At 49.9% G+C, this 137,176-nt stretch overlaps 7 protein-coding genes, 2 long non-coding RNA genes and 1 other non-coding gene across 28 annotated transcripts in view; 6 read left to right on the top strand and 4 right to left on the bottom strand.

Annotated features, from left to right (window-relative positions):
* Window positions 1-14,734, bottom strand: part of MFSD11 (major facilitator superfamily domain containing 11) — a 17,922-nt gene extending 3,188 nt beyond the window's left edge. The window contains exons 1-14 of the mRNA XM_027654536.1: window positions 14,498-14,734; window positions 14,115-14,285; window positions 12,550-12,605; window positions 11,423-11,530; window positions 10,931-11,010; window positions 10,736-10,832; window positions 9,736-9,794; window positions 7,343-7,484; window positions 6,482-6,522; window positions 5,276-5,341; window positions 3,335-3,460; window positions 2,202-2,376; window positions 1,103-1,238; window positions 1-604 (exon numbers count right to left, since the gene is read on the bottom strand). The exon at window positions 1-604 is cut by the window's left edge and continues 3,188 nt beyond it. Coding sequence (XP_027510337.1) covers window positions 437-604; window positions 1,103-1,238; window positions 2,202-2,376; window positions 3,335-3,460; window positions 5,276-5,341; window positions 6,482-6,522; window positions 7,343-7,484; window positions 9,736-9,794; window positions 10,736-10,832; window positions 10,931-11,010; window positions 11,423-11,530; window positions 12,550-12,605; window positions 14,115-14,210 — 1,350 coding nt within the window. The 5' untranslated portion in view covers window positions 14,211-14,285; window positions 14,498-14,734 and the 3' untranslated portion in view covers window positions 1-436. The remainder of the gene's footprint in view (window positions 605-1,102; window positions 1,239-2,201; window positions 2,377-3,334; window positions 3,461-5,275; window positions 5,342-6,481; window positions 6,523-7,342; window positions 7,485-9,735; window positions 9,795-10,735; window positions 10,833-10,930; window positions 11,011-11,422; window positions 11,531-12,549; window positions 12,606-14,114; window positions 14,286-14,497) is intronic.
* Window positions 14,735-17,119: 2,385 nt separating this feature from the next.
* SRSF2 (serine and arginine rich splicing factor 2) lies at window positions 17,120-21,584 on the top strand. 8 transcript variants are annotated; one of them, XR_003529521.1, is made up of 6 exons: window positions 17,120-17,501; window positions 17,663-18,071; window positions 18,602-18,912; window positions 19,267-19,370; window positions 20,033-20,142; window positions 20,662-21,584. XR_003529521.1 is itself a non-coding variant. In XM_027654343.1 (4 exons), exons 2-3 carry the CDS (start codon window positions 17,710-17,712, stop codon window positions 18,903-18,905), a joined length of 666 nt encoding a protein of 221 aa, XP_027510144.1. In that variant the 5' UTR covers window positions 17,120-17,501; window positions 17,663-17,709; the 3' UTR covers window positions 18,906-18,912; window positions 19,267-21,584. The 8 variants fall into 8 exon arrangements, 4 of the variants coding, with proteins under 4 accessions (XP_027510144.1, XP_027510142.1, XP_027510145.1 ...); XR_003529519.1 differs by having other exon boundaries at window positions 20,033-21,584; XR_003529520.1 differs by lacking the exon at window positions 19,267-19,370 and having other exon boundaries at window positions 17,124-17,501.
* Window positions 21,585-21,914: 330 nt separating this feature from the next.
* Window positions 21,915-23,722, bottom strand: METTL23 (methyltransferase like 23). The gene is made up of 5 exons (XM_027654340.1): window positions 23,465-23,722; window positions 23,259-23,363; window positions 22,946-23,183; window positions 22,534-22,618; window positions 21,915-22,211 (listed from the first exon to the last, which is right to left on the bottom strand). The coding sequence occupies exons 1-5, from the start codon at window positions 23,540-23,542 to the stop codon at window positions 22,010-22,012; spliced, it is 708 nt and encodes a 235-aa protein (XP_027510141.1). The 5' UTR covers window positions 23,543-23,722; the 3' UTR covers window positions 21,915-22,009.
* Window positions 23,723-24,004: 282 nt separating this feature from the next.
* JMJD6 (jumonji domain containing 6, arginine demethylase and lysine hydroxylase) lies at window positions 24,005-32,776 on the top strand. The gene is made up of 7 exons (XM_027654339.1): window positions 24,005-24,265; window positions 25,012-25,400; window positions 28,232-28,518; window positions 29,841-29,976; window positions 30,094-30,232; window positions 30,873-31,000; window positions 32,574-32,776. The coding sequence occupies exons 1-7, from the start codon at window positions 24,137-24,139 to the stop codon at window positions 32,608-32,610; spliced, it is 1,245 nt and encodes a 414-aa protein (XP_027510140.1). The 5' UTR covers window positions 24,005-24,136; the 3' UTR covers window positions 32,611-32,776.
* Window positions 32,777-44,432: 11,656 nt separating this feature from the next.
* MXRA7 (matrix remodeling associated 7) lies at window positions 44,433-74,498 on the top strand. 6 transcript variants are annotated; one of them, XM_027654433.1, is made up of 7 exons: window positions 44,434-45,006; window positions 52,140-52,235; window positions 54,512-54,572; window positions 58,438-58,537; window positions 60,409-60,459; window positions 60,604-60,684; window positions 67,554-69,290. In XM_027654433.1, exons 1-6 carry the CDS (start codon window positions 44,524-44,526, stop codon window positions 60,635-60,637), a joined length of 825 nt encoding a protein of 274 aa, XP_027510234.1. In that variant the 5' UTR covers window positions 44,434-44,523; the 3' UTR covers window positions 60,638-60,684; window positions 67,554-69,290. The 6 variants fall into 6 exon arrangements, 5 of the variants coding, with proteins under 5 accessions (XP_027510232.1, XP_027510234.1, XP_027510236.1 ...); XR_003529529.1 differs by having other exon boundaries at window positions 44,435-45,006; window positions 60,422-60,459; window positions 67,554-67,590; XM_027654435.1 differs by lacking the exon at window positions 60,409-60,459 and having other exon boundaries at window positions 44,435-45,006.
* Window positions 74,499-75,580: 1,082 nt separating this feature from the next.
* LOC113952391 lies at window positions 75,581-76,650 on the top strand. 2 transcript variants are annotated; one of them, XR_003529531.1, is made up of 4 exons: window positions 75,581-76,149; window positions 76,210-76,274; window positions 76,432-76,491; window positions 76,547-76,650. It is a non-coding gene; the product is annotated as an uncharacterized LOC113952391 (long non-coding RNA). The 2 variants fall into 2 exon arrangements; XR_003529530.1 differs by having other exon boundaries at window positions 75,583-76,149; window positions 76,210-76,250.
* Window positions 76,651-82,036: 5,386 nt separating this feature from the next.
* On the top strand, window positions 82,037-101,634 carry ST6GALNAC1 (ST6 N-acetylgalactosaminide alpha-2,6-sialyltransferase 1). The gene is made up of 10 exons (XM_027654235.1): window positions 82,037-82,228; window positions 87,953-88,104; window positions 95,116-95,752; window positions 96,567-96,735; window positions 96,922-97,093; window positions 97,473-97,611; window positions 98,013-98,116; window positions 98,674-98,763; window positions 99,971-100,070; window positions 100,469-101,634. Exons 1-10 carry the CDS (start codon window positions 82,037-82,039, stop codon window positions 100,637-100,639), a joined length of 1,926 nt encoding a protein of 641 aa, XP_027510036.1. The 3' UTR covers window positions 100,640-101,634.
* A 7,408-nt stretch (window positions 101,635-109,042) lies between these two features.
* On the top strand, window positions 109,043-120,848 carry ST6GALNAC2 (ST6 N-acetylgalactosaminide alpha-2,6-sialyltransferase 2). The gene is made up of 10 exons (XM_027654596.1): window positions 109,043-109,622; window positions 115,053-115,133; window positions 115,254-115,311; window positions 115,917-116,091; window positions 116,870-117,035; window positions 117,121-117,259; window positions 117,423-117,526; window positions 117,619-117,702; window positions 118,286-118,385; window positions 118,575-120,848. Exons 1-10 carry the CDS (start codon window positions 109,498-109,500, stop codon window positions 118,740-118,742), a joined length of 1,200 nt encoding a protein of 399 aa, XP_027510397.1. The 5' UTR covers window positions 109,043-109,497; the 3' UTR covers window positions 118,743-120,848.
* Window positions 120,849-120,966: 118 nt separating this feature from the next.
* LOC113952473 lies at window positions 120,967-130,373 on the bottom strand. Of its 6 annotated transcripts, XR_003529554.1 has the most exons (6): window positions 129,911-130,373; window positions 124,194-126,399; window positions 123,502-123,590; window positions 122,372-122,458; window positions 121,226-121,346; window positions 120,967-121,054 (listed from the first exon to the last, which is right to left on the bottom strand). It is a non-coding gene; the product is annotated as an uncharacterized LOC113952473 (long non-coding RNA). The 6 variants fall into 6 exon arrangements; XR_003529555.1 differs by lacking the exon at window positions 124,194-126,399 and having other exon boundaries at window positions 129,911-130,348; XR_003529556.1 differs by lacking the exons at window positions 124,194-126,399; window positions 129,911-130,373 and adding an exon at window positions 123,964-123,982.
* Window positions 123,660-123,736, bottom strand: LOC113952556. The gene has a single exon (XR_003529586.1). It is a non-coding gene; the product is annotated as a small nucleolar RNA R38 (small nucleolar RNA).
* Window positions 130,374-137,176: the final 6,803 nt, after the last annotated feature.

The raw sequence follows: 137,176 nt of genomic DNA, 5'->3' as shown, positions 1-137,176 counted from the left end.
AACATCACTCATTCAATACCAGAACTCATGTGTCTGCAGAACTAGTGTATAGGAAAAATAATTTAGGGGGCAAAAAACAAAACTAATCCTGTAGTGCATGGTAGAGTGAAATGAGGCAATTACATTCTGAAAGGTACATCTCAGAGCAGAATGGTTCAATACACAGATCTATACATCTCCTTCCAATGCTAATATCAGGTTTTTAAGAACACTTATACCATGCTTGGTTGAGTAAAGCAAGGGAAAAAAAAAAGCCTTTCAAATTTGGCATTTTTTTCCCTTCTTGTTTCAAATCCAGTTGGACTGATGGCGATTTAGTAGCAGCTTCCTCCACCTCAACCTCTGCAGCAGCTTGACCTTTTCCACCTTTTCACATCACTTCCCAAAAAACATGTCTGTGCTGTTCCTTAAATCAGACCAGCCATGGTTATCAGGATCAAATGCTGCTGTAGTCTGAGCCACGGGCAGCCAGGGCTGCTGCTGCTTCCCACTCCACTGCAAAGAAGGTGATTGTGCCAAAGAATCCCACAATCACCATGATCAGGAGCTGCCACTGCAGAAGGAAGTAGTTGCTGTAGAAATAGGCAACTGCAGCACAGATGGACTGAGAGGAAAAAAAAAACACCACGTAAAAAAGATTATCAGTGGAGATTTCCAGACTGATGTTACTACACGAGGATTATCAAACTGACAGGAGTTTAATATGCAGCTCTCAGTAGAATCCTGCTGTAGGAGATAGGCAATCTTAAGGCTTCATTATACCTCAACATATGCCTTGATGTGATACACAACAGATTTAGTGTTCACTTGTTATTTAAACAGTGTTCACTGTAGAAAGTGAACACCAAACTCAAAAGTGTTTGGAGCATTGCAAGTGCAGCTCTCTGGTATTTCAAACCAGTTTGTCTAGAAACAACACAGCCAAAGCTTTAAGATCACAGTCCAGGAAACTATTTCCAGCATCACAAACTACTTTACACCAAAATTGAGGATGAAATAATTTGCAGAAACATAATTTTTCTCAGCTCGTTAAAAAGGCCAACCCAGCATTTCAGTAACATCCCAACAGTTCAAAACATTTTGGAAGATTGTTAATTATTACCTGAACAAACTTAAAGATGGCAAAGGCAGGAGCACTGTCTTCTGAATATAGGAATCCTAAAATACTGAGGAGCTGGGTGTTGAAGCAGCTGTCCCCCAGCCCCAGCAGGAAGCTGCAGAGCATGGCCACCTCTTTGCTGAAGGAGAAAGTGAATCCAGTTTAAAAGCCATTTGTTCAAACAGCTCACACATCTATAATTTTGGCAGATTTATTTGGAATTTGGAAATGGAAAGGTATCAAACTTTTAATTTCACCGGAAAAGAACTAGGAATGCCTGGCTTGGCAAAAAGAATAGTTTCATCAGCTTTTACTTTCTGGAATGCTAAGACTTCTGTTACTGTTACCTGCAGTCAATTCACACTGAATGAGAATCAGGAAAAGAACTCATTTTGGTGCTTGGAGCCACAAACCCCACAGAGCAGTGATTAAAAGCTGAGACACATGGTGCATTCTTGAGCTGCAGGAATATTAGAGAAATACCAATTCATTTTGCAGAAAAATACCCCAGCTAAGACCAGTCATCTGCACAGGCACAAATGCTTAGAATTCCAAGTTAGTCACTGGGTCTGCACAAACTGAAAACGTATTTTCACACAAATTGGCAAGAATAAACCCCCAAAGACAGTTGCAATGGTGAGATAATAAAGTTCCCCATATTCTTCTCCAATTATTATAAGAGACAGGCATAGCATGGCTTCAGTTAGTTCAATAAGAATTTGGTAATAAGCATTGAAAGACTTTGGAAATGGGTGCAACAGTGCAAGGCTGGGGCTCCCTGATGGAGCAGAACTGAGCCCAAGATAGACTGACTTCTTAACACCTACTACAATAGCTGCTGGTCTCACCATTGTGCTGCATGTCAAACATCAGCTGTCAAGTGACAGAACTGCTGCCAATCATCCTCAGGCTTTTTATTCTTATGCTATTTAAGTTCCAAAATTGGGTGCAGACTGGTAGAATGCCTATCTTTAATAAAAGCCAATTTCCTGAAAGCTTCTTCTGTGGAGTTAGTCACTACACAGAAAAACAACTTCAAGGGATTTTCTGTGGAGAAACAAGCTGTTTATATACAAGCAGCCAAAGGAGAAAGCTCACATACCTTGGAATCATGTAAGCAACTTGATCTGTTCCTTCCATGGGAGCAATAGGGGCATCATTTGGCATGTTGAAAAAAATTAAATAAAAGGCTATGAAGTGGACAAGGATGCCCAACATCACCACTGGGTTCCTGCCAAAGCGACTATTCTTGCTCAGCAAACCAAAGATTCCTCCACCTGCAGGAGCAGAAAAGATTGGATAACTGAATCAGAACTGAAGATTTAAAGAACAGAGCAGAACTTTAAATACTGACAGCTGGAATTATAAATATGCCCATACTGGATAGCTGAAAGATCAAACATGAAAACAGCCCCAAGCATCTCCCAGCCCCGTTTGCCACATGAGATGAGCTCAGGGTTGTTACAGGTGTCTGAGAAATGGGGGCAGCAGATTTATCAGATGGTTGCTGATGAAAACACTTCACCTTTTAACAAGTACTTTACTCCAGTACTGCAACAGTACTAAGTGAAAATGGACAACCTCGTGCTTAGCTCCTAATTGCAAAAGCCTGCAACTCTCTGGACCTAAGCTGCTGCTGAACAGACAGTGGGTTTTTTGTTAAACACCACAGTTCTTGAGTTTACAGAAAAAAAGAGAAATATTTACTTAATGATCCTTCCCTGTATCCAACTTTATTTAAATATCACATCTTATTTAACACAAGTTCATCTTCTAAAACAAAGAAATCCTTAATGCAGCAATTTATTAAAAAAAAATTAGAAGTTACTATATCGCTCAAGTAATAAAAATGTAAACATAATATTATTTAAAAACAACATTTAAATAGCAAAATGGTGTCAACTCCCTAATAACACTGCAGCCTATTGTTTCTTGCATTTTGAGTCTTGTGTATGTCTCCACACTAATCCAAATAGAATGCAGAATGTTAGGATTCATAGGCAGCAGTATTTCACATGCTGGTCTACACCCACTTTACACAGTGCAAGGTATAATTCACGGTGCAATAAGGAACCACATTGCCAATTACATTTCTCCTGTTTCATTTCTTGTTCACATAATCATTGCTGGAAGCTTGAAATACACTATTCAGTTAAACACAAAAAACCCATTTTGAATAATTACATCACTCTAATCCTTTCTTTTTTTGTCAAAAGGTAGCAAATTTAGACTCACCCAAGATTTCTCCAACACCAATAAAAATACCAGAGAGACCAATTAGGCTTTTCTCTTCACTGCCAAATCTATTCACAGCACCAATGCATGTTCCATACACTCCAGAAAAGAATGTTAACTCCAAACCTTTGAAGGAAACCAAACAGAACTGATAGATGAACTATTATGAAAGTCATGAAAAAATTCTTTATGTCTAAAGGCTCTTTTGCCCTCAGGTATCTTTCAAATAATAAACTTAAATGAAGTCTGTGTAATAGAAGCAAACAGGAAATTTTAAACTATGTGATTATTATATTCTCCAATGCCAGTTTACAAAAACCACATTAGAAAAAAAAGTTGCACTAATTGCACTCAGGTTCAGTACCCAGTGCTGTTGACACAATCTCTATAAACAGTTTATATTTCTACTTTTCAAGAACTTTGGAATTTCATCCGAATGGGAAGTGCCATGTGAAATAACACTTCAGGTAACTGAAGAGATAAAGCACAATTTCAGTATAAGATTTTCCCCCTCCAAGTTATGACATTCCTAAGAAAGACCCTGCATCCCCAAAAACTAACAAGATGCTAAGATTCTTAAAATTGACTTTTATATACACACACACAATGAATTTAAACTGAGAAAGAACTACTGCTATTTGTTTAAAATCCTTTCTTTTTTTCCATTGCCATTAATGTGAGGGAAGGTGACACAGCAGAGTCCAACCAACATGACTGTAAGCAACCATCAGTATAAAAATACCAGCTCCTTAATAAAAGAAGTGTATTTAAAACAATGCAAAGTGTTCTGCCTAAACAGAGTAAAACAGCTCAAAATAAAACTGTTTCTAATTTATCTCCTTTGCCTTTTGCTACAGGAAAATGATGGCCCAGCATCTCCTGGTCTGCATTTCCAGGCCACCCAAGGCAGCAGATGAACTGCACGGCTTCAAAATTCGGGTGGACTTGAAGCAGTCTGAACCCAACCATGAATTCTGGAATAAAAGCCTTTGTTGGCCTTATGGGAGTTTGTATTTTGCCACAAAAAGTGGCAATATTGGCAATATTGAGCCACCAGATGGCAGCAGCCATTTTTTCCCCAATCTGGAGTGATTTATTTTTATGCCACCTGTAGAACTGAATTGGAGAATACTCCAGGAAAACCTGACTCCCTTCCTTTGTCCTCCTGCTCCACATTCCCACTGCACTAAACACCCAAGAGGAACTCAAGTGAGTTAATCTGGCTTAACACAATTGTGTGAAGTAACTTGTAACTCAGATCAGTGGTTGGAGCAACCCAACTCCAGAGCTGCTGTTGCTATTTCTCCTCCAGGAGCTGACTGGAAACTTCAGCAGATGTTTGGACACTGTTTATAATTTGTTCACATCTAAGTTTTCCTTTTCACCTACAAGACCTGACAATTTTTCCATAATGGTGACTCAGAGCTGAGGTTCTGAAAACGCATTTATTCCTCCAAAAACTTAATTTGATCGTGAACAAAACTATACCTGAAGCCAAATAAGGAGCAAGAAACCCCACAAAAATCTATTCAAGGATCTCAGAAACATTTTTGAACATTTGATGGTATTTTTGCAGAAGAATTGCTTTAGTTTATGGCAAAAATAACTTCATTTTTCATTTACAACTCATACCTTGGTCTAATAACAGCAGATCAAGTTTAATTAAAAGTTGCTAAAAAGAAGGAAAACCCCTGCCACACCAAATACTAGTGACAGAAATGGCTGAAAATGGCTAAGCTTGTTCCCAATAAAACCAAGACTAAAATGAAGGCCATCAGCAATCTCCCACATCTTAATGAAGGTGTGATGTACAAACATTATTTTAATACAATTGTATTAAACAATCTATGAACTACTGGTAGTGTAATATCAAATCACATAAAAGCCAGCTATGTAAATTTTCTCTAAAATTCCAACCATGATTCACTGATGGCTTCATACCTGTGTAGGCTGTTGTGACACTGAGAAGCATCATCTCTTTGGTGAAGCTCAGTGTAATAGATTTCTCTGTAAAGGAACAACAATGAAAATTAGATTAACTTCTGATAATACTACTAAAATAATCTACACTTTCTTTTGCTCTTTGCTTAAAACGAAAATAGGTTAGAATTATATAAACTGCACATTATAATTTTATTTACTGTTTATTACAGTAAAGAGAGTGCTAAATAAACCAACCCTGACATGCCATCTAGAAGAAATGTGTCATCCAAAAGTCATTTTTTGAAGAAATGCAACTGGGGAAACATTAAAGAGAAGATACAGTTTCCAATTAACAGGCAATTTTCTGCTCATTGTATTTCTGTATTCTCTCCGAGCTCACAGCAATTGTCTCCTGAAATAAATCCTCAGTGAACATCCCCACATTCTCCAAACAAACTTAACAGTCACAGGCAGAACACATCAAACTTCAAAGGAAACTACAGATGCTCTAGTTCTAAATTGTTAACTGGTATCAACCTGTGACAAAATAAAACAACCTGTAACTTTTTATCTTGTTATGTTTGGTGGTTTTTGTTTTTTAATCTTTCACACAGTGGCTTTCCCCGTGGTGATCTGTTCTTTTCGTGTTTGTCTATAGAAGGAAGCTGTTGAAAAGCAGCTTGGATCTGAAACTACATCAAAGGAACACTTCAGATCTTTCCTGGACTATACCAGTACATGACTGAAGTGAAGTCACCTCCCTTTTTTTGCTTTCAGTCAAGCTTTGTTTGTCACACGGTCACCTGAAAGGAGCTTTGCTGAGATGCAGGGAGCCAGCTCACACCAACCCCACATCCACACTAATTTCCCCACATTAGTTCAGTGGTTCCCAAGCCTTTCCACTTCCAAGCTCCATTTTGGAAAGGTTCAAATTCACAAGATGCTCACAGAGACATCTGAATTTCTGTCAGGCTCAGAACTCAGTCCTGTGTCCCTGTGTGACCTGCCATCCCTGGGCTGGAACCCCCTGCCATCTGGGAGTCCTTTTTCCAAGCAGACCATCCCTGAAGGTCCATATTCAAAGCACAATAACTGAAATACACTCTCAAAACATTACTTGTTCACAAATTTTTGTTCCAAGTGATTTGTCCATGACCACATTATCAGCAGAACCATGGACAGCTGGGAAGTAGATGCCAGTATTTTATGTGGAAATGTACTTACTGAAGGCAGCCACTGCTCTCATCATTTTGTTTCGTGCAGACCTGGGTAAACAAATGACTTGGTCAAAATGGAGAAAGAATAACCACACAGTACTTCTGTGCTGGAAGGCACCTTCATTTTTTTAAACCTTCTGTACATTTTCTAGCCCAGCACTGGAATATACCAATACATCCTTAAAAGTGTCTGAGATCTAAACTACTAACCACAAAATTTATTTGCTTTCTGCACTACTCAATGCCTGCTTAACAGAATCTTCCTTCTGAAGCATTTTTAGCTTCCAACATTTTTTTCCATGGGCATACTTATTGATGTTTTTCTAACTTTTGCCTTGTTCTTTAAATAAAGCAAAATATTTAAGCTGATGCCTCAAGGCAAAACTCCACAGGATCTGCCTGCATACTTGTCATTTTTAATGTATTTATTAGGGTGGCATGTGTATATTTAGAGAAGACAGGAAAAACATGTTCCAGTTTGTCAAAGAACCCATAAAAAAGGAGTAATTTCTGTTTATTCCAGACTTTAAAATGGGCTGATGAGGGCAAGACAAACTATGAAAGGCAGATAAATGTTTAACAATAATCAGCTGAGAAGTGAAAGGTATCTTTCCCAAGGTACTTACTTATTAAAGGAAAAACTTAATGTGCAGTACTGCACTCCACCCTTGAGAACATGCCATCTAAAGAACAATAATTCTCACTTGTTAAAGAACAGACAGTTTTCTAATAAATCTCTACATTCTACAGGTTGTTGATAACATTCATGTCTCCAGCACAGAGGGGGAAGTCACTGCACAGCGTCCCACTGCGGAGCAGGAGCACAAACGAGGAGATGTGACAACATGTTATTGCCGTAAGCACTTACGAGCTCTCCCCCAGGATTTCATTAGTAGAATCTTCATCCCCTGGAGCTTTTGTGTCCTCTTGTTTCCTAATCAGAAAGAACAGAACTGTGCCCACAAGACTGATAACAGTCAGAGCAATGAAGACAGTTCTGCGATCGCTCTCTGCGGGAAAACAAACAGGAGTCGTAACCAGACGTGCAGAAAGCAAATCAAACCAATTCAACTACCTCCAAACAACTGACACAGACATACTACAGTGTTTAACACACACCCATTTTCTAACTTACCTTCAACGTGCAGCAAAAGGTACCCAGCTGCTGTCTCAGTTTTATGATGCTAACAAAGCATCAGTATATTAAAGTGTCCCTCGCGTTTTCTGCCACGCAAAGGCTATGACCAGGCAGGAGCCAATCAAAGGAAGTGCATCAATTATTAGCAGAAGAAAGCACAGCTTTGAAGACTTGCATAATTCAGAGTGGACATAAACAACCTAAAGCCCTTCAGATCTCTCAAAAAAAGGTTCTTTACCAGCATCAGAAATAGCAGCACCGTGACACCATAAACTGGTGGGCTCTGAAACTACAAAGGCCTTAAAGCCACCAAAACCTCAGTAACTGCCACAGCAGCTGCAGGGAGGCAACTGCTGCCCTGTGCACCAGCTCTGCTGCACCAACAAACTTGTTTGGCACAGACACATTTAATACAGAAGTTACTCCCATTTACCAATATTAAGCAGGGGGGAAAAAGCCAAGAAACAGCAAATACTTGTGATTTAACTACTATATGGCTCTGAAGATATTGCCTGTGCTTGTATTTATTTCCCCCTTTAGCTTAGTTGGCAAATGCAAAATTGATCAAAAAATAACTTGTGTGTGATTACAGATCAAAAAGAGGAAGTGCTTCACACCTTGAACAGTCTGTAGTATTTGTATATAGGTAGTAAAAGGAAGAATTGATTTTTAAATGCTATTAAAACTTTTGATATCAATTTTTTCAATAAAGAGGAATCTCTAGACATTTAAAGATGGAGGAAAATGTAACAGCAGAACTGCTTTGTAGTTAATTGCCCTATTCTGTGGTTAGCAAGAGCAATAGAATTTAGAATGCACAGAATTTCAGGGCCTCCAGGTTCAAAGTGTTTCCAATACTTTCAATAACACTTAAACCTTTGTCCTAAAGGTGAAGGAATGCAGAAGATGACCTGTAAAATTAACCTTTGCTGCGCTACTGTGCTACTTTTCAGGAGAACCTGAAAAGATGGATCTAACATAAGAAAGAAGTGGACTGTTCATCTCAACAGGGCAGTATTTCTGAAGCCTAATAAACATAATTTTAAAGCCAGCATTTTGATGACTGACTAGAGCAGAAGCATCCTCATCTGTTAAAGGTTAAAAGAATTGACTATTCTAGTACATATTTTACTTTAGGACTACAGTAAGGAAAATTCTCAGTCATTATAGAACAGGACAATCAAACTTTTTTGTTTACAGAACGTTGTTTTCCTAGAAGTGCTCATCTTTGGTAATTAAAATCTTAGCCTTTGCTCTATTTTCACCACTGCAATTTTCTTAGTGAATACCCACACGTACCTTGCCTGGCTTAAACAGTTGCCAGAAATCTCTGCTTTAAAAACACTGAGTCTCAACCACTGTCCAGCTTCTTAACAGTATTACTTAAGACCTCTGTTCCCCAATTATTGCTCTTTACCAGTCTAGCACAATAACAAATGGAAAAACTAGACTATTAATTACAATCCCATTAGGAAGTTAGTCTTCATAAACTAAGCCAAGAAAGGAAAAGAGAGTTCTTTATTCCCTCGGTCACCAATGCTGCCAGTTTAGACAGCAGCAGCCCCTTCTCAGCCCAGCTGCACATCTCAGCTTCTGTCTTCCCTCACTGCTTTGTGCCAGCACAATGAAGCAAACTGGGATGGTTTGCCTTTATTTCATAGGTTAATCAATCTCCAATATGATTTAGAAGGACACCCTACACAAGGAACTTCCTTTAGAATGGGATAGCATGTATAATATTAAACATACAGCCAGAATAGCTTTCCTCCTAAATAAGTGTATTTTGGCCTAAGTGTGCCTGCACAGGGAAAATCCCAGAGTGACTATTGTGCAAAATCTTACTCTCAACTTGCCCTCTGAAGAATTCCATACACAATACCCTAAAAGAAGGTACTCAAAGTGCATTTCAGGCAGGAAAACAACATACATAGCATGGCTGTGAGTGCCAAGAAACATTGAATCAAAATCATACTCCAAAAAGAGACTATCTAGCAATAAACTGAGGGAAAGAAATGTCTGCTATTGTATAATCTTTGTGCCACTTTCTAGATCATCATTTCATCTGTTTATTTATGCTACCATATTTTGAAGGATGGCTTCCCATATCAACAAGCAGTACTCACCTGATATGTGAGTTTTTCCTTGCCAGGCAAAGTATATATAGAGGTTTCCAAAAAATAAGCTGTGAACAAAAAGAACAACCAACAGGTGCATTTTTTGTAGTAAGATTAAGGTTGGGTTTGTGGAAATTGCTACTCTGATAACATACCAATATGTTAACTCTGGAAGAGAAAGCTTAAGGAACAGAACCAGCATGCCACTGTTTCAGGCTGGTGTTTTACAATCCAGGATTCTGTGCCCACAGCAGCATTAGCAATGCCACCTAGTGCAGGCTCACCAGCCTAAGCATTCCTGCAATTCACTTCCCTTGTTACTTCCCAATATCCAGAACTGCTGTATCACAGTGGGGTGGGTAAAAGGGATCCCTCTTCAGGAACCATTCGTGGACCTGTCTCCCATGAATTTGCTTGATTCCTTTTTGATCTTGCTGACACCATCCAACTCTACACCCTCCTGTGGCAGCCAGCTCCAGAAGTTTAATCACCCATTGCACAAAGAAGCACTTCATCTGTTTCAAACCAACCCTCTTTAGTCTCACCAAGGCACAGGCTTGAGTACAACTGAGCTGAATACCCCCACTCATCCATCCCAGCTCCAGAGGAGCCAAAGCCCCAAAGTTGAGTTTAAATAGGGCTCCTGAGCCCATGGGAAGGCTGTGGTGGAGGTGCCAGGTGAGGCTGCTCAGGACCATTAGGGCTCATTAGTGCACTCAGGAACCTGACACAAATTACCACAGCTCTCCACAATCAACAGGACTGCTGTTACAGATGTCAAACGCTCTCCTAACAGAAATGGGTCTTTTCAGCACCTCAAGAGCAGAGACTTCCAATATCCAGCTTTCATTCACTGCTCTGTAATGCACAATAGCAAAGGAAGTGCTCAGTTCACTGACTGCAAGGTACCACTGGAGTATTTTTGGATGCAGTCTCCCACTTAAAAAAAGAGGTAAAAAGTAGAATGTGTACACAACCAAAAAAAATAAGATTAATAAATAAACCTTACCTGGACTGTAGAAGTGCCCAAAACACTCCACTGTTCCTTCCAATGGTGTTTTCATCAGAATTTACAGTCAAGCAATTTCCCTGTGCTGTCCAGAGGACTGGAATAGACAGAATATATTGCTCAGGAAATAAAAATATTTTAGAGGTATATTCAGATATCATAAAAAATAGTCAGCAGAATAAGAACAGTGCTTACCAGCAGCTGCAATGCCAATAAAAACAGAAGCAGTGTAGAAAGCCCATGTAGTAGGTTGGATAAAGACTGCAATGTATAGGCTAGAATAGAACAAATCAGTTTATTGAATACAGACTTAAAGTGGACAGTGCACTTTAACAATCAGACACTGATCTGCTTCTGAATCAACTATTCTCTCCTAAGAGATGTTGGAAAACAGGTTAGGTTGTATGTGAAAAATCTTACCCTACTAAGCACATGGAGGTTTTTTTATGTAGTCATTAATCTGAGACCACAACCTGAACTCCACAGTCTGCAAAGTCTGGAAGTGCTGTGGAAGAAAATGTGCTGTTTGCAATAGGCTGAAGTACTCTGCAGTTACAGATCTACAGTATCTCTGTGAGATGCTTTTCTTAGCCAGTACAATTTCATGTATGGCACAGTAGCACTAGGTGTGAGACAAAAATCAAATATTTCAAAGGAAGCAGCTAAAAATTCAAAATTAAGACTTACCTATAAAATATGCCACTAACAACCATGCAGAACTGAGGTCCTACTATTGCAACCACTGAAGGTGATATAAGATTTGATGCAGATAATACTCCATAAATAATGGACATGCTGCATAAATAAACAACAAAGATGATTAAGTACTTCAAATATAGGGTATCACTGCAACTGATTTAAGAGTGATCAGTGGATTTCAAAATATCCAGTTAAGCACATACACAACTCAAGTAACTCCATAAAACTTCCATGTTCAAACATTTCCTCCCTTTCTTCTGTTGCCTTCACCCACCATACTCCATGTGGGAATACAGGAGTGCACAGTGTTTCCTGGATTGCTGAGTAGAGTCCCAAACTATTGCAGGCAAGCATGTCTGGTAATTTAAAACATGCATTTGTCAAACTGCCTTAACAACAGTTACTGTATTTTCTACCCTGTACTTCTAGAGGAGAATGTTCCAGAGCCTCATTTGTCCAGGAGTGAGGTTTTCATTTTCTGCCAAATACACCACAGAAATTCTATGGATATATTTTGTGCCAGTTGTATTTTCAGTTTAAACTAAAACAGCAAACCCTTCAAAGCAGCAATCAGGTTTTTCTACATGACAGAATTAATTTGGCATACAAGAGGCTCCTGATCATGCTTGGCAAGTTTGGCTGTGCCAGTGCAACAAAGAGAATGGCTTTTTGTGGCTTTGCTTCTGTCTCTCTGACTGCTCCTTTCACATTTACATTGCAGTGTTTCCTGGGAGCTGATCCACACCACCTGTTCTACACAAACACACAGAGGTGTACAAGGGCAAACAACCAAGGCCTGAGTTAGCAGGGTTTTTTATTTTTAAACTTCCAGCTTCTTCGTCTCCTAAGACAAAATGCCGAGAATGAGATGATGGTGTTTTTTCTCTCAACAAAGAAAACATGCAAACCAGATATGTAGTTCAGCTAGAAATAATTCAGAGAGGGGCTGTGAGAAGCCTGTTTTATTTAAAGACCTTTAAGTATGTCAATAAATTGTGAAGTCAGCAGAACACTCCAATCTCTTGAGAGTGTATCTCTACTGGATGAAACTGTAACCAACTTCACCCTGCAAGGAACAAAGTAATAAGTAATAATTTATAATCTGTGTAAATTACCTTGTGTAGCCACTGCCATGGAAGTCCGTGTTGTTTAAATTTGTGATAACAGTTTGCTGTGAGGAGAAAACCATACACTGTAATATGTCAGAATCTGTCTTGTAGTTTGAGAACACTTGCATCAGTTTGAAGTCAGTAACAAACATCAGACTTAATCATTAATAGACTCTACAAAGTACTTAAAAGAATTTAAAATGTTAGCTACAACTCACACCACCTCCACAACAAAGATGCAGGAGATATTTGGCAGGGAAACATCTATGTGTGAAGCAGTAATTAGTACTTTACTATTAAATTGTCATTTCACCAGAGACCTAAAAATACTTCACAAAACTGTTGTTTCACTAAAGACCTCTCTTAGGTAGATATGTATGACTATCTTAATTTAATAAGCGGAGAGGAAAAGGAGAAGTTTCAAAATACTCTTAACTTGACCTAACTATGAATTTCTAGTCAGAGTTTCCATTCTTTCTGGCTTCACGTTATTTCTCTGTTCCTTTTTTTTTCCCCTTGAATCAGCTCTAGTGATCATGAGACCATGTAATTAGCCAGACTGGCAGGCAGATCTGGTTGAAAGTAACTTCTAAAGACTTTTATGACAATAAACTACATGATTGCATGATCACAAAGTCCAATTCAGTGATGTGCTGAATTCATCACAGAACTTCTAAGATCACTGGGCTGTACTTATGTGCTCACACACAGTATCACACTGCACTATGACTTAGAAAACTATCCCAAGCAGTTATTTATATTGTAGTGAAGGACATTTATGTGTCTGAACCCAGAATGGATTCTTCTTCCATGCAAGAAAAGAGCTGTAAGACCTGGAGGCTCAAGAAGGATGTTGAAATCTAACTGCCCTCAGGCACAGAACTGAAAGCAATGTCAACACTCAGGAAGTTAAAGGGCTATGTCTCTTAGTAGCAGGAGTCTAAAAATTTAAGTAGTAACAGTAAGTTTGGATTATGTTATGCTCAGTTTTGCTTCTGCAGACAAAGATACACGATACTAAAGCAGTAAATAACTTCTTCAGCTGGAAGGTGACTTAGCAGCTTAGCAATTGTGCAAGTCTGACTATTTGTCAGGTGTTATCCCCATACTCCCCCTCAATATCAAATTTGTCAGAACGGAAAAATATGTTAGATTAGGAAAAAACAGTTGATAATTGTGTGAGTAATAATAACTTCAGCAAATATCTTGAAAGGGACTGTACAGAATATGGAATATAGACTATGGAAGATTCAATGTAATTCAGCTGTTCAATATTGCAAGTGTCAAAGTAGACACTATTTTAAAGTTCGGACATTTGATAAGATTAATTTTCTGTTTTCCAAGCACTTTGGCACAGTTATATGTGTAGCTATGCTATCTTAAAGAAAAAAGCTGCATTATTATTTGGTTAATCAAGTTAATCTACTTAAAACTAAACCAAAGGAAGACAGAATGCCAAACTATCTCGCGCATTAGAAAATCATAAGTAAAACAAGATTACAGTAGACAAAGGACAAGACAGGATAAATAACTGTAAGAGAAACATAGCACATTTAGAAATTCACACCTACCGCAATATTTCCACATGTCTGGAAAGCAGTGAATATAAACATAAACGAGACTCCCAAAATAATGATGTTGAAAAGTTTTTTTCCTTCAGAAGACATTTTGTGTTTTCTCACCAAGTCCTCAGCTTCAGTCTGGAAAAACTTTTTTTTCTTTTAAAAGTTTCCTCTTAACCTCTGTTAAAAAAAAAAAAAAAAAGAAGGCAAAAAAGAATTAAAAAAAAAGGTTTGAAAATTATGATTACTTAGGACTACTTCTGAGCTGCTAGAAAATAACCTTCAATTAATTAAGAAATCTAGTAAATTAAATAGTGTACGGCAAAACTGGTAACTTGGAAAAAAAACCGGAAAGGTCTAGGACAAAACGTAAAGACCAAGATTCCCTCTACCTGTTCCCATTAAGTTAACAGAGCTGCCTGCAGCGTGTTATTTCATGACATCATCTTCCCACACACGAAGCAGTTTTCCCAATATCGAGCAGGTTAATCAGCTCAGCTTCTTGCCATTGTTGAAATCAGAATCTGGTCCACGGCCCTTCAATCACCTGACGAAGGAAAGATGAGCCATTGGCACACACGAGTCATTTCCATGCACTGGACAGGAAATAAGGCACATTTCACCCTCTCGATCAGCTGACCCGGCCCTGAGAGCCCTTGTGCACTATGGGAAATGCAGTTTTATGAAAGCACTTTTTTTTTTCCCCCTACTTAAAATGGTGAAAATCTCCCATTCCTTAAAATAAAAAGATTTGTACTACGTTTTTAAGAATTGTGATCTCTATCCACTAAATAAGATCTGGCAAGATTAAAAAGAAAAAAAAAAAGGGCTTAGAAAGTTGTCGAAGAAAACTTTATTTAGCTGAACTCAAACACACAAAGTCATTTCCAAAGGGCAAATGAATCCCACCTTGGAGAAACTCCGGACTTCAGTGCCACCAACACACACTCTCGGTGCTGTTGCTTCTGCTTTTCCTTGTCTCAGTGACTCAGGAGAGGAGAGAGTCTTCATAATCTTTCCCTGCTTTGTCTCAAGGAAAAAAGCTTTTGGGTTTAGCAATTACACAGAGTTACAGAATCACGGAATCACAGACTGGTTTGGGTTGGAAGGGACCTTAAAGCCCATCTTGTTCCATCCCCCTGCCATGGGGCAGGGACACCTTCCACTAGACCAGGTTGTTCCAAGCCCCATCCAACCTGGCCTTGGACAATTGCAGGGATGGAAGCGATACCTTTAATCTTTTACTTCACAGTATTTCTAAACAATAAATTTAAGATCAATTGATCTTTAGGTTGTGACAATCTCTGTTAGCACATCAGCTAAACTGGCAGAGGATCAGACCAACCGAATGGCTGCTTTCTCCTCTTAACATCTTCTGTCCATTCTGTGGGGCCTCCAGGTCAGGATTAGAGCATTCAGCTAAATCAGCTACACTTTAGTGCTGGCCAAAAAGACAGGGGAGGGAAATGCAGAATTGATTGAAATAAATGACAAATCACCACATTTTACCTCTGCTGTCTGCAGTAAAAAGTTTAAACAAAGAGGCCTCAAAGGGGAAAAGGGATCTTAGCCCAGGAGTTATCAGGGCTCATTGGGAGAGCTTTAAACTTGAAAATTTGAAAGGGGACACCTCGACAGGTGGGTTGGGTGGGCAGAGAGGAACTGTCTGAAGGTCAGCAAAGGCAAGTGCAGGGTCCTGCACCTGGGAAGGGATAACCCCAGACTGCAGCACAGGCCGGGGCTGACCGGCTGGAAAAGCAGCTCTGTGGAGATGGAGTGGGGGGTCCTGGTGGACAACAAGCTGTCCACGGCTCAGCAGTGCCCAGGCAGTACAAGAACTGAGAGAAAGGGACACAGGAAACTTCCACTGTCATTATAAGGCAATTACTGTAAAGGTAAACTTCAAATTTCTAATTTGAAAAAGGGTTTCAGCAAATGAATCACAAGTTTTTTAAGCCGAAGTCTCTGGGGAAAAAAAAAAAAAGGAACAAGCACGAAGCAATACAAAATGTGAAACTAAAACTAGTTTATTTGATTTCTTAAGTCATTTAGCAGGAAACAAACAGCTGTTTCTGTTTTGTATTGATGTCACTGCTTACACTTCTTCAGTGCAAAATAAGATTAAACACAGTTACAGTAATACTAAGACTTTAAATTCTAATACTGAAATTGCTTTCTCATATCAATACTGTGACTGAACAAATCATAAGGAAACAGTCTTAATTCTTTACTTTTTTTTAACATAGTATCATGAAATAGATGGCTAGAAACTTTTAACGCTGTTGTGCAATGAGAACTAGGTATTGCAGTTCATACATGGGGTTTGGGCATTTTATTCGGTGCTTGAAGCGACATAGCAACAACTTTTGAGGCAGGGGAACAGCTTTCACAGAATTCCCTGGGCAAAACTCTGGGAACCTGCTTGTCATCCTTACACAAGGGGTGTGCAAGAGTTCTCCTTTGCTCCACTTCCAGGACATGCTGCCACAGCACGAGTTTGCAGAGCAGGCTGGGGTACTGAGGATTTTAATGTTTCCTCGCTCGGCTCCCACAGGCACCGATAAGCTGCGTATCCATCGAGGCACATCCAGAGCTGGAGGGACCGAGGAGGCTTCACCGGGCACCGCTGCTGGCAGGAGGTGAAGAAGAGCCCGCGGAGAGCCCGCACCGGGCCGCTTGGTCCCTCACGGTGGCCAGCGGGGCACAGCGGAGCGGGAGCAGGCAGGGTACGGAGCTCCCATAGCAGCTGTCCCGGGAGAACCGACCTCACAGAGCGCCGGACAACCGCCCTGAACCGACTCCTCTCGTGAAGCCGATCCCCGGCCCGCCGCCGTCCCTCATGACTCTGCCCTCACAACTCTCCCCGTCCGCCATTTTAAACCGTCCCCTCCCGCCCGCGCCACAACCGACTCCCTTCACCATCGCTTTTTTTTTTTTCCCCGCTGCGGCGGTTTCCCACCCCTCTGCCCCCTCACCACACGCGCACACCCCTGCTCTTATTTCCTTTTCTTTTTATTATTGTTTTTCTTACGGTTTTCAACACACATTGTTCAAAAAAAAAAAAAATTCCCCGCCTCCCCCGAGCTCTTCCGGGTCACAGCGGCGCCGTTTTCAGGGCCGCTTTCCAACGCAGGGGCGAATTATTAATTTAGGGGCGGATTCCCCGCGCTCCCCTCGGGACCACCTCGGGGAAAAGGGGTAAAAAGGTGTCTGGGGTCGGGGCGGCGGTGCCGCTGGCGGGGCTCCGCGTTTCCCTTCCGGGGTCCCGCCGGCCATTTTGTGGCGTTAAGCCGCGCGCGCGGGCGGTTCCCCCTCATTTCCTCGCCGCGGCGGACGGGACGGGGCGGCCGCTCCTGGCGCTTCGCTCCGGCCTCGGGCCGCCCCTCGGACCCTGAGGTTGGTGCTGCTCCCTGCGGGCCCCGCGGGCTTTTCCCTATGCGCTGCAGTTCTCCTCGTTTCTGGGCTCTGCCGCGCCGCCGCCTCGGCGCTCGCCCCGCGGCGTGAGGCGCGTCGCCCTCAGGGCCGCGCCGGCTGCTGACCCCCCACATCGCCCTCAGGTTTATTCTCGTCGGCCGCCCCAGCCCCTCAGGGGCTCCAGCTCACCATGAGTTACGGCCGCCCGCCGCCCGACGTAGAGGGCATGACGTCCCTCAAAGTGGACAACCTGACCTACCGCACCTCCCCGGACACCCTGCGGAGGGTCTTCGAGAAGTACGGCCGGGTGGGCGACGTCTACATCCCGCGGGACCGCTACACCAAGGAGAGCCGCGGCTTCGCCTTCGTGCGCTTCCACGACAAGCGGGACGCGGAGGACGCGATGGACGCGATGGACGGGGCGGTGCTGGACGGGCGGGAGCTCCGCGTGCAGATGGCCCGGTACGGCCGCCCGCCCGACTCGCACCACAGCCGCCGCGGGCCGCCGCCCCGCCGGTACAGCAGCAGCGGGTACGGCCGCCGCAGCCGCAGGTGAGCAGCGAACTTACGGCAGTAGACGCGGGGACGAGGCTTAGGTCCTGGCGGGCGTAGCCGGGGCCGCGTGGTTGTGTCTTGGTTGCCTAGAGAGGTGGTGGAGTCTCCCCCATTGGGGATACTCGGGCAGCTGGGTACACGACGTGATCATGTGCTCCGGGATGACCCTGCTTAAGCAGGGAGTGTAGATCAGATTACCCTCTGCGGTCCCTGCCAACCTGACCGGTTCTGTGATTCTGTAGCCTTTTCCCAGTGAGTTTCGCCGCGGGGTTGGGCGGGGGGAGTAGGGCCTTAGTAGCGAAGGCACATATGGTCCCCTCGGAGTGGAAGGTTTTTGCCCTGTAGTAAATTTAGCCCCCGGCCACTCGCTCTGAACAATGGCGCCCTGGTAATGCTCGTTTTCTTGCCCACGTGCGTCCTGTCCCTCCCTCCCTGTCCCGCGGCACTCACTGGATTCTGCGCCGCCCGTGAGCAACTTTTAACGCGTCTTTTTTTTTCTTTTCCTTCCCCTTCCTGGTATGTTTTAGCCCTAGAAGACGCCGTCGCAGCCGATCTAGAAGCAGGAGCCGCTCTAGATCCCGCAGTCGGTCCCGCTACAGCCGATCCAAATCCCGGTCTCGTACACGCTCTCGGTCTCGCTCCACCTCCAAGTCCAGGTCTGCCAGGAGATCCAAGTCAAAGTCCTCGTCTGTCTCCAGATCCCGGTCCAGGTCAAGATCCCGGTCCAGATCTAGAAGCCCTCCCCCTGCTTCAAAGAGGGAATCCAACTCTAGATCCAGATCTAAGAGCCCTCCCAAGTCTCCGGAAGAAGAAGGAGCTGTATCCTCCTAGGAACATGGTAATGTACCTCGGGATCAGCACATGTTGCATGTTACTTTATTAGAGCACTTAGGTGGGGTGTTGGGTAGTTCTTAGAGCATTAATAGCCTGAACCAAGTGAATCCTAACGGGGCACACTGTTAGTTGTTGGTTTTGGTTTTTTTTTTCCTGAGCAGTGCTTTTTGGTTATTGGTTTAGGGAAGTTATTACTGAAGGGTTTTCTACGGAAATATTTTTTTTTTTCTACAGAGAAAATGTTTTATTGCGAGATTAATGCCTTGGTTTTATTAAAATATTGTATGAGACGCAACCTATGATGCAAATGACTATTTCTTACTGTATTTATCCAACATCTGCATTTTCCCCTTTAAAGCTGCGGTCTCCTGTTTGCTAAAAGAATATTGGCCAGTATTGCAGATTTTAACTGATTTGGCTGATCCTCCAGGGACCAGTTTCTGTGGGCGTGTGTTGGAGCAGGTTTGTCTTACACTGTTAAAGATACACTATCCTTTTAGAACGGAAGATGGGTTCAGTGGCCGTTGTACTGACTGGAGGTAATAAGTGTCCTAGAAAAGGGGCAAATTCCTTGGCAACGAGAAAACCACGGAAACTAGTTTTTCCTCAAGTCGACATCTTGGAAGAGGCATCTAAGGATACACCGGGTGGGGAAAGGATAGTGTGTCTTTAACCCTTCAAACTGTTTGGTCCTGTTTTTTAAAAGGAAAGGGCCTAAGCTAGCTCTGGAGTTAGATAATTGTAGCAAAACTAGTCACGTTTTCTGTTTTGAATGCTACTTAAGAGTTTAGTTAAGTCTTTATGAAGAAGTATTAGCTTTGTTAACTTTTATATAGCTTTTAATAATCGATTGTTGAACAGGCTGAATTGAAGTTAATGGTGGCTTGATCTACAGCCTGGTGCTTGTTCTCCTTTGTAACTAAATACTCTGACAGAACCTTACATTTGGCCTCTGAAGTAAAGCGACACAAGGGGGGGGAGGTGGAACACCGTGGAAATTCCTAAAACTTAAAATTAACTTAGGCAAAGCCAGTTGAAACACAACTAGAAGTATCCCTGAAGTCATCCACACCCAAAACAGACAAGGTAGAAACCTGGCTGAACTTTTTTTTCTTCAAACCTAGATGCTTCAGCTAAATGAGAACCCACATAAAGGACGCCTTTGGGGGGAAAAGATCGCTTGAGTCTTCAGCCCATTGGAGAGACCCTGGACGAGCAATCAGCTGTTGAAAAGGTTATTTTGTAACATTTTGTCTAACTTTTTACTTGTTTAAGTTGCGCCTCAAGTGGCAGATTTTACATTTTTATGTGCCATTTTGTTGCTGTTATTCAAATTTCTTGTAATTTAGTGAAGTGAACGACTACCGATTTCATTATTGGCTTGGATATTTGAGGTAAAACTTCATTTTTGTTTATATAGTGCTGACTTCTATTGGAAATTAAAACTGATGGTAACTTGCTGCCTCCAGTTTCATACTGAGGAATCATGCAGCCATTATATGCCGAGTAGCTAACTGTCAGAAAGTATTCTCAATTTTGTTTTCATTCCTTAAATAAAATTCTACAGAACTTCAATTTGAAACTTAACTGTAAATGCTTTTTTTTTTTTTTAAAGATAAACCAACTTTGCATTAAAATAGTATCTTCAAATTCAAAATTGATAGAAATCTTTTCAGGTGACAGTTGATATATGAAAGGATTGTTTTATCAGACTCAATTCTAATCTCTTCTCTTATGTATTTTTGTGCACTAGGCGCAGTTGTGTAGCAGTTGAGTAATGCTGGTTAGCTGTTAAGGTGGCGTGTTGCAGTGCAGAGTGCTTGGCTGTTTCCTGTTGTCTCCTGATTGCTCCTGTGTAACGATGCCTTGTCGTGCAGAAACAAATGGCTGTCCAGTTAATTAAAATGCCTGACAACTGCACTCCCAGTCACCCGGGCCTTGCGTAAAAAATATGGAGCATACAGTGAGCACATCTAGCTGATGATATACACACCTTATTATTTCCAGAATGGTAAAACTTACCAACCTACATATATGAACTTACATATGAGAAATGTAATGTTAAGAACAGAAATGGTTCATTCCTTTGTAAGTACTGATTGGTGTATCTTTTGCTTAAGACATTCTGTACTATACCCACTGTCTCTGTAGTTAATATTAAACATTTTTCTGTGTTAACTTTTCTCAACTTAATGTCTTGGGTCAGCTTATTTTTATCTTGAAAAGATTTCTGCAATTATACTGTCTATGTTTAACTTCTATATAGTAACTGAATTGCATTCTACTGCTTATAAATTTTATCCACCGGGGTTGCTTTTAAATTACTGTGGGCAAACTCAATTAGTATTGTGACTAACCCAATGTTGTGTGGCAAGTGTTGCACACCAGGCTGTGAACACTGACCCAGCCAGGTCCTGGGGTGTTGTGGAAGGTCCACACTGAGCAGTACTAACTGCATTGCTGTGTGCTTGCCCAGGCTGCTGCTTGATGGGGGCTGATCTTACAGTGATGATTTTTCTTGATTTGGTACCAAATGAATTGTTAACTTCAACCATCCTGTGTCAAGGGTTATTGTAATGCCTTGTTAATTTTATGCATGTATGTTAAATGGGAATGGAAACATCTGAACGCTGGCAGTATGGCTTTTGTGGAGGATTAAAAGTACTTTTCTACAAACTGGGGAGTTTGTATGTTCCAGGTTAGCACAGTCTGCACATACTCATTTACAAACAAAGGGGCTGGCTTTTGTGTGTGGATCCCAGGATTCCCAGTCCTGGGAAACTGCTCTTATGGGGCTGGTTTTTAATTTGAAAGAGTGCAGTTACCTTTCCATTGCTGAAGTTGTGGATTTAGGTTGGATCTCATGGATTTCCAGGTTAAGCTGTGTTGTGTAGTGGCTTCACACAATGGAATTGAGTCTCTGAACTATTTCATGGGCTTTGGGGAGGAGCACAAATTTCTCATAAGCCATAGCTGGAAAAAACCAAACAGCTTTATTTTATTAAAACAATGCATATTTTAAGAATTAACTGCTTCCCAGAAATATACACAAGGTTTGCTGTAAACGGGACTTGTTTTCTGCAGATCAGAACAGCTGAGTATCACCTTGTACTGGAACCTGAAGTGGAATAAACTGAAGTGCCCTCTGACTGTGCCAGTGAGATGATCATCATTTCGATCGTGTGCCTTCCTGGGAGAGACGAGCTGGCCAAGTGCTCCTTGTCTGCACCAAAGGAGTGTAGGGGGACGTGGATGCTCCTCAGGTTCCACTTGCAGAGCAGAGCCTCGATAGACCAGTCAGCACTGAGGGGAGGATATACAGCACGTGAAAATGTAACCCAAGGTTACTACTGCTGCAGTAACTAACAGGCTGTCCCCAAACTTCAGTACAGCACAGATGGGTTTGGAAGAGTTTTTTAGGCAACAGCAATCTGAGGATTCTTGGATTACTTTCAGGTTTGGCTGCTTTTGCCTGCTACCCCCAGGATTTACTGGGCTAATAGCAGCCTCACGCACAGTAAGGAGCTTTTCTGAGTCAGAGCAGTGGTGCCTCTGAGAAGTTAACACTCGTCAAAAGCTGAGACAGGAATTAAGGTTTGAGTCCTAAATATGGAAAAGGTTTTACCTTCGGACTTGATAAGTAGTCCAGAACTGAGCATGTGGATTCTTCTCCAGCAAGAAGTAAATTGTAGTTAAAATATCTTCAAAGTCTGTGCAGTTTGGGGAGATAAAGCAGTCTGGGTTAGTCTCTGGATTCCAGGTATAGAGAAATCTGTCTGGTTCTCTGAATGGGAATTAAAAATTTAAACAAGCAGATTACATCTGTATGGGAGAACTGAGATACAGGGTCTGAAGCACTTAGTTATTACTCCATTTTCTATTCCCCCTTGGTTGTATTTCTGACAGTTCAGAACTAGAATAACAAGGTCAGTAGCACAGTGTCACCTGATCCCTCCACAGTGTTCCCAGCATTACTTGGCCACCACCTCCTCGCTGCTTGTCACAAACCAAAGATACCTGAGAGAGCATTAACATACCTTTGGGGTCAAAAAAGACATCTGAGCCTAAAATAACGTCTACAGGAGCAAGAGAGAGCAGCTCTGGCGAGACGCGGCCCCAGGTGAGCCCGATGACGGGCACGTGTGGCAGGCGGTTGCTGAGGCAGCTGCGGCGGCAGCTCTGCAGGCAGCGGGGCAGCTCCTCGCTGTCCGACAGGGTCACCTGCGCGCCGCACCGGGCGGCCACCACGCCCGGCAGGCTCACACCGGCTCCGATCTGCAACCACAGCGCGTCCGTGGGGTCGGGCCCGCGGGCACCCGCGAGGTGTCAGGGGTGCGGGCAGGGCCGTACCTCCAGCACTCGCCTGCCGGGCAGGCTCCGCCGCTGCGCCCACACGTACTGCGCCAGGACCACGGCGCTGGGCCACGCGTACAGCCCGTACTGAGAATCCAGCACCTGCAACACACGGGGCGGGGCGCTGGGCCGGTGTTCCCGGGGATCCCCGCTACTCCCGGGGATCCCCGGCATTCCCGGCGTGCCCCGGCTGTCCCCGGTACCTCGGGCACACGCACGGCCAGCGCCGCCGGACCCTCCTCGAAGCGGTACCGCCGCGCGCGCCGCCGCGGCTCCGCCATGGAACCAATGGCGGGCGGACACGTGAGGGCGCCGGGCCGCGCAGGCCAATCGGCGCCTCCCTTCGCCGTGACGTCACGCGGAGCGCCGCTGCGGGCGCCGATGGCGGCGCCTGCCCCAGGCACCGCTGGCACACTGGGTCGCGCCTGCTCGCGCCGCCGCCCCGCCGGGGCGCTGCGGGCGCCTCCGCGGGCTGGAGCCGGAAGAGCGGAGGAAGCCGAGTGATCGCAGCCGGCTCGCCGCTGTCAGCAGAGCAGCAAGCGCGGAGCGCGGGCCCGCCGCGGGACGGAGAGCGGTGGTGGCGGGGGATCCCTGGGGCCGCCAAGGGCGCCCGCGCTCCCTCCGCGCTGCCCTCCCTCAACATGGCGGCGCGGGGGCGCCGCTTCCCCGGCCCCGGCCAATCAACGCCGGGGAGTAGCGGAAACCGCGGCACAACCAGCCAATGGGAGCGCGGCGGGGGCGGGGCCGCGGTCACAGCGGCGGCACCGGGTGAAATTTCTGGAAGGTGCGGCCGGAACGGGGCTGGCACCGGGATCGGGATCCGGGGAAGGTGACGGCGGGCGGTGACGGCCCCCAGCACCGCCGCCGCCGCCGTCATGAACCACAAGAGCAAGAAGCGGATCCGCGAGGCGAAGCGCAGCGCCCGCCCGGAGCTGAAGGACTCGCTGGACTGGACCCGCCACAACTACTGCGAGACCTTCCCCCTGAGCCCCGCCGCCTGCAAGGTCTGAGGGGAGAGAGAGCGGTGGGAATGGGGTGGGGGAGAACAGGGAGGGGGGTACGACTGGAGGAGTCCTGAAGGGAACGGAAGGCGCCTAAAGAGACTTGGGGGGGGGACACGAGCGAGGGAATTTGAGGGAGTCCTGAGAGGAATAAGGAGGTCCTAAGGGAACGGGAAGGGGAAATGACCCTCTTGAGGGGGCACTGGGTGGCCCGAGAAGAACGAGGGTCAGAGGGGAAGGGTGCGGAAGGGGGGATGAAGGGATTGGAGTTGCCTGAAGGGGGAGTCTGAAGGGAAGGGGCCCTTTCCCGAGGCCGGGGTTGCCCCAGAGCTGGCGGGGCTCTCCGCTGTGAGGGAGAGGTTCGGGAGGGGGAGGACAAGCAGCACCCACGTTTTTTCCTCCCTCCACGTGGCGAGGGGTGCGGGCCCGCCGGGGTGGGATGGGCACCCATGTAATTCCCTGGAGTCCTCCCTTGTGTCCTCAGGGGGTGGAATGCGGCAGTGGATGTGTCAGCCGAAAGGGCAGCGTGGCCTCGATGGGGAGCAGCGCCAAAGGCTTCAGGCTGCCCGTGTCACTGGTGTGTGCGGGGAGCGGGCCAGGAGGAACAGGGCTGCAGCCTCGGGGAGCTTAAAATAACACGTAGGCAGCTCCGTCCCCTCGCGGTGTGTGAAGCTCCCCCACTGGGAAGCGCGGTCCTAGAACGTCAGCCTGCCCTGATATCTGTTCTGCTTCCCTCCCCGGTCTCACAGGATAACGTGGAGAGGGCAGATGCGCTCCAGCTGACGGTGGAGGAGTTTGTTGAGCGCTATGAAAAGCCTTACAAGCCCGTGGTGTTGCTGAACGCCCAGGTGGGCTGGTCTGCCCAGGAGAAGTGGACGCTGGAGCGGCTGAAACGCAAATACAGGAACCAGAAGTTCAAGTGTGGGGAGGACAATGACGGTTACTCTGTGAAGATGAAGATGAAGTACTACATAGAGTACATGGAAACCACACGTGATGACAGCCCCCTGTACATCTTTGACAGCAGTTATGGGGAGCACCCCAAGCGCAGGAAACTCCTGGAGGACTACAAAGTACCCAAATTCTTCACGGATGATCTCTTTCAGTATGCAGGGGAGAAACGGCGGCCACCCTACAGGTACAGTGCAGGGACAGCAAGACAAAAAGGGGTATTTCTCACCTCCATGGCTATTCCTGAATAGCTGTGATTGTCTCACATTAAAAAAACCAAAAACCTACAGCTTTAATTTGTCTCTTAAAATAAGAGTGTACATCTGGAATTCAGAGGAAGAGAAGATTTGTGTGTAACAAATTCTTGTTCTCCCACCAGAGCTGCTACAAGTTTATGGTGTTTTTTCCTTTTTGTTTACATCACTTCTTAGATTTTTTTAAAATTTACATAGTTACTGAAAGATATGAAGATTGATTTCTTGCTCTGTGTGCCTTCTGGCTCTCAAATTTTAAGTACCTCAGGACTGGCTCCTGGGTTTTGCACCAGTGGCTTATGTACAGTGTGGAATTCTGTTTAATTATGAGTCAGTCCTTTTAAGGTAAAGATCTTAAACTAGATTAGGATCTAGTGTAGGACTAGTTCTTAGCCTTTCCTTCAGATGATTTTGAGAGAGAACAATATTTTACATCCATGTAGTCTTTTCAACTCTATTTTTTCTTCAGATTGGAAAAGGATTGAAACAACTCTCATGAATTCAAATGCAACAACCTTGTATTTTCACTGTTAGATATAAAAGCCATTTCTCTCTATGTTGATGCAACACTTCATAGCAGTATGAGCATGAGCTGAACCCTCCCAAGTAATTAAAGTCTTTACAGCAACATTATGATTGTCAGACAATGCCTTTTGCCCTCTGAGTGACACAAGGCTCTGATGTGGTTTATTTAAATAAAACAGAACAAGTCATGAATCATCTACTTCCCTCTGCACTCTCTCACTTGTCTGTAGTCCACTTGTGATTTTGCAGGAGTGAAGCAGGAGCTTAATTCCATTCAAGATCACTGAAATGGGTGTTTTTACAGTGTTGTAGCAGATGCTTTTTATAAAGCTCTTCTAAGAACGTACTACTGTGATTGAACACAAAAGCACAGCAGCCTGTAGTAGAAACTGAACACACAGAACTGGGAATCATTTATCCAAGTTACAGGTAAACAATCTAATCTGGTTGTGATTCATTTATATTGGTGTCTCTCTCCCCCACACCCTCCCCACCTACATGCACATGCTGAGCCTCTTTGTGATCTTGGTATCCACATTTCTTGTACTTTGTTCAGGAAAATGTGGGTTTGTTTCAGGCTGTTAGTGTTTTTTTTGAGAGATTAGTGGTGCACAAGAGCACACTGATGCCTCCTAAAATTAGAGGGTTCATCTGGGTACAGAAATGGATGAAGAGTGTCCAGGACTTTCAGAGCATAATTGAAAATCTGACAGGAAATGGTACAAATCATATGATGAGGATATGACCTGTACAGGTTGGGCTCTGAATTGAGAGGTGTGTTAGTGTGTAGACCTTAAAGTAAGAATTGGTGCTGTTCAGAGCATTTTTATTGATGTTGTTCCTCTCTAAGATAAAGACAGTAATTTTTGGAAGCCATTGGCTAAAGCAGCTCTTTTAGTTTGGGGAGAAGGGTTGGGGTTTGCTTTCAGATTGAATTTAGGAGACAAGAAGTTTTTAACTGTAAATTTGATGTCTTGTGGCAAATTGGGTTTTGTTCATTGTAAGTTAATTGCCTGGAGGAAGATGCTGGTAAATGACACTGTTGCTAAATAAGGGTTTTAAAACCTGCATGTGTAGATTCAGGTTATTGTCAGAAAAATGGTATTGAGCAGTGCATCTGTCTGTGCCAGTCAGATCTCCATGAGTTTAATGTTTTCTGTCTTCTTAGTGAAAACCTTGACTGTTCTACTTGTGGTTTAACCAGCTTTCCAAGGCTAATATGAATCTGAAGAGTGAACTGACAATAGAAATTATGAACACCTGCTTATTTACAGCTCCTTTGTGAAGAAGGAAGAAAGCAGCTTGATAATCAAACTTACAGTCCTACAATTGGTGCTGGCAAATGATACTCGACAACCAGCTTGATTTACACCTGCACTGGAAAGGGGACATGGAGAACTTGCTGAATTCCAGTATTTTCTGAACCTCTGCACTCTTGTTGCTGGGCATCACCTGCCTGTCAGCCACACCATGGAGGGATCTTGCTGTTGCTCTAATTTCTCTACTCTCTGCTACCAATCAAGCATTTATTGCCATTTTTCCCTCTCGATGCCTGGTGTTAAGTCACCTCACACTGTTTTTTCTAGAGCAGATCTTACTGCTCCGTTAAGGGGAAATGAGCAGCTGAAGGTGCTGCTGCAGTTGAACAGATAGAATAAAGTCCTCTTTTGTAGAAGTAAACCTTAAAAGTGGGAAATGGGAATATACACCACAAATCCTGAATGATCACTGAGGAACAAACTCCACGTAGTCAAATGTTGGAATGAAAAGCCTGTTGTGACCAGAAGGCACAGAAAGAGGCCAGGGTTGCGTAACTTGTTCTGTTCCTTGTGTTGCCTTTTGTTTGTTCCTCATTGTTCTGCAGTTCTGGATCTGCTTGAGCAGCAAATTTTAGAAAACTGTAGGAGAATCCCCCTGCCTAGATCCTAACACAGGCTGTTGTGACCTAACAGCATTCATTTAACCTTGAAATCACTATATGTGGTACTGAAGAAATGTTTAAACCAAAATGCAGCTATGAAATATAAAAAGTTATCTTCACTTTCTTATCCTGCAGTCATTCATGTTGGTTTTTAAGTTAAACTCCCGTTGTATCTTCTTGCTGTAGCGTGAATCTAACAAAATCAGGAATGTAAAGGAAAGAATTGTAACTGTTTTGATTTCTAACTGTCCAATGTGAAGGAAGGGAGCTACCTGCTTGCTCTGTGACTAAAGGACTTTTTTTTTTATTCCCATGCAGATGGTTTGTGATGGGCCCACCTCGATCTGGAACGGGAATTCACATCGATCCCTTGGGAACTAGTGCGTGGAATGCCTTAGTGCAGGGACATAAGCGTTGGTGCCTGTTCCCAACCAGCACTCCCAGAGAGCTGATCAAAGTGACTCGAGAAGAGGGAGGGAACCAGCAGGATGAGGCAATCACTTGGTTCAACGTCATCTATCCTCGGACACAGCTTCCCACCTGGCCCCCCGAATTCAAACCCCTGGAAGTCTTACAGAAACCAGGCGAGACAGTCTTTGTGCCAGGTGTGTACAAATCTCTCCTGCAGGGAAATCCGGGGGAGAAAAGCGTATTTTTAATATATTCATGTGTTACAGAGGTGAAGAGAGCGTTTCAGCTTTTTTATACAGCCCATCTCTTACAAATAAACTCTCCTGAGCTCTTTCAAAAGGGATACATAGTGCAATGCTTGTTTTGAGGCTATCCAGTTATTTTTGGAATGTCCCAAAATGTGTATGACCTGTGGCATGGGATTGCATGTGGTACAGATGACAAAACAAGTGGGACTTGAGTGGCAGCATCACAGGAATGTGATCCTGTACTAAATTGCAGTAACAGGAAACTGTCTGGGCATAAAATAAGGAGTATTTGAGTACTAATAACTGTTAGACAAGTTTGAGTTCATATACACTGTAGCAAATTCATGACTGAATTTTGTAGCCTGGTTAGTTTGACTGCATGTGAATTTTTCTTAGCTGTGGGAAATGAACTACTTAAAGGCACTGACACCTTCCACCCACCCTCTCTGTGGTTATGTTTCATCTTGCATTTGAAATCAAAAGCTAAAGAAAGCTCTGCTAAAGATGCCCTTCTCTTTGAGTGGCTGCCCACTGTGTGCCCATTGTAGCTGGGGGGTGAGGTGGTGGTGGATGAAGACGTGAGTTCAGTGCCAAACTCTAAGCTCTGAATCTTGCATCATTTTGGTGCAGCACAGCCCTTAACTTCTGTCCACATTGCTTGTCTGTAACATACAGCTGACTTCATGTGTGAGGAGTGCCTTGTGATTGTCTTGGCACTTATTAGTGACTCCTCAGTGTACCTTCTGTTAAGAGTTTGTAGCTGTCGGGTTCCATTAAACTGTTCCCTTAGTCTTTTATGAGGCTATAAGTGGGTTGTAACAACTTCACTGTCTATTTTTATCTTGTGTGGGGAAACGATTTTGCATCTATTTTTAAATGAAAGGTTAGTCTGTAGTCATAAGAACCTTACAAAATCAGCGTGGAAAGTGCTCTCCAGCTGCACAGAAAGGGCCTCTGTGCTGTGTGGGTTACAATGGCTCCTGCTGTTAAATAAACCATCAGTAGCCAGTGTGTTGCTGTCAGGTCAGATCTTTTTGTGAGCTGGGTAATTTGTTCAGAGTGTGGAGCAGCATTCTGTAACAAAACCTGTTAAGCACTGGAGTGAGAGCTGAAATTAGCCTGAGGAAAGATGATGTGGTGGCAAACTTGCCTGGGTGGGGGAAAATAATGTCCAGTTTCTACCTGCACTATGGGAAAAGTGTTCTTGGCTGTTCTTGAACTTGCTCTCTGCCATGTAGCCAGCAGTGGTCATTGGTGTTGTGTTTTAGGTGGCTGGTGGCATGTTGTTCTCAACCTTGACACGACTATTGCCATCACACAAAACTTTGCCAGCTGTACCAACTTCCCCGTGGTGTGGCACAAGACGGTGAGAGGGAGACCCAAACTGTCACGGAAGTGGTACAGGTGAGAGGTTTAGTGGATTTCTTTCCACGTTCTCTATTTAAAACAAAACCTAAAAATACTCATTTACACGCAGTGTTACAGTTCAAAGGCTAACCCTGAAATTTCAACTGTGTTTAGGATCCTAAAGCAGGAACATCCTGACTTGGCAGCCTTGGCTGATTCAGTTGACCTGCAGGAATCTACTGGTATTGCTTCCGACAGTTCGAGTGATTCTTCCAGTTCCTCAAGTTCCAGCTCCTCAGACTCTGATTCAGAGGTAATGCTTTTTACTGCAATAAGTGATCCATATTCTGAAATTATATTGTTTTTTCCATACCTGATCATGTGTCCTGATCCTAATTTTCCTGTCTTATGGAAGAAATTAATGGAAAGCACCTAAACAAATCTACATTGTGGAGGAGTGTGTGGTCTTAGCAGGTTCTGTTTGCTGAAGCCTCTCTGTATTGCTAAATGGATTTGGTTTGTTTGATCTGTGTCTATGTTATATATGAATCTGTCACTCATTTAGCTAAGCCACGCTTTGTAAAATGGCTGCAAAGTGAATGTTCTAAAAATGGGGAGGAGGAACAGGATCCAAAACAGATCAGTTATGACAGGGGACTCTTCTAGGCACCTAAATCCATCAGGAGCCTCTGAGTCTGCTCTTGGAAGATGAGATCCTTCAAGGATCCAAAAGGAACACATTCACATTGTCTTGCCCCAGTCAGCTTTAGTCAGTGATGAAATCTAGGAAAATTCCTGATTTTTAAGCGCTTAATTTGAAATTTGTTTCACGTGTCTCTAACCTCAAATAGCACGTTCTTTGAACGTGGATTATTCGGGGTTGCTGAGGCAGCTCTGACGGTGAATTCCACAGCACAAATTCTGAATTCTGGTTTCATCTTTCCACCCTTCAGTGTGACTCTGGCTCCGAGACAGAGGGGATGATGCACCGGAGGAAAAAGCGGAGGACGTGCAGCATGATGGGGAACGGGGACACAACCTCCCAGGACGACTGTGTGAGCAAAGAGCGCAGCTCCTCCAGGTGACCCGATGGCATCTGTTGTTTTTAAACAAGCACAAGACAGAGGCAGAGCTGGCAGACTTCAGATAGGTGATTCCTCAGGACAGAGGGATGGAGAGAGCAAGGGATTCCTTACAGGACATAAAGCAGTTGGCCAGTGGTGATATCTTCCCTCCACGAGTTATTTTAATTGCTCCAAATGGAAAGCTAATATTCTTGATATTTTTTAAAACTAGGGGGTTTATTTAATAAACAGTTTATTTCTTTTCCTAGTTGTCTGTTTTAATAGAGGTAAGGATTTGATTTTATTTTTGCTTAGTGGTCTGAGAGGTGGAATGTTTTAACTGTGCTCTTCAGAGAGCACAAATGAATAGTGAACAGTTAAAGATGAGGAATGGTCAGGCAGGAGTCAGGTTTCCCTGCCTTGTTCAAACAGAAAACCTTCAAGTAGTTGTACGGTTTTTCTTATTGTTGCCTTGATTATTTCAATTTGATCCACTGTTTTATCTCTTAAAGGCAAAACTCATCCAAAATCCCAAATGTCTGTGTTTATATTTCAAATTAATAAATAAATGACAAGCAAGTTTCAGTCAGTCTGGAAGGAGGGAACATTAATATTGCAGAACCAAGAATAGATGTGCTTAGGGTAAAGTTGCTGAGGAAGGCAGTTCTCTGGACTTGCCAGGTTAAAAACAGTGGGACACTGGGAATCTAGGGGTATGCTGCAGAGGGGAACTTAGACATTCTCTGCTGAATGAAGCATTTTTCTCATGTAGCAGAGGCTTGCCAAAATTCTTAAGCAAATTCCTTGTGGCTTGGTTGCTGGGCTGGCTGCCTGCCTGCAGTGGGGTGCTGGCTAGTTCCTGAGCTGTTGGATGCTGCAGGTTTGGCATGGATGCAAGTGCTGTGGTGACTTACTGTGTGGCCTGCTAAAGGTGGTGTGCAGCAGTAATTTACCTGAGGAATCCCATATTCCCAGCATTATGCCTGAATTCCCAGTGCAGGGTACTGCCTGAAGTCCTGTGTGCTCCTGTACTGCTCTCTTAACTGAATACAATTGAATTACAAGTACAGAGCATCATTAAACGTTGGGGAGAACTGTACTGACTGCTTGTTTTGCCCTGGAGGTTTTCACAATTTGTTTGTTACGACATTGTCAAATCCCATTTCAGCAGCCAGTGTGACTCCAGGCAGGGAACAAGCAGCAGGAGGGAACAAACCTTGCTGCAGACCCTGGCTTAGAAAAAAACCCTGTAAAAACGCAGATCTGTTCTTCTGAAAACACTGTGCATTTTTATATTGTTTGCAGTTCAAATTTTAAACTGAATACCTTAAATATTAAAAATTAGCACCTTGTCTAGAACGTTTGCTTTCTGGGTTTCACTGTTCTACCTCCTGTGTGTTGACTGTGAGGGTGGGTGGGTGTTCTGTTCCAGCTGATGGATTAGTTGGTAGAAACACTTCCAAACATGAAACCTTACCCTGCTTGTACAATTCTGGAGGAAGAAATAAGCCTGAAATTAATCTGCATGCTGCAATCTCGTGCCCTGATATGAGGGGAATGCTCAAAGGCAGTTGTACCTTTTTTTGACAGGATTAGGGAATCTTGTGGAGGCCGCAGCTACCCCTGAGAGATAACACCACCCGATCGAAGCTCCGTTAGCAGCCAGCCAGCTCTGTTCTACCCCCTCCTGCTTCTGTTTCTCACAGTCCTTACGTTCTTGTCACTCTTCCTCGATCCAGACATCTGTCTTCGTTATGTGCTGTCCAAGGTTGGCTCCTGAGTAGCTTGTAGGGGAATGCCCCACCACGTCCTTGTGCAATGCTTTGTCCCCCCTGCGCCCCGGGTGAGTGCACTGTAACCCAGCTGTGGGTAAGGACACGCTGAGTATTTAATGGGTCACGTAACTGGCAAGGAAGACAACGGTCAGTTTTTAAAGAACTGTTTTTAAAACCAGCAGGTAAATAAAAACCTGCCTTGCTTTGACACTGTCATATGTTTACATGTTGTCCTGTACACTTGAGGAAAGGAACACCAGCCCTGTTGGCCTAATGGGAACGTCCGGAGGATCTTGCACCGGAATTTCGGGAAGAAGGAGAAAGAAATTAGCTTCTGCAAGAACTGAGCTGTGGAAAATGGGTCTTTGGATCTTATCCTACTGCAGGAGAACGTTGCTGTCGGGGCTGGTGCTTCTGACTGCGGGTCACATAAAATCACGGAATATGCTGAGTTGGAAGGGACCCATCAGGATCATCGAGTCCAACTCCTGGCCCGGCGCAGGACACCCCAAGAGTCACACCATGTGCCTGAGAGCCTTGTCCAAACGCTTCTTGAACACAGACAGGCTTGGTTCTGTGACCACTTCCCTGGGGAGCCTGTTCCAGTGCTCAACCACCCTCTGGGTGAAAAACCTGGTTGTGATATCCAACCTAAACCTCCCCTGACTCAGCTCCAGCTGTTTCCTCGAACCCTGTCACTGGTCACAAGAGTGAAGAGATCGGTGCCTGACTCTCTGCTGCCCCTCCAGAGGATGCTGAAGACCCCAGTGAGGTCTCCCCTCAGTCTCCCCCAGGCTGAACAAACCAAGTGACCTCAGCTGCTTCTCATAAGGCTTCTCCTCCAGTCCCTTCACCATCCTCATGGCCCTCCTTTGGATGCTCTCTAACAGCTTAACGTCTTTTTTCTATTGTGTCCCCCCAAACTGCCCCAGTGTTGCAGGTGAGGCCGCCCCAGGGCAGAGCAAAGCAGGACAATCCCCTCCCTGGCCCAGCCAGTGATGCTGGGCCTGATGCCCCCAGGACAGGGTTGGCCCTCCTGGCTGCCAGGGCACTGCTGAGTCATGGCCAGCTGGCCACCCACCAGGACCCCCAGGGCCGTTTCCCAGCACTGCTTTCCAGCCTCTCATTCCCCAGTCTATACACACAGCCAGGGTTGCCCTGTCCCAGGTGCAGAATCCAGCACTTCCCCTTGCTGGACTTCCCACGGTTGGTGATTGCCCAGCCCTCCAATTTGTCAAAGTCTGGTGTCATCAGCAAACTTGCTCAGTATTCTTTTGAGTCCTGTGTCCAGGTCATTAATAAAGATGCTGAAGAACACTGGGCTGAGAATGGAGCCCTGTGGAACCCCAGTAGTGACTGATGCCAGCCTGATGTCACCCCAGTCACTGTCCCCCTCTGTGCCCAACCATGAGCCAGTTGCTCACCCATCCTGTAACACGGTTATCCAGCTGTGGGCTGGACAGTTTGTCTGGAAGGATCCTGGCAGAGACGGTCTCAAAAGCTTTGCTGAAGTCCAAAAAGACTCCCATCTACATGCTTCCCTTGATCAGCTAGGTGGGTTACCCTGTCGTACAAGGAAATCAGTTCCAACAAACAGGACTTTCCTCTCCTGAAGCCCTGCTGGCTGTGACCAATGACTGTGTTGTCTTTCAGGTGTTTTTCAATACCTTCCAGAATAATCTTCTCCATAACTTTACCAGGCACTGAAGTGAGACTGACAGGCCTATAGTTTCTGGGGTCTGCCTTCTTGCCCTTCTAGAAAATTGGGACAACATTCACCAGCTTCCAGTCAGCTGAGACCTCTCCAGATTCCAAAGGCTGCTCAAAAATCGTCGAGAAAGGTTTTGTGATGACATCAGCAGTTCCTTGAGGAATCCCATCAGACCCCATAGATTTGTAGGGATCCAGCTGGAGCAGCAGATCCCATACAATTTCAGGGTCAGCTGGGAGTTGATCATTCTCACAGTCATGGTCCTCCAGCTCAGGACACTGAGACCCCCTTGGTCCATCATCTGTGTTGAAGACAGAGGCAAAGAAAGTGTTAAACACCTCTGCCTTGTCCATGTCCCTGTTTGGGAGGGGACAACCCCCATCCTGGAAGGGCTGATATTATTTCTCCACTGCCTTTTGCCATTAATGTATTTGAAAAAACTTTTTATTGCCCCCCACATTTCCTGCAGCCTCAAACCCAGTTGAGCTTTGGCCACACGAATTTTCTCCCTTCAGTGACAAGCAGCATCTCTGTTCTTCCCATGTCACCTGACCTTGCTTCCACTGGGCACACGCCTTCCTTTTTCATGTTACTTCCAAGAGCAGATCCCTGTTCAGCCAAGGAATGGAGGGTGGTGTGAATGCTCCCAGCACTGAAGCAGAGGTGACCACCAACCTGAAGCATCTTTTGTGGTCTTAATCTACGTGCTCCACGCACACACCTGAGGTGCAACACCTTAACCAGCACCTGGCCATTTACTTTTGCTCTGTGTCTGTTATGATGACAGGTAACAAAGCTGCACTAGCACCTCGTGACAGGAAACCCAGAGCAGGAGAATCCTGGAGTTTCTGGCACAACAAAAACTGGGGGAAAAGTCAGCATTTGCCAGTAATTACCATCCTTCGGGTGCAGGTGTAATATTTAGCACAAGGCAACTGCTGGCAAAGTCTGACTCTTACTTACATGATCACAGCAGTTGCTGGGCTTTAAATACCCAGCAGTTCTGGGGCCGTGGGCAGTTCACATCCCTAAATGGCTTTTCTTTGAGGTTGTGGGTTCAGATGTTTCTGAAACTTGCAGTGCCAATTTTAAAGGACTGGGAGGGGGATGTATTGTTGTTTTATGCTTTTCGAAAATGCAGTGTGTTGCTTCATTCTATGTAGGTGCATTTGTATTATGCCTGGTAAAGCTCTCGTCCCCAAGGGATCTGTTGGAGCTGCTGGTTTGGTTTTTTAGCAGGCATGTCTGTCTGGCTCCAGGTGTGCTGCAAGGAAATCTGAACAGCACAGGCAGAAACTGTCTTGAGCTGGGTGCTCTTCCAGGGGTGCTCTCCTGAGCCCTAGGAGGTGGTTATAGGATCTCACTTTACTGGGAAAGGAAACTTGACAGCAGAAGTGCCATGTGTGTTATAAACATGTAATAATGCCTAGGCACTGATTAAAGAGCAGATTGGCAACCTCAGCTGTGACTTTCTTACACATGTTGGGTCTGATGGAACTTGGAGCAATGCTTGTCTGGGTTTTCTGATCTTTTTTAACCTTGTCTTTTCCTATTTAAACACTCCCTCCCTTCTTGGAGACCAGGCCATATCCTGTCGTACAAGGGAATCCTAAATATGTTTGTCAGGATCTCTGTTTTTGACTCTTCTGTGCCAGTCAGTTTGTGCAGGAGCAGCGTGGTGGCAGGGAAATGGTGAGAGGGAAGTTTTTGTGGTACAGTTGAGCTGTCCAGATTCCCAAATTTTTTGTGATGACCAGGCATAAGCGAGCACCGCTCTGTACACTGTGCAGATTGTTCCACAAAATTACTTCATTTAAAAAAAAAACCCAAACAATTTCTCAAACTCCTGGTATTTCTGGCCAAGGTAAACCAGCCTGGGAGTCTGCACAATCTGTGTGTCTTCTCAGAGCAGGCTGCAGCTGCTGCCTTTTTGGAAGAATGTGGGGCCTGGAGAGGCAAAGGCTCACAAGGATCAGCTCTGCCACGGCAAGGGGAGCCATTGGAGAGCTGTCCCCTGCCTGCTGTGGTGGCTGGGCAGCACCTCAGTGAGATGCAGTTGCTTTTGGCATGTGTGATTCAGTTCTGCAGTCTTAAAGTCTTACATCTGTGTGAACACCTGAGCCCTGTGCTGGGAAAGCCACACGTCTGCCTCTGGAAGCACAGTGGGAAGATGAGTGCAGAGCATTCTTCCACGCCTGTGAACTCTTCCATGGTGTGAAATAACTCAACTTCAGATGAATCCTGTGTTGGTCTGACACCCCTCACAGAAAAGCAGCATTTGCAATGGACTGCAAGACACTGTGATACCAGCAACACTCTCCTGAGTGCTCCACAGGGCGCTTCCTGCCATGAAACAGTATTTGTTCAGGCTACCTGGGAATCAGGACTCTGGGATCTCCAGTTCTTCCACTTACGGCTTTTGTCTCGGCCGAGTTGGTGAGATTCTGCCTTTGAGCAGTGAGGAAAATCCCTACCTCACAGGGGTGTTGTGAGGCTGAACTGTAATTACTGTGTGAGATGCTTTGAAGTCATCCACCCACAAAAAGTGTTCCATTCATCCCGAGCAACCTGAGACTTCCGAGCCTTTACAGTTGTTCAGCTCTTCTGGCCACGTGGTGTTCTGTGGTGGCCCTTCCAGAATTGCTGGTGGCACATAAACTGTAGCAGAACAAGGCTTTTTGTTTTCACCAGGGTTGAACTGTTGCTGTTTCATGGCCTGCTCTAAACAGCAGGTCCTGCTAGAGCAGGATTTGTTTTTAAATAGGACTAGATTAAATTCTCTCTCATCAGGGAGTCAGCCTCGCTGACCTTACAGGAAGGGGGTGAGCTGGTGCTTCCCAGGCCCTCATTCCAGGCTGGATAAGTGAGGAACAAAGCTAAAAACTGTGCTCCCTTTGTGCCTAGCTCCGTGCTTGTGGGAGGCTGACTGGGGACAGTGGGGTTTGTGCTCTCACTTCTCCAGGCTTGTGCTTCTTGGGGCATCCATGTCTGTTGTTCCAAACCCTCTGCTTTTATATCCTGTAGAGCCCCTGGATGCAGCTGGTCCAGCACCCAGACCCCGTGGGCCCCTCATTTCCTTGAGCCCTAGAGCAGCTCTGCCTCAGTGCCCTGGGCCTCAGGAGGCTGCCCTGCCCCTGGGGATGGGCTGGGAGCCTTGGGCTGGGTTTGGACTGTGACCTTCATCCTGCCTGCTCTGGGAAAGGTGGAGGGATTTGGGAGCTCTGGCCATGCTGTTGGGACTGGTGACCAACACAGGCTGTGACAGTTCAGGAGGAAACAAACACACACTCTGTCAGACCCACAGATGTGAACAAGAGGCTCCAGTCCGGGCACCTGTTCCCTGCACAAGTGCTGTGGGAGCAGGTGACGCTGAGGAAGCACTGGCAGACCTTCCTCCCCTTTCCAGCTCGTGCACTGGCTCCAGTTTGTCTTCTCAGTTACATTAAACCTCTCCAAGTGCTTAGAAGAAAGACAGCAACCTCTTTCATAATTAACCCCCACCCTTCTCCTCCCTGAATCCCCAGCCATCGTGGGGTGGGAAGCAAGGCTGTTGGCTTAATCCAGTCTGAAATGCCTGTGTGGGCTCATGTACCAGGAAGTTTTTGGCATCCCCCTTGCAAAGGGGGGGAAGGAAAGTGTTACCCATTCGTGTGACAGTCCCACTGTCAGCTCCAAGCTCCAGCCCTCCCTTTAGCTGCTTTTATCACCCATCCAGCAGAGCTGGGATACTTGTCTTGTTCGGATGATTGTGGTTTTGCTTTTTATTTTAAATAAAATCAATTATTTTGCATTATCCTGTCAACTAGTCACTTCTTTTCATATCATGAAAGTTACCAGATTGTACCACCTGCTCTTTGCCCCTGCCCTGCTCTCCCAGGTCTGTATAACAAGATGCTTTTGTGTTGTATTTCTGGTGCCACCTCACACTGGCAATAGGGGGATTCATGTTCCAGGTGTTGTGTGTTGATTTTGGAGGGCCACCAAGTTGATAAGAGGGATGGAGCACTTCCATGAGGAAAGGGTGAGAGAATTGGGATTGTTCAACCTGGAGAAGAGAAGCTTGAGGGTGACCTAAATGCAGACTTCCAGTACCTGAAGGGAGCTATTTACAAGGGCCTGGAGTGACAGGACGAGGGAGAATGGCTTCAAACAAAGAGAGTAGGTTTAGATTAGATATTAGGATGAAATTCATGACTGTGAGGGTGGTGAGGCCCTGCTGCACATTGCCCAGAGAAGCTGTGGCTGCCCCATCCCTGGAAGTGTTCAAGATCAGGTTGGATGGGGCTCTGAGCAACCTGGGATAGTGGAAGGTGCTCCTGCCCATGGCAAGGGTTTGGAATGAGATGGTCTTCACGGTCTCTTCCAACCCAAACCATTCCATGATTCTATGGTTCTATATAAGCCACACAGTGCAGGGAGGCTCTGGAAGGGCTGCACTCCAAGCAGAGCTGACTGACTCCCTCCCCATCCCTGGGGCTTGGGGGCAGAGCTGCCTCCGAGGGTGCTCCTTGTGCACCAAAGCTGCCTCAACAAACCTGGCTGTGAGGTGGAACAAGGATTGGGAAAGTGGAAAATCTTGTATATATTTTGTCAGTGAGATCTGTTGAAGCTGGTAACTGTAGGTAAATCAGCTGGAACAGAGTGTGGGACAGCAGCCTGGAGGCTTTTGAAATATTTATAGCAATACATTGTAGAATGAAACACCTCAAAGAGTAAATGGCTTTGTGGCAGCAGACAGGCAGTTCGCTCATTTCCGCATAATTTAAACCTCTCTCCTCCCCTTCCCAAACACTGCTGGAAACATTCTTCTTGTTTACTGTCACCTATAAAACCAGGTTTTTTTCTCCCTTCACAGCTCTCTCTGCATGCCCTGCTCACCTCCCCTGCAAAATGCTTTTATAACCGATCCCTCCTGCTTTCCAGTCCTGAGAGAGGCAATTTTGGGTGCTTCAAGGTAATCCTGTTGTTCTTCCTAATTTGCAGGTGCTGCTGGTACCTCCTTCAGTGCCTCTATTGGCCTTGCAATCAGGCCTTGCAAGAATTATTTTTATTCCTCTTCATTTATCTGCACATCTTTCTTATTGTGACAGTTGCAACCTCATTTCAACAAGGAGGACAACATACTGATATTTACTGCTGGAGAGCTGACAGTGCAGGGTTGGATTGTTGATGCTGCACCTTGCCAATGTTCTTGCTCCTTTCCTCCAGTTTGATGAACAAGTAAATAACTCCTGCTTTTTCTTCTGTGGCAGTTGGAGAGCAAGTCACAGACAGGGCTGTGTTCCTACTGGAGTGTCAGGCACAGCACTAAGCAGCTGCATGTTTAAGGCTGGGGTTGAACTAACATTTGTGGCATGTTTTTTTTCTTCAAGGCACACAAAGGCTCCTCTGTGGTGCTGCACCCCCTCTGGTTCTGGAGCAGTGTGATTCAAGGCAGGTAGAGCTGATTGGGAATCTGTTCAGAGGGAAATAATCATTCCATGTGACTCCTGGTCTGAGACTCGGTGGCTCCCACCTGTGTGTTGCCTCTGAGTGCTCTGGTTGAACAGAAGGACCTGGAGCTGGGGGCTGCCACTGCAGCAAATCTGTGCATCCTGCCTGGAGGAGGAGGAGGAGGAGGAGGAGGGTCAGGGCAGCTGGAGCAGCAGCAGCTGGTCCCGCCGTGTCCCACTGTGCCCCAGCTGTGCTGACAGGGAAAGGCGTACCAGGGCTGGAGGAGAATTTTGGAATTGCTTTTGTGATGCAGCACTGCCTTGTTTAGACCCAAGGCTGTGTCATCTCTCAGCTGTTCCACTGCAGCTGGGGCTGGAATGGCTGCCAGTATCCAGGAGCTTTTGGTTCACTGTCGGGAATATTGGTTTGTATCAACTTGCTGTCAAGGGCAAGGCCAGTTGTACAGCTGGTTCAAAACTTTGAAGACCCTCAACAACAACGACTTGGACCCTGCCCTGGCTCAGGGACTAGGCTGGAAAATGAGTGTTAACATGATGGAAGAGCTGTACTGGGTGACCTAGAAGAGGGGTTAGTGACAGAAGCTGAGGGGGAAAGTCTAGAAAGCACTCACAGGAGAGCTCTTGGGTAGGATCATTCCATTTGGTGGGAGCTATTCCCACCTCTGTGCTGGCTTGAAGCTCCTGGTGAGCTGAGCTGTGCCACTCCTGGATTGAACCTGAGCACCCCTGCAGCTCCAGAGCCAGCACAGCCGGGTGTCAAAAGGCAAAGGAGCAGCCAGGCAGGTGGGTGAGTGATCTGTGTCAGCTGCAGAACAGTGAGTACAGGGGCATTTCCTGGGATAGCATCTCATTTCTGGCATCAGCACTGAGAGGGCTGTGTTCTTGGCAAGGAAAAAGTGGTATCAGTGACTGGGAGCATGACTGGGGCTTGTGGAAATAATCTGAGTTTTGGACCAGTTATAAGACTGGTCTGTGCTCAAGCTTTATGTGAGGGAAAATGGGTTCTTGGAGGATCTTGGAGAACACAGAATCGTGTCTTTCCACACTGGAAACCAACATGTATCTGTCCACCCCACTACACAGGATCACGAAGAGACATGCTTGGGTTACAGCTGGGGTGGAGAGAGCCCATACCGGGCTGGTATTGGAGCCCGGTGACTTCCTTGCTTTGGGTGGGAGGGACGCAGAGCACCTCGGAACAAGGCGTGCCTGTGCAGCTCACAGGCTGCCGGAGACTGAGAACGTGTAGCTGGTAAGTCAGGTCTTTGCCGTGCCTCGGAAGGCTCTCCCGGCCGTTCCGCACGTTATCCCCGGATCCCGGGAGCGGTGCCTGGGAGCCAGCGCAGCTCAGCCCCTCTCGCAGGCAGATTTGCAGCGCAGCGCTGGCCGGGGATGTTTCCCGGAGCAGTTGTCACCGCAGCTCTTCTGAATCCCCCTTTGTTGGTAAAGCTCTTCAGCTGCTCCCAGCCCTCGGCTCCCACGGCTGTGGCCTGGAGCTGGGCCCTGTGAAAGCCGCTTCTGTGCGGGGTCGGGGCTCTCGGGGACCATTCCCAGCCATTCCCAGCCCGGCCGGAGCTCTCGGGGACCGTCCCCGGCCCGGCGGGCGCTGCAGGGCGGTTCTCCTCCCAAGAGAGGGCAGCGTGCTCATGCTGCTGCCCCGCTCCGGGTTCAGCCCCACCCTGGAACGGGGATAGGGATGGGGTGGGAGTGCTGTGTCCAAGGGATCGCCCTCCCCGAGCCCCCCTTTGCCAGCAGACTCCCTGCTGGTCTCTTCCAGAGCCGGCGGGCAGGACCAGGGCAGAGATCCCTGGCTGGGAGCCTGCCTGGCTGACCTGGAATGTGAATCCATCCCCTCCTGTCCCGGAGCGTGCGGGAGGCATTAATCGTGCCTTGTAAGTTGATAGGGGAACCCTACGGATACCTCTGTGCCTCCCACTGGGAGCCCTGGCCACAGACCAGGCCAAGTTTACTCCACCCAGTTCCCTCTGGAGAGCCATGGAGCAGCCAAGTCGGCATCACACGGGATCTGCTGAGCCCAGTTTCTGCCCGGGGGATCATCCCTGTCAGGTCACATTCTGCAGGACAGTCAAGCTCTCACTCCAGGTCTGGATGTTGCTGATCCTGTCACCTCGTTACTGCATGAGGTTGGCTCTGTCAGAGCAGCTGTTCTGGCAGATGTGTCCTTGCTGCTCTCAAGACCAGGAGTGTTGTTTTTCAGAGACATCCAAACCCTGCAGTTCTCACAGCTCCTGTGAGTGCAGCAGGTTCCAGCAACTTGATAGTGCATCGCTGCAGGTCCAGAAGCCACTAACGAGCATTTCTGAGGCTCCTGCTGGTTCCCCTGTCAGGGATCCTGACCTGAGGAGAAGATGTAGCAGCTCTTATTTTAAGGCAGTGATAAATCCTGCTTGGGAGGGTGCTTGATGAAGTGCCCCGTGCTCCGTGCTGGGTTAATGCAAGCCACATGCTGCTGCATTCCTGAGCGGGCAAACACCCTCCAACAGACTTCCAACCAAGAGCCATGGAAAATTTGTACTGCCAGGGAGAAAGAACAGGAGGTGTCCTCGATGTTGACAGTAATTGAGGGCACTGTGACAGCTGGAAATCTGTGCATCAGCGTGTAAGGCCAAAACACCTCCCAAGTCACCCTACCAGCAGCTCACAGTGGCCAGTTTCTGTCAGTCTCACTCAAAATCTCTCTTTGTGCTCAAAACTGACAGTCCACATGAACACAGGAGCAAGGACCTGCTCCTTGGAGTTTCCCCACCCTGGTTCCATCTCTAGCCACAAGCAATTTCCAGGGCTCAGGGGAAGCCTCCTAAAGCAAGTGATGCACTGGACTTGGGATGGTGCCTTCATGGCTGCTGGGATTTGGACAAGCAGGGAGAAGAAGGGACTTAATATACATCAAAAACCCTGCTGAACCAAACAGTGCCGTGATGCTGCCAATCTCTGGGTGTTTTGGCCGAGCTCTGGAGCAGCTCTGATGATCAGGACCCAGGAAATGCAAAGCTCTGCGGGACAAGGGGAGATAAGTACCGTGGCTGGTTGTTACTAAGAATATAATTATCCATACGCAAACGATTGCCTGCCTGATAGGATTACCAATAAAGACAAACACAGGCAGGATCATGGCTTCACTTCCTTCCTCCCACCCCGGGGATTTAATCCCATCTTTGTTTCTGCTTTGTCTATAGCCAGTCAATAAAAAACTCCGCTTCACTTCTGGCGATATCTTCAAAGTTTTTTTCCCTGGAGGAAGCTTTGGGGGCGAATTCCCATGTCTGCTCTCCTTGCACGCAGCTGGGAGAAAGCTCCGTGCTGGTTTTACCCTGGCAGGAATAGCTTAGGCCTTCTAATTTCAGCCTGCTTTGTAAAAGGTTGGCTAATCCTCCCAGCAGTCTCAAGAGGCAGGAAATCCTGGGTGGTAGAGTCTGGAAGGACCTGACAACCCCTTGGCCAGTCTCCTTGCCAGCCTGTGGTAGGTTTTGGGCACATCCCGAATTTTGAGCCTCCTGTTTTCCAGATCCCCCAGCAGCAAGGTGCTGGGGGGGAGGCTCTGGCAGCCCAGCTGCTCTCAGCACCCACTTACCTGGTGGGTGTGACAGCAGTTTATGGCACAGATGAACCACCGATACCATTGCAGCTCCTGGGGAAGGTGGTGCCATGCTCTAAAGCTTGGCATGGTTGTGCTGCCAGATGCTCCTCACCCAGGGGAGTCAGGACAGCCTTCCTGGCCCTGCCAGCCCCTCCAGTACCCAGCCAAGGGCTAACAAGGTGCAAATGGCCATTAAACAGTGTCCGGAGGCCAGCTGACACCCCAGCCTGTCAGAGCTCACCAAGCTGTGGGTGCCTGCCTGCCCCAGGGAGCATCTCAGGAGACAGACACCTTCCCAGTCAATGGTTATGAAGGGGACCCATTAATGAGTGGCAGGACAAGAGGAAATGTCCTCAGGTTGTGCCAGGGGAGGTTTAGGTTGGATATTAGGAACAAATTCTTCACCGAAAGGGGTCAGGCATTGGAACAGGCTGCCCAGGGCAGTGGTGGAGTCACCATCCCTGGTAGTGTTCAAAAACGTGTGGATGTGGCACTTGGGGACATGGTTTAGTGGTGAACGTGGCAGTGCTGAGGTAATGGCTGGACAGGGTGATCTCAGAGGTCTTTTCCAACCCAAATCATTCTAGGATTTCACCATACAAGAGTCTGACGACCGATCTGGGAATGATTTTGTGAATGTAGGGCAGTGTTTAATGAAAGATCCCCGTGTCCCAAGCTGGACACTCGCACCAGGCAGAGCCGAGCTTGCCCCTCGAGCCTTCCTCTGCCGGTCCCCCCCCTTCCCAAATCCCATCCCTGGGTGCGGGTGGATGCGGGCGGCGCATCCCCGGCGGGCGGGGATGTCTCTGGCGGGCGGCTCGGTGCGGGAGGTGGGTGCCCGGGCCGGGAGGGCCGGGGGGGCCGGGGCGGTGGGCAGGGCCGGGCGGATGACGCCGGGTAAAGCCGTCCGAGAGCCGGCCCAGCCCCGCCGCCGGCCCAGCGCTGCCCGCGCACCCCCCGCGGCCGCGCAGTCGGGTCGGGCGGGCTCCGGCGGCAGGGCAGGATGGACCTGGCCGTGGACTTGTACCTGGCCGTCCCGCTGCTCTTCACCGTCCTGGCCATCGTCCTCGCCTCCGTCTTCGTGAAGCTGCGGGGAGGCGGCGGCGAGCGGGCGGCGGAGCGGCCCCGGGAGCCCGCGGCGGAGCCCGCCCGGGAGGACGGCCCCGGGGGCGAAGCGGCGGGAGCGGGACCGGGAGAGGGGCCGGAGGACGAGGGGAGCCGGGTGCCGGTGGAGGAGGTCGGGGCGGGCGAGGAGGGGAAGGAGGCGGTCGCCCAGCAGCGGGAGGCGGCGGCGGAGCCGGGCCCCGCGGCCGAGCCCAGCCCCGTGGCGGCCGAGAGCATCCCCCGGCAGCCGCCGGCAGAGCCCCGGCAGGCACCCCCAGAGCCCCGGCAGGCACCCCCAGAGCCCAGGCAGGCGCCCCAAGAGCCCCATCAGCCGCCTCCAGAGCGTCGGCAGCCCGACCACCGAGAGGATGTGGAGAGCAAGGTAAGGCCGGCTCCCCGCGGACCCTCCCCCGAGGTCCCCGCAGCCAATGTCCCCTCCATCCCCTCCCCACCACCCCCGGCGGTGTCCCTTCCCCGTACCTCCGGAGCAACGCGGGAGGGGTTTTCCCTTAGAACAGGAAAGCTCCCGGCAAAACCCGAGTTTTTGTCTTCGGGTGGGGACGAGACAGTTGTCCCCGGGGACGGCAGAGGTTTGGGGAGGAGGTTTCTGGCTCCTTCCCACTCCCGCCCTCCAAGGAATGCTCCTAAAAATAATCAAGATAGTGAAGATTTAAGGGAAGAGAGTGTGAGCATCTACTGCCTGCACATCTAACCCCTGGGTGTCTTTTCCTTCCCCCAGGGGCTTATCCAGGTGCTGGGGAATGTGCGTGTGTTTATTCTTCCTGTCTGCATCCCCTTTCTGTGGGTAACAGCGAACTGTCCCCGTGCCAGCGCCGGGTTCCTTACGCTGTCCCTGGCTGGCTGTCCTTGCCTGCCCCAGGGAAGGGACCGCCCCACTCCCTCCGAGCCCCAGCAGGATGCTGGCCCCAAGGTCTGACCCCTGCCTGAACTGGGGGGGCTGGTGGGGGCAGTGATGCCTATAAACGCACGGTAAATCCTGTTCCAGCACCGGATCTTGTTTAAAAATAAAAGGGCGACCCAGTGTCCGTGGAAAGATCTTGTTCTGCTCTTGCCCAGCTTGGATGGGACTCGGTGACACCCCAAGGTGCCTGAACTCCCTGCCTTGGTGGCTTCCTCCCACGTGGCCCCTTGCCCCAGTGGGGGGAATTGAGTAGTGGGGTGGCTCAGGAATCCAGGAGAGATGCCTTATCCATGTGGCAGCAGCGTGTTTCAGCCGGGGAGCTCAGGCCTGGGGCCCAGGAGCCTCCTGGCTATTATTAGCAGCATTTGTAATCCTCAGCAACTGTATCCAGGCTGCGGGGCAGTGCGCAGACAGCCTTGGAAAGCATCTCCACTGACTCACTGGATGGCCTTGGGCAGGTCCCAGGGGCAGCCCCCCCCTTGCTCTGTACTGTGATGTTCTGCAACACCCAGGGGTGAACCCTGACCCGCTCCTGGGGCTGGGATGTGGCTCTTCCTCCCTGTGCTCCTCCTCTTCTCCACTGGTGGTTTTTGAGCCTTGGAGTTCTCCCTCTCCCCTTCCTGGCATCCCTTGGCCATGGCTACAGCTCTCAAGCAGCCCCCTCCCTCATACTGGTGTCCTGGAAGGCACATCTGTTTCTCTGCCAGGTGATTTATTGGTGCCTTTGAGTACCAGGATCTCTGGAGAGCTCCTTGGCCACCGTTAGCCGGCTGGATCCTGGCTGGGCCAGCTCGGCACCAAAGCTGGCCACCAGCTTGGGCTGCTCTGTGCTCAGTGCAGCACCCATTGGGATGGATGGCTGTATCCAGTGCTGCCAGAGCTCACGGGTTCCTCTGCTGCCTCGCTAGCTCAAGCCTTGGGAATGTTTTCCTCCCCTCTGGCTGCCCTTCAGCCCCGATTGCTTCGACCAGGGACTGCAGCGAAGGTTGTTGCCTTCAGAGAGGGGCTCAGCTCCTTTATCCCCGCTCAGCACAGCTGCAGTAACAGGGTTTAGTGTGGCTGGAAGTGAGTTCTTACTCAAGGCACAGGGAGTCTTGTGTCCTCCAGAAGCCTGGCTGGGCTCTGGGGGATTGGGGGTCTTCTTACTGCCCTCAGCCCCCCTTACAGCAAAGGGGGCACTGGAGCCGAGGAGGGTCCTGGAATAGCCTTGAGAGGTTTCCTCCTGGGAAATGATTACCTCACTGTAGGAGCAAAGCAGGACAAGTCACCCTGGACCTGAGCAGCATCCCTTTGGGAAGGACAGGGAGCAGACGTGTGCAGTCTGGGTGGTGGTAGGGAGCAGTGGGAAGGGGAGGGATGGTTCTCACTGCTGAGTAAGTGTTTGGGAGCTCTGGCCCACGCATGATCTCACAGCTGCCAGGACTGCTGGGTGCAGGCTGGGCCGGGCTGGCTGTCCCACGGGGATGGGTGGCACAGTGGAGGGAGTACGTGGGTTCCAGCAGGCACCACACACGTGTGTGCCCAGCTGCTGATCCAGGGGCCGATCCCGTGGCCAGAGTGGAGGAGACCATCCACAGCTCTGCAGTGTCTCCCTGGGTTTCCTGCTTTTGCTCCCTCAAAGTTGCTTCATCCTCTTCCTCCAGCACTACTCAGGCCCAAGCCCAGCAGGTATTACAGGCAGGGGTGGGACTGGCCCTGGGCAGAGCTGTGAGTGCTTTGCATGCGGCTGCTGATGGAATCGTGCCCTGTCCAACCCATCTTGGCTGGCTGAGGGCTGCGGTCCCCTGATGTGACTCAGCAGATGAGGCTCCCAGACCTTGTGCTGAGGTTGGCTGGGGGCTGCTGCAGGCTCAGGGCTCTTCAGTACATCAGCAAGCAGAGGGCTGCACTCGGCACTTGGAGAGCTTTCTTTCCTTATTTTCTTTCCTTAATTTCATTCCTTGTTTTCTCTCCCTCCTGTTTGCTCAGCACGTACTGTGCCAAGCTGGTTTGGATTCACTGCAGCCATTAACCACTCAACTGAAATGCTGATGGATGAACCTGCTCAGGGAGAGCAGCCTTGGTGTGTTCTAATGACTGGCTGGAGCTGTGCATCCCTCTGCATCCCTCCTTCCCTTCTCCCTGCCAGTGCAAACTGGTATCTGCTGGGGCAGCTGTGTGGCACAGCCTCCCTCCTGCTCCCATCTCCTGCAAGGCTGGTGAAATCAGTGTGGGTTGAAGCTTCCCTGCCCCTCTGTAGTGACCAGACCATTTCAGCATCGTGCCCAGTGCTACAAAGGGAAGCAGTGGCAGAGCAGGGAAAGCAGTCCTTGTTTCCATTAACTGCTGATAGTGGTTCCCCTTGTCTCTGCTGGCTCCCATCACTGAAATAAAGTTAATTAGTCTGTCATTGTCTGTTCTCATCCCCATCCCCAGCTTGTTAACGGATGAGGCAGTGCTGTCAAAGCAATCCCCTAATGAAAAGCTGTTGGGTGGGAACAGCAGCGTCGCTGGAGCTGCAGAGCGTGGTCCTTGTGAGAAACAGTCAGAAACTTCAGTTCTCTAATGAGTAGTTCTGACCTGGAAATGACAGGTGGCAGGGACAAGGCAGGGGTTTCAGTGGTGTTCCAGAGCCACCTCTGGGATGCCATCCTGGCCAGAATGTTCTGGAGCTGAGGAGGGTGAGCAGGCAGTGCCAGGCTCTGCTGGGCACGGCAGCCTGGCTGGTTTGCCAAGGGTTAACAGCAGCTGGGGGCTTCAAACAGAGCAGGGTCAAGTGGGTGACGGTAGGAGAGAGGGGACATGCAAACCCTGCCTGAGCAGGGCAGCTGCAGGGCTGTCACCCAGATAGCAAAGGCACAAAGGCTGTGTCATCTGTCTCTTCTGCCAAGTTCCTGGCACCTTTCCCCTGTGCTCCCCACCTTCCCAATCTATGCCATCCTGGGGGCTCCCAGTGCCCTCTGGGCACACCAGGCAGCACAAACCACCCAGCTCCCAGCAGGAACCCTCTTTACATTTAAAAAATCAGCATCTCCCCCTCTAATGCCTCCTTCCTGCCTTCCCTGTGCTGGAGGGGAGAGGGTGTCTAATTAAGTCTGGCTTTAATTGGCAGCTTCGTAGGCTGTGTCTGCACTGCCAGTGGGCTGGGGCAGGAGCTCCATCGTCCCACAGTGTGCTGGGAAGGGATGTGGCGATGTGCTACCCTTTGTCACAGCCCTAGCAGTGGCACAGCCCCCTGCCAGGGAATTTGAGGCTCCCCAGCCAGACCCTGATTGCTCAGATGTGCTCAGCTCTCACCCAGAGCAGTTTGTGCTGATGACAAATGCATCATCTCTTGCAGTGGCTGGAAATTGGGAAGCAAGACAGGACATGTGTCACCTGCAGGGAGCCTGTGCATGTGTCCTGCCATGGGCTGGAGCATAGGGCTGGTGCTGGGATGTGCTGTGGGGCATTGGGGCACTGGGGCTCTGTGTTGTGTCCCTTACAAGGGTCCAGGTCTGGCTGCTGCCCAGTTCCTGCTGGGCTGGGTACAGCCCTGAGAGTCAGCCTGGAGCTGAGCACTCCTGGAGCAGAGGCCACAAGGACTCTTTGCCTTCTGAAGTGCCCATCCATGTGAACAGCTGCCAGGTCAGCTTTCCAAGCGAGGGCTGGGTTTTCCTGCCCCTGCTCTCAAGGATGCCATCTGGCTGATCTGGGCAGCAAGGATGTCCCAGTGTGTGGTGTTTGCTGGCCAGAGGCCGGAGCAAAGAGGGGAGAGCAGTGGATGAGCTGTCTGGGTGTGATCCTGGGGGAGCCACACCGGGATGTGATGGTGCCTGCAGGGGTGGGTGCTGCTGAGCTGGAACTCCTCACCCCACCATGGGATGTGCCAGTGTTTTCCCCATCAGATCTGGCACTGCCTGACCCCTCTCTGAGGGCTGGGTGGTCCTGGAGCTTTGGCAATGCTCTGTCCACTCCATGGCTTGTCCTTGCCCGTAACCGTGACAGGGGAGCTGGCAGAAGCAGATGCTCCCACTCTTTGGGGGGGGGGTCAGACCTGCAAAGCTCCATCTGCATGTGAGGCACATCCCTGCCAGGCACCCTGGAGCTGGCAGGACCATTGCCAGAGGCTGGAAAACTACTCTTGTTCTGTAGCAGCTGCTTCTCTGGCTGGTAGGAGGATGGAGAGCCCCAGCAGTAGGGTGAAGGGGACATAGCAGCTGCTTTGCTTTGCTAAACTCTGTCCAACATTATTATTTAGTCTTTTTTTAAAGGCTTCTTTCTTCCCCCTTTCTCCTGGCTTCTCTCTTTCTGGCTGCCTCTCTCCTGTCTGCTTTCTTTCTCTCTTGCAATGTCTTGCATCAGGCTTGGAGCAGAAAGTACAGCCATAAATGGCAACACACAAGGCCCGGGAGTTTAATCCAAGATAATTTTCTCTTGTTTTGGAGTCTGGGATCTTCCCTTTTCCTGAAGCTGGAGCGGGGCACTTTGTGGTCCCTGACCTGCACGTAGGTGCCAGGCCTGTCTCTTCAACTAAGGAAAGGGAGAGGGACACACCAGTCCCGTGGCCTCCTCGTGTTTTCTGAGAAGGAAGTGTGTTGCTCAGAGGTGTTTGCACCAGGGATGGAGGAAGTGGGGAGGAAATGGCCAGAAATGAGCTGAAAACCAGATGATGCTGTGATGGGGAGCTTGGCTTCCATCTCCTGTGGGGCTGGGAGAGGGGTTGGTGGTGGCAGAGCCATGAAGGGGGATTTTCGGGATTTGATGCCAAGCTCCTCTATCTGAGCCATCTTTCCCTGGCAGACTCAGCGTAGTCCTGGTCAGTGCTGTCTGTGTCCAGAATGTCCCTGAAGGTTTTGTTCTCACTCTGCTTTTGTCCAAAGCCCCCTCTGACAGACTCAGCTCCGTGTGGGTGTCTCGCTCGTGGCCATGAGCTAAAGGGCAAAAGCACGTTTGTGATGATCCAACAAATGCTTCGGCTCTGCAGCCAAGAGCTGCCAAAGGCCGAGGCAGATGGATCACTGCCTTGTTATTTAAGGTAGATGACTTGCTGGATTTTAACCTCGGGCTTTTCAGAGCCCCTGGCAAGCCGTGCAGAGGTGTGACTCAGGGCGAGCGGGCACGGGATGTGCTGTGGAGTGGGCTGGGTCCATCCTGCCCGCAAGCAGGAGCAGGCAGGGAGCGTTCCCAGCCCCGGGGCCGCGCAGCTGCCGCCGATCGCGTCCCCTCGCCGGTGCCGGCGGCAATGAGATCTTTGTTTGCCGCAGCAGCTGGACCGGGCGGCCCGTGTCAAGCCTCCTCCAGATGCTCCCGGATAATGACGTGTGCGGGCTCCCTGCAGAGCTGCTTCTCGCCTTTTTTTTTATTCCGCGGGGAGGTTTTCGTGGTCGGTGTGCACCATGGAGAGAGGTTGGCTTGTGGGCTATTGGCTGGAGCACTCAGGTCCTGTCTCCTCCAGCAGCTCCTGCTGCCATTTGGCCCTAATCCACTCTTTCCCTCACTCCCCACCACTCGAAATGGTCTTCCTGCATTCCCCCTGGGCTGCACCTTCAATAGAAGAGCAGTGCCTGTGGTGCCATGGTGTCCTCTTTGATTGTCAAGTCTCCCAGTGTTGTCCTAACGCCCCTCCCAGAGCATTCCATGGCTGGGACACAGCAACCCCCGGCTGGGCTGTTCTTGCCCATGGCTGTGAGAGAGCTGGGACAGCAGCACCCACAGGCCACGGCAGGGCTGAGGAGCTCTGAAATTCGGGGCAGGCTCCCTGGAGGTGCTGGGATGCTCCAGGCAGGGAGGGCTCTCTCCTCCTCCCCGGCTAGCAGGGGCTGTGGGCACAGCCAGGCTCGAGGTGGGGCTTTGTCCCTGCGTAAAGTTTCTCCAGCCAGCCCAGGGGCTGCTCCCAGCCCAGTGCTGGATTTCACTGCAAGGCCGATGAACACGATGTCCCTGCTCCCTGCCCACGCAGATCCTCCTCCACAGCCGCCCTCCTGGCACAGCAGGGAAAGGCTCAGCTGAGAAGTGTTTGGGCAGGGGAAGGCAGGCTTTGCACGGGGGTCGAGGCCATCCAGAGCTGATGGGGGGCTGAGAGGGCTGGGAAGCCCCATCTCTGGATTGCAGGGGCATGGGAAGGTTTCCAGGGGGTATTATGGAGAAGGCAGCAGGCAGAGCAGGCCCTGAAAGCATTAATGATCTGAGCACGCTGTGTTGTTCTTCTCCTCTCCCCTTCTGCTAGTCCTGATCTGCTGCATCAGCATCCCAGGAAGCTGCCTCCAGCCCTGCCAGGACACACAGGCAGCTGAGCCTGGCACTGGCAGAGCTGCTCCCACTCACTGATGGCTCCTTGCACTGGTCCCAGTCCCGCAGGCTGGGGCTGCCACAGAGAGCAACTCATGAGCTCCAACCCCTGGCTCCAGGGCTGGGCCCTGGAGATCCCTGGTGTTCCTTCCTCACTCCAGTAGCCGTGCCATGGCTTGGCACATGGATCAGAGGCAGCACAGGCTCGGGGACGGGGGTAAGATGGGTCTACTGGCTGCATCCAGAGAGACTTGTCCCCATGTGCTGATGCTGCTGGGGCTGGTTGGTTGAGCACAGGGAGGGTTCAGGGGTGTTTGTGCTCAAAGCCTTTTGACTTTTTCCAGATACCACCACTGGGTGCCTCACCTGGATCCAGCCTCGGGCACACAGGACAAGCAGAGGATGTGTGTGGCCATGCAACACTTCCCAGCCATGCAGAGGTGCGTGGGATGGAGATCCAGCCTGGGGAGGGTGGCACAGCAAACAATGTGCCAGTGTCCCTGCAGGGGTGGGACATTGTCCCAGGGTAGCAGTGGCCATGGGGAGAGGGGGGCTAAACTTGCCTGCTGTGCTCCCCCAAGGGAGGTTGGGTGGGCTTTTAATGGCTTTGCCTACTTAAACCAAGGAGAAAAAGTGCTCCAGGGGCAGATGTGTTTCTCAGAGACGGAGGGAGCAGTGCCTTGTTCCGGGGGGAAACAGTGAGTGGGGCCACACTGAGACAGCTGGGGGGACTCTGGCAGGGGGGCAGCAATGGCTGCAGGAATGAACAGCCCTGGCAAGACATGGGGACAGGGATGTTGAGGCTGGAGCCACGGCATGGGGGAAGGGAAGTGCTGGCACCTGCCTCTGAGCCATCCAAGCAGAAAAATGTTGTGCTGTAGGGAGCTCCTGGCTGCCACGAGCAGGGGCTTCCCAGACAGCCACAGCACATTGCTGTTGCCTGCCAGCCTGGATTCCCTGGCTGCTCCCTCTGCTCCCATCAAATGTTTCTTTCTCTGTGTTGGAGCAGAGGTATTTTTTCCTTCCTTGGAGCTTTGGCACCCAATTTCCTGCTTGCTTTCATTGTTAAATGCTCAGAAATGCTCAGCTCCTAATGCCCAGGCAAGGAACAGGCTAAAGTCTCCCTTCTTGTGTCAGGTTGTGGAGGGTCTCCCTGGAGGTGTCCTGGCTCACAGGGAGACATGGATGTGATGGGGAACTGCTGCCCTGGGCTTGTGGCTGAGTCACCAGGGCTGAGCATTCCTTCCTTTCACCCTCTCTGAGGCTGCTCCTTTGGGTGCCTCCCCAGCCATCCTCAGGGAGAGTCCATGTGTCCAGTGGGAAGTGCCCATGTTTGGAAGTGTGGCCCAAAATAGCAGTGGCTGCAGTGGGCGGGGGTCTTGGTGGCATCTCCTTCTGGGGAACAGAGTGGCAAGAAGAAGCCAAATGGCTGTGAATAATGCACATTCCTCCCCGATGACAAACTAACCTAGTTCTGGGCTGGGGCCACGCTCCAGCAGCTCATCCAAAGCCAGTTCTTGGCTCTGTGCATGGTCCTTCTTAGATCATGTTTCCCTTGGGTCTCCTTCACCCCAGATTTTCCCATGTGCCCCTTGATAACGTGGTGGCTCAACAGCCTCTCTCCATGCTCTGTCCCCTCTCTCCCATGTGCTTTGCCCTTTGCATGCCAGCCCATGGGATGCACTGGGAGGATGCAGGAGGACATGTGCCCCAGGGTGCTGGTGACTCTGGGCTCAGCTCACAGGGGTTTACAGCCAGGGGCACTGCACTCTGCAGGAGGAACTCACACATGCAGGGGCTCTGCCATGTGTCCTTGACTTATCTCCAGAGCTGGAATGCTCCTCTCCCTCCCTGCTTGCAGTTTGCATGCCTTTCTGCAAGGGAAAGGAATCTGGGCTTGATAAAGCTTGTAGTAGCTTGTAGGAGGCAACCCCAAAACTTCCAAAATTGCTTTGAGTTTAAAAAAAAAAAACCCAAAAAGTGCAGTTGTTGCTCCTCTCTGTGCTCCAGAGATCAGAGATCTGCTGCCACCACAGTGCGTGTGGGTGGGCACCTCTTGGAGGAGCGAGAGGCTGGGGGTCCATGGGCAGGAGCCTGTGGTGTCTGTGGGGGTTCCTGCCAGGTGAGGCTGGAAGGGCTCCTGGAGGGGTCCCAGCACAAACCCTCAGCACTGGTTTGACCACTGGCCCTGACTGGCGAGTGCTCCTGTGCTTCGCAGCAGCTGCTTGGCCTGTGGCAGCAAGGTGGCTTTGGCTGGGGACCCTTCCTAGCTCTGGGACAGTCTGTGCAAGCCTGGCCTGGGGGCACACAGAAGTCCCCGTGGCTCAGTCCCCTGCACGTCCCTGGACAGGGTGAGGAGCACAGTGGGTGCGTCCTGGGAGGGTGCTCAGGCAAAAGGCTGTGCCTGGGGACACCGGGATAGCAGGTTCTTCCTGAAAACCTTAATATCCCCTCAATTATGAGGAGGCACTTGCAGTCTGCAGCCTTTGGGTGGGCCAGATCCCCTTGACTGATTAGTGAGAGGAAAGCAGACCAACAAACCTCACTCATTAGCGAGCATCCTTTTGGCCTGGTCCATGGAAGAAGCAGGAAAAGGGTGTCCAGCCCTCGCTCCAGGCTCTGCTTCCCAGCCCTGAGGGCTCTGGTGCCTTGAGCAAGCACAGTTATTTAGCACAGCACCTTCTCCTCATGGCTGCTCTGTTTTTAACTCCTCCAGGAGGAAGAGGTGGACTCAGAAAACGAGAAGCTGGTGGTGAGAGAGCCGGAGGATGAGGATGGTGAGTGCCAAGCAAGACAGCACCCTGCAGGGAGGGTATGGACAGGTCTGAAGCCCTGAGTGCTTGGGGATGGTCTCCTTCCTCCAGGAAATGGAGAAGAAATTCCTACCTCTGTTTGCTTCCTGAAATGCTCTCGGGCTGTTGGCCATGGAGTAGCTTCGTGAGGCAGCTGCCCCAAAAGCTCCTTGCTCACATCCAGGACAATCTCCAGGGGCTTTAGTCAGAGCCACGTTTAACTGATTAGCCAATTAGTTGATTGGAAAATGATTAATTGACTAAGTGGGGTGACAACTGCTGCACTCCTAAGGAAATGAAACAGATGGTGCCCAAGCAAGAATGTGTGTCTGAAGGGGACTCTTGCTCTCCTGAGCAGCCCTGGAGGTGCTGGGATGTCCCCAGGAGTCCTGGTTGGGGCCAGATGGGGCAGCAGGAGAGCTTGGTGTGTTCCCCCTTCCCTGCCCCACTTTCTGCTTGGCCGTTTTAAGGTGCTATGTGGCAATCCCCCAGCTTGGGAGGATTATGCCTAATGCCACAGAGAATCAAATTTTAATCCTGGTGCCATTCCTGCAAGGTGGGGGAAGCGCTTTTGGAGACAGGGTTCCCAACATACACTTATTGCACCCTGTTAGGCTTCCTTGCAGCACTGGTTACCACACAGGGCTGCAGGAAATCTGATTTGAGGAATGATGGATTTATCCTGTCAAATGGATGCTCAGTAATGCTGTTCTGCTGGGCTCTGCCTCCCTGGGTTCGTCTCTGTTTCAGGGCTGCTCTGGCACTGCTGGGCATGATCTTGAAGTGGCTGTGGCTTGGGATCAGGAGATGACAGTCCCTGACTGTGAATCCAGGCTAACCCAGTATCCTCCCCAAGCCTCTCCTGCAGACAGGCACCAACTCCCCTCCTGAATTATTCACACCATTTCTGAAGTGTTTTATAACGGGACTGGGCAAAGCGATGGCTCGGCTGGATGTGGTGGCAAGAGGGATGCAGCTGGGAATACTGGCACTGCCCTGGCTTTGCTGGGATCAGCCTCACTCCTTCCTTCACTGTCTCCAGCGTGTCGCTTGGCCCTGCTCAAGCCTCTGAGCTGCTGCCTGGTGAGCCAGAGATTCCCCTTGGGCATGTGGGGATCATGCAGGCAGCCTGTGACCAGCCTGGGATGCTGCCGTGGGGACAAAAGCCACTGGAGCAGCCTTCCCCCCACTTGGGGCAGGGAGCTGGCAGGGAGCACATGTGGAACACAGAGCAAGCATGTTCACGGGGCCACTCTTGGGGCTGGTCTCACCCTGCCAGCTCAGGGTCACAGCACTGGCAACGCGAGGGCAGAGAGATGAAAGACAAATGTTTTCTTTGATATGAACTCACAGATGCTCTGAGTAAGTAGGTCACCTCCTATTTCTGCAGTGTTTTCACTGCCTACATGAAAACCCAGCCTTCCCTTATTCTGAGTGTTTCCTGAAGTTTGTTTTCGATCTGCAGAGAAAGTTCCTGAACTCAGAAAACAGCCAGAGGTTTCCAAAGCCGCAAACTGGCTCCTTTTTAACCACACCGTGTGGGCAGGGAGAAGGGGAGTTTCTCTGCCTCCCTCTTCCCTTATTATTTTCTGGTGAGGTGGCAACTAAACTGCCCTTTTGGGGCCAGGCAAAACCCCAAATCTCAGTTTACTTGGCAGAATACCACGTGAGGGAAACGATCTGAATTGTCCTTGAAATCGGGCGAGCTATACAAAGGTAACAAAACAGCTCCTGCTCTGCACCAGGGTAAGGAACAGGATGTTACACCCTCTTTTTTTTTTTTTCTTTCTCCTAATATCTCCCAAAGCAGCAGCCAGCTGAATTTTGTTTCCATGCACTTTTGTGGCCATCCAAAGGGCTGATAAGCTGGAGCATTACTGCTTGTTTCCAGCTGGCCAGGTTTGTTTGTCTGCCCATGGGGAGGGTTTTCCCACACAGGGAAGTGGGATATGGCCGAGCTGAATGTTTGGGGCTGAGGGACCAGAGCATTGGGCTTCTTGTGTTGGGACGTTCATGGTGATGGTAGGGAAAGGGTTTGCCTGTTGTTCCCCCAAGAGCTCTGATGGCATTTTGGGATTAGAGAAACACTCTAGATCACTACCTGAGCAGAAGTCCACCAGGACTTCCCAGGGAAGCTCCCCAAGACCAGAAAAATGGAGTTGTAAAGAAGTGAGGAAATGTGGATGTTAGTACTGCTCATTTCTGAGGATCTCTGGTTTCCTCACCTATGAAATGAGGCTCTGACTTGCCTTTTACATGGCAGTCCCCAGGGTCTGGCAGCAGCTGAATCTGTGCACGAGCTTGGGGTTGGAGAAATGCCTAAATCAAGCAGCTGATCTCAGACACAGAGAGAAACATCCTTAAGGGCAGTGTTTATCGGAAAACAGAAGGGAAGCTGCTGATGCTGAATCCTTCTGTGTGAGGAAGGGAGGAGAGGGGCTGTGAGGTGCTTTTCATTTGGGCAAGTGGAGGAGGAAAAACTTTCATGGATGTGGTGCCCATCATAGCAGTAGAGAGGACTGGAAGGGGCTTCCTAAGTGACTGGGGGCAGAGGATGGGTCCATGGGTTATATGCAAGTCAGAGCTTTCTCTCCTGCCACAGAAATCAGGGGAGTTTCATCACTTTTGAAGTCCTGCTGGTACTGGGATGTATCATCCTCGAAATCTGGTTTGTGCATAATGTGCAATTTTGAGGGGCCATGCAGATAATGCAATAACATCTTCCTTTTGTGCACCCCAGGGCTGTGAGGGTTGGGGGAAGCAGCAGATGTTTCTGGGTGGATGTGGAAACAGCAATGCTGGATGGCTTGATGTGAAGCAGCTGAGTCCTGCAGTCCTTGAGAGATAAAGGCTCCCAGATAAGCAGCCCACAGATAACTGGAAAAGGCGACTACCCAAAGCAGCCACTCCTCCTGGGCCGCCTTTTGGATTGACCTCCCCTCCTGTTGCTTCCTCCCATCTGTAGGAAGATAAAGCAGGGGAGAGGTTTTTAAAAGCAAATAGCGCTCGAGCAAAATCCGATTGGAAAAGGATCGGCTTTGGCTCAGAGTCTGTGAGCTTTGGTGCTCTAATTAGCACAGGGCTGGGGCTGGCGAGCTGGGTGGGAGAGCAACCAGGCCTGGAGAAGGAAACCGTGGTTTCCTCTTCAGGTCTTTTGGCTGGTGGCAGAGGGACTTGGATCCAGCTGTGTTGGTGCTCCTGGGGCTGCCCTGGCTCAGTGCTGTTTGCAGTCCTGAGATTTGCCATGAGCACCTCCTTTCTTCACAAGCTTTGTCGAGGGCTGCAGGGAGCTGCTGGGCTACGTGGCCTGGGACAGCTCTTCGTGGCACCATTCGTGAGCCCCAAGCATGGGAAAGGGCCCCTGGACAGGAGAGGGAGGGAGGGAGGAGGAATGCAAGTCTGGAGAGGAGAAGTGGAAAATGCCGGGAGTTAATCAGGGCAGGATTAGCATGTCTTGATAAGCCAAGATGGGCTTGCAAGGCTTTGAATCCAGGGAGAACAATAGCATATGGTTCCTGTGCTTTAGGATTTACTTGGATCTGCTTCCAAGCAGGCTGCTCGCTCGCAGCAGCCCTCACTGTTGCCAGTGCTGGCTGCAGCAGGGACTCCTGCCATCCTCTGGCCAGCAGCACCTTGGCTCTCCTCTGCAATCCACACTGCTTCCCTGGCTCTGCTCAGGCTTTCTGGAGACTGGAGCTGACTCAGGAAGTGTGTTGGGGTGGCCACAGCCTTTGGGCTGCAGGAGCAGAGATCAGAGAGCATCCTGAGGGAACAGCCCCACCGCTGTTGGTTGTGCCCTGGGGAGGTCTCTGGTTCACAGATCTCTTGCTCTTTTTTGTCTCCCCTCCAGCTGCAGATGGGACGTTCTCTTTTAAATACAGTCCTGGAAAGCTGAGGGGAAACCAGTACAAGTCAATGATGTCCAAAGAGGAACTCGAGGAAGAACAAAGGTAAGTTGAGTTTCCTTTTTCTCCTTGCCCAAGCCCACCAGATTGACGTGCCCTTGGAGCAAGCTGGGTGTGCTCAGACCTCTCTCCCCCCATACTGCCCTGGTAGTCTTAGGCTCAGTGTCTCAGAGCACCAGCGTTCCAGACCTCTCCCACCCAGGAAGACAAGAGAACAAATGAAGTCACACTGATTTAGGAGATGGAGACACTGTGGCCCTATATACTTTTAGAGCTGTTCAAGCTTCTTCTCTGGATGCTTAGACCAAATTTTCCAGCTGATGCAACTGCTGTAGTTCTCCTGATCCCGTTAGTACTGTGTTGATATATATCTGTTGAGGACCTATCTGTAGCTACTTCCCCTCCCTATGCCCTGTGGGTGTTCTCCAAACCAAGGACATGGGCACAGCTCAGAAATACTGCAGCAGACTGAGTGTGAGGCTTTAGAGCTCCCTGAGATGGGGCTGACACTGGAAGTGTCCATACCCAGGGCTGCCTCCTCAGCTATAAGTGGTGAGGATTTGCCATGTAGTGGGCTCAGTAGTGATGGAGAATTGTCCATGTCAGACTTTTTCCTGAAGTATCCTCCTGAGCCCTGTATGAAGAAAGGAAGAACCTGTCCTGTTACAGAAATCAAGCTTTCTGGCTCAAGATTTCCCAGCCTATACAAGGGAATAACCCCACAGCCGAGGGCTCTGTGGCAGGCTGCTCCCTTACAGATGTCTGCAGCTCACACCCCTTCCCTCTTGGGTGAACTCCAAGGAACTGATTTCCCAGTGGTGGACTCAATTCTCCTCCCAGTGGTGTGCATCTCCTGGAATGATTTAGGGGCATTTGTCACCCCTTGCCTGTCATATCGTGGTCTACCACCACAGCTGGCCTCATGTAAAAGCCAAGAGGAAACTTGAGAGCAGTGGAGAAGGCAAAGATGAGGGATCACACCTCTCCCCTGGCTTAGGCATGTCCTGCCTTGCCTTGAGGCCCTTGGGAATCATCTCTGTGATGCCAGCAGCTGGGCTGGCTGAGGTTTATCTCTGTGGTGTGAGCAGGGTATTGTGGTAGGCAGAGTAAATCCAGAGACCTGCCCTGCTCTGGGGCCAGCAGCAGAAATGATTCTGCATTAGTGACATCAGGAAAAAAAGTTTGTTTTCTTTCTTTTGTTATATCTTTGTTGTGCCTGAAGCCCCCACCCTGTAAAACACTGAGCAGGGCTGTTAGTGTCACTGTATTTTTCACCTGGGAGGGAAGTGGTGGAATGAACTGAGTGAAAGTCAGAGATACCCATGGGGCTCAATGGGAATTGCTTTTCAGGATCCTGCTAAACACCAATGGAAAAGCATACCTGCAGCTGGCAAATACAAACTCTTTGCACCAGCAGCTCCATCCAAACCAGCTGAGCAATGGCTGCTCAGGTTTCAGGGCCAGAAGTCCTGCAGGTCCTTGGGCTGGTTCCTCTCTGGCAACAAATGGCCCTGCTGTCCCCTGGGGACACTGAGGGGACATTGCCTGTGGACAGCAGTGGGATGGGGGTTTTGTACTCAGGACTGTGGGACAGGCTCCAGGGGGTGATGGACCTGTCCTGGGCACACAGCATCTCCCAGACATCGCTGGTCATGTCTGTTTGGAGCATTCCCAGGGCAGGACAGTGCACCTAGAACTGATGGACAGTGCCTGGGCTTTGGGTCCCTTGGAGGCTCTCGACAGCCTTCCACACCGAGGGCCATTGGCAGATGTGTTTTTCCTACTGCTCCTTTGTTTTCTTCTCTTCCATATTTGTGTTGTTCATTTCTTTAAGGCAGCTGTGTGAATTTTTTTTTGTCTTGCTTTGTTGCTGGCTTACTTTTCCCCCCCTCAAATCTTCACTGCGGCATCAGCAGCTTTTCATTGCAGGCCTCGCAGGCGGTGCAAGGGGGCAGGGCTGCTGCCAGGTAAGCTCCTGGGCGAGCTGAGCACAGTGGCTCAGCCTTGTCCTGCATCCTTCTCCTTGTCCTTCCATCCCTCTCCCCCATTCCATGCACCCTGACTGTGCTGCTGACCTGCTGTGACCCAGGTTTGCCGCCTTTATGTTGCAGGATTGAGCTGACCTCTGATCTCACATCTCTGTAGCAAGTACCTTAGGTCCTCGGCCACAAACATTCTTGCAAATATTTTTGGTAAGGAAATGCTGCTACTTAGAAGTAGTGGTACCACTGGTAACATCTGCTCATGTGTTGGTTTGTGATTTTTTTTTTTTTTTTTGCTTTGTTTTGGTTTATTTTCCAGGGGAGGGTTTGTTCTTGAGCTGCAGTTGGTTGCCTGTTCCACCTCCCTCCCCACGTCCCTCCCCTTCCCTCCTCATAACAGATGAATGAGTCTGCTCCTCTCTGCTTCCATCTCACTTTCCATGAGCACTCCAGGGGAAATGAGGGCTCTCACGTTGGGATGATCACCTCTTCCATCTTGGATGCCTGAAGCTGGATATCCCACAACCACTTCTTTTTACTGATTTAGAAAATTTGGGCTCCTGAGTGGGCGGTTAGTCCTAAGGTGTGTTACCAAAGTTGAAACAGATTTAGTGTTTGCTTTTAGCCCTGCCACTCCTCCAGTTTTCCCACGGACCAACAGGTTCCCATGTGAAGCATCTTGTAAGCAACATTCCAAAAATGCAAGTGGTACCCCCAGATTCCCTTGAGGCTGCTTGTCTTGATCAGTAGACCACAAGTCTGAATTTCGGGATCCTTTGTTTTTGGAGATGCCATTGAAAGTGTTCCTTTTCTGTTCTGGGAGGAGCTATAGGAATTCAGACAGGAGAGGATGGACACGCAATAGATTTGGCTATTTAACCAAAAAACCCACTTCTGTTCTAACCTGCATCCCTGCAGAAGTTGTGGTTGTCCTCCCTGGTATTCACTTGAGTCTTGTGGTTTCAAACTGGTGCTAAATCTGGACTAAAAGGGGAAGGAATGTGACCTCTACTGAGTGATGCAATTTCCTGCTTCTGGTCTTAAAAAATAAAGGGAGTGCTCAGTGAGGGAGGAGAATAGTAAATCCAGTTGGCAAATACATCTGCTGGGGTGGTGGCTGTGCTTGATCACACCTGGTGGGTCACCAGTACTTCTAGAACAGAAGCACGTAGCCTTTGCTCCCCTGGGGGAGAAAAACAGTCTGGTCAGGAAGGGGAAGAGTGCAGGGGAAGGATGCAGCCCTTGGTCAAGGCAGCACAGTGTATTTCCCTAATCCTTCTCTTCTGCACCTGAGGCTTTTGGCCATCTGCAGCTGCCGTGGTGCAAAGCTCTAGTTCAGGAGATATGAGTTGAGGTGGTGCAGCTGCCCCTGCTCAGGCAGGGCTGAGGTTGTAGGTGTGAGACACAGCCCCCAAGTGCTGGCTGTTGGGTATTGCTGTCCTGGCTGGGTGCCTCATGTGGGTGAGGGAGCAAGAGGAAGGGCTCCCCAGTGTGCCTTCAAGACCTGGGCCTCATGGATAGATTGGAGTGGTCACTGCCAGCTGCTCTTGAAACCTCCCTTAAGGTTGAAAGTGGTTAGTGGGTTTTTTTTTAGTTAGAAATGAATATGGTCAGGGCTCTGCTGAGCACTGACAGCTGCAACAAGGCTCCACTCATAGTAAAAGAGAAAACAATGAGGAGAAACCATCCCCTTGGGTCTCTGCTTTCAGTTCACTCTTTCCATGAGGCAGAGCAGATCCCAGCCAAGCCCTGGTTGGCCTCAGTGATGCCGAGGGTTTGAGCCATCTGTGCTCTGTCCTTGTCACTATTGATGAAGTGTGTTGGCTGGAGCAAGGAGAGCAGATCCCAACTGACAGGCTGTGGAAAGGTCTCACCTCTCTGTCCTCTGTCTTGTTTCAGGGATTGAGGGAGAGGTGGGAGTGAAGAGCCAGAAGTTGCCCCATGGGGCCTTGGCTAGGGCACTGTTACAGACCCCTTGAACAGGGTCTGAGTGAATGGCCCCAAACTGCTCAGACACGCTCTGCTGTTGGCAGGGCACTCATGGATGGAGCAGGGGATTCCCCCAGACCACAGTCAGCCTCTGTAAGACCAAGGAGAAGGTAGGGATGGCTGCCCAGTTTCCCTGGCTAATGGGCTCAGTTCCCACAGCCAGATGACCCATTCTAGGAGCAAACTCTCCTCCTGCCTCTCAATCCTCCCTTCTCACTTCCTGGCCAGCCGTGGATGGGTTGAGGTGACACTGCTTTAATACAGACTGGGTTTAAGCCTAGGGTTCAACTGCATGTTTGGATTCGTGCAAGGGGAATTAGATGGCTGTAAATCTCACTCTCCTCCCTTTTCTTGGTGGTAGCTTAGCAATGGAAACCTGTCTCCTCCTCAGGTGGGTTCAGAGTGCATCTTGGTTACATGGCACTGAATAAAACTGCGCTTGGATCCTGGAGTTTCAGCAAGGCAGGGTGCCCTGGGCAGACCCTGGCTCTAGGGAGTGGAGGAGAGACCACTCCCTGCTCTGCCAGGCATCCTGGATCAAAGTGGGGATGCAGTTGTGGCTTGAGGGACAACCATGCTGAAGTTCATTTTTGAATGAGACAATGCTGGTGATGACAACTCTGGAGCTCACAAGGGCAGGAAACAGCTGCAGGGGTTTAATGACTGTGTTGACAGACCTTGACCTATTTCAAACATCTCCACTACTGGCCCTCCAAAAATAAGTGGGTGGACAGGGCTGGAGGAGGTTGCATTTCGGGAGAGCTGTCCATTGGTATCTGTCCCTGTCCACCCCCTGCATTGCCGTCACATAACCCTGGCTTGCTTGCTTGCTCCCCTCTCTGTATGGCATGAAATCTGGGCCTCTCTCTCCTTCCTTCTCTTTTGCTAACCTTCCCCCTACCCAGTGGCTTTGTTGTTCTGTCCTGTCCTGTCCAGCATGGTGCTTCTTATGGATGAGGGAAGCTGGTAAGTTTGGGCTTTTATTGGGGTTTTATTATTTGTTTGCTTCTCATCTTCTGCAGCACGATAGTCGTCCTGGGCTGAGGGAAGAGGAGCAGCAGCAAGGGGAAGGGAGCAGCAAGGGACTGGAGAGCCCAGGGCTGTGGGACTCTGCAGGTCAAGCTGGCCACTGCTTCATGCAGCCACCAGCCACGGGGATGGCCCCACCACGGGCAAGGCTGCTTTCAGCCACAAAACACCCAGGGCATGAGGGTTTCCCTCCCACCTGCCTCTTGTAGGAAAGGGCACTGTGTGTTTGGGGGTCCCTGCTGAGGTCCCCCTGCTCTGACACTCCCTCCATAGATCCCAAGCTCCACTTGTATGAGGAGGGAGTCTGCTGGTGGCCTGGTGCTGTTCTCTGCCTACACCATATCCCAAGGGAAAATGTCCTCTGACCTATGAGATGTCAATGGACTGGAGCTCTGGGCATATTTATAGTCATGACTGAGTCATGAATCCCCAGCAGCTTTAAAACTGAGGAACTCAGGATGCCTCCCTTGGAAAGCTAGGGAAAGGAAGGCCAGGAAGCCCCTTCCCCTTCTCCTCCTCCTGTCCCAGAGAGGAAACCTTTGCAAACTCCCCCGTAGGCTTTGCAGTGTGAGAGTCTCTGACCCTGCCTTGGCATGAGATTTCAGTTCAGACAGCAACTCTGCTGGAGCTCCTGGGTGTTTTCTTCTGGCTCAGGTCCTGAATTGTTGTAGCTTGTGGCTGCTTCTCTGTGTCTCCCTCACCCAGCGCTCACAACTTTTCTTCATCTGCTTCTGCTTAACCCTGTGCAGCATGGGCAGCTGGCTGTTCTCTGCCTGCTAATTCACTGGGAGCCTGGCTCTGCCTCCCCTGCAACCAGGAGAGACTGAGGGCTGCAGGGAATTGGGGTATCACACCAGGCTGGGAGCAAACTGGTAGGCAGCAAGCTGGAGTACAAACACCAGAGGAAAATGCAGGCTGGCCCATCCATGGCTTTTCCCACTGCTTTGGTGTTGGCTGGGGGGTCAGGAGTGTTGCAAGGGAATGGGCACACGATTCGTGGAGGTGGTCATGGCCTCTTGGCTGAGCTGGTCAGAAGCCTGAGCCACCTTCCTGACTGTGCTCTGGCCTTCTTGGCTGTTGCTGCTGTGGCTGGGAAGTGTGGGAGGCTTCTGCCTTGAAACAGTGGTGGGCAAGGTCTGCTTGGGTGACACAGCCCCTGACCCCACTGACTCCTCAACAGCCCCTGTCCTAATGGCTGTGTGACTTGTGCTCCCTGGTCATACCAGCTCCAGCAACCCCCACTGGTGTTCCTGAGGTATTGTCCAACGTCAAATTCACCTTTCAACTTCTCTGTCCCACTGGAGGAATATCAGATTTGTGTTGATAGAAACTCCTTTTGGTACTTTTCACTCTCCCGCTCTTCTCTTGTCTAAGCACTGTTTCCCTGTTCTGCATTTAAATCCTCTCTTTGTGTTTTACTGAATGGCTGAAGGAACTGGCCTCTGCTTATGGGACCACCAGGAAAGCTTAGATTTAATGTGTCATTCCTCTTATTCTTCCTGTGATATCTTGATCCTAGAGAAGAGTGGGTTATGGTCACTACCAGAAATGAGATGGTAGCTGTCCCCATGGTAAAGAAACAGGGACAGGGATGATGGGACCAACCCCAGCAGTGAGATGGGAGAGAACTGCCTGGGGAGAGCTTGACCATCCATTGCCAGGTGTGCCCAGCGCTCAGGGCCCTTCTTCACTTGATCTTGATTCTCAAGGGTCAGTCCTAGTTTGTTTGGAGTGTGTGGAGTCTGAAGCCAGATTGCCAGGATTTCAAAGAACTGATGGTGCTGACAAGCTAAGCCAAGGAAAGGAGTTGGGAATGCTCCATTCTTCTGAAAATCAGCTTTCTAAGTGAAACTTCCAAAAAGGGCACATGCCAGAGGTGGTTACAGCAAGATGCTATGGAATCTTCTCAGAGTGACTCAGGACTCCTTTAGAAAGCTATAGGTTATGGATGGGTACAGGATTTCCTGATCTGCTGCAGACTTTTGCACACAAGAGATAAATGCACGTGGGAATGCCAGTTTGTCAGTGCTGTCTGCTCTCAAAAGCAAGAACCCCTGTGCCAATGCCATGGCTGAGCTGGAGTGTGGGGAATGCTTCTGATGCCACCAGAAGGACTTGCAGTTTCCATGCTTCAGGAAAAGCATGGTCTTTGAGATCTTCAGTCCCTGAGCCACCCTCATATTCAGGACCTGCTTTTGTCTGGGCTCCTTGTTCTCCAGCTGTTCCTTACACAGAGCCATGTCCAGCTGACAGATCATACGATTCAGTGACTTGGGCCTGAGCTTGGGCCAGAGCAGATATTTGGATAATCTATATCTGAAGAAAGGATACAGCTTCTGGCAAAAGAAGACCCTAACCTGGTTTGATTGATGTGCTGCTGGGGGAAAGCATGCTGATCCAAGGAGAATGGAAAGGAGAGAAGAGCCAAGGATAAGCAGTGGCTCAAATCTCTGAGCCTCCATCCCAAGTTAATTAACACTTTCAGGTTCTGTAGCAGCAATGCCAGAGCTTCTCAGCCTGGGGAGATATATGGCCCCAATGTCCCAGCGAGGGGCTGCCTCGTGCTCTTTAGTCTAATCCCCCTCACAGCTTTCTCCAGGAGCAGAAAGGGGTATCCCTGTTGTGCAGGTGGGAATTTATGGCTCTGATGGACATCCTCCATTAAGGCCATGCTTGTTTTGAGGTCTTCTCACCCGAGCTGCCAGCCTGGCCCTGTCCTGGAGGTGAGTATTCCTGTGAGGAGTTACCACTGAGACACTCTGACGTCTTCCATCCCTCCCCGCTCCAACTGCGGCGGGCTGGAGGGGACCTCCCCTCCTGGGCCCCCGTGGCAACGAGCTTATGCCCTCACACGTGAAATCTGATTATGCTTGCGTGACTTGAGCGGGATGATCCGGTCCTCGGCACCGCGGATCCCGCGGAGCGATTATCCACCCTGGAGAACTTCCTTTCTTTGTCCTAATGGTCCGACCACTGAGCCTCCGCAACGTCGCTCGAGTCCCACGTGATGCTTCACCCGGCATCTCCCGCCTGGGATCCGGGTCACCGGCTGTGCTGGCGAGGCTGCTGGAGAAGGGAAGGTTTTGCAGAAGAAGAGAGGAAGAAATGAGGCTGTTACTTGGTGGATGGCAGGAGTAGGCGACTTTTAAATGAGGTTCAGGTGTTATGGACAATGAACCCGACTGAATTCAGGAGGAATTAGGCTGGAGTGCATCTGTGCGTGTTTGTAAGTGCCCAGGTAATGTGTGTTGTAGATTCCCTCCACCTCAGTGCAGGTCTCTGTCTGTGGGCAGCTGCCCAGCCTTCCGTTGGGTGTTCCCTGTTGTGGGGCGTTGATCCATGAGAGACACTGGGGCAGTAAGGGCAGAGTGAAAGGTTCAAGCTGAGACCATATTTTCTAGCCCTGGCTCTGTCAACAACATGCTGCAAGACCTTGAGGGAGTGCCTGGATGTCCCCCTACATAAAACACATCTAATCATCTCACCCTCCTTCCCTGGGATACTGGGAGAGCTTCCCAACAAAAGGAAGCCTTGTGACCTGCAGAGAGTCTGGGGTTTTTACCTCCTTCCCTTGAACAGACACATCTGTGGGAAGATTGAGAAGGGTCAACTCTGCCTTGAGAAACTAGTACTCGTTCCTGGCTCGTATGGCTGCAGGTGGGAAGAGGAATCTGGGCTGGACGAGGGTGCCAGCAGCCCAGGGAGGCTCTGCACAGGATGGTGAGGCAGCTAATGAAAGCTTCCAATTAGTTGGGCTTCTCCAGCTCTCATTAGTAGGTCAGAAGGGCTGTAACTTAGATTGGTGCCAGAACAAGAGGATTTACAATTCTGATTGGGTTTCGACTATCCTGCTGCAGGTGACTTTGAAGCAAAATCCTTCTTAGAGGCATGATGTTTGCAAACAGTGGCTTGTTCTGCCCTGAGGGGGGAAGTTGCCTTGCCTTCCCCCCAACACACACACACACACTGAGTGTTCCACCTGCTCGTTTATGTGAATAATAATGAACCAACCTGAGGGGTGAAATGACTGAAATGATTTCTCTCCCTGTTTCTCTTTGCAGACCTGAAGACTATATGAAGTTGTCCCTAGCCTCCTCCTAAAGGCATCCCTTGGCATCCTTAAAGGCTTGAGAGAAATACCAAAACCAACCAAACACGCCCATAAGAGAAATCCATAAACCCTCAAAACTTGGGATCCCCTCTTGGTCTGAAGTTGAGTTCTTCAAAAACTCCCATGGTGTCAAGTTTGAGGAGATCCTGTTGTGTGGCTCCATGGACTGGGGCTGGGCCCAAGCAGTGACTTGAGTTGTGTCTGGGGGGCTGGGATGAACCTTCCTCCCTCTCCCCCAAACAGAACCTGAAGTGAACACTAAATATGCAGCGAGTCTATTGTGTTCCTTACCATGTATTAGGCCATGAAATCCGTGTTGTTCCTTTCCTGGGGTGGACAAACCATAGCTCTTCTCCCAGACCAGCCTGGATCTTGTACCAGACTCTCGAGTTGTTTTGTCCTGGGGCCAAACTCCTCTTTATTTCTGGGGGGTGGGAACTCCCTGTGATTTCAAATGTTGTACAAAGCTGCTTTACTCTGAGGGGTGGAGGGACAAAGGGGGGTCCATGTGAGGTATGGCAGACTGGACTGACTCAAATCTTGCTTCTGTAGTTATTTTAGCAGAGACCTGATTCTGTAGGTGTTCAGGAGACTCGGGAAGTGCTGAAGATTGATAGTTTAGCTGTTCTGTTTGTGGCAGAGGTTTAGGAGACCACACTTTGGCTGCTGTAAATATCTGGATCCTCACTTTTCCCTATTCCAGTTCCCAAGAGGAGAGGCCCAAGGAGGTAGCTATGGCATCAGGGGTTTCCTCTGGCTCAGGATCAGACAGTGGGGGTCCTGGGAGAGGCACATTCCCCGTTCCTCTGCCTGCCTGCTGTTCCAGTGCCCTCTTCTCTTGGTAGCCCTGTGGCTTGTCCATGGGAGCCAGAGTTCTGTATTGCCCCCCGGTGCTGTCACGTACAGCAGATTATTTTGGCTGGGCACATATTCCTGCTTCAGACATGGCAGGCTTTAAATCAAACCCAGCTGGTTTGTGAGAGACAGAAGAGGGTCTGAGTCCTCTAGTGGTGTTGTAGAAACACCAGGCTGGGTGGCGATGTGTCCTTCAAAGCTCCTCTTTCACGACAGCCTCTTGGCTAACGCTGCAAACATATCAGAAACCCAACAGGCTGCTTTTTTTTTTTCCTCCCTTTTTAATTCCTATGCAGACAATACTTGAAACCTTGTACACAGTTGTCCTTTCCAGTGCCTGGGGTTGGCAGACTCTCAATAAAAGGGCTCATTTAAAGAACAGCAGGAGGCTTCAGCTTTAGAAGAGGCTGGGCTGCCCCTTCCCAGCCGACAACTGCAAGCGTGTTCGGTGGTTTGCATATGAATTTAGGCACATCTGGACCCTCTGCTTCAACATCCCGCTGGTACAGCCGCTGTCTCCCCTCGGTGCTGGCTGGCTGACTGTGTCCTGAGCACTCAACTATGCAAAGAATGCCTTATATACGTTGTGTTTAAGTTACATGGCAATATGTACATCCAGCAAAGTCTATAGCTGAGTCCAGATTTTTTGCTAGTGGCAGCAAGCCAACCTATTTCTTCAACTCAAATGGCTGTCTGGGTATTTTTTACTTTTGTTTGTTTTGTTTGTTCATTTTGTATCTGATGGTGGCTCTTATACAAAGGACTGTAATTCTAGTGGCTTGAATCTGTAAAAATTGCCTTTGTTTGGTCCAATAAACCTTTGAATAGTTTATTTGGTTTGTGCTTGTTCTCCCTGCCTCCAGCAGCTTGTAACTTCTTTCTCAAGAGATTTGTGTTGAAAATCTGGATTTTAGGTTACAGGTATGCTCTGCCCTCCTATGCCTTTTACCATGTAAATGATTCCACTGGCTTCCTTAACAATAGAGTCAGATCAGGGGGGAAATCAGGGATATTACCTTCTTTCTGCTGGAGCAACACTGTTGCAGCAGGATTCTGGTCTTGTTTGTCTTCAAAGCAATTCCCAGGGCCGAGCTCTGCCCAGGATTTCAGCTGCTGTGGATGTGGGTGCCAAGCAGTTCTTGAAATGGGGTTCTCTAACATACCTATAGTTCACTGATCCAAACCTCCAGTTAGTTGCAAAAGACTTGGACTGAAATGTCTAAAAAGAGCCCAAGGGAGCTAAGTTTTCAAATTCAATTGTCTATCAAGAAGAATTAGGCTACTTTGAAAATCCTTAATTAATCTATTTTGTCAGCAATAAGTAAAATCCTGTTTGACTTCCTGAATCCAAGTAGTTTTGAGGGCAGCACTTATGGGAAGAGAGGATGATTTTACTTGTGAACGGGGTAGGTTTGATCTGAACTCATTAAAAAAACCCAAACAAAACCAACCTGGAGCACTACAAAGTTGTTTTGCAAGGTCGTCTTTGATAGGAGAAGCTCCTCTTTGAACACAGTTTCATGTTTGTGATGCCTTACTCTTCCTTCCCAGGCTCTTTTCTCTCTTTATCTTTGTTTTGCTGTCCCTTTGTTGTAGGTTATGTAGCACAGAGAAGTAACAGCAGTAACGGCTCTTTTTTCTGTTTTTCAAATGCACAGTCATGATAGAGGGGAGAGCCAGAATGCATTGATGTTGTGCTTAAAAAGAGTAGAGCGAATATTGTCTGTGATCCTGATTTTGGAGACAAGGAAACAGGCCTTTGGGGAGGTTTCAGCAGTGTTAATGTCTGTGAAATAACAAGTGAGGGATGCAGACCTGCGTGGAGCACTCCCAGCTGGCATGCACTGCAGACACAGGAGGCCAGGCTGTGTATCGAATTTCTCCACACCAGACTGGCAGCATGCCCTCTGGTGCCCAGCGGTGATCTAAAATAAAATATTGATCACTAACAACCCTGCTTCCCTTCCTCTTGTCTGGAAAGGGCGGCGCTTCATGTGAGCACAAAACATTACAAAAGAGACAGACAAATCCAGGCTTTCATAACTGAAAGATCTCACATCATTATTGGGATATGTTTGGCCTCAGGACCGTTGCATTTTAATTGCAACAGAATTGGCAAACAAGCTTAATTTAGCCAGGATCTGCTTTTTTCCTGCCCTGTTTGCTTCAGCAGGGCTGAGAAGACAGGCTGTTGTTTCTGCTTCTGCTGGGGTTTAGCCCAGGAGAGGGAAAAACACAGAGCAGGAGTTCAGCACATGAAAAAGGTTCCTCTGCTCACTCCTGTCTCCTTCCACTGATCTTGTTCATGAGGTGGTTGCTGCTCGTGGGTTGATGCTGTCCTTCCTTCCAAGCAAAGACTGTATCCTGGGTTTGCCTGTCAATAGTTATTACTACCCCTCCTGTTACTGGAACAGTTGATAGCTTGTCCACACTGGCCTTGCAGGAAGACTACCCCAGGTTATCTAGTGGCGTGTATTTAAAGGGATTAATTAAATGGTTTAAAGTCCGATGTGGCAAGCTGGCTGTGGTAGGAAGGAGGACTCTTGAAAGGATGACTACGTGGAAGCAAATGCCAGATTTTGTCTTTCTAGCCCACGGGAGGTCTAAAGATGCTAAACAAGCAGGAGGAGCTGGGATTGTGGCAGATCTGTGCTCTAAGCTGTCACTGAATTCTGGCCCCACACTCGTGCAGAGGCAAAATGAGCCTTGAAGTAATAAAATGTAATAGAAAGCTTCTCCCTTGTTACAGCTGTAAAGCACCACAACCTCATTAGTTCTTTTAATCTGACACAGGAGAGTCAGGTACAAGATGTATGGGGCAATACAGCAATGTGACCTCAGTCAGCAGTGGGAACGTACCAGTCCACAGCCAGCCCTGCCTGGAGCCATGTGCACAATCATTTTAACCCAAAAGAGGATTTTGTAGACAGTTACATCAGTTCATGAGCTACTTGTGAGCAAATGACACTCCTGTGCTGCCCACTCTCCTATATCCCTGAAGGATGACAAGTAGGTGTATGACCAGTATAAGCCCTCCTTATAAAGCTTCCACAAATAAAGCCCTGTCACAGATATCAATCTTTGTGTAAAATGCTTAACTGCTTCAGGGTAGGGAAAAATCAAGATATTCTCTGCTATGGGGAAATGGGTGTTGATCATCTACTAAGGAAATCTGGGTGGTCCGCTGGTCGGCCTCTGCCCACACTGGGGTCACCCCATTGCTGGACTGGCTACCTGGGTCCATCTCACCATTTCCCACTGGCAGACAAACTCGAATCAAAGCAAATTCCTATCTGTGATCTTATTTTCCACTGGCTGATTAAAGTCATGTCCACACTGAGAGGTAGTCTGGTCTCTAGTTTTAAGGTGGGATATGCATTTTGAATTTAATAGCTATTCCTGAATTACTCTGTATCTACATACTCTCATTACAGAATAAAAGGACACTGCTGTTGAATCCAGGTTCATTGTGGAGTCTGCTAAATTGGGACATGCTGGTCTTATGAAATTCCACATGTCAAGTTATCTTGAGAAACAGAGTTTCAAGTTATCTTGAAACTGTGAGCATAGATAAGCCTTCAGGAACTCCAAAGCTAGTGTTAAAGCAGTCTGGTTTATCTCCATATTGAAAGAAGTGCAGAGAGATGTGTAGGATGATGGGGCAGATGGGAAAGGGGAGGAAGGAGAACCAGAGGCTCTCTCTGTCTTATCTCACATGGGCAGATTTCCTGCAGCCAGCAAGGCTTGTACAGTGACCCGTGTTTGGCTCCGTGTTTCATTTGACCATGGTGTTCTTGCTCCAAGTGCCTTCTGGGGACCGGCTATTCCTACTTCTCCTTTTCTTCTTGACAGGGTTCAGAGAGAGCAGCTGGCTGCCATCTTCACACTGATGAAGGAAAAAAGTGACACGTTTGGAGAGATGTCTGAAGGAGACATGAAGGAGCAGCTTAGACTGTACGATATATAACCTTGCAGCCAGGGGAGGATGTGCCCAAAAGCTATTTTGGCCCTTATTATGCAGGACACTGGAGGCTGTAGTGCTTTAAGCGTGTCTCATTAGTTATTTTGCAGTTCCAGTTTGTTTTGCAAACACATACAGGCTGGTGATATGTATTTCAAAGGACTTGTAATTCCTCACCCTTTTTATCTCTCTGTTTTTGGTTTTTTTTTAAGAGCTCTCACATTATTTTCATCTCGTACAGAGATTTTTTTATCTTTTTCTGGCTGGGTCACGTCTCAGTCATATAAAGCAGTTAAACTCTTTAAAGCAGCCATATAAAGCAGTTAAACAACTTTTTTTTATGACCATGCTTTATGCAAATGAACTTTCAAGCCTAGTCTTTATCAGTTTGATATCTGAAGAAAGCCAAAGATGTTAGATGTAAAATGGATGAAAATAGTCGAACCACAGAATAACTGAGGTTGGAAGGGTTCTAAGGAGGTCTGTAGTCCAGCCTCCTGCTCAAAGCAACATCAGTTATGAGACCAAGGCGGGTTACTCGGGGGTTTATCCTGTTGGGTCTTGAAAACCTCCAAAGATGGAAACTGCACAAGCTCTCTTGGCAGAGAGGCTTCCAATCCTCCAGTTAGAAAGCAAATAGCCAAAGGCAAGGCATTAGTGCTCTGATAGGGGTGTGTTGCCGTTCTCATCTCCTGGGAAGGAACTCTTCATCCTCCTTCACGCTGGCTTTTTGAAACAAATCCAAGCCGGTTCCATCTGACCTCCTTGAGCTCATCTTCACGCCCGAGGAAGCAGCAGCAAACTTCAACCTGGAAACAAAAACACCTCTTCTCCTCCTGGCACTGGTAAAAGGAGCACAGAGAGGTGGCTGACTTTAATAAAGGATGATTGTGTCCACCTCAAATCCTGCTCTTCTAACATAAAATTGTGTGTGGGGAAACTACATACTTAGGAAATCTCTGTGAATTTATCAAGTATTTTCAAGTCTTGACCAACACTTGGTGGTTTGAATAGAGTAAATCAATGAGCATTCCTAATTATAGCTAAATGTCTTCTGGTGTACTTATCTCTCCTATGAAATCCTGTTAAATACTTTCTTATCAGGAAGGATTTTCTCAGTTTAATAACTGCTGACAAAGGAAGGCAACATTTTTTGACCCAGTTTTAGGGAATGATCTCTTAAAAGATTAGGTTTGCTTTATTTTGTGTAATCCTTTTTTGAGTCTGAGAAACCTAATATCTCATTATCTGTTCGCTATCTCCCACTACAGTATATTCTATAAAAACAGACTATTAGACTTTTAAGACTTATTTTATCCTCTAATTGTTTCACTTAGGTCAAGGCATATTTATAATGAGATCAAGTGGTTTTCCTACCAGTCATGACTTAATCTAAATTTAATGTCTGAAAATTACCTCTTCTTATCCAACATGAATGAATTAAGTGGGAAAAGGAGTCCCATGATATGAAACATCATGCTGGCTTGCTGTGTCCCTAGGACATGATTTCCTTTGTCAAGCTGTGGAAAGGGAGAAATGTAGAACATTTTTATATGGGACTTTTCCCTAGTTCAAAACTGAAAGTAGGATCCTTTCCAAAGCTCTTTGCAAAAGCAACCAAAGGAGAGTTAAGGTTTAGTTGATTTTCAGTCTTTGTCTTGTAGACTTTACAGTTTATTTCCAAAATATTTTTGTATTTCTTATGTTATGTTTGTGTCTTCTCTGAATAGGAACATTTCTGGGGATTAAAAAAAAAAAATTCCTCAAATTCCTCAGCTTCACATTATGCCAGCAGTGATAACGCTGCTTAAGGCAGAATTCAAGGCTGGAATTCAGCCTGTCCTGCCCATACCAGTTCTGAGCAGTGTCACCAAAATGTTTAGATGCTGTTGATGACAGGACAGTGGTGAAGCTCTGTTATTTACTAGCTTGAATTCAAGAAAGACATTAAGAGAAATAAAAAAGCTTCTGCATAAGACATGAAACAAAAAGGTTTCTAGATGTGAAGCCCATGAGTTTTGTATGGTACATTTTCTCTGTGTGCATTGGCAAGGCTGTAATAAAGAGGAGCCTGCTGGACACATCTGTGTGAGTCTGTGAGGGAGGTCGGGAGGTGCTGCCCGGAGGGACCTGCAGCCATGGGGTACATCCCGGGGTACTTGGTTGAGCAGCTTCTGAGCTCCTTCACCCGCTGGGCTCATCAATATTTATACAGGAAATGTCACCAGTTGCTCTGGCCGGGTCTCCCCTTTATACAGGAAATTTCACCAGCTGCTGCAGCAGAATCTTCCCTTTGTGGGTATTGTCCTTTCAGCAGTTAGAGTCATAAAATTACAGATGGTTTGGGTTGGAGGGACCTTAGAGACTGTCCAGTTCCACTCTCCCTCCATGAGAGGATGGTGGCACTGGGGGGTCTCCACAAGGGGATGGAGGCACTCAGGGGTCTCCATAAGGCAACAGTGGCACTAAGGGGTCCTCAGAGGGGATGGCAGAACTGGGGGTCCCATGAAGAGACAGCAGCACTGGGGAGTCCCCATGAGGGAACAGAGTTACTGGGGGGTCCCAGGAGGGCATGGGTGCACTGGGGAGTCCCCATAAAGGGATGGTGGCGCTGGGGGGTCCCCATAAATGGATGGTGGCACTGGGGCATCCCATCAGGGGATGGCAGCACTGGGGGTGTCTCCATGAGGGGATGGTGGCCCTGGGGAGTCTCCATGAAGGGTTGGTGGCACAAGGGAAAGGTGGCACTGGGGAATCCCATGAGGGAACGGTGGCACTGGGGGTCCCCATGAGGGGTTGGCGGCACTGGGGAGTCCCTACAAGGGAATGGTGGCACTGGGGATCCCCATGAGGGGTTGGTGGCACTGGGGGGTTCCCATGAGGGAATAATGTTATGGGGGGATCCCACGAGGGGATGGTGGCACTGGGGGATCCCCATGAGGGGACGGCAGCACTGGAGGGTCTTCATAAGGGGATGGCGGCACTGGGGGGTTCTCCACGAGGGGATGGCAGCTCTGGGAGGGTCTCCACGAGGGGATGGGGGTACTGGGAAGTCCCCATGAAGGGACGGCGGCACTGAGGGGGTCCCCACGAGAGGATGCCGGCACTGGGGGATCCCCATGAGGGGACGGCAGCACTGGAGGGTCCTCATAAGGGGATGGCAGCACTGGGGGGTTCTCTAAGAGGGGATGGCGGCCCTGAGGGGGTTTTCTCCACGAGGGGATGGTGGCACTGGAGGAGTCCCCGTGGCTGTGTCACCCCGATGCCACGGCAGGCAGGGACGATCGCCACAGCACACACATGTCCCCGCCGGGCCCCCGTGCGGCAGGGCCGGGTTGTCCCCGCCCGCCCTCTCTAACCCGCCATGTCAGGGGCGGGGCCGCCCCCGCCCTCACAGCGATGGCGGCGGCTCCGGGGGGCTTCGTGTGGGCTCTGTGAGGGCTCCGTGAGGCACCCGAATTTAGGAGCTCGCTAAACACAGACACACGTCTTAGTTTGGGAAAGGACGCATTGTTCATCCCGCTCATTGCGCCTCCACAGATCAGGCAGCCCAAGGGGTGAAAACTCACCTCTTTTATGCAGTAAAGTTCACACGAGCCCGCTCGCCTAATACGTATTTGCTTGGGTGATGTGATCTTACCTGAAACACAAAGCTCTTTTCTTCATTCAGCAACTTCTGTTGTAGAAGTTACCAGAAGTTATCTGGCAACTTCAGTCTTGTTTACAAAAGGTGAAAAAAATCAGTCTGGGGACTGATAATTCGACATTGTTTATTCTGTATTCTTCACAGGGTGCGAGGTGGAGGTTTCCACGAAGGAAACACGTCAAAGGGTAAAAAGTTACCTCCTTTATACGGTAAAATTCACCTTATAACCCCCCCACACCTATCTAACATATATTCCACACCTACCTAGTGCATATTTATTTGGGTGATATAGTCTTGCGCAGTGCTTGTTTTATTCGGGTGATAATAATCTTCCTTTATTTGGGTAAATCCTTTATTTCAGTCCAGCATCTTCTGTCCTGGAGGTTATCAGTAGTTATCTGACGACATGAGTTATGTTTACAAAAGGTGGGAAAACTCATCCCAGGGACAGACAATTGGACATGAGTTATGTTTACAAAAGGTGGGAAAACTCATCCCAGGGACAGACAATTCGACAGGAAGACAAACATCCACCTCCACCTGCCTGTGCACTGATGGTTTAAGCTGTTCTTTATTAAATCTATGTACTGTAAATCCCAGTACTGGTACAGGGATGGTTTGCAATCACAATTCATCCTAGATATTTAACAAGGTGTTTTTTGTTCTGTTGCTCTCATTTCCCTGTGTTCCTGACATCCCCCTAAGCACACTCTAATGTAATCTAGTGACTCAGGATCCTGCAGACAAGGAATAGATTGTGTTGTCTTGATTTAATCTTGAGTAGATCAGTGAATGTTCTTCATCCTCAGTGTTCTTAGATATGTTTCTCATTCCTCATTCAAGCTCAAGCAGTCTTTGAGCATGAAACAGAGATCCAGGTTTATAAGAAATCTGGAATTATTTGAGTAGGGAACTTCAATAGGTGTGGGAGGTGAAGGTAGGGGAAGGAGTCCCCTCTGGCTCTGTAGGTAGCTTTGACAGGGATTTCAGGTTTGGAAACTTTCTTTACAGATCATTTAAATGAGGTTTTTTGCATAGGTTGATTCTGGAATTGGTTAACCTTGATCTCTGTGATGTGATCGCAGGTGCTTCACCCTCTAGGGTGTATCTGGTGGTGAAGAGATGGGTTTGCACTGTCCTTTCCATGGAAGGAAATGGGAATAGTTATAGTTGGGGAAGAGTGTGTCCCCAGACGCACAACAAACCTGCTTTTTGCACCTACAAGTTTTATTTTCCATCGTATGTTGCCTCCTATGCTGTGCAGGGGAGTTCTGGGATTTTTTGCAAACTATGTCAAATATTTTTTAATAAATTCCTCAGGAGTATTTCTCAGAATGAATCAAAGGCAAAAGTCCTCACTTAATACCCTCGAGAGGAGAACAAGCAGGAGTTTCCAGATCACCTTTGGAGTTATAACACTGAAAAGCATCTCACTCATTCCTGCCTCAGCCCTCCAGTCCCTCATGTCTCTTAGTCACTGTTTCCAGGCAGGGAATTAATTTATAATAGTCAGGATTTATTCCCCTAAGAATGGTGGGAACAAAGTTTAAAAATCATATAGATAACAACCCATTTTAGAGAATATAATTTTCTCTAGGTGGTGAAATAAGTAGTTCTGAAACTTGTGGTATCCAGTGACTATAGGGAATTTGGGTAGTGAGTGAGGGGCACAAGCAGCTCCTGTTTTAAGAAAGCAGCTTCACCTTTACTGCCATTTTTATTGGTGAATCACATTTTGATATAAGGACTGTATAAGAAACAACCCCCTTGTTACTGGAGCCTTTTTTACCTGCATTTCTCTGGTAGCTCTCTGACCAACATAACCTCAGATGTGTTGGAAAATGTACAGTGGTGTTTTCTACCTTCTGGCTGTGGCAACTGAGTGGTATTTGTTTTTTTTTTTTATTCTTTTTTCATAATATGACTAAAGCCCAGGAATATCATCCTTCTTGTGAGCCTTTTCTAAATGTCAAGTGAAGCAGCTCAGATGATGAGTTATGGAAGGAGCACTGGATGGTAAGAATTCCTAAAGATAGATGGGGATGGAGTGCTAGTGCTGTGGATTTGAAACTGATTTTTGTGCTGGGACAGGAACAGAGCAAAACATGGAAGTCCCTGTGGTTTGTTTGGGTTTTTTTTAAACTTTGAATAGAGCTACTGTTCAAATGTATCCAGTTACTGGATCCCAGCCAACACCTCTGGAATAGCTGTGAGACACTTTTTTTTTTTTCCCCCCTAAAGGGGAAATTCTCCTGTCTGAAATACTTTCTTAATTCCCAAAGTAGGTTTGGAATGCAGTCACTGAGGTTTGTGCTGTAATGAGTGAGTCACGGTCTGCTCAGCTTTTGGGAATGGTTTGTGTACTGTTTGCATTTGTCAACTGCTAAATTGCTCCGGGAACAATACACTAATTAAGATGAGATATTGCATAGTTTGTTTCCTGTTAATTTGTCTCAGAGAAAGCGGATAATTGATTTTGTTTTCCCTCAGAGGCCGGTGCCAAAGCTACTGTGGGGATTGAGACATTTTTCAGGTGTTGAACCAAGTTGCTGGGGGTGCTGCTGTAGAAGGAGATGAAAGAGCCAACTGACATCGTTCTGGGGAATCACAAGCAGTCTCAACACATCCCCAAAACTGGCAGTGTGACTGGGCCAAGCGTGGCAGGGGGGGCTGGGAGCCTCCTCTGTGTGGGTCATGAGGGCTCATTGCCCCACCAGCGAGTTCAACCAGTTGTTCCCCCCGAGGTAAAATCCAAAAGGTGAGGTGTGATGGGGTCGATTTTTCCTTCTCTGTAACTGTAAAGAGATTGCAGCCCTGGTGCAAGGAACACTGACACTTTGGAGAGAGACAGTGCTGCCTGGCAGTAGAGAGCAGGGGTCTTTTTGGAGCTCTTTGTTACTGCTCTTCTAAAACGGCTCGTGTTTTTTTACCCAAGGCTAACCTAAACACAGGCCTACAGCGCTCACAGCTGGAAAAAAGCTCATACACTGCATGTTCGTAAAAGGTGAGGTGTGGGAGAGGCAGAGCGAGCACTGTTTGTCCTCTGGAGGGTGCTGTTGTTTTGTACAAACAGCAGAGAGGGCCCGCAAACCTCCGAGGGAACATTTCGGGTGCTGTTTGCTTTAGGGAGGATTAAGGATGTGCTGTCCTTTTCTCCTTCACAAATCTCTCACGAATCCTGTATGTTGTGATCCACCTGTTCTCCAGCATTCCTGAGACTGGCTAAACTTAGCTAATGACTCAGATTTTTCTGAGCAAATCCTCCTGATCAAGACCAGGACTTTTTTTTTAACATCTCTTAAAACTTCCCTTGATCCCCCAGCCCCCAACAACTGAGCTCCTTTTCACCTGTGGGATGAGTATTTGTTGGCTCAGTGGAGGTATTTCCTACTGTAATGTGTGTGACATTGTTCTAATGGTCTTGAATTTTATTGCCTTGTTTTATAACTCATAAAGATATAACTGCAATCCTTACAAAGGAGATGATGTCTTGGATCGTTGCCTCTGTCATTTGTCTTCCTTGTCAACACTGTTATAGCCTTTTTATCAGAGAGGAAACCAGTACCCTGTGTGCTGTAAGTAGAATTCTGAAATCAGTTTATAACACTGCCTATGACTCAGTTTGTTCTAATTTTGCTACTGATAATTGATGGAAGCAGAAATTAACTCAGGATGCTGGTTTTGAGGAAATGGGAGGGTGGGAAAGGAGTGTTGGAAGTGGTTGGTTTGCAGTAAGTGAAGATGGTCTTTCTGGTTCAGTAACTCTTCTGAAAGGTGACGCTTTGACTCTGTAGTGCCTTCCAGCATCAGAGAACTGGTGTCATCTTCTTTCCGTTTCCAGATCCCCCAAATTCTGGTAGCAGAGGAGAAAGCTGCAGTCTGCTGGCAGTAGCTGCTTCTGACAAGCCCTGCTGGTGCGTGGGGTACAGGTAGAACCCCCCAGTGTGACATCCCTGGTTCAGCTCAGAGCAGTGTCCGGTGTCTCTGCCCAGGCTTGCGCCGGTCCCGGCACGCAGCACTTGTGCCTGAGCTACCCAGGAGCTGATCCCTGGGATGTGTGCAGGGTGTGACTAACCAGGGCCTGGAGACTGGCTCATGCCAACGTGGGGGAAAGCAGAGGTCAGCAGATAGAGTGAGATATCCTCTCTGAGGATGCCAGTGCTTCATATGTGAAGCAAGTTCTGACTTCAGGTGAGTGGCAGCATCAGATTCTTGCCTTAATTTCTTATCTTATTTTAACCTGTTTGGACTCAGTATTAGTTCCCCATTGAGGCACAGGATCTTTTTAATCCCTCCTGTCACCCTGAATTCCCTTTAGCTGTCACTCTGTTTATGTGGAATGTGTCCTTTCATGTCAGCAAGGACCACTGAAAAACCCAGCTGTTTAACTTTGGAGGAGAAACAGTATAGCCCAGCAGACAAAGACTGTGACCTTTAGAGTGAAGAGGGACTTTGTGAAGTGACTGGGTGGATAAACCAGACTGCCTGGGGAAACAGATTTGCAAAGAGCTGGAATGACTGACTGCTTAGGCTTGTCCCAGCATCTGACACTTTACTAAAAGTTAGAGCTATGTCTTTTACAAAAGGGAAGAGTTATAGATTCTGGATACTTCTAAGATATGGTCAGAATGGCTGGGAGGGAGACTCACACCTGTTGATTTCTGAACTTTCTGTTTGTTTTGGCTTTTTGTTAAAAGATCTGTCTGTGTGCTTATGCACTTCATTTTTGATGAGTCTGAATAGATATTGTCTGTTCCATTTCCAGGCTTTGTTCTGTTTGTTTTTCCACCCTGATGTGAAGCCAGTGGATGAGTTACACAGGGTGTTACCTGCACTGCAGCAGGAGAAAGACCAGCAGAAACCGGATGGAGAAAATAGACACCTCAGCTTTTCTCTGCTCAGACTGTGCTGAAGTTTTCACACCCACACGCTTAAATCAACTTTGTAGTGGTGAAGTTTGACTTTTGGCATGAGCAAGAAGACTTCTATTTCAGGCAGCACCACACGAAAATTTTAGGTTGGGTTTGCCAGTTCTTTCTCCTCTGTGGGCTGTGTTCTTGTCCTGCAGTGAAGGATTCCTGTGTCTCATCCGCTGTCCTTGTGGCAGGATAGAGCTGTATGACCTTAGTGAAGAAGGGGAGTACCACTGTGTGTGAACCCAGTGACCTTGAGATAGGAGCAGAGGCATTCTGAAAACTTGTTTTTGGGGGGGAAGTTTATCTTCCGGCTATTTTCAAGCTGCCCATGAATAGCCAAGAGCGTTGGGCCTCATTTTGTGTGTAGACCACAACAGATTCAACAGCCCTACAGTCACACTGTTAAATTGGCAGTGCTGTGAGTGGGTTGATGAGGTGGTTCCCTAAAATGTCCTGAGGAAATTGCACTCTGTCCTACACACCTCCTTTGCCTTGCTTTTTAGAAACTGCTGTCAGCACAGCTGAGGTGGGAAACAGGCTCCTCAGGGAAGTGGTCACGACCCCAAGCCTGCCAGAGTTCAAGCAGCATTTGGACAAAGATTCCAGGCACATGGTGGGATTTTTGGAGTTGTTCCTGTGCAGGGCCAGGAGTTGGACTTGATGATCCTTATGGGTTGTATTGGGTTTGTGTGGCCAGGTTTTGGTAGCGGGGGGGGGTCTACAGGGGTAACTTCTGTGAGAAGATGCTGGAAGCTTCCCCCATGTCCGACAGAGCCAAGGCCAGCCAGCTCCAGGACAGACACACCACTGGTCACGGCTGAACCAGTCAGTGATGACAGTGACAGCTCTGGGATAACATGTTTAAGAAGGAAAAAAGTTATTGCACCAGTGTAATTGCAGGCAGAGAAGAGAGGAGTGACAGTGTGAGAGGAACAGCTCTGCAGATACCAAGGTGAGTGGTGTAGAAAGGGAAGAGGTGCTCCAGGCACCAGAGTGGAAATTCCCTTGCAGCCTGTGGTGAAGACCATGGTGAGGCAGCTGTGCCCCTGCAGCCCATGGAGGGCAGTGGGAGTGCAGAGATCCACTTGCAGCCCGTGGAGGAGACCCTCACTGGAGCAGGCAGATGCCCGAAGGAGGCTGTGATCCATGGGAAGCCCATGCTGGAGCAGGGTCCTGGCAAGTACCTGCAGACCTGTGGAGAGAGGAGCCCACACTGGAACAGGTTTCCTGGTAGGATCTGTGACCCTGTAGGGGACCCATACTGGAGCAGCCTGTTCTTAAAATGTTTGAGTGCACAGGCAGAGAAGATGATGGACCTGCATCCAGTACCTTTATCCTGGTGTCCAGCAGAAGTGCTGTCTTGGCTCATCCATTCCCAGGCTCCTTCACGACAAAGGTCTGTCTTTGGCAGACAGTCAGCTCCTCCTATGGCCTTTTGTGGCAAATGGTTTCTTACTAAAGGGTGGATTATCCTTGTTTGTACAAGGATATGCTGCACCCATCAGTGATCTGCACTGCATGTGGCAGTTTGTTAGTATTTATACTGACAAGCCTGTGATGATGGGGTTGATGTCCCTGCTCACCTTTCTGCAACAAAAGATGAGGCAGAAGCTCTCTTGCTAATGGTATGAAAATACGGTGGGTTTTATCCTGCCCTCTGCACTTATAGTGACTGGCTCAGTCTGTGGGGGCACAGGGATGCAGACCCTTGGGGTTGGGTGGGATCTGGGAGCCCAGGACTGATTCACCACGTTGTCCCAAGGTGGGAGAGCATGTTGTGATGGTAATGGCAGGGTTCTGTCCTGGCAACCTAGGGGTTAACAGCACATAGTGTTATCCAAGACCCCCGTGTACAAACCTTTCCTTCTCTAAACAAATCTACCAGAGGGCAGGAGTTCTTTTTCCTTCTTTGTGAGCACAAACTACAACAAAAAGAGCCATGTGGACCTAGTTTTGGAGAAAGAGCTGGCTGGGTGCTTCTCAGGTCACTTAGCTGACAGTTGTCTTTAGGTGCACATAGGAAGGGATGGTGTAAGGGTGGTCTGTTGTTTGACAGCTCTACTCATCTTTTCTCCATGTGTGAATTCCACTTGCCAGTTGCAGTGTTGAAACAAAATTCGATTGCCAGGACTCTGCTTTGAGTCAAACCAGGTTAATAAAACTGGTGCTTGCAGGCATGAGTGTGTCTCAGTTTGGCCTGCAGGAAAACCATGGTAGTGTTGGTGACCACCCAGTCCTTTTTAGTGAAGCATGCACTGATCATTTATGCATAAATGGAATTGCAGGCCTCTGGTTTACTTGAAGTTTTAAGGCCAGACCTTGCCAAATGCTGATATCAAGAGAAGCGTGAGGCTGGCTGAATACAGTGTTTTACACCTCAAGGAGTGGCCTCGAGAACCTGACTTGCAATTTAGCTGCAATCCCTAGACAATGAAATGTTTTACAGGATAACAGAAAACCTAAAGATTAATCAACCACGTGATAAGACAGGAAATGTTTTTCCTGGATGGATTAGACAGCAAACCACATAAAATTACACAAATAAAATGCCACCTATTTATCTTGAGACAATGAGCATTTTGTAGATAGGAGAAAAAGCTAATTCTCAAGTCAAATTGTATTTTAGGGAACATATGAACTTCCATCCATGAAAAAGTGTAGTTATTTTAATGTGTTCGTGGGGCACTTGAGATATCAAATTGATCTACCTCCTGACCAACAGTGAAGTACTTTGGCAAAACAAATAGCCCACCCTTGACTTGTGAGCTGCTGGAGCGTGGTGGCTTCAGCCATCAGGGCTCTGAGGATGTTGTGGTGGAGCCACCAGTGTCTAGATAAAGCTGAAAGCAAAGAGAGATAAAGCTGAAAGCAAAGAGAGATAAAGCTGAAAGCAAAAAGATATCCTTGGAGTTCTGGGCAAAAGCAGGACTGCTGGCACCATCCTGGTTAAACTCTGATGTGATTAGCTGCTTTTTGCTGCCTTGTCTCCTTTCTCTTTATTTCAGAGACCTTCTGTCTGAAAAAGTGTTCAATGCTCCTCATACTCCTCTCAGCCAGGACTGCCTGTCAGCATCCCCTGAAGGACCCACAGTAAGGGAATTTGCAAGTGCTTTAGGGTAAATTACAAAAGGTCTATAAACCCAAGGGCTTCTTATTTCTCTTGGATTCTGAGAACCCTTTACCATATGGTTTCACAGAATAGCTCACATTATTCTGATATTAAACAACCAGAAGAATAACTTTCCACAGTTCTTATTTTAATAAAGAGCAATGTGTCCTCTTGCTCTTGATTGTTTTGTGCATTTAATGTGTTATTTTAGTTGTCTGAGCTTGTGTTTACTTATGGTTACAGTGTTAAGTGGTAAATATGAATGTGGACATTGAGCAAGCTGCAAGGTGGAGTGAAGGAAATGGGGGTCAGTGAACTGTGATGCAGTGGTGTAGATTGCTTAGGGAGAGGGAGGGAAACATTATAGGCACTGAAAGAGAGACAGGACCCAACTGACATCTGCTTGCAGTCACAGGGTTTGTTCAGATACCACTGAAGATTGGAACTGCACGAGGTGACCTTGCAGGGTGACTTTTCCAGCCTTTGTTGCTGTGGCCCTGCAGTGTAACTCATTCTAAATGAACAGATAGTGTCTCAGTGCCAAATGCCCACTACAGAGAGAGCTGTAATGGCAGAATAACAGAGATTAACACAAGGGCTGGACACCCCCCGAATTTGACATCATATGTAAACAGCACAGCTTAGACTGTTTCTGTTGTTGGCCTGATCATTGTCATTTGATAACTAAAAGTGGGGACACAAAGCATGAGGTACAAGCTGCAGAGTTAGCAACAAACACACTGGGTGTATGTCCTGCCTGACTTCTCCATGGCACATCTTTAGGAAGGGCAGCTCTGGGAGGAAATTATGAATGTCATCGTGCAGAACTATTAGGAACAGGCTGGCTGATCCTCTTGGCTCTGGCTGAGACTGTGCATCCTGGAAATCCAAGGCCTGTGAGACAAACCCAGATTGAAGAGATGCCAAGCAGTTTCCAGGGACTCAGGAGAGAATGTCAGGCCCTTCCTGAGCACAAGGATCTCTGTTTCCAGTGCAAAGGCACAGTGCTGCTCTCCTGCCCAGCAATTACTTTGCCTGGGGATTTCCCTGTACGAGGTTGATGGGTGTTGTGCAGCTGATGTGGCAAAGAATTACCTTCTCTCTGTGGCTGGCAAACATCTCTGTCAAGTTAATGGGAGGAGGATGGACATAAGTAGCACCCTGTATGTGTCTAAATAAAGCAGAAGAGCTGGTACATAGAAGAAAATAGACAAAAGAGAGAGAAGGGAAGAGAAGCATCATATTTCCAGCAGTAAATCCATCTTGCTCCTCACAGAACCCTGTGACTGTCCTACTCTTGCAGCTAAAAATGTGACTGTGCTTCTCTGATGCTCCTGTCAGTGAGGAACAGAGAGAAAGGCACTGTGAGGCCATGTTTTCCAAGTGTAAGACAGGGACAGGATGATTTATACCACTCAAGAAGCGGGCTTACATCTTGCATTCCTTGTAGCACTTTTCACCCCAAAGGATGCCAAATGGTACATTTGTCCTGCCAGAGATGTCAAGGGGGATGGTTTCTGATGTTAAATCAGTGCGAAGAAAATGGGAAAGACCTTTACCAAGAAATACTTCTCTTATGGCTCTGAAAGTAGTAGACTCACATACAGATGTAATTTATATCTGTGCAGGGACTGAATTTTGCTGCCAGATGTGACATGCTGAGATAACACGCCTGCATTTTTTTGCCGGGGGTACGGAGAAGAATTTGGGCTCTGTGATTCTTGTGTTTCTTTCTCTGCAGCAGTGAAGAGTGCTGGAATGCTCCTACTCCTGGCAGCTGTCAGGGAGAGGAGCTGTAGAGGCTGCTTTTCTGATGGGAGGGCAACTAGCCATGAGTCTAATAAATTACCTCCTCACCCATCTGCAGGGCTGCCCTGCTCCTTGGGGGACCAGGTCTGAGAGATTCCTGATCAGGAAACAGAATGCTTTCTTCCTTTCCATCAAACAGATTTTAAAGGGGGTGGGGGGAAAAACTTCACAGCCCATCTCAGCCCTGAAGTGGTGTCGGTTTGTCTGTCTGTCTGGCAGCTCTGGGGTGCTGTGCTAAGCTTCCTGCTGGGATGGCACAGACAAAAGGCTGCTGAGGGAGGCATTTGGATAAGGGATTCCTGGTTCTTTCCAGCCTGTGTAACTCCAGCTGATGTTTCCAGCCATTGTTGCTGGGAGTGTATTTTTCTGTGGCTTTTTAAATTCTCTCAAACGAGGTGGCTCATTAGTCTTCTCAGTGCTGTGTGTGTGAGGAAGGAATGCTGAGACCAGAGCATTTCAGGGTTGCAGCTTAAGCAGGGTGAGGTGAATGGCGAAGAGCTCAAGAAGCAGAAAGGCCGTGTTGTGACAGAGTTGATCTGCTCCACTCTGTACAGGGAGGTCAATTATCACCCAGAGCTGTGGCCATGGGAACAGCTCAAAAGCTGAGTCCTCACCGTGTTTACAGAAAGAACTAAAACAAGCTCCAGCAACCAGAGGCTGTAATATGGTCAAATTAAGAGCACTTACACTCCATCTCCCAGTGATTGCTCCAGGCAAGGACATTCCATGGTGTGTAGGAGCTGGCTGGAGGAGCCTGCCCATGGTCCCATTACTGTGTGGGAGAGGGAGAAATATTCTAGGTTTGGACCCATGTCATCTGCTGTCACAACACAGATTCAAAGCAGTTTTTTTACGAGGGCATTAGTTGGGTGGGGCTGGATGCCAAGCCCACAAATCAGCACTAATGAAAACCCAACAAGTTTTGCTTTGCTGTGTGGACACTGAGGAGCCACTTTCAAGTGTTCCACCATCAAATCCATTGTCTCTTTCCCTCCTGGGGCATTTCAGCCCTTGGAGAACACAGGCAAGTTGGCTCTCTAAGCCGTTCCCCTGCTCCTGGCACAGTTTGCTGGGGCTTTGCTCTGTGACAAAACTGTGGGTATTCTTGAAAGTGCCACAATGGAAGATGTGGGGGCTTTGCCTCGACAAATGCTGTTGTCTCTGAGTGCTTATTCAGTGTTTTTGAGGGAAAGTTTGGTGCAGAAGGGAAGGGACTAGCTGGAAAATGACAAGTGAATGTGGAATTATGGGAAGCTTAGGATTTTTTGGGCTATGGGTTTTATTTGGTGAAAGCAAGACAAATAGTTGTGCAGAGTTTGCTCTTGTAATTTCTTCCTCCTCAGATTCCCAGCCTGAAAGCTTTGGCTTCTGGAGATGACTGCTGAACAGGGAGAGGAGAACAAGGAACTAAGCTTGCCAAGCTAAGCCTTTGCTAGCCCACAGGCATGACCATTGAGCAGTCACATGCTGGAGGCAATGTCATTCTTTTTCTCTTCCACTTACAACTCAGTTCTTCTATCATCAAGTAATACTGTGAACAGGTCCAAACACCCCCAGCTTCTTTAGCAGCTCTTTATTCCACTGGCTTCCAGTCAAGTACTGGTTATGGTACGATGTAGCCATCACTGAAAGACAAGTTTACCCTGCAGCAAAGGCTGGATCAATTTGTAGAAGAGCTCTGTTCTTAAAATACATCTTGTGATGTTCTGTTCCATAACCCAGAGACATGGGAAAATGGAAAGCACACAGGGCACAGGCAAGTCAACAAGATTTGACACACAGCCCTCTGGAAAGCGTGCCCACAGATAAATTTATGGCACAGTTCAAATGGCAGCTGACACCCACAACACACACAGTTTAAGATCTAATAGCAATGACGTTTGCTTATGAACAAAAAAAAAAAAAAAACAAACCAGGCAAATCTGCCTTCTATATGTCCAGGATGTAACAAGGATGTAGTTAAGTGGATGTGGAATTAAATGGACTGTTGGAGATGAAAAAGGGCTGACAGATAACCACCTTCACTTGCTGATCCCAGGTGCAGTTTGCTTAGAAACAAAGTCATCTTGTTTTTACAGCACTGAAGAATAGAAGAGCTTCTGTTGTGCTCACTGATGTTGGTAACTGGGCAACTGAACATGGAGCAGCAGTGCTGGGTTTGGAGTCTCTACGCCACGAGAGAAGCAGCATCTCCTGGGATTGCTGGTAGGAATGCCAGAGAAATGTGTTTGGAAAAGGAGGCTGGCATAGCCTGTGGCCCTTGAGAGGCCAGTCCCTGTGTTAGGTGCAGTCTTTGCTTATTATCTTCCTGTCTGTGGGCTGGGAGCCCTGTGTACCCCAAGCATCTTACTTCTTATAGAGCTTTATAAGGGACCAGCTTTGCTCTTGGCCTCACTTTTCACCAGGTCACCCTGGAGAGTTCCAATATAACCCCATTTCCCAATCTGACCTCATGTTTCAGCTAACCAGCCTGGCTGCCTCACTTCTGACAGATTTCAGTAGTGGAGGTGGAGGATGATGAAATGATACTCCAAGGAAGTAGAAGTCAGTACTCTGAGAGGGGTTTTTAGGTTTTCTTTTCTTACACCAAGAAGGTGGAAAGCTGTGTGTTTTGCATAGCAAGCCTGCTTTTGGCTAATGTGCTTGCCAGAGATTTGGATATTCCCCCAAGCACAAGCTTTCCTGAACACAGAGTGCTACAGGCATGTTCTCCACGATCACCAGAGCAGTTCCTTAAAAGCAAAGAAATCCATCTGTTTCTGGTTGTAGGAGTCTTGCTATCCCTTGTGGCTCTTGGTTTTGCAGTAATGGTACATGGAGAAGGTTGAAGGGAAGTGTTTGCTGCCTCCAGAATTTCTCTTTGAGATCCTATTAACAGAAAAAGTTTTCTAGTTGCACACAAGCAGCTTCTTCCAAGCTGAATACCTGAAGGTGCATAGGACTTGAGAGAGGAAGGCTAAAATGAAGCCATTGCTGTTTGTGCTGCATATGAGTGCAGGATTGATACTTATTCCTGTAAGAATGTCCTGTTGGAGATTTTGTGGGCACAGAATTGCTACTTGCCTGCTGCACCTTGCAGCCCACCTCTGTAGAAAGTGCCTGGAGCTCATGAGCAGTGCCCAGGAATACGGCAATACCTTGGCTGAGCCCTTTCTCAGTGCCTGTAGTTGTTCAACACATCTCTCCTTCAATCCTGGGCTCAGTTTGAGCAACAGTGAAATGCTTTGTTGTAGATGGAGCCAGGGCTGTGCCTTGAGCTAACAACCTCCCTTGTATTTCTTCAAAGGCTTTTCAAACCTATGTTATTGTTTCATTTTTTCTCTCGTAGGCCCTCTGATAACCAATGCTTTGCACATAAATCCAAAGAGAGTAACTTGTTGGCAAGTATGGACAATAAAAAAAATCAGCTACTGCTGAGCTTTGTACAGGGAGTCCTTGCAGCTATTTGCTGTGCTGTGTGGAGGGGTGCAAGGTAGCTGTGAAACCTGTTGACTGGCTTTCCTGTGACATAAAACAGGCACCTTCTGTTCTCTGTGTATTCGGTATCATGCTTCTGAGATTTTGTTGATACCATCAACAGAAGCTTTTTTTATAACTGAGCTTGACTTTTTTATAAGAGCTGTGCAAAAGCAGCCTATGCATAAAGAGCACTAAGGCCACCTCCCTGTGAACTGTCAGGGCTAATATTTAACAATTTGGAAACTAAAAATAGCCCTTTACTGTGAAACTACCTGATAAAGATAAGCATTTATCTGGTTGTGGTGTTCATCTCTGTAGATCTTTCCCTCTGCTGCTGGGGTGATGTACTGTGGACTGCCCAAATTGATTCCACACAGACTTGGGATTTTCATAACACAAACTTCTCTGTTCTGGATTTGCAACGACTCTTACTTTGATTTATTTCAAAGCAATCACAAGGTAAAATGGATGTGTACCTATCCATCAGCTTTTGGGGGGCAGGGATTGCTTCTGGATTGGAGCTGCAAGCAATTACTGCATGAAGAATATATGTTTATGGTTATATCTAAAACCTTGGGCAAGTGGTGGTATGAAAGCTTCTTTGATTGTAACGATGGCTACTTCCATAATTCACACATGTTCCCAGTGGTGCTTCTGCCAGATCAGAGATGAAGGGTTTCCTTCTTACCAGACCAATCTCATTAAGGAAAACATAGGAAACTTCCACTGTTTGCAGTAAAAGGTCTTTTCCCACTATTTGTTACAATCATCATGGCTGGGCTTCGTGAACGAAGATTTGGGGAGGGCTCTACCCACGTTTGTTACAAGCACGTTGGTGGCTAAAAAGGCCAATACAAGATAGACATATCCAGTTGCAAAAGGCACAGCAGAAGGACTCCTTAGTAGATATATTCTGCAAGACACGATTCTTTCTGTGTTGTCTTTTCTCCTCAAGAGTGATCCTGCTGCGTTCTCAAAGGCATCAGCAGCATTATAGATGGGGTGTCTCCAGACCTCCCAACTGGAGGCCAGAGTAGATCAGTTATGGTGATCAATGTGGCCAAGGCTGAGATGTTGTTTCAGGGAGTCCTTGTATCTCCTTTTCAGGGCTCCTCTCTCGCAGCAGCCAGTGGCAAGTTCACCATAGAGCAGGATTTTAGGGAGGGGGTGGTTGGTCCTTCATCCTGGAGATGTGCCCTGCCCATCACAGCTGTGTTCTCAGCAACATGGCCTCAATACTTGTGACTGCTGCTTGTTCTAGAACAGATGGATTAGTCACATAATCTGCCCAGTGGATGTTTGGGATTGTACAGAGGCAGTGTTGATGGAAACGTTCTAAGAGTCACAGGTGGTGACGTTAGATGACCCATGATTCAGATCCACATAAAAGACTAGACAGCACAGTAGCTCTGTAAACACTGATCTTTGTACTTTTCTTCAAGCATTTATTTCGCCAAACCTTTTTATGGTTTTATGGTGATACACAGGAATAGTAAAAAGCTGATGTCTGGCCTGAGAATTTGGATCTGTGTGCAAAGTGTCTGGGAATCCTGTGAGACAGGGTGTGCACACTCCTGTAGGCAAATCCAGGGAGAAGACCAGCCCAGTCATTGAACACACCTTGATAAAGCAGCGCCTGGCGAGCGCCTCTGGGCAGTGGCAGCAGAGTCTCTGACGCTCCCGGGCATCCCACCATGCGATTTTCCAGGATAAGGCTCCCTAAAATTGCCAAACCCGTGATTTGCCTCATTGTTGTAACATACTTTTGCATCTTCATTGCCAATTTCAGCTCCTTGGAGAAGACAAGGATTTTCAGGTAGGAGACCTGCTTCCTCATGATATGCACTGTCTGGGCAGAGTACTTGTGCTCGCTTTCTTTCTCTGCCTCTCTCTTTTTCACCCTAAAACTTGCACTGCTGATCTGAGTTAGGTGACCACTTTACTTTAGCAGACCGCACTCAGGCAGAGCATGGTGTTGGAAGATCCACAGATCAAAAACCTACTTCTGCTGGCTCCCTAGTTTCTAAGGTTTGCTTGTGTAGCTGTTTAAAGCACACTTTGCTTTCACACTTTGCTGCCTGCTTTCACACTTTGGCACTGCACAGTATTTGCTTTTGCAGTGGCTCCCCGAATGACTTTATTCAGCCGTAATCTAGATTGTATTGCTGCACAGGGAATTGGGTTGGATGCCTTCCAATTTCTAGTGAGTCCAGCAGCTGATTCCTAACACAAATATGCTGCATACTGGGAGACCAGTGTCATGCAGACATGATCCATATATATATATATTTTAAATAAATAGTCAAGCAAATCCTTCAAGAAGGGGTGTGGAGGGAATTGCAGTGTAGACTGCAGTGAAGTGTCTCCAGCATCATTGGCGGGAAGCACTGTTCCTTGGATTAGCCCTGCAGACACTTGAGCCTTTCCTAGAAGGAGCATGGCTCATGGATGTGAGGTTGGACTTGATGATCTCAGAGGTCTTTTCCAACCTAGTTGATTCTGTGATTCTGTGGTGCAGTGTGCTGTGTACAGGAAGCACCACCCCCCAGCCTCCCCACCACCCTCATCTGGTCCCAGCTCTCCCAGTGAGCTCATCTGGCTCAGCTTGATGGAGTTTGTTTTCAGCTGGATGTCCCAGGCCTGATGCTGTGGAGGCAGGCAGGAAGAGTGAGGCTGGGAACATCTGCATCTCTTCTGGAGGTGACTTGAGTTTAGCTCAGCTCTAGCAACTTGAGACCACACCTTGAGGGCAGCTATCAATTTGTACAGGTTAGAATCTGCACCAGGGAGGCAGTGGGGGAAAAAGGAGAGAAGGAGGAGGTGTAGAGAAGTGAAGTGAGTTGTCCTCAAACCCAGAGCCCATCAGTGGGAGAGCTGGGACAAGAACTGGCTCTCCATGCCCAGCTGCTTGAAGCTGTTTAATTCTGCCATAGTTTCAGGTGATGGAAATGCCTGAAAAGAATTTACTTCATTTTTGCAACTGAAATACAACAAGTTATGAGCTGCCTGTGGTTATCTGTGTGGCAGTTCTATTTCTGTACCTTTATATGTAACATAAAATACACAAAGCAACATTTTTGTGGCTTTATCCTCTATTTGTCCTTGGGCTTTGTAAAAGGAGAGGAAATGACAGTAAGTGTCATTGAGCTTCTGCAGTTGTTTGCCAGCTGGACTCTAGAGCCTGAAATTGGATGAGCTGCTTTGACAATTTGTCTGAATTTAAAATGCTGGGCAGGAGAGCAGGGTCCTGTGTAGGCACGAGTGTTTGGCCATGTGGGCAATTGTAATAGAGCTGGGGTGGAATTGGCCTTGTGAGACAGCACACAGGGAAATGGAGTGGGGAATGGTTTGTCATACTGCCCTGTTTCATTTGTCATACTGCCCTGTTTTACTTGTTTTCTGCCCTTTAATTTCAAAGTTTTAAATGTCATCTTAAAAATACAACAGACATTCATCAAGGGATTTAAGATCTGCCTGAGCTACCTTACCCAATATCTCTTTACTTAGAGTGTACACATAAAATCTTTCCTCTTACTGGGCAGTAAACAGCAACGCAAGTTTATACGTGAAGCGCGAGGATAGAAAGCTGTAGTGGGTTTCTGTGGCTGGGTTTTGGTAGTGGTGGGGCTACAGGGGTGGCTTCTGTTAGAAGCTGCTGGAAGCTTCCCCTGTCTGGTGGAGCCAATGCCAGCCGACTCCAGGATGGGCTTCCTGCTGCTGGGCAAGGCCGAGCCAATTAGGAATGATAGTAACGCCTCTGGGATAACAGAAGGTTGCTGCACAGAAAAAATTCCAGCCAGGGAAGAGCCGAGTGAAAACATGTGAATAACAGTGTAGACACCAAGGTCAGTGCAGGAGGGGCAGGAGGTGCTCCAGGCCAGGAGCTGTGGCTCCTGCAGCCCATGGTGCAGGCCAGGGTGGGGCAGCTGTGCCTCTGCAGCCCATGGAGGACCACTGGGGTGCAGAGACCCCCCCCCTGCAGCCCATGGAGGCTCCCATGCTGGAGCAGGTCGATGCAGGAAGGATGCTGTGACCCCGAGGGAGGCCCAGGATGGAGCAGGGTCCTGGCAGGGACCTGAAGCCCATGGAGAGGGAAGCTCCCACGGGAGCCCGGGCAGGACTCCAACTCCTCTCCCTGAGCAGCGGCAGAAACAACAACTGACTGTGAGCCCCATTTCTGTCCCTCTGCATGCTGGGCAGGAGGAGGGAGAACATAGAAGGAAGGAGGGGTGGGGGCAAGGTGTTTTTAAGATTATTTTACTTCCCACTCTTTTGCTCTGACCCTGTTAGTAACAAATCCAATTAATATCCCCATTTTGAGTCTGTTGCCCATGATGGTGATCGGTAAGTGCCTCTCCCAGCTCTCAACTCATGAATCCTTCACTTTTTTTTTCCTCTCCTCTATCCAATTGCAGAGGGAAGTGAGAGAACAGCTGTAGTGAGTACCTGTGAGAGAACAGCTGTAGTGAGTACCTGTCATCCAACCAGGGTCAACCCACTGCAAAAGCACATTCTACACTCTTGATTGTAACTGACTGATGATTATGAGAGAAGTGGAGCTGACAGGCCACGTTTTACAAACTCTCACTTTTCTCATTGCAAAGGTTCCTGTATTTATCTGATACAAAACAACTGTTAAAAGCCTCCTTACCTAATAATTTCCTGAACACTATCAGAGTGTTATGGCATCCATCAAATTCCAGCAGCAACTGAACTGTTATCTACAGCCTGTTATCTGCAGAAGTGCTTTTTTCCCATTTATTACCTTGGAAGCAAAGGCTGAACACGAGTGTGAAATCAGACTGCCACAACCATGATGGTTTATCCTAAAAAGCTTTGCTGTACATAAAAGCTCAGCTGCAGGAATTTTTCACCTTCCTTTTTCCTGTTCCACCCTCCAGCCATGTGCAGATAAGAAGGAATGTTTGGGACAAAACCCCACCACTTCTGCCCTGATTTTTCTGCTGGGTTTCAGCCCAGTCTCGTTGCAGGTGGCTCCTCTGCTGTTGGCAGATGTGTCCTCCTGTGATAACCTTGTACCTGCCTGTGCCTCTGAATCAGGCAACAGGGCAGCTGCAATATTAGAGGCAAGTGCTAAAAACGTAGAGATTTTACATTTTAATGGCTTCAGGGTGTCTGCCCTAAGACGTGTACCTGGTTAGTGCTGTGTGATGCCATTGCATTAGCTGACTGAGGAGGAGGAGGAGGAGGAGAGGAAGAAGTGCCTTGTGGCAGAGAATGCCCAAATGCTCAAGAAATTCTGTAGGGTAAAGGAGGGAGTTTCACTTCTTAGACTTCCCTTCCTGAGTTCTGGAAGATCTTCCTGCTCTGTTGCTGAAGCACAGAGCTCTGCTGGCAGAGGAAAGAGCCAGATGGTTGCCTTCGTGGTTGGTGCCATGTCCTGAGCTCAGGATCTCCAAAACAACAGTGCTCTGGGGACTTTGCCAGGGGTCCTGCCCAGTGCAGGGCAAAGCTGTGCTGTACTGGTTGCTAGTGACTGGCAGTGTGAATGTTTCATGAGCCAAGTGCTGAGAAGAGGAGTGTGTACCTCTGGGATTTGCTCAGTGGGGAGATAAGCAGAATTCAGGTCAGAATGGTATAGGAAGTTGAATAACACTTTGGCAAAGATCAAAATGAAATTGCTCTAAAGCACAGAGAGAGGCTCAGAGTGAAGAGCACTAAAAACGGGCTGGAGGGTGTTCAGTGTTAAGTGGAAAGTGTGTGTGATGTGTCTGCTTTTTCCTTGGTTGCATTCAGGAAATTGAACATTTTTCAACATGCCCCAGACACGCAACAAGTGGACAACCAAGAGCAACAGGGTTTAAACTGTTCTGATAATGGGAACTCCAGGAGGTTTTTAGAGGTGACTTTGAGGAGAGACATCACAAAGCTCAAAAAAGATGTGGTGGAGAAGACACCAAGATGGAAAGGAAAGGAGGAGGAGAAGAAAATGATGGAACCAGTTACCGGGGTTAAGGAAGCCAAGGAGAACATGATTGTGAAACCACCACCTCAGTTGGAGGGAATCAAGAAGACAACAATGAAAACAGCCCCTGTGGTGCAGGGAAACAAGGAGAAAACAACAGTGAGACCAGCTCCAGGGATGGAAGAAGCCAAGGAAAAGAAAACAGTGAAACCCCTTCCCAGGGCGCAGGGAGCCAAGGAGAAGGCAACAGTGAAACCCTCCTCTGGGGTGAAGGGAGCTCATGAAAACAACAGATCCCAAGACCAATCAAAACCCAGAGAGCCTCCTGCATCAGTGAAAACTGCAAGACCTGTTCCTCAGGCTGCTGCAGTGACAAAAAAGACAAAACTGAGCGCTGCTAACTACACATCTGAGCCACACTGGGATTTCGAGGACAAGTACCTGCTGGATAACTCCTCTCCAGCTTCGGTGGGTGTGATGGTGTGTATGTTCACCAAGAATGCCTCCCCACTGACCTCCTTGTCTGCTGTCCCCTGGGCATGTGTGCCCATTGCAGCTGAGGATGATTTTTGAGCTGGTAGGTCAGCTCACTGCAGATGCTGGTGGGACCCAGACAGGAACACCTCCATGTATGACTCAGCCTGGCCAGTCCTCTGTTGTGCTTTAATATGGGAACTTACTGCAATTCGTGTGTTTCCATAGGTTCATTTGGAGGTCAGCCTGTACTGGATTCTCTGTCCAGCAGTGCATTTCACAGTGATTAATTTATGACATTGAACAAGTTGTACCTTTTTTGGTACCTTTAAAGGGAGTGGTAACGGTGATCTAATCCCCCATGTTCTAAGGTGCTTCCTGAGGACCTTGTGAGGTGGGTTGCCAATGGACACTGCTTATTATAGCATATTATTACTTCTTATAGCCTTATTTGCTAAGTTCAGGTTAGACCTTTTACAGATATTAATTTGCATCAGTTAATGAGGCCCAAAGCCAGTAAAACATTTAAGCATCACAGGCCTCTTATTCTGAAGAGGAAAGTCTTGGAGACTTGGAGTCATTCTGGCTCCATGGTAGGCAACTTTCTGCCAGGTAGTTATGGTGCAGTGCTGAAATTGTGCTTCATGTTCACGGTGATGGGGATGCTGAGTGGAATGACTGATGTACCACTGGATTTTCTGTGTTTCTCTCTGACCCTGTCACACACAGGCACACAAGCACTGGCACTCAGTCAGGTTGATCAGCTCTCTGCTCATCAGTCCTTATTGTTTTCTTTTTGTTTTTCAAGACCTGCTCTGAATCAGTGAGGGCCAGAGCTGCCAAGTCTGACTGGCTGCGGGATCTTTTCCTGCCCAACATCATGATCTTCACAGACAACAGATACTTCAGTGACAGTGAATGGAACCGCCTGGAGCATTTTATACCCCCATATGGCTTCATGGACCTGAATTATTCATGTGAGTCCCTCAGGGCTTGTCAGGATGGGACCATCAGACTCCCAACAGGAACATGATGCCAAGTAGCCAGAGCTTTGCAGCATCTCCCTGTCAAAGGCTAGGTGGACCTCCTGGTGGAAACTGTGGTGATTTCACTGTGTCCATCCCAAAGGCTCTTGATAACTCTCCACCATGTTTGCTTCACAGTGGTTAAGGAGGTCATGTCCCTGCTGCCCCCGAATCCCCACCAGCAGCTGCTCCTGGCCAACCATAACAGCAGCGTTCCAACATGCATCAGCTGTGCTGTCGTGGGGAATGGAGGAATACTGAATAACTCTGGGATGGGCCAGGAGATTGACTCCCATGACTATGTCTTCCGGTAAGGCAGGCTTCCTCCTCAGAAGATGCACAGCTACCTTAACTTAACAGCTACTTTCTGGGCTAGCAGGTAATTGTGGCTGCATCACTTCATCTCTTCTACTATTGCACTGATTCCCAAGTGCCAAAATGACTCATGGTGGGAGGAGACAAAAAGTCAAAAAGTAATTGCGAAGTTCCTGAACACCCACAGCCTGTGTTCACAACTGAGCCACAAAGAGCCATCTCCAGAGCAGGGGCTCTCCTGCCCATCAGGGTGCCTCTCAGAACAGGCCTAGTCCTCCCTTCCTCCAGACTAACACTACCTTTTCCTGTTAGGAACATGGACGTGAGGGTTTGCAGCGGTCACCTAACTCTGCTCCTCTCATTTCCTTGCTCAGGTTGAGCGGGGCTGTAATCAAAGGTTATGAAAAAGATGTGGGAACAAAAACCTCCTTTTATGGATTCACAGCCTACTCCCTGGTTTCCTCTCTTCAGATCTTGGGACACAGAGGGTTCAGCAACATCCCACAGGAGAAAGTAAGTCAGGTCCATGCTGTATGAATGCACAGCTTTGATGGGATGCTGTTTGTCTGTGGCCTTCAGTTCTGTTCTTGCCATGCGTGAGGAGCAAAGGGGCTGAGCCAGCACTTCAGCATTTCCCTCAGTGAGGGAACCTGCACTGCCTTGGCTGGGAGTGAGTATTTGCAGTGGCAAGCTGTGTCAGTCCCAGCCCAGCCTTTTGGCATGTAGAAGTAGCTGCACATCAGAGGTTATCTCCATTCTGCTTCTGTGGGCTAGTTGAAAGCTGCAGACTGAAGATGTGTGCCCAAGAAACTCAGTGAGCCTAGATGTCTGCTTGCATTTTGTTTTTAAAGAAGATGTCTGCTTTAATTTTTTTTTTTGAAGTGCTGTTCGTTAATGCTCATTTGTTTTCTTAGCATGTCAAATACATTCACTTCCTGGAGGGAGCTAGAGACTATGAGTGGCTGAAGGCTCTTCTGTTCAACAAGGAAATTAGGAAAGGATTCTTGAACCTCAGCGGGTAAAACAAACTAGCCCCCTCTACAGCCTGCAGTGAGGAACTCTCTGTTTTGCCCTTTTCCTTTACAGTGCTCAGCCCTGAGGAGGGGCAGGCCAGGGTAAAGCCAGGCTAAAGCTTCCCTCCCCTGGCATATCTGTTTGGAGAAATATCTCATTTCCTCCACAGCTCTGAGCACTGCTGTAACCAATACATCTCCTTCCCAGAGGTAGCTGATTTCAGTGGTGTGTGGGCAGAGCTTGGAGAAAGTTTTGTGGCCCTCTGGGATGAGCACATGCTGCTGTCTGGTTTGGTGTCTGTACATGGTGGCCTGCTCATGGATGAAAGCCTGGTTTCACCAATTCTTGCCTATACAAACATGTGCTTTTTGGTATTCCTGTCTCCTGTTGTTGCCTCTCCTCCCTGATCTCTTCCTCTGCAACGCACACAGGCTATGGAGGCTTTGTCATAATCTGGGAAATGTTGCAGAATAATTTCACAGTGCTTGTGGTTCTTCTCTTACCACCAAGAGCTGATCCTTTGTAGGATCTCATCCTGAGTCTCCCCATTCCTGTCTTTAGGCAGAAGCCCCGGCAGAAATTTGACAAAGATTTCACAATGGACAGATACCTGGTGGTTCACCCTGATTTCCTCAGATACATGAAAAACAGGTGATCTGGGGGTTATGTGCTCTAGTGGGCTTGTTTTTTCTGGCTGGCACCATCTCTGTCTGTCTCTGGGCTCTCCTCCCAGCTCTCTGCTCCCTTGTAACTGCAGTTCAGCCACACCAGCAGCCTGGGGGTAAACTTCAGGAGTGTGCACTCAGCTGAAATTCTCTGTGGTGCTGCAGTGGGATGTTAGTGGTGGGTAGTCATCCAGAATTTGTGAGCTGGAGACAGTTTGGCTTTCTGCAGCCAAAAGAGATCCTGGGCAAATGGCAACTTTAAATGTGGGAAGAGTGTTGTTGAAGTGCCGTAATAGTTGATCTAGTTCAGGACCAACCTTTCATATTCCCCATTGCCGAGCACCTTGGAGAAAGGCTCTGTAACAGACCTTCTCTCCAGAGATTCCTTCTAGACTCCTGAGGTTGTTTGTCCCCTCAAACACCATAATAGGCCCTTCTTCAGCACCCCAATTGCCTGGTCTGGCTGCTGCTCTTCTGTGCCTCCAATCCTGTCCACAAGCCTGCTGTCACTGAGATCTGCCCATCGTGGGCCACACGTGACTGAGATGTAGGAACAGGAGCTCCTGTCGTGCCTGCTTTGGCTGCCTTTACCCTTCAGTCTCCTTGAGAGCTGCATTCTGCCTTCCCTGAGAGCCAGATGGCCAGCACTCCCTGCTCGTTCTGACGTCTCCCCTCTGACTTGGGTCCTTTCCAAGGCCATGAGGACTCAATGCTGTTTTTTCCTGGTGTGGACTCCTGCTTTCCAAACAACTCCTGTCATAACACAGGTTATGCAGCTCCTGGCAGGTTTTGTGACCCTCCTCTGCACCTTCCCTATGTCTCGTTTCACTCTTAGATGTGGATGGGGAGCAGGATATACCACAGAGCTTCAAAGCCACTTCAGCACTGCAAGGCAAATGACAGACCTAAGAGTAGTGGCCTTTAACCTACTAGATCCTTTAATCCATCCCCTCTTTATCCCCACTGCCTCAATCCCTGCTACCACTTCCATAAAGCTGGGCCAGAGCTGTGCTTAGGTTGCAGTGCAGGTGATGGAGCTTCTGGGCATACTCATGGCTTCTCTGAAATGCCTCATGTGGCCACAACCTGCTGCAAGGAAGGAAGATGTGACGGAGGCTACAGAGGGAAAGGTGTGCCCCGCTTGAAACACCACACCCAGCAACTGCTCTGTGCTTTCTTTTCTCCTGCTGCAGGTTTTTAAAATCTAAAAATCTGGAAAAGCCCTACTGGAGGCTGTACAGACCCACAACAGGGGCCTTCCTGCTGCTGACTGCCCTCCACCTCTGTGACCAGGTAAGGGCCCCGTGATTCTTGCACCCAGCACTGTCTGGCAGGGGAGAGCAGGGGTGGCTACAACCCTGCCTACTGTCTGCCTTGAGAGTATGTGGGCTGTTGTTACTGTGGAGGAGCAGATTGAAGACGAGAGGAACAGCCCTAAAACAGCTCACACAGAGGTTGTGAGGCCTGCTGTGACCTAGAGCATGTGAGCTCCCAGGGAGGCAGTGAGAGGAGCCAGCAGGAGCCAGTGCTCATAATCTGGTCCTTCTGGGCCCCCATGGGGAGTCACCAGAGGAGCCCCAGCTGGCATCTCTGTCCTGTGCTCCTTCCCTGTTTGGGAACTATGTCCTGTATTTCACTTAGCTCCCCCCACCCTCCGTACCCTTGCCCAGGGACGTCTCCATCTTTCCCAGGTGAGTGCCTATGGCTACATCACAGAGGGGCATGAGAAGTACTCGGATCACTACTACGACAAGGACTGGAAGCGACTGATTTTCTACATTAACCACGACTTCAAACTGGAGAAGGAGGTGTGGAAAAAGCTTCACGATGAGAATATCATAAAGCTTTACCAGAGATCCTGATTGTGAGGCAAGAGCCATTGCTTGGGAAATCTCAACACCTCACTGTGAACAGAAGAGGACCACCAGAGCCAAGGTTAGTTCTGGGCTGCCAGGCACATTTCATCCCCACAAAGACATTTCCCTCCTTCAGCACCTCTGTTCTTTCACACCACTTGCACAAATGTGTGAATGCTGCAGACCCAGAGAAGAACAAGAAAATGCAGAGTGCCAACAAAATCCTTGTGGCTGTACTGCAAGACTCCTGCTGGGTTTTGTAGGCACAGGTATTGGGAGAACAGAATCCAGGATGGATCTGGACAGCATATGTGTCCTTTATTTAATCCAAGTTTTCTCTCTTTGCAAGGAGGTGCTCCTCAGGCTGGGGCTCCTTCTGTTCTGGTGGATCCTCTCCATTAGTGATGCCCACTGTGGAGTTGGGTATTGTCTAAACAAGCTCCCTCAGGAGCCAGTGGATGGAGATGCACACACAGGCCCTGTCTCAGGTTGACTTTATTTCTGGAGGTGCTGCTCTCACTCTGCTCCCTGCAGATAAAAAGGATGGACTGGACACTTCCAGGTGACTAACTCAAGAGAGAATGAGTCTCACTTCTGCTTCCCAGTGTGGCCTTGTGACACTTCCAAAGGAGCACTGCCATCAGCTCAAGGGCAGGTAACTGCTCTCCATGGTGCAGCAGACATGCAGTACCTGGTGCCTCTTGCTCCAGGGATCCCATAGCTGCACAAAATGTGAATTTTTTGGCATGGTCCTGGTGTGCCAAGTCCATGCTTAGCTGGACTTTGTCATGCTTGGCTCCCAGCTGTGCCCAGAGCACTGTGTCTGTCCTCCTGCCAGGGGAGGTGGGAGCTCTCCAAGCCTGGGGATGGATGCTGCCCTTCCTTGCTGCTGGCTGGAGTGCCTGTCCCCCATGGTACTGTGTGCAGGACACATGCAACATGTTGACCTTCTCAAAGGGGTTTTGTACATAAAATAAATGGCACTACTTTGGCCAAGCTGATCTCTCACTGTAGCCCTGTGGGTTGTGGTTATTTAGTTCATCCAGAGCTGATGCTTTAAAGGCTGAGACATAGCAGATAATGAAGGCAGGGAAGGGCAGGGCTGAAGGTTATTGAGATCACCTTCATCTCTAGAAGCTCTGCAGTTTGTGTGGTCACACCTGAGCATCCCCCCCTTGTTCACCTGTCTGTTGCAGGACAGGGATCAGCGCTGGCCAAACACCTCTCTGAGGAAGGTTTGTCCCCTCCAAGTGTATCAGATGCTCAAGGCAAATGTGTGAAAGGCTGGATGTTCCCCCCGTGACACTATGCAGACAAAAAGCCACTTCCAGTGTCCAGGGCATCTCCCTGGAGTTAACCAGCTGCACACTGGCTGGTCTCTGGACCTGCTCTGTCTGTGAGTGTTTTCCCATTTCTGCAGCATTTCAGATGGGGAAGCAGCGTCTCCAGGGACTCCCTGGAGCCCAAGGGAAGCATTTCAGCTGGGATTGTCAGCAGGGTTTGTCAGGCTTGATTTCCTTTGTCCCTTTTTCCTTGTGCTGCCATGAGGCCAGGCAGTTGATCATGTCTCATTGAGCTTGTTTGCAACGGACAGCCCCCCACATTTTGAATCTAAATGCAGAATTCAACTTCTCTGGGAGAGGGTGTAGCCTGCGCTGGGCTGCTCTGCCCATACACACTCACAGTGTCCGTGGAAGCAGGGAGCTATCCAAAATGCACTGTGCCTCTGTTGGGAATGATGTAGCCCTGTGTGAACACCAGGCCCATGGGGAGCCACAGGAGCAGACCACAAATCCTTCCTGAGCAGCAAAGGGGAAGCCTGTTGGAGGCCGGTCACCCTGCAGAGCTGACTGAGGAGGAACCCCTGCACCAGGAGCTCTGGACCCTCGTGGAGGCTGTGCACCTCTTGTGTCCCCTGTCCCCAGGCCATGTAGGCTCTCCCTGCCAGGGCTCTGGGTGGGCAGCGAGACACTTTTGTTCCTTGCCTGTCCCTCAGGCCCTACCACATTGCTGCGGGTTGCTTAGTGACCGGCTCCACACGGGTATTCTTCCTGCCTGAATAGGGCTTTTCTCTTCCCGACAAGTTGGAAGAAGTTTCTCTTAGACCCTTCCCTTCCCCCTCCTCCTCTTTTGTTTCCCTCTGCTCTGGGAAGGAGGATGGGGCTGAGTCCCACTGAACAAGGATCCCCTCGTGGGTGAGGAGGCTTTGGGGTGGGCTGGCAGCCCCCAGCCCACGCTTTTCTTCAGTGCTGAGGCTTCCCAGAGTCAAGGGAAGGAAACTTCCCAGGAGGCTTTCCCCACCAGCAGTCTGTTCCCTCCACGCCCTCCTCTCAAGACAGTCATCACCATTTGATGTTATCAGGGATAACTTTGGCTGGAGAAGGGCCTTTGCTGTGCTCTGGAGTTTCCCAGCAAGCTCAAAGTCACATCATCTCTGATCCCAGGAAAGCTACTCTGACCTGGTGGTCCCCTTCACCTCCTTGCTTTGCTCCTGTCCCCCCTGGCACCAAGACCTCCTGTCCCACTGTGGGCTGGTTGAGTTGTGGCACACACCAGGACACATACCCTGCAGCACAAGTCCAGCTGTGCCTCACCAGGGCCACCTCATCTTGTGGCATCAGATCCAGAGCAGCCACAGGAAGCTGAGGGGGCTCAGAGGTGGCATTTCCCAGCCAGCTTCTGTCCTGGCACAAACTAATGGAGCAAAACCTGTGGAGGGCAGATACAGCTGGAGTACCCTTGGCAAGAGCCAGGATCTGGGGCTTGGGCAAGACCTCAGCTGGGTGAGTGTCCCAGGGGAAAATCAGGACTGTGCTGGAGTAGCCCCAGCCTGCTCAGTGCAGCTCAACGGAGCCAGTGCCAGGGCGCAGGGCCACCCCAAATGTCCCCATCCTTGTGGCTGGCAGGGCAGCAGGATTGTCCCTGTGCCACCAGGTGGCAGCTCCTGTTCAGGGACCTGCCGGCACGGTGCCGAGGCTGGCACATCCAGGTTTGGCACCGTGTCCCAGTGCCATGCACGGCCCTGCAGCTGCCCACGCTGCACCACGCCAGTGTCCCCCAGTGTCCTCTGCTTTGTAACACCCGCCTGCCCGCGGGATTTGTGGCCCGGGGGCTCGCTGGGGTATGTAGGGTCACATGGAGCAGAGATTTGGTACCTGTGAGTGCCACTCACAAAGTGTGTAAAGGTGTGGCCTCGGCTCCTGCAACACGACACGGAGCTGAAGGCAGCGCGGGCAGAGGGACAGACAGCTGGATTGGGTCTGACATCCCCCGGGGTGCTCAGACACAGCGACTCCTCCTTGTGCACGGACACCCAGTGCCAGCGACCAGCAGGGGATTCCCCACTGACAGCCAGGAGCTCCGGGGGCTGCAGGATTTAAACAGAGACGTTTGATTTGGGTAATGAATACACAACTGTGTCTCAGCATGTCCAGAAGCTGCTGTTGTGTCAGCGCTGCTTTTTTCAGAAGCTGTTGGTGAGCACCGTGAGTTGTTATTAGAGCCGTGCCTGACTCCTCCTGGCGTTCCCCAGGAGTTAAATATTCCCTGCCAGGCTGCAGGAACCAAAGCCACTTGTCACCCAGGAGCTCTCACACGGTCACCTTCCTGGCAGGGCTTTGAATATTTTGCTTCATTTCCACCTCTTCCTTCTTCCAGTGTGACTGCTCACCTGTCTAGCAGGAGCAGGCACCACCACGTCCTGCTGCGTGTTCACAGACACAAACCTTGGGGTTTGAGGTACTTGCCAGTGCTGGCAGCCAAGACCAAACCCAAGCAGGTGCTAGAGGGAGCCACTGTGTGTGCCATACACAGCTCCAAGGCAACCTTGTGCCATGATCCAGACTATCACTCCTGTCTCTCTTCTTCCCAGGCAAGCAACTGAGGCACAGAGGAGCCAGAGCTTCCCGGCATGGAGCAGGTGCTCCCTCCAGATGCATTGCTCTGGAGCTGCCGTGGCTGATTGGATGCTGTGGGAGTGTAGCAGAGGCATGTGCCTGCTCCAGGTCAGCACAAAAGGCCTTGTGCTAGTGTCTTATCAGATGCTATTTATGTTCCCCAACTGCAGAGAGGTTTGGGGCAGGCCTTGGGTGTGCAGGGGTGGGGGGTTCACCCTCCTCACCTCCCGCTGTGTGGACCTTCTCCCTTTCTTGGGGATGTGGTAGCAGGTAAATCCAGTTGGACCAGAAAAACTATTGATAATAGGGGAGGGAGAACAAGATAAAGGAGCAGCCCATGGCTTTGTTGTGCAAAAAGCACCAGCTGACCTGCCAGTCAGCCCTCCAGGTGCTGGGGCAGGGCCCTGCAGGTGAACAGCTCCGGGGGGTGCAGCAGCCCCTGCTTCCCATGCCGAGGGGCTGTGGTAGTCTGGGCTCCTCTACCAGACTGAGCTTGGGTGCTGCAGGGCTTTCCCAGCTTGGGCTGACCGAGACCTTGGGATGGTAAATCCTGGAAAAACACTCTCTGAGTCCTGGGGACATCCCAACGCTCCCTCCACTCCTCCCACGGCAGCAGTGTCAGATGGGACCACACAGGTGGGTGGATAAGGGACTGGTGCCCACCCACACTCAGAGGTGGTGTCCCCTCTCCCCAACTGTGAGCTCTGGGGTTGGAGCCTGGCCTGTCCCCATGGCTGCATGGCTTTGGGAAGCCCTCAGGGACTGATTGCCCTGCTGCTGGCCCAGAGCTGGCAAGAAGGGGGAAGGCAGCAGTTTGCATTGTCACCCTAATTTCCCAAAGGTGTTTCCCAGCTCTGCACCCCTCCAGGGCATAGCTCAGAGCCTCACAGGTTGCCTCATGCCAGCAGAGAGTGGATGGCCTTTGAACTGTGTGTTTGGCTTATCTCGGCCCTGGTCAGCGGTCCAGGGCTGGCCAAGGGCTCTGCCATGCACAGACACTGTGATAAGAGCTGGGCTGGGCCCAGCAGCACCAAGAGGAGCCAACATGAGCCAACCTAAGCCAAGTCCTGCCACCACCAGGTCAGGACCTGGCACCTCAGCCCAGGGCTCATCCCCACAGGGGAGGAACAGGAGGGGACTAAAGGGTGTGTTTCCCCGATGGGCCACATCCTGCCACACTGGCACAAAGATCATAGAATCATGGAATCAATTAGGTTAGAAAAGACCTCTGAGATCATTGAGTTCAACCTGTGACCTGTCAATACCATGTCAACTAGTCTTTCCCAATACACCTCCAGGGACGGTGCCTCCACCACCTCCCTGGGCAGCCCATTCCAATGTTTAATCAGCCTTTATGTGAAGAAATTCCTCCTCATGTCCAACCTAAACCTCCCCTGGCACAGCTTGAGGTTATGTTCTCTCATCCTGTTGCTTCTTGCCTGGCAGCAGAGCCTGACCCCCACCTGGCTACAACCTCTTTTCAGGGAGTTGTAGTGAGTGATAAGGACACCCTTGAGCCTTCTCTTCTCCAGGCTAAACAACCCCAGCTCCCTCAGCTGCTCCTCACAAGACTTGTGCTCCAGCCCCTTCTCCAGCTTTGTTGCCCTTCTCTGAACAAGGGCATCCCAGCTCAGTTTGGCTGCACAGCTGCACCCCCAACCCCCTTCCCCACCCACAGCATGGGGTTGCTTGGAGCTGCAGGTGCCATGGGGTGATGCTGAGCACAGCCCTGAGCATCTCTGGTCCCACAGCTGAGCGCTGCCACCACCCTGCCCTCAACCCCACATCCAGGCATCCTCCCTGTGATCACTTCCCCCCTCGCCTCCTGACTTTGGTTGCAGTAGCACCAACAAATCCAAGCAGGGAGAGTGTCAGGGAGCATCCACAGTGTCTTCTCAGTGCTGAGTGTGACCCTGTGTGCTCCAGGCAGGGAGCCTGGCGAGGGGAGCTCTGGCTGAGGTGCTCCCGTTGCCCTCCCCGCCCCGCCAGGAAGGGGCCGTGCGTCAGCCTCCCGGGACATCTGCTGATGAATTTTTCATGATGTGATGGCCGTGCCTCCTCAGGCAGCCATATGGCCCCATGTTCTCCAGCAGGGCTGACACAGCAACCTGCTCCCGGCGTCCAGACTTCGAATTTTCAGGGATGTGTTTTATGAGCAGATTTTTGGCACCTTCTTAAGTGCACCTCTGACCCGCGCTGAACAAATTTGGATATGCAAATCCTCCGGGAGATTTTTGGAGATCTCTTCCTCCCAGCTGGACAGTTCATCATGGCAAAGACCACAAGACTTTTCTCCACCAAGCTGTGGCCGACAGCCAGCTGGTGCAAAATGTGTTTATTCTCCTCTCACACTCTCAAGCCATGTGGAGGGATTGGGTTCTGTTTCCAAGAAGTAATCACTGGAATAAAAAACCCAGGCTAAAAATGATACTTGCTGGTTTTCATTGTAATTTCTTTTATGTTCTTTTCCTAATCTTTATTTGGCAACTATCATCCTAAAAGGTTTTTTCACACTTATTTAACTTCTAAATTAAGCACCACTTAATTTTGGGGCATAGTCCAAAATGCATTGTGGCACAAAACAAGTAGAGCAGCTGAAGAACTGTGCATCTCATTTTCACCCCGCTGAAAATAAAACCAACAGTAGAAACCCATATATCATGGAAACAGAGCGATGGGAGCGATGTGAAGAAACCAGTTCCTGCAGCCCTTGAAGCTGCCACTCCACCAGCATTTACATGAATGGGCCATAAATGTTTCCGAATGGCAAATTCCTGACTTTCCGCAGGTCACTTCCTCTGGGCCATTGGTCATCCATCTCCAGCCAGGAATTGCTGTGTGCCCTGTGACTTATGAGAGCAGTTGGTAATAATTAGCTGGAGTTAATGAAGGGCCAGAGTCAAGAGCATGTGAGCCACGGCTCCAGCTCGCAGGGAGCGAATCCAGAGGGTGAGAGTGAGCAAGGCAGACCCTGAGCCACACCAGGTGAGGACAGATTCCAGGTGGGGGGACCTCTGAGCAGAATCCCAGACTCCTGACCCTGCTCTGCTGGCCCTGAGTCCTCTAGATGATGCCAGTACTCCCGAGGGCTGGGAGCAACCTTTAGTGATAGAGGCAAAAAGCACCCAGTCCTTCCACTGGTGCACCCCATGTCTCTGAGCTGCCCTTTGCTACCAGGGCATGTGTAAACCCCTCTTCCCACCCATCTTTTTGGAGTTTTAGCTCCAGCTGAGCTTCAGGCTCGATTTCATCCCTGTGTGTCCAAGTGGTGATGGTCTGTTCTGTCCTTCCAGCTTCCTGCCTGCTCTCTCCTTCCCCAAGACACCCTGTGCCCAGCCAACCTTCCTGCCATGGCTCCCCCAGTCCCTGCACGACAGCAGGGATGGATCCCTGCAAGTTGTCCTTAAAGCAGCCTGGCCACCATACCCTCGTGGTGTCCAGTGCCCACTCTCCCAGTGTCACCACTGCCAGCCGTGGGCACAGACCTGCTCCCTGCATTGCCACTGATGCACGCTGGGCACTTCAGTGATGTCAGCATGGTGCATTCCCACACAGCCAAAATTCCCAGAGGATCAGGGCTGGCAACGGGAAGACCTGCAATAATGGAAGCAAGTGAAGACTGAAACAAGCTCTTATTAAAATTATTCTTGTGTTTATTCTTCCTTTGAACAAGCAGCATCATTGGAAACGTGTCTGGGCAGGCAGGAATGGGAGTGGGGGGTGGTTGGATCTGGGGGGATAAAGGGGTGTTGGGGAAAATGCAGTCGTGAGTACACCAGCCTGGGGGTGTGCAGTGGGACTCGGGAGCAGGGATGGGGTTTTGGGGCTGAATAATGAAAACAGGTATTTGTGGAGAGGCTGGAGGTGTGTGACACCCTGGAGCAACATGTGGGTGCTCAGGGAGCCGAGGACACAATGGGACTCCCCATCCTGCTGTTCCCCGAGTCTGGTCACTTCCTAAAAACCCACCCCCCTCCCAAATCCCTACAGTTCAATGGAAAACGCTTGTTTTCCTGCTGAGTCCCTTCCCCCAGCTGCAACAAACATTTGGTATGCATATCCTTGAGTTCTCAGGGCTGGTTCTTTCAGAGTTTAACTAAAAAAACCATCGAAATATTCTTTCAAAAAAGAAACTGAAGCACATCCTTCCCGAAAACGCCAAAATAATTAATGCAAATTTCCTCATAATCCCTCCAAACACGTTTCGCCTTTCCCTCAGCCCAAACTCTTTGTCGAACTTGCCACAGAGCTCCGAACGGTTTTGTTTGCTGCAAACAGACAGTGTGGGTGAGCGATGCGTTCAGCCCGAACGGGGCCGGGGGCAGCACCCCAGAAGTGTCCCCCCTTCTCCCCTTCCCCCCCACATTTTCTCCCTCGTGGCGGATTAACCAGCGAGCGGCCGGGCGCGGGTGCGTCCCAGGGTGGGAGCCCGGCTTGACTTCAGAGCCTGGAGCTTCTGATAAACATAAAATAACCCGCGGACTCGCTCGGGGGTGGCACCGTGGGGTGTGGGTGCTGCCGCTTGGGAAGCAGCCGGCGGTGAACGCACGTGTTTTTAGTCGCACGGGAAAGTTACAGAAAGGAGAACCGTGTTTGGGAGCCGTGGGTGGGTGGCATGAAAAAGAGGCAAAAAAAAAAAAAAATCGCATTTCCCTGCCGGTCTGGGTGAATGTTTAATCCCCCAGCGCGGAGAAAAAGCAGCTCAAAAGTGCTTTTTTTCTCAGCAAGTCTGAACCAGTCAGCCTGGTGCCTCCTCCCTCCGGCTCACACCCTTCCTCCCACCGCTCCGGAGGAATATCCCAGCCTGCTCCGAGGTGCAGCTGAGCACCCAGGGCAGGACGGAGCCAGGACATAGCGGTGTCCGCGCCCACCGGGCTGGGAGAGGAGAGGGGCTGGGAAGTTTGTGTGCCCGGGGCGGCTCCCACGCTGCCGCTCGCCTGCGCGACTCCAGCGGTTGAAGTGCTCGGGATGGGGTCCCCACACTGGAAAAGGCTCTGCCTTTTGCTCCTGGCAGGTTTAACATCCTCTCTGCTCCTCTACACTCACTACTACACTACGGTGGAGTCGCCCACCAGCCAGAGGATCATAGCCAGGTACAGGGGGACGGGGAATGGGGGTGGGGGGTGGGAGGCAAGGATGTGTAAATCCAGCAAGAGGTGCCATGCACTGGGATGGGGAGGGGGAATTGGGATGCCAGTGTGGGCCCCTTAGGGCGGGTTCTTCCAGCTGTGCCCCCCGGTCGTTGGGTGGTTTGGAAAATGTGCTCGCGGCAGGCTCTGCCCCGCTCCGAGGAATTCTGAGCACCGGCTCCTGCCCACGGCCGCCAGCCGAGCCCAGGGGTGCCCAGAGCGGGACCCCGGGGCCGTGGGGGTCTCCAGGGGTCCCCACGTGGGAGCAGCCCATCACAGTGCAAAGAAACCATTGCTGGGCCCAGGGGGGGCTGAGGGTCCTGCACACCCCGGGCGGGATCAAACCCCCTTCAGCTGCCCACCAAACCCAGGTGCAGGGCTGGGAGCTGGACCCGGTGATCCCTGTGAGTCCCTCCCAATTCGGCATATTCTGTGGTTCTGTGGTTCTGTGATTCTGTGAAACCCGCTGCGAGCCCCGCGTGTCCCCGCTGGGCTCATGGAGGATCCGAGCTGATTGTCCTGGGGGAGGTTTGGCCCCTATGGAGCTGCACTGACCCACCCCCCCATTGCAGGGGCAGGGCACGGCTGCCCCCCAAACCTTTCGGATCCCCCGGGCTGCCCCCCTGGATCCCCGGACTGCGCCTCACGGCTCGCAAACTCTCAGGGTTGCAGCGTTTCCCAAACTCCAGCAATTTGCAATCCCTCTTCGTCTGCATTCCCTGCGTCCTCCAACCTCCTCGAGCCCCTTCCTGAGCCTCCGCGGTGGCAAGGGATGGAGTGCTGGGGTTCCCCAGGGAGCCCCGGGGAGCGTGGGTGAGTGGGCAGGGGGTGAGGGAGCCTGCACAGCGCTTGGGCTGCGGGACCAGGCGCCCTCTGCCCTGCAGCACCGGGTGATGTGCCAGGAGAGCGCTGTGGGTGTCCCTCACCCCCTCCTGGATGCTCTTGGGTGCCCTCGGTGTGACAGAGCCCAGCTGCCTGGGTGCTGCCGGGGAATGGGAGTTGCTGTGAGGACTGGAACTGGTCCTGCACAGGGTGAGCTGAGGGCAGACAGATTTGCTCTGGGAGTTGCTGGGGATGGAGCTGGATGGGCTGCCCTGGGGTCCAGATGCTGCTTCTTCCCCAGCTGGTAGCTGGGGGCTCTCTTTGCCCGATCCCATCAAAGCCCAAGGCAGAGATTCCCTCCCCTGCTGGGCTTGTGGAGCAGGAGTATCCCCAGCAGTTTGGGCAGAGGTTGGCTGTGTCCACCCTTGGCTGTGCAGTGTCAGCTGGAACCACACAGTGCTGGGGGCACATCACAGCCGGGGTGCAGAGCAGCTCCCCACAAAGAGCTTGATGTCCATGAGAGGGGAAACTGAGGCCCATGAGGGCAGCAGAACGTGCCCAGACACCACTCTGGAGCTAGGAATGGAAACCAGCTGTGCCTTGGCACAGGATCCATGGCTCAACCCCGAACCAGGGTGTGGAGGAAAGCCATGAGATGGAAGCCGGGAGTGGGTTCTCCCTGCCACATGTCAGACTACCACTTCCTAACCCTGCCTGGACCTGCCCCAGGTCACCTCCCCAGCAAAGCCAGCCTAGGCTCCAGCCCCGTGACTGATGGGACCAAGGGTGAGCTCATCCAGCCCCAGAGAGGAGCCCAGGGTGAGGTAACACAGAGCTGACCTGCCCTCCAAATCTCTCCTGGACTCTCCTCTGGGCTTCAATCCAATCTCTAAAGCTAAACCCAAATGAGTGGGTCCTGTTGGCTCCGATTCCCTGTGTTTATACCTATGACTGCTGCTCGTCCAGGCTGGACTGTGCACTGGAGGAATCAGCTCTGCCAACGGATGTGGGGCCGAGTCTGGAGGTGGAACCGGGATGGCCGGCGTTCCACAGGCTGAGGTGCCACCACAGAGCACTCACTTCCCGCTCTGCCTGCCAGCATGGGAGGGTCAGGGTGCTCACGTGTGGGTGCAGGTGACCACGTTTTGTGGGGAGGTTTGTGTGAGCAGTGCCTCCATGCAGATGGACAGGAGGACAAAGAGGGGTAGAGGGAAGCTGATCCCCTGATGGATGGTGGTTGCTGCCAGCACCAGATCACCCCAGGATCAGATACCCACAGCAGTGCCAAGTCCACTTCCAGCTCAGCACAGAGCTGGTGGCAGCTCTGAGGTCCTATGGAGATGGGTGAAATGCCCTCATCCTCCCAGAGCCTCCCTCCACAAGGATGAAGGGAGCTGAATCCCTGGAGCCCCCAGGATTTGTCTGGGCACAGCCCTATCCCACTCCGAATCCCTGCCTGTCCATCTCTCCCAAACCTCACTGGTGAGCTGCCAGCTCTGCCTGTGGCTTTATTGTTAGGGCTAACAGGAAGAGCACTGAGCTCTGCCCAGCTTTTCCGTGCTGCTCCAGCTTTACACCAGGGAAAGATGCTTCCTGGAGCTCAGCCCTTCCCAGCAGGATGGAGCAAATGCCTCCAAGAGCAGGTTCGTGTTGTTACTTCGGCTCCTTCAAATGTGGGGCCCTGGGAGTGTTTTCCGAAGATAAGGCCAGAGTGTGTGCTCACGACACTCGCACACAGTGTTATCTTCCGGAATTGAAGGATGGCCTTGGACCAAAAATGTCACATTTGTGAATAGCCAGATGGTGAGGGAGTGCACCCAGCCTGGCTGGCTCTGCTGGCACTGCCAGTGCTGGGGCAGCCAGAGCCACTCCTTCCCAGAGCCCCATTGTGCATCTGTTGGTCCTGGGGAGCGTTGTCATCTTCTGAGTCAACCAAGCATCACGAGGTGCTTCACCACATCCTGGCGGGTGACGTCAAAGCGCTTGGCTCCCCTTTATGCCACTGATCTGCTTTCTGGTGGGGGGCCAGCTGCCCCACACCCTTCCTGGAAGGGTTTGGGCAGTGGCTTTGCTGGGGAGCTGGCTCCAGCACCCACAGCTGGGATGTGAGTGCAGGGAGGTGCTGGCACTGGTTTATCAGTTCAGTGCAAGTCCTGCAAGAAATGAGGAGCAAGTGCCACCCACTGTTTCTGGCCATGGGTGGAGGTGGGTCCCAGCTTCCATGGAACATCACCATGAGCCAACCTGCCAGGCTGGCTGTGCCCACCTGGGTACACATGGGCTGAGCCCCTCAGAGCTCCACAGCATCCTTGGAACCTCAGAAAGTAGCACAGCACCCTCCCACTGCCAGTGTCCGGGGCTTTGCCTTGTCCTGCAGGCACTGGGGTGAGCCATGGAGGGGTCTGTCTGTACCAAGAAACAAGAGTAGGAGAGCTTGGAGGGCTGGGGAGGGTCTGGGTGGGCAGAGATGTGCAGCTGAGCCTTGTGAGCATGATAGGAAGGGATAGGGAGGTAGTGGGGTTGGGAGAGGCTGTTTGGCTGCAGCTCAAGCCTGGATGTGGTGAGTGAGGGTAATGAGACTTTGGGATTTGGTGGGGAGCTGCACTTCTGCAGCCAGGAAATGGGTGTGTGGTCAACCCAGGGGCTTTGCATGCAGGGAGTTCAGTGTAAACCTGTTGTGGGTTTGGAGCAGAGAGGTTTCTGTTGGTCTGTTGGTTGGGTGGTGGTAGTGTTGATAAGCTCCAGCTGGTGGGGTACCTGGGCTGGGGATTGCCTGCATCATGAGATGGAGGCAGCAAGCAGGGCTGGGGTGAGCTCCCTGGATCCCAGGGCAGTTTGCCCTGGCTGAGCTGACTCAGCATCCAGGGATCTCCTGGTAGCTCTTGTGAGGCACTTGTGTGAATGAGCTTTGCTGTGATGGGTGTGCTGTTGGTACCTGGAATGAAAGAGCAGCCTTCAGTGTAACCACCAGGTCTGGTACAGTTTGACCTTGACCTTGCTGTGCACAGACCCTGTGCTCCCCTTTGCAAGCCAAGGGAACAGGCAAGGTTGGTCAGGCTGGGGTTAGTTGGATCCTTGCAGGGATACCCCAGAAAGGCTCTGCAGAAAGCTGCAGCTCTGGCATCTCCCTGGGACGGCTCAGTCCCACCTTGATGGACCTCTCTTGGGGATTTCCCTTCCCTCCTCTCTGTCAGCTCAGGTGATCCCAGGATGAGCCTCAGGGATGAGCTGGTTGTCTGCAAGGAGAGGTGGGGATCACACTGTGCTGACCCCTGGACTGTAGCGTTGTGTTTGGAGTGATGGGGGCTTTACAGGGCTCTGCTCCTGCTGGGGACCTGCTTTTCCATTGGACACCAAGGCAAGATACCCTGGCTTGGTCTAAAAAGCTGCCCTGCCCTGCTGGCAGGGCTCAGCCTCCTGCACAGGGAGACACCTTCCCCGTCAACATCCCCTCTCTGGAGCTGGCCATGCTGGGATGGTGCAAGGAAGGAGCCTGGACTAAATTCTGCTGGGCACTGCCTCCCCATCCACACCTGGGGAGATGCTCCAGCCCCCAGTGCCAGACCCTCCTGTCATGCTGTACCCCCAGGGTGGCTCAGAGCAGGGTTTGGGTGGCAGACAGGTCTGGATTCACTCCTGGGCAGGGCTGTGGGCACTGTTGGTGTTGACAGGGGCCGTGGCAGGGACGGAAACCCAATGCCTGCCCTGCCCGGCAGCGTCGCGCCGGCGGGGGCCGGGGGGGAGGCAGAGCTCCGCTCCCCACCTGCCTCTACCTGTCCCCAGGCTCCCAGGCAGAGATCCCGTAACAAGGGGCCCTTGTCTCCTCCACAATACCTCCCTTCTGGGCTGAGCACCTGCTGGCTGGGCTGGCGGCAGCGCCGGGGGGCTCTGAAGAGCCTTTCTGTGCGGGGATGAATGGGAGCCTGTTCCCCTCCGGTGGGCTCCCACCTCCTGCTTGCCAGGCTGCCCCCAGCCCCAGTTCCCCCTGGGGGGCTGGGTCAGCTCTTCCTGGCCCCTTAGGGCTCAGGGTATCCCAGATTGCTTGGGGTGGGCTGCCCTTGCCTTTGTCTCCCAGTGCTAAATGAAGGATCAGGGCGTGCTCCAGCTGCCCCCATGGCAGATGAGGTCCCATATACCCCAAGAGCCTGCAGACCCTGGTTGCTGATTGCGTCTCCAAGTGTAACAACTAAGTGTCCTGCTGGCCTGTCCAGCTTTCCCCAGCCTTGTCTAATTTGGACTCGGGAATGGTGAGACGGTGGGAAGAGAGAGGGTGGTCTCAGCAGGATTCCCCCAAGGCTGCAGGCTGGGCTGGGTGTGATTTTTGGTGTGTGTGGCTCCTGGAGGAGGACCCACGAGGAGACAGCAGCTGCTTTTTGCAAAAACTCTGTATTTTGCATGTCCATGGTTCTCCCCTTGCAGAGGGATGCGCAGACAGGGACGGGTGGGCGCAGGCAGTGGTGGAGGGGAGACAAGTGGAGGGGACATGGTCCTGCCCTATGGCTGTCACAGGTGTGGGGGTGTTGGGGTGCTCAGTGTCACCTCCTCAGCTGAGCCCTCACTGTCTCATCCCAGCCTGCTGCAGCCGGAGCCGCTGGTCCTGGCCCCGTCGGGGACCCCACACCGCAGATGGGCCCTTGGAGGCAGCTCGGAGAGGTAAGGAGGGAAAGGTGTCCAGCAATCCTGGCGTAGGCTGGGAGCCCCATGCCCACTGTGGGGTGCCCCAGTGCCCAAGTGGTGGATTTTTAACTCTGCCATATATTTCCTCCACTCCAGTGGGAATTCCTTCAAGCCTTCTGCAGAGCTGGAGGAGCCCAAGCCCAGCAGGCAGCAGGTAATCATTAGCACTGCACAGTCATGTCCATGGTGCCCCTCTGTGCTGGCTTTTGGTGGTTGAAGGGCTGTGTGGGGAAGCTGAAGGAGGAGCAGCATCCTCTGGAAGGGGTCTGCAGGGGAACAACCTTTTCCATCCACACAAATGGGTCTCCCCAGGCCTCCCTGCTGCCATTCCGTAATGTGAAAGTTGGAGCCAGCATCACCCACTCCCTCCAACCCTGTGACTCCTGGTCCACCAGACCAGGTTGGACTCATGAGGATGGACCCAGGCTCTGGGGGGGGACCATTCTTGGGCACTGGGACTGTTCTCATACAGCAGAGCCCTTCAATGGGGTGCCCACACCTGAAGGTGCTGAATCTTTCACACTCTGAGCTGACCCTGTAACCTCTGCTGCCCTCAGCCCCACTGAGCTGGGTGCCACAGGGTGTTTCACAGCAGCAAACCAAGGCACGGGGCAGTGCCCTGCCTGGGTGACCCAGCAGAACATGTGATGGACAAGGAGCGTTTCTGTCCCTGGGTTTGTCCTCTCCTTGGTGCCTGCTGAGGGGTGGAGGTGTTGCAGGGAAGGCAGGAGGCTGAGCTGGGGTCCTCCTCTCTCCCAGCCCAGCACCTGCCTGCACTCAGTGATGGCCAGAGCCAAGGCAGACCCCAAGTTTGGGGAGATCTTCCGCTTCGACACCCCTGTGCTGATGTGGGACCAGCACTTCACCCTGGCGACCTGGAACAGGCTGAGGACACGACATGTCCCCTATGGCTGGCAAGGCTTGTCCCTTGCAGGTACAGACCCAGCTGGGATGGGGGCCACAGCTGATGGGGTGATTTGGGGATGTGGGGCAGCTCGAGGGGCTCGGGAACCCAGCAGAAGGGACTGGTGACATGAGACAGGCAGAGAAGGCAGCAGAGGAGCCAGGGACCTTGATCTCTCCCCACTCCACCTCCTGGGGCACGAGGTGGAGGGCACGGCTTTGCAAAGGCCTCTTGCTGCATCTTGTGACATTTTCCCCGAATAAAAGCTCCAGTGTGTGCATGATTATTAACTGGGGCCGGAGGAGCTTGGACAACCCGCTCCATTGTTGTGGATGGAGATTGTTTCCCTTCCCACCCCAAACCCACACTCTGCTCTCCCTGTCAGCCGCCGGCTTCAATCCCTGGGCTGGGAAGTGCTGGGGACAGCAGGGGGAGTGAACTGGTGGCTGTTGCAAAGAGATATTGTGAGGAGGGGATATGGCCAGCCCAGGCAGCAGCATCAGCAAGGCTGGGGCTGGAGATGTCTGGATGTGACCCTGTGCCTTGCACAGCCTTGAGTGCTGCTGTTTGGAGCAGGGTTAGAACCATGGGGGGGAGCTGAGAGTGGGTGACACAAAGCCTGGGAGAGCAGGGACTGCCTGGTGTCCCCATATCCCACCTTTAGGCCCCTCTCCTGCACAGGGATGGCGTGAGTTTAGTGTGCTGCTCCTGGATGTGCTCCGTGCTGTCGCACACTTTAACACACACGTGCTCACGTGGGCTGACACACCTTTTCCTCACTGACCTCTCCCATCCTGCTCCATTCCAGTGGTGGGCAGCACCCTCCGGCTCCTCAACGCCTCCGCCAACAGGCACCTCTTCGACAGGGCCGCCCTCCCCGGGGGCTGTGTCCGCTGTGCCGTGGTGGGAAACGGTGGAATCCTCAACGGCTCGCGGCAGGGCCAGGCCATCGACGCACACGACCTGGTCTTCAGGTGCACGCGGGTCCCGGGCGGGACTGGGGCTGTGGGTGCTGGGGAAGGTCCAGCCCTGGACACGTGTCCTGCGCTTTTCCCGCAGGATCAACGGTGCCGTGATCAAAGGCTTCGAGGAGGACGTGGGCACCAAGGTCTCCTTCTACGGCTTCACGGTGAACACCATGAAGAACTCCCTCATCGCCTACGAGGAGTACGGCTTCACCCGGATCCCCCAGGCCAAGGTGACACCCTGAGGGCTTGTTGGGCATGTGGTCAATTCTCCCTTGAGGCTGGGCTTGCCCCTCAAACCTTCTCCCCATCTCGGGAGCCCTCAGTCCTTGCCAGCCTCCATAGGCACTGCCCTGTTAAGCCCCTCCAAGTGTCACATTTGTGCCCCCACTGCAGGACCTGAAGTACATCTTCATCCCCTCGGATATCCGGGACTACGTCATGCTGAGATCGGCCATCCAGGGCAGCCCAGTGCCCGAGGGCTCGGACAAGGGGGATGAGTGAGTAGCCCCCCAGCACCCTCAGTGATGCAGGCATGACTTGTCTGCTCTCACCCCAACATCTGTCCCTGCTTCTCCTTGCCCTGCTGCAGGCCACAGAAGTATTTTGGACCGGAGGCATCTGCAGAGAAGTTCAAGTTGCTGCATCCTGATTTCTTGCAGTACCTGACAGCAAGGTGAGGATGATGAGGATGGCGGCTGCTGTTCAGCTCTGCCCCAGGCTGAACTCAGACTGCCTGCCTCTGCTCTCTCCAGTATGGACCAGTGGCTGCTCAGCATCAGTGTGTTCCCAGTCCTCCCCAGACAATGGAACCACCTCTGCCCTCCTGTTTGCAGACAAGGCTGAGGCACCTCTCCCCTGCTGCTCCTGCTCACTGCAGCACAGCTCACATCCCCTCCTACAGCTCTCTGTGCTCACCTTGCTCCCATTCCCCAAAATAAATTACATTTTGTCCCAGTCTAACAGGAGCGGAGATAGGGTCAATGGAAGTGTCTTTTCCTGCCTCTCACGAAAGCAGGCATCTGCGTTGGGGTGATTCCAAACAGCAGAGAGGTGCCTTTTACCAACCTGCAGCAAATGAGCTCAGCCTTAGTAGCAGTCACCAGAGAATCCACCCCAGTCCTGTGTTTCACTCGGTGCTCCTGCCTTACCAGGGCCTGGCATCACCCAGTGCATGGTGGGGGCTGGATGAGTGCAGGTCTGGGGGCTGTGGTGCCGTGCCAGCCGTGACCCCCCGTCCCTGCCGTGTCCACTGCCAGGTTCCTGCGATCAGAGATCCTGAACACCCAGTACAGCTCCCTCTACATGCCCAGCACAGGTGCCCTCATGCTCCTCACGGCACTCCACACCTGCGACCAGGTAAGAGGCCACGGGATCACCTTCCTGCTGGAGACAAGGGGATTTCCCCCACTTTGGCTGCTGTGGGGCTCCTGGTGGGACCAGCCTGTCCTGGTGGCTGTCCTACATGCCCCCTGGAAGGGGGGCGGTGGTAAATGGACCACCTGAAGTAGAGCCCTGACCCCATCCTTTGTCTGTCCCTCCCCACAGGTCAGTGCCTACGGGTTCATCACTGCCAACTATGAGCAGTTCTCAGACCACTATTATGAGGTGGAGAAGAAACCTCTGGTGTTTTATGCCAACCATGACATGATGCTGGAGGCAGCGCTGTGGAGGAGCCTCCACCGGGCCGGGATCATCACCCTCTACCAGCGGTGAGGCCAGGAGGTTGCCCACAGGGGCAAGTCTGAGGACTCCTATGGCTCTTCTGTTTCCCAAGGGCTCTCCTCAGCTGGTCGGCCAGCCCGTGGAGCAGACCTGCCACACTGCAGCTGGCAGTGGTGTGAGGGTAAGGGGGAAGCTGAAGCTGGTAGAGAAATGTTGCCTTTCCTCAGGGATCTCCTGAAATGTTTCAAGGCTCAGTGTGATTGAACGTGGCCTTTGGGGCATCAAGAAGCACCACAGCACGTGGCTGTGACCTGCCAGCCCCATGAACATGGCTGTGGGGCAGCAGTGGCCCCTGTGGAGCCCAGGAGGGGCAGGATGGTGCTGGAAGAGGATGCTGGAGTTGCTGGAAAACACCTCGCCATCATGTTCCAGCTCAAATGCTCATCACCGTGGTGGCACAACAGGCAGGATGCATCTGTGGACTAGAGACCAGATCGTCCAGCTGATGAGAAGGTGGTGTGTTTGGAGAGCACCTCTCCTAGACTGCAGAAAGCCCCAGCTGCAGCCAGCTCTGTCGGTGTGTGCCACCTTCCAGAAGGATCTGTTTGTCTCTGTGATCAGCAGCACAGACAGGGGTGTGGCTGCCCTCTCCTGTGACAGACACACAGCGTGCCCCATCACTGACCCCTTCTCTAGGTCTGGTGTTTTCAGACAAGGAAGGGTTTTAAAAGCCATCAGCTAAGAGTAGGGTCACAGCAGCTCAGCTCAGCTGGGACACCAGGAATGTGTCCGGCCCCTGAGCAGCCTGGAGGTGACACTGGACTGAAGCCACACGTGTGGCACTGAGTTTGTTGGGCCTTTCTTGCACAGGGACCCAGGGCTGTGGTGCCCTCTGAGTGCTTTGAGAGGCAGTCCCATGCCAGGTGAGCCACAAGTGATTATCGCTGTTTTTAATTTTCTCCCTAAAGCCCCCAGGGAGGTGAAGGTCCTGAACCAGCTCTGCTCAGGGAGACCCACTGGGGACACTCCTCCAGCTGCAGGGTGGATACAGAGCAGTGTAAGCCAAGACACTTCTCCACTTTGTGTAATTACATAAATGTTGAATGGTTTTCTTTAATGCCTATTTCTGTTGTTTTGATGAAGTGGGTGGGGGTGAGACCCCCCCCTCCCTCCCTCCTGCAGCAGAGCAGTAGCAGGTAGTAGAGTGAACCCTTGACTGGGGAACAGCTCCAGAAGCTGATGGGGATGGGGGCAGGTTTAATCATGAAGATCTGGGCTGGCAGGGAGGCTCTGGTAGCTCAGAGCATGGCCCTTTTCCACTTGGAATGCTATTTGTTGTATGAGGTTGCTGTATAGAGATGGCAAAAGATACCCTGGCCATGAGCCAGGAAACCTCCAAAACCCCTCAAGCTCCCAAGCAGGCTGTTTCCAGCTGGTTCAGCTACAGAAGGTTAGGCTCCAAGCCTGCTTCAGATGTAATCTCTAGCTTGGGGCCCACCTTGTGTTCCCACGTCTCAAATTAACCTTTGTTCCCATCAGAGCCACCTCACACTGGTACCACAGCAGCCTGTTAGGCCTGTTTTGTGTTCACAAGCACTCAGCAAAAACCTCTTTCATGACAAGAATGAGCCTGATCCTCACATCACCTGCCCAAGACGCTCCAAAACCTCCTCAAACCAGCTCTGGCCAAACCTCAGGTGACATCAGCAGCACCTTGAGACACAGGGCAGGAAGAGCAGGGTTTAGAGGGAAGTGCTGTCCCAGGGCAGCATCCTGCCTGGAATCAGCCAGCTCATGGGCAGAGCTGATTGTGCACATCAGAACCACACCATGCATCTTCCTCTCCCTTCTCAAAAAAGGGAGGTTTCCCAGCCCAGGGTGGAACCTAACACTGGAGTTTTAAGGACTTACCATCAGATGAACCTAATGACTCCACTACTGCCTCTCACACCGTTATCTCTGAGCTCCCAAGCAGACCACAAGAACCGTTTCTGTTACCAGACCTGGCTTGGCCATAAGGAGTTTTGTCCCCAGGAATTGCTTTTCTTCAACTTTCAGCATGTGCACACAACTGAAGTCTTTGGGTATCAGGTTTGCTAGGAAGGGTAAGCTCACAACTGCTTGAATTTCAGGAAGTGTTTCAATCTAAAATCCTTCCTACCTGCACAAAACCATTTCTGTCCAAGTAGAATCATAGAATCGCTAAGGTTGGAAAAGACCTCTAAGAGCATTGGGTCCAACCTTTACAAAAATAACTAAACAAAAAACAACTTCCACTCACAAGATTTCCCATAATTTATTTTATTCTGGAACAGAAGAAACCAGGGAATCGCTTTTTCGTCCAGCCAACTGTAGGTCAGATCCTAGTGGAAAAAAAAAAAAAAGACAGTGTCAGAGCAAAGCAACTGTCAGCTGTGAAGTTCCTGATTTGCACTATTTAATCTAGAGTACACATCTCAGGAGAGAACAACTTGCTCCCACCCAAGCCAGTGGCACCAGCACCCAAATCCTCTTTGGCTTTAGTGGTAACTTACCTATGGTGTGGTTGCAGCAACCCCTGAGCAGCGAGGAGGAGCCTGTGGTTACACAAGTCACTTATCAGTGGCCATCTGTGACACTCAGTCCAAAACAATCTTTATTCTGTTGCTTCTAGAGCTGGAAGACACCACAAAGCAAGGCTGTAACTGTTTCCTTAAAGAAGTCTGCTCTGAAACAATTCCTGCCCCTCTAATCTCAAAGCACTGAGTAGCTTTTACTTTTCCCATTTATCATCAGGCTGCCTCTTCACCTTTTCTCCCCTTACTCCTTGGAAACCAAAAGCCCCAGTGGCTGATCCTGCTTGGAACACAGCTGTATTGCCAGAGCACCCAATGTGACTGGTGGTTTGTGGGGCCATTCCTTCCCTCCCCTTTCACACATCAACCTTGATTTCTTAAGACATTCCCTGTCATCAACTTTGCTGGCTCAGCCCGTCGGAAATTGTTATTGACCTTCTGCAGCAAAGGAATTCTGTTAAATAAAGCGTAAAACCATTTAGCAGAATGCAGCTGTCAGCTGCCTGGAGACAAAGTGCTGTTACAGCCTGTGTATTCAATGACTGTACATCAAGCAAAGATAAAAACCGCATTTATTATTTGCCCTTCAACCTGTCACTGTTTGCTTAAAAGGAACTTAAAAGCTCTTTGTAGCTCTAAACTGTGCTATGACAACAGCAGCTCATGCTCAGCTCCAGAGCCAGGCCTGGGCTGCAGGGAGCTGGGTCTGGGACAGCACTTGTGCTGGTGCCACCTGTCACAGGGTGGGAGGACAGGGCACAGTGCCCCACCAGTGCCACTCGTGTCCGTGGAGTCTTTGCAAGGAGACCCCACCAAGGGAAGCACAAGAGCCTCAGCGGAGTTTTTTCCTCACAGAGGGGTCAGACAGGGATAACAGCACATCACAGGCTCAGTTTCTCTCCTGCCCTTGGCTACACAACCCCCTTTAAGGCCCACAGAGCCACGCACAGCACAGACACCCAGGTGCCACCGTGCTGATGGCCAGTGCTCCTCCTGGTACTGCTCCTGGTAAAGCCTCCAAAGATCAGGTACTCTGATCAGCACATGAGTCATGCTGCCTACACATCTGGCATATAATTAATGAATTTAAAACAAGCAACACACAGTACTGAAGAATTCTCTTACCAGCTTAAGCCCAGCTTAGCAGCTGCCCTCTTGCCAAAGCTGTGTTTGGGCAACAGCAGCCCCAGGACTCTGCAGGACGGTTTCCTCCTAAATACAAGTTACAATGAGAACTGTCAACAAAAGTACTTTAAATAAAGTTTGTCCTCCACTCATTTCCTTTTCACCCCTTCCGAAAAAAACCCCAGCCCTGGGTCACTGAGCGAGAATCAGAGACAGAAACTCTCCATTCAGAGACAGCAATTTTTGTCTTACAGACTCAGCACAGCAGAATCCTGTCCCCCAGACACAGAGGAGCATGACTGCCAGTGGGCTGTCTCACTCGCAGACAAGAAACTTTGGGAGGTGGATGTTATTTAAATCCCTGCTTAGGAAAAGAAAACCACCAGCTCTCAGACATTGGTAGTTTGGACCCTTTTAAGCTGTTTCAAACTGACATCCTCCTCCTCCACAAACATCTTAATCCAACTCCCTCCTTGCACACAAGGATAATCCATCCATCCAGCGTGTAATTTGTCTGTGAGTTTACCCTGAGAAATGCATTCATCAGACCTAAGACAGACACATCCCCTCAGGGGAAGGATTCTTCAGGTTGTGTCCTTTCTAGGATGACCCTTTGGGGCACCTCCCCACCCCCAGCAACCTGATGCAAGTCTGAAACTCTCCCAGGGCACCTCCAGGAAGGCAAACAGAGCAATTATTCTTTCACTACTGTCTATTTCTGTGACAGACACAGTTATGAGATGAGCTGTGTCAAGTGTCTCCATAATGGGCTGACATCCAATCCCTCCTACCTCTAATCCCTTCTGCTCTGGCTCATCTTTGATCACGCTGACAAGTAGGTGCTCTGCTGGGCACCAACACCAGTTAAAATTCCCATTCATTCCGTGCTGCCTTTCAGCTTATGCTCCATGGCAGCAAAGGGCAGCACACTCGAGTGGCAGCTGCAACAAAGCTACAGCCTTGACTGGCTTAATTACATTAATCAAGCCACGGGGCTTTGATATCCCCTCCCAGGAGCCCCAGACACACAAGGATATCATCTGACACTGAAAAATGAGTCTTATTTCTGTAGTCCAGCAAAAGGAGTAGAAAATTAAGACTATGGCAAGAGAAATGCTGATGTTTCTCACCATTGTGCAGCTGTACTGTTAGTCCAGTAGATAAATCAGGTCCCCAGCCAGAGGAGTGTTTTAATCCTTTCCTGACATCGTGCCAGGCTCTGAAAGGGAGGAACAGGACAGAGTTAGTTCATGTAGCAAACCATTCCTTTACCTTTGCGTCTCTAACGCCGAGCCTCAGAGTGATACTTCCACAGAGGAAAAGATCAGTTTCAGACAGGGATAACCTTTATCATCACCAGCTCAGCTCCCAGAACAGACAAACCTCGGGGCCTCAAAACCTCGGGCCTGTTCTTGCCCTCGTGGCTCCTCAGCCGAGGCAGCACCGACACCCGCGGGCACGCGTGGCTGCCCTGACCCACCGCTCCGGGGAGACACCCCCGGCGGCAGCGCTCAGGCTGAGCTACACCCGCTGGCTATAAAATACTCTCCCACAGGCGCTGCGGGGAAGAGCCGGCACAAGTGGAGCCAAACCCCGCGAGCTGAGGACCCCGCAGCGCGCCCGGCCTCGCTCCCTCCATCCACCACGCCGGGGGGGGGGGCATTATTACGCGTCCCCCCGCGCAGCCATCGAGCCCTCGCAGCAGCCCTACAAGCGGTCCCGGCGGTGCACGGGAGTCCCCTGCACACCCTCCCGCCGTCCCCGCGCCCTTCGGGGCCGCTGTGCCCGCGGATGGCGCCGGATGGCGGCCGGTCCCGCTCACCGCACGCAGCTGCGCCGCCATGCTGTTCCCGTGCACCGCGGGGAGGGCGGGGCCGCGCGCGGGGGCTCATGGGAGGTGTAGTCCAGCCGCCGTCTCGGGGCGCGAGGGCTGATGGGAAATGTAGTCCCGCTCCCCCGGGATCAATCGACCCCCCCCATCCCGCTCGTTAACGGCATTTATTAATTATTTATTAATTCTTCACGTCCCCGGCACGCTAAGGAGATGTGCGTGATTGTGCTTAGCGCTCTAAATGCTTCAAAAGGCTCAATAAGCATTAGCTCGTGGAGGAAGGGGCTAATTAGCCAGAGATCGGGGATTAGTCAGAGATTAGTTAGTAAATGTATGTGCCGTGCTTTGAATAAGCGACGCTTCCAGGATGTGCTGTGATTGTCCTTCTCTGTGAAAACCTGTCACGAAACCCACAGGATCCTGTCTGACTTACATATGAAACTATAAATGAAATTATAACTTCCATGTGAAACTCTATACGATCCTATTTACATTACATATGAAGCCTGTATTAACAATAACACAGTGTGAACATAACCAAAGGGAGGAAAAATAAGAACTGCCAATATCACTTTCTTGCCACAGAGGTACATCCACCCTTGTGGAGAAAAGCTCCAGTGATTGGGAATGGAAAGCAGTCAAACTACAGTCTGAAAGCAGCAAAATCTGAGTACAGGTGACAAGCCCAGAGTCACCTCTGAAATGTCTGAGAGCTGAGGGGCTGTCTCTCTGCTCCTGGATCCCCTCTGACAACAGGGAGATCACAGAATCAGAGAATGGTTTGGGTTAGAAGGGACCTCAAAGATCCATCGCCCCTGCCACGGGTAGGGACACCTTCCACTAGCCCAGGTTGCTCCAATCCCCATCCAACCTGGCCTTGGACACTTCCAGGGTTGGGGCAGCCACAGCTTCTCTGGGCAACCTGTGGCAGGACCTCCCCACCCGCACAGAGATGGTTCCATGCTGCTGCCTGCTCTGGGAGCCCCTTCTCCAGGCAAGGCAGTCGAGTTCCCAGGAAAAGACAGCGTGACTTCATGTTTATTTTTAGTGCCTGGATCCTCCTGGCCTTGCTCCTATTTTAGAACCTGATTTTTTTTTTTTTTTAATTTATTCCAGAGCACAGATTTAACCCAACTCACAAGTCCTTTACTCTCCAGAATGGCCCATGTTGTTTCTTAAATCTCTCTTAAAAAGCCAACGGGCTGCAAAAGGAACTCTTTTTTTTAAGTGGTCCAAGAAGGCTGTAAACAGATACCAAGGTGGTGCTAAAAATAAGTTGCTTCCAAATTAAGCAGCTGACTGTGAGGTGTTCCCCAGCCCTCTGTGCTCTCTGATAGCTGCAGAAAGCCTCAAAAGCTGCCCTGGTCGGATGGGCAGGACCTGGGGGAAGCAGCTTTCGGTGAGTCCTATGCTCTGGCTTGAGGACAAAAGAGATTCTGTGTCTTCCTGCCCCACAGGAGCCTGTGGCACGAGTGTTTGGCCTGGTAGGAAGGCAGATGATGATACAGAACAGCAATAATTAACTCAGCCCTTGTTGCAGCGGCCTTTGCTCTGTGAAGACGGGGTTGGCAATCTGCCTGGCTGCTTTTAGCTTCCCAAATAAGCAAATATGACCCATCACAACTAGAATTAGCCATTTAAGTCCCCAAGGGACGTAAGTTTTTAAAAACAAAACAACTAAAATCCCCCCTTGTGCAGAGTTCAGATCCCGGGAGAGAAGACGTAGACTTGGATGCGCTGAGGGATTTGCCACCGTCTTGATTTTCGGGTGAAAGCTGCTCAGCCCACAGTCTGTGTGTGCCTATAAATGGATAAGCTCTGCCAGGTACCAAGTAACTAATGGACTCAACAATTAAAAGCTCAGGAGAACGGCATGAGCTAAGTGTGGAGTTGATTGGCTGCAATTATTCATGGCTGTAGTGCACGGATAATGTTTCCAAGGATATCTTGGAGTCGGAACAAAGACTCTGGATGAAGAGAGACGGTCACTGCCTTGCCCATGCCAACGCTCTTCTAATTCTCTGCAGCTTCGCCTGTGTGGGAATTAATCACGTTTTCTCAGCTTTTCCCTTTAGAGGGCGATCATGTCCCACAGATCTCCGGCATGGAACCTTCACCAGCAGGAGCTGCAGGACAAGGCAGAGCCTCCCCGAGGTCAGCGGGCTATGGTGGTTCTTCTGAGGGTCTGTGAACCTTCCTAGAGATGTGAAGGAAGTTAGTCTGGTCTGGAGAGTTCTGTTTGAACATATTCTCCTTCCTCAGGCAGCTGCAATGCTGCTCCCAAGGGCAATTTGGACATAATTTAGATAGATTTCCTGTGGCCAATCTCCATCAGTTATGGTATTTTGTTATTCCAGTCTTTGAAAGGTTGAGCAAGCAAGGAAAGCTGTGAAAAGGGCATGGAGATCTACATGTGAGCTTTTGGAGGCTGCTCTCAACTTCCCCACAGAGGATGAGGGGAGCATTGCTTCCTCCAGTAAATCATATGAGACATTAAGCCCCATCTTTCTGATTTCTCAAGGTGCTTCCGTATCTCTCCTTCAAAGCTGCAGCATTACCCTCTCTAAAGAAGTCTGGGCTTTGCTCTGAGGTGTTTGGTTACCCCTAGAGCAGATAATAGGAGAATGGGTAGAATATGTGATAGGGGAAGGAAGGATGGAAAGAAAAATGGAAATTAATGACAGAACTGCTCCAACTTCAGCTGGGCTTTGATCCCATGCTTGAATTGAAGGACAAGATCTTCTTTCAGTTTTCCACTCATTTCCCATCTTAGTTGCCTGTAAATCCCTCAAGGGAGAAACTCTTCATGCTTACTGACACCAGTTTGATTTCCTCTTGATTTCCCCCTCTGCCCGTCCAGGTCCCACCCATCTGTGCTTTCAGGGTGCCCTGCTGTGGTTATCTTTGACACATGGCTGGGGGGAAGCAGACAGGGTACTTGAACCCAATACAAAGCCAGTTCCCCCATTACCAACTGCATCTGGCTGGTGCAGGGGGTAGCTCCATTGATGTTTGTCTCTGTTAGAAATGGTGGGTGCACAGCAGTGCACAAAGAACAGTCCCTTGGGCTAAGGTGGAGACTCCTTGCTGGTATTTCAGGTACCAGACTTCCGAGAGAAAAGATCTGCACTGTTAAGAAAAGCCTGCCACGAGATCTCAGATCCTGGTGTCTGCTGCTTCAAATTAGTCCCAAGAAATGGCAGACAGGCTCTTTGGAGCCTCAGCAGCAAAGCAACATCTTCCCACACAGGACAAGGCACACTGCAAACAAAACATCCTTCCCTGCTCCTGGCAGCAAAGCTCTTAAGCCTTCATTTAATGTTAAATACACGTTTAAACCTAAACCCATTCCTCCTCAGCATGTCTTGCATGCTTATGTAGAAATTTAGCAGACTCAGGAATGCTCTGCTGTAACTGGGGCCTATCTGAAAGCCTGTGCACTGAATAATAAAGAGCTTTTTCCTTACAGAATATCTGTGCAACGAAGGGATGGCTTTTCTGGGAGCACGGTAGGATCTACAGGCAGGGCTAAGACATGGATTCTGCAGGTAGAGAAAAGAAAAGATTGCCCTTTCTCCCAATAATGCAAAAGAAATGGCAGCTTCAGCCACTCAACTCTTGCTCCTGCTTCTGCCCCTTCTTCTCAACTGAATTTTGGGTACAGTACAACAAAAAGCAGTCTCAGGGTACTGTCTTCAACTGCAACACAGAAAGCAGCTTGAGGAGACCATGTTGGGAATGGAGTCAAGCTGATCAATGACTTGACACCTTCAGGTCTGTGTCCCAGCTGGGCAAAGTGACCGTCTTTGTGTGAGTGAGCCAGAATGCATTCCCAGCTCCATTCCTTGAAGGAGCCCATCGGAACAGAGAGCCCACCACAAAATGTTCCAGTGGCAGGGAGTGCACAGATAAATCCTGGGGCCAGACAGATGCACTGGTGCAACAGTAGCAGTAGGAATCCAGTTTCTCCATGGACAAGCATGTTTAATTAAAATATATACCCTCAGAGCATACCTGGAGATAGAAGATGTGTACAGCTACAAAAATGCCCTCAAAACCAGAAAGAAAACCTTAACACTGTAAAGCTAGTGAGATAGGAGAAAGATTTCCTTTTAGGCCAAGTTAGATGAGCAAGGAAAGGAGAGTTGTCCTTGCTTTGGGCAAAGATATGGATCCTCTCTATTTTCTGTGTCAGCCTGAGAGATTACAGCACGGTAAGCAGAAAGGGAGTGAGTTGGTATAAAAATATCTGGGCAATATTAATGAGAAACTTCTCAGGTCCTCTTTTATCACAAACAGTGTTTTCTGTTTGCTTGGATTACTCGGCCACCCAGCACTTGGTTCAGCCAACCCAGCCTGCACTGTCCTGTAAGCAATATTTCATCTATCAGGCTCAGATACAAGAAATATGCTGGGCACGCACGGAGCAAACAAGCATATTCTTGCAAGTAATTAGCATAAACTGCACTGAGGTCAAGCGGTTGTGTCGGAGCACAATGCAAATCAACATTTCCTCCTCCTGCAGATGGAAAATGGAGAATTGCAAATGCCATATCTCCGGCTCACCCCTTGCTTCCCATCGTTTATTCCAGAGGAAGGAGATAATTGTTTTGAGGTGCTTTTGAGAACAGCATCTCTGCTGCTTTCGTTGCTTAATGGGAAAGAACATGTTTAAATGGTGGAAAGTCACGTTATTTCAGGACCTTTCAGGTCATTTTTCTTGCCCTTGTGGAGGGAAAGTGCCTAATTTGACCAAATCTGAAGCGGTAAACTGAGGCCTCACAAAGTGATAGAGGGCAGCTGGTTAAAGGCCACTGGTTATTTCTTCTGTTGTCTCTAAAATGGTTTGTTGAGGACAGTCTCCCAGTGACATCTGCTTGAAGGAGCCCTGCTGCAGGGCATCAGACCAAGGGCCACCAAGACTAATGTAATTTTTTCCAAGAGATGTCCAAAATGAATGCCTAGGGAATGAAGGAGCAGCACTATTACATATGGTACAGCTCCCAGAAACTTCCCTGCCACCAACCATTTGAGGGGTGTGACACATGAGAGCCAGAAGTCATTTCACTCACTCTGCTAATGGGTTTTCTCTGGAATGGAGATTTCAGTAACTTTCTTTTCCATGAACTTGCCCAGTCCCCTTTTGAACCTGTAACAGCCGTTCCCTCCTGTGGGGAGGAGAGAGACCAGCTTCCTTTCTTTCGTTTATTCTGTGTCTGGCTCCTGCTTGTTTTGCTTGGTGGCCCCAAGTTCTTGTACGGGAAGAGACCATAAATGGAAAATTCCTCCCCACTCTCTCGCCTGTGCAGGCAGAACTTATGGTTCTACTTATCCTCCCCTTCTCTTCAGGCTCACAGGTGCAATGTCTTCAGAACAGATCAAAGAGTGAGGGTAGTGTTGTTTTAAACCACTGTTTTCCTCTAGACTGTGATCTATCCACTTGCAGATGGCTTTTATGGTCTCTAAAGCCTCCCATGGATTACCCTGTGCTTGACTGTATAAACATTTTTTCTATCCCACATCCTGCTTCCCCAGCATGGCTCGTACTCACTTCTCTGTCCTTTCACTCAGTCCAAACATCCTGCAGAAAGCCTCCAGCTTTCCTTGACAGCCTTCCTCACTCTCCCCACAGGTTGCAAATAAAACTCAACCAAGCCCAACGCAACCCCCCAGATTCCTGGAGATCTGCCTGCAGGGGAGAGACTCACGTGCCTTTCCCTTCTGATCGAACTACCAACACACGTCCTGCTGCGCTGCTGCTGCAGAAAGGTCGGTCTGTCTTCAGCCATCTCTCCCCTGCACGCCTCGAGTGCTCTGCTCTCTTCCCTCAGCTGTCATCTCCTCGCTGCTGAGGGAGGTGGGCGGGAGAACAGGCACCGCGGGAGATGGCTAATCCTCCGTAGCGCTTGTGCTCAGGGATGGAAGAACTCAGCTGCTCTGGCATCCTCCTCCAGCTCCTCTCCCTCCCGGTGTCAGGGGGAGAAAACCCCGCCGTGGCTGCCCCGGCACACGCGTGTGCACCGGCTCTGCGACCTGGGGAGTGCTGCTGGGGGCTGTGTGGGGCTGTGTGGTGGGAGCTGGACGTGCATCCCTTTATGTACCAAACCAGGGGTCCCACTTGCCCACACACTGCAGAGGGGAGGGAACTGCTCCCTGAGACAGCAGGTCTCAAGGTAACCCCCTCCCCCAGCAGCTGGACGAGGGCACGACTGAGGATGAAGTGGGCAGGCAAGGTGAGGCGGGGGAACCAGGACAGCGTGGGTGGTACTGCAACAAACCACAGCACCTGGTTTACCACGAAGTTGCATGTGAAGCGCTGCTGACTTGGAGCAGCTGGCAAAAAAACTGGAAGCAAACCCCCCTCCTCCCCAATCATTATTTAAACAGTATAAAGGTCTCTGTAAATGTTTAAAACAACGTGGTTGGGAGGGGAAGGAGGAAAGACAAACAAGTTTGCTGTTTCAGCTTTGCAGAAACAGATCTTATTTTTTTGGCAGGGTTTTATTCATCCAGAGGATCTAGCTGCTAGCATGCTTTGGGAGGCTCCAGATTCATAATCACTTCCCAAACATCTTCCTCCAAGAGGCTGCACTTTGGCACAGGCACCACCCTTAGTGTCTGTGTTTGGGTAGTGCCCTGTGCTGTAGCATCCCAGTTCATGGCCAGGGCACCTATGCCAGGAGTCAGTGGCTCTGAGTGCTCACTCCCAGTGATGTTTTTCTTTCCCAGACCTAAGTCAGTCTCATGATGGTCAAAGCTCAGCAGGAGCCAGGGAGCTCAAAGGAGCAGGATTCTGCGGGCTGGCTGACTGCTGGGGTACCTTTCCTACACATGAGCAAGGCAGGAATCAGGAGCCCCTCTCTTCCCTGAGCACCTCTCCCAGTTCTCAGCTTGCTGCCTTTCCTTCCTCATCTGCGTCAGTACAACTGCCAGCACCTGCTGCATTACCACAGCAGAAACCCTATGTAATTCCTGTTCAAATACACAGCTGGCAGCATGACTTCAACTAATTCAGCTTTTTGCTGTTGAAGAGCTGGAGCTGTATCCTGGTTTGGCTCCAGGCTGAGAGGGAATTGATCTGAAGCCCTGGGCATTGCAGGCTGCTGGAGATCGGTGGCTGCTCTCCAGCCTCCATCCAGATCTGTGTCCCAGATCCCAAACCCTGGAGCATCAGTCCTGGAGGAGAACCAGCAATTATTTGGGCTCTCATGGGTGAGGGGGGGCATCCTGCTCAGTATGAGAGAGACTTTGGGCTGGGAAAATGAGGGATCATCCACGAGGAACACATTAGAACCAGGTCCCTGGGGATCAGAGGATTGTACTCCCCACCAACTTACCAGGGGTCTCACCTGGTCCCCAATTCCCAGTCAGGGCTAATTTCTGCCCAGTCCCTCCTGCTCTGCTCCTGCCCAGCCAGGGAAGGGTTAGCTCTTGAGCCGGGCTGCTCCTGTTGCCTAGGGCTCTGTGTAGTTTGGGGGAGGAGGAGGGGGAAAACTCTGATACTATTTTCAACCAAAGCCTGAAGAGTGATGTGAGGGACCAGCTGCTTGTGTGCTGTCCTGCCTCTCTGGAGTCCTGTTCTACTCAAATCAATAACTGCCCACAGACAGCACCAGCAAAAGCTGTTGCTGGGGTCTCCTCTGCTTTTCTAACTTCAGCCAGATCCTATGCAGAACCTACACTGAGATAAAAGAGACTGACACAGTGTGAAACCTTCCTCCTCTTCAGCAGATGGTGTTTGTGACAATGGACTTTGCTTGTGTGGTTATAGCAGAACGGCCTGGGCTGGCCGAGAAACAGAAAGAGAAGCTGCAGGCTGGGCTTGCTGGGACCGGCTTGCTGTGTAAACCCGGCCTGAAAGGCTGCATCACAAAGGAGCTCTTGTTTTTTCAAGGATCAGGCTTTTCTGCCATCTCCAACTTAGAAGCTAAAGCACTGGCATGACTTGCCTGCAGTCAGTTGCTCCAGCCCCTCTGCAGCATTCCCGGCACTCTCCCGGGACCTGTGGTGAGCGAGGAGGTGATGCGTGTCACAATGTGAACTTCATGTTACCTTCACAGAAAGCCTAAATGCATCTTAACTGGGCTTAACCTGGTGTCGCTGCCTTAGGCTTTAGCACGTTGGTGCTGCATCTGTCCTAGCTGTGAACTCTGCATGCTTCATGCCTGAAAACCCTCACGGTCGGAGGAACAGTGCCCTGACTTGAGTGAACCACTGAGATGGTGTGAGTTATGGCTGGTACTGCTGCTGACTGAGCCTGTTCCTGCATATCCTGCTAAAGTGATCATGGGGAAGGTGAAGCTGAACCTCCATCAGGCCCACTGCTGTGAGACTGAGACTGCTGAGCACGAACTGCAGTGCATGCTTTCAAGATAAACCTCAATCTCAATCAGGGTGAACAAGAAAAAGCATATTGCCTTGGTATTGTCTGGAGGCTGCCTTCTGCACCATGACTGAGGATGGAATCTGGTTACCATCAAGAACCAGGTGTCAGCTGGCATAAGCCCTCCAAGAAACTGGGTTACCAATATTTCTGACCTGATTCTATCTATCACATTCAAGACATGAGCGAATACAGAGTAAGTGTTGCTCCTTCAGCAGGAAAGGCCAAGAAGCCATGTGCTCTGATGCTGTTTGCATGTCTCAGCTAGTCCCAAGCCTCCGGAAACTCTTTTCCCAATTCCAATTTGGCTGTTTGAGCATCTCCCTGTTCCCGAGCAGCCTGCCATGCAAACCCTACCAAACCACAGCAATCTGTGAAGAAGCTGATGAATGTGGCAGGGAGACTATTGCAGGCTCAGTCCCACATTTGGTTAATACCCGGTGGAGATGTTTACCTTCACGAGGAGAGGGGCTACGTGCATCTGTCAGCTCTGCTATTCAAGCATGCAGCAATCCCATGGACACACACACCACCTGAAATCCGAGAGCCAGCTCAGCCCTGTGTACATATTTCCTCGCCAGCCTGACTCTGATAGCACCAGGCTTTCTCACAGTGCTTGGAAACAAACCTCACTTAGCCCTGACAAGCCTCAGAAGCTCTTTCACAGCAAGCCATGTGTGAACTTAATGTGTTCCATACCAGCACCATCTACCTACCTCTACCCTCCTCAGTTACAACAGGCACAACAGGCCTGGGCAGGTAGGAGGACACTGGGCACAGCTGGACTTGGATGCTGGAGGGTTCAGCCAGAGTCCACTCTTCCCCAGAGCATTGCCTTCAGCTAAAGATCAGATCTCTCTTTACCTCTTCTTTCACTCAAAGCTCTCAAATCGGTGCCGTATGGATGCAATCATGATGTTCATTAGTCTCTGTCTGAGCCCTCTCATGTTGCAAAATCCCTGGAGGGGACAGGCTGGAGTGGGATGGGGTTTGCTGCAGCTGAGCTCTGGTGGTTTTCCCCCCGGGGATCAAGAAGTTTTGTTCCACCCATGAGAAGTGCCAGGCATCAGGGGAAGATTTATTTTTTGGCAGCTGTTTCCGTTTTGCTCTAGAAAACTGATGCTGTGCTAGGAATGCACTCTGACTAAAACTCCTCTGGGCTGCTCAGGTCAAATAGCAAATTGCAGCAATAGGGGAAATGAGGGACAGGAGAACACTTCTGATCTGTAGAGAGCAAACAGAAGGGCCAAGCCCTTTCATTTCCCTTTCATCCTTCCCTGAGCCAAAAGCAGGAGGTGAGCAGTTTGAGGGAGAGGTGGAAGCTGGGGGTTGGCAGGCTGCTTCCTCCCACCTCTGGCAGCCACAGAGCACAGACATGCACACTTGGCTCTGCCTGTGCCTGCTCTGGGGAGCTCTGACACTGTCAGTCTAGTTGCTTTTGAGGTGGTGTCTGATCCCTTTGGAGAACAGACCGCTCTCTTTCCGCTTGTTTTGCACAAGGCTCAGGAAAGCTTTCGGGATCAGAGGATTAAACAAGGGGTGTGACGAGGCAGTGACAGTTTGGGAAAAACACAAGCAGCAAAAGGTTTTGATACTGTCAGAGAACATGACAGGCAGGTTCACAGCCCCTGCAGGCCTTGGCTTCCTGTTTTCTTGTACCAAATGGGGAAAACAGTCCTGTGCGGTGACAGAGTCGCAGGTGGTGACCTTGTGGCAGGCAGGGCAGAGCTGAGAGCAAAGTAGAAAGCCCAGGCAGGGGCTGGGAGGGGGGGAGATGCTCTGCAGGGACTAGGGAAGCTGGGCACATCTTTCTTTGGGAGGATGCTGTGAAGCATCTGGAAACTCATCTCCGATGTGCTCAGCTCTGTCCGCTGCACCCTGGACGCTGAAGTTGCTCTCAGGGCATCTCTTCCTCCTGCTCAAGGATTGCCAGGGCCAAAAGGAACTTCTGGGGCTGGAGGGTGGGGTTGAGAGATGCAGGAACCCAAAACTTGTCTCCTTGCCCTCCAATGGCTGAAGGTGCCAGGATTGAGGATGGGGCCATCCCTGCCCAGCGGGGTTCCCCCTGGGCGAGCACAGAGTGGGCACAGCCCCAATGCTCCAGCCCCTCGATGCTGCTGCAAAATGGGTCACCCCATCAAAACAGACCTTGCCTTGTTCCCATACTAAAAGAAGGGGCTGTGTGATAAAAAGCTGCAGCTGGTCTATCTAATCTCCCACCAGTGTCTGCATTAACTGTCAAGACAGTGATTTCCTTGATGCTGAGCAATTTTTTTCTGTGCACGCATCCAGCTAATCAATTAAGTTTCTCAGCAGCTTCCTCCAGCATTCAGGCTTGGAGGGTGGAAGGAATTTGTTATTCTAGGCACTGTTGGAGAGGCATGAACTGTACTAAAAGCAAATTGGTTGCGCTTTCCAAGCATTGACACTCTTCACTCACAGCTTGTCTTGCTGATTCTCCTCCCCCTCCCTCCTCCCTGCTCTCCTGAGCACCTCTGGGCGCAGCCCTGATCAGACCAGCTCACACAGAGCTGGCCTGAGGCACATCTGCTCAGCACCACACTGTGCCCAGCTGTGCTGGGTGTTTGGGACACTCTGTGTCCCCTGTGTCCCATGCAGAGGCATGGATGTTTTCCTTGGGACAGGGTCTTCCTACAGCAGGTCAGTTTGGCTGTGCAAGGGCCGAATGCTGCTGGATTATCTCACCTGCTTTCCCAGCTGCAGCTGGTACAAGCTGGCAAGGCTGGGTGCCACACCACTGTCATGGGGATGTGCCTCTGCTGAAAAACTGTTCTCTCTTGATGCTTTTATTTGTTTTCCCATCTTGTTTTCCTCCTTCTTTGTTGTTCCTTGCCCTGCCTAGGTGTGGTCCTCCCCATATGGGAGGCAGACACTCTGGGATGCATTCACATCCGCCCCAGTAACCTTGGGCTTTGCAGAGCTGAGCACTGGGCTGAGAAAGGGAAGTGGAAGGATCCAGCAGGGTGGGTGGAGGCACCAAGAAATATGGGGAGTTTGGGGTGATCCTGGGAAGATTTATGGATGGTTGAAAAGACTCGTGTCTCCTGCCAGATCGGATACACCCTGTCTCTCTTCTAGTGGGAATGGGGATGTTTTTTGTGAGTATTTAGCAATGCAATGGCTGAAATATGGGAGTGGCAGGGTTGCCGGAGTCAGGAAGGCCGTAGAGGTTTTTTAGGAGGTCAGGCAGTTGTGTAAGACTCCTCACTCCCCACACTTTGGCCTGTCAGGATATGTGCACACATCCTCCCGGGCCAAGGAAAATTTGGCCCCAGCAGGACTGCTGTTGGCTGGGTGGCTGGTGGGTAGGGATGGCCACAGCTTGAGTCCAGCTTGGCCTGGAGGTGAGCAATGTCTTTTCCATCAAGTGCTGCCTGGCAGCCTCAGGGGTGCCTGCTCAAAGCCATCCCTGCGGGTTTGTTGCTCAATGTGTCATCCTGCTTGGAAGTCTCAGCACAGAGGATGAGGAGAAACTGAGTGAAGAAAATGAGCCATGCCTTCAGAGGGTAATCTTTATCAGCAAGAGTATTTCAGCCACCTCCAGTCGTGTTCTCTACAGCAAAATAACCTGCTGCTAATAGTATTCCTCTTTCTAAGCTAAATCCCATAGATGTTCTGCTCGGGAAGTGATTTGGTGAACTAGGAAAGAGAACCCAGGATGCTTGCTGCCAGTCTTCTTTCCAAGCCATTACACAACACTGTTCTGGGGTTAAAAAACCAAAAACATCTGGGAATAATCAAAGCTATTTATGCTCTGGGAAAGCATGGCTGGAGAAAGTTTGAAGGAAGCAACTTGAAAGCTCAGCATTGTTAAAAGCAGTCTGGAAGCCCTGAAAATTAAAACTAGGGTAACATCTACAAAGAGTGAGGAAGTATCAAGAGAAGGATCTAATATCCTCTGTGGAGCAGAGAGAGACGGAATGAATAGTAATGCTTGAGCCTTTACTAAGCTACAGGGCATTAAAAATTGCTTTGGAACAAACAAATCTGCCATTCCTGCGGTTTCAACTGGCAGGAGAGCAGAGGGAAAGACCAGGGGTCTGGCTTAAAAGCAGCCTGGGGATTGGAAGTGTGATTTAGAGGTAGATAACTACAATCCTCCAAATGTCTGGTACTGGTGATGTAGAGCCCACAGCAAGCAGTACCTGCCAGGGCTGGCTCAGGGGGGATGCAGGTCTGCAGTGGAGGTGTGGGGCTCAATGCCATCCCTGTCAGGGTGTCACCAGCCAGAGTGCAGCTGGGGCAGGGGGGAATGTAACCTGCAGGCTCTGCTTTCCAAGTGTCAGGATGTGTGCTTGGGCTGGCCAATGGCACTGCCATGGGAAGGGGAACAAGACAGGCCCTGGTTCCTGGGGGATGTTCCTCCTGGAGGGTGACAGTGCCTTGCTGCCTGTCACTGCGGGGAACGTGCAGATCTCCTCTGGTGTGGGACTTCAAATGATCCTGGGATCATCCTCTGAGCCTGGTGGATAACCCAGGGCTGGCAGCTGGAAACACTGTCCGTGGGGTGTCCAGCTAGCAGGGACTGTGGTGCTCCTTGTGCTTGCTGAGCAAGCTTGCTGCAGCACTG

Source organism: Corapipo altera, unplaced genomic scaffold (genome assembly GCF_003945725.1).
Source record: "Corapipo altera isolate COAL_440 unplaced genomic scaffold, ASM394572v1 343, whole genome shotgun sequence".
NCBI classification, from domain to species: Eukaryota; Metazoa; Chordata; class Aves; order Passeriformes; family Pipridae; genus Corapipo; species Corapipo altera.
Note: the sequence above shows the minus strand (reverse complement) of the source record. Positions and strands in the feature narration are given on the sequence as shown.

Bases quoted from the DNA above. Each gene is read 5' to 3' on its own strand.
- ST6GALNAC2 (XM_027654596.1), top strand. From the start codon at position 109,498: ATGGGGTCCCCACACTGGAAAAGGCTCTGCCTTTTGCTCCTGGCAGGT. The intron at 115,312-115,916 runs GTAATCATTAGC...CCTCTCTCCCAG, and splicing joins CCAAGCCCAGCAGGCAGCAG to CCCAGCACCTGCCTGCACTC. The intron at 116,092-116,869 runs GTACAGACCCAG...GCTCCATTCCAG, and splicing joins GCAAGGCTTGTCCCTTGCAG to TGGTGGGCAGCACCCTCCGG.
- JMJD6 (XM_027654339.1), top strand. From the start codon at position 24,137: ATGAACCACAAGAGCAAGAAGCGGATCCGCGAGGCGAAGCGCAGCGCC. The intron at 24,266-25,011 runs GTCTGAGGGGAG...CCGGTCTCACAG, and splicing joins TGAGCCCCGCCGCCTGCAAG to GATAACGTGGAGAGGGCAGA. The intron at 31,001-32,573 runs GTGACCCGATGG...TTTTTTTGACAG, and splicing joins AAAGAGCGCAGCTCCTCCAG to GATTAGGGAATCTTGTGGAG.
- MXRA7 (XM_027654431.1), top strand. From the start codon at position 44,524: ATGGACCTGGCCGTGGACTTGTACCTGGCCGTCCCGCTGCTCTTCACC. The intron at 54,573-58,437 runs GTGAGTGCCAAG...TCTCCCCTCCAG, and splicing joins AGAGCCGGAGGATGAGGATG to CTGCAGATGGGACGTTCTCT. The intron at 58,538-60,421 runs GTAAGTTGAGTT...TTTTCATTGCAG, and splicing joins GAACTCGAGGAAGAACAAAG to GCCTCGCAGGCGGTGCAAGG.
- METTL23 (XM_027654340.1), bottom strand. From the start codon at position 23,542: ATGGCGGAGCCGCGGCGGCGCGCGCGGCGGTACCGCTTCGAGGAGGGT. The intron at 23,184-23,258 runs GTACGGCCCTGC...CTGTGGTTGCAG, and splicing joins CCGGCAGGCGAGTGCTGGAG to ATCGGAGCCGGTGTGAGCCT. The intron at 22,619-22,945 runs GTATGTTAATGC...CAAACTGCACAG, and splicing joins TGTCTTTTTTGACCCCAAAG to ACTTTGAAGATATTTTAACT.
- ST6GALNAC1 (XM_027654235.1), top strand. From the start codon at position 82,037: ATGGAGGGCAGTGGGAGTGCAGAGATCCACTTGCAGCCCGTGGAGGAG. The intron at 98,117-98,673 runs GTAAAACAAACT...TCCTGTCTTTAG, and splicing joins GGATTCTTGAACCTCAGCGG to GCAGAAGCCCCGGCAGAAAT. The intron at 100,071-100,468 runs GTAAGGGCCCCG...CATCTTTCCCAG, and splicing joins CCCTCCACCTCTGTGACCAG to GTGAGTGCCTATGGCTACAT.
- SRSF2 (XM_027654343.1), top strand. From the start codon at position 17,710: ATGAGTTACGGCCGCCCGCCGCCCGACGTAGAGGGCATGACGTCCCTC. The intron at 18,072-18,601 runs GTGAGCAGCGAA...GGTATGTTTTAG, and splicing joins TACGGCCGCCGCAGCCGCAG to CCCTAGAAGACGCCGTCGCA.